This window comes from Leptosomus discolor, chromosome 8 (genome assembly GCF_034619465.1).
Source record: "Leptosomus discolor isolate bLepDis1 chromosome 8, bLepDis1.hap2, whole genome shotgun sequence".
NCBI lineage: Eukaryota > Metazoa > Chordata > Aves > Leptosomiformes > Leptosomidae > Leptosomus > Leptosomus discolor.
In genome coordinates, this window is record NC_141398.1 from 33883425 (window position 1) to 34025509 (window position 142085).

General features: G+C 41.0%; 6 protein-coding genes across 16 annotated transcripts in view; 2 read left to right on the plus strand and 4 right to left on the minus strand.

Moving 5' to 3' along the window:
• Positions 1-1771: 1771 nt before the first annotated feature.
• LOC104341648 (transmembrane protein 14C) lies at positions 1772-10475 on the minus strand. Of its 2 annotated transcripts, none has more exons than XM_086469506.1 (5): positions 10443-10475; positions 7910-7993; positions 5450-5551; positions 2581-2668; positions 1772-2366 (listed from the first exon to the last, which is right to left on the minus strand). In XM_086469506.1, the coding sequence occupies exons 2-5, from the start codon at positions 7983-7985 to the stop codon at positions 2309-2311; spliced, it is 324 nt and encodes a 107-aa protein (XP_086325632.1). In that variant the 5' UTR covers positions 7986-7993; positions 10443-10475; the 3' UTR covers positions 1772-2308. The 2 variants fall into 2 exon arrangements, with proteins under 2 accessions (XP_086325632.1, XP_086325631.1); XM_086469505.1 differs by lacking the exon at positions 10443-10475 and adding an exon at positions 8240-8274.
• Positions 10476-10495: 20 nt separating this feature from the next.
• PAK1IP1 (PAK1 interacting protein 1) lies at positions 10496-17813 on the minus strand. Of its 3 annotated transcripts, XM_086469497.1 has the most exons (11): positions 17737-17813; positions 16745-16907; positions 16127-16247; positions 15955-16029; positions 15250-15302; positions 14640-14785; positions 14451-14548; positions 13603-13702; positions 12485-12611; positions 11699-11891; positions 10496-10617 (listed from the first exon to the last, which is right to left on the minus strand). In XM_086469497.1, exons 1-10 carry the CDS (start codon positions 17797-17799, stop codon positions 11731-11733), a joined length of 1107 nt encoding a protein of 368 aa, XP_086325623.1. In that variant the 5' UTR covers positions 17800-17813; the 3' UTR covers positions 10496-10617; positions 11699-11730. The 3 variants fall into 3 exon arrangements, with proteins under 3 accessions (XP_086325623.1, XP_086325624.1, XP_086325622.1); XM_086469498.1 differs by lacking the exon at positions 10496-10617 and having other exon boundaries at positions 10780-11891; positions 16160-16247; XM_086469496.1 differs by lacking the exon at positions 10496-10617 and having other exon boundaries at positions 10780-11891.
• Positions 17575-31235, plus strand: LOC104346283 (tRNA selenocysteine 1-associated protein 1). 6 transcript variants are annotated; one of them, XM_086469500.1, is made up of 9 exons: positions 17575-17623; positions 19000-19173; positions 20551-20631; positions 21797-21927; positions 22513-22644; positions 23541-23660; positions 25757-25952; positions 26621-26666; positions 27465-31235. In XM_086469500.1, the coding sequence occupies exons 3-9, from the start codon at positions 20620-20622 to the stop codon at positions 27599-27601; spliced, it is 774 nt and encodes a 257-aa protein (XP_086325626.1). In that variant the 5' UTR covers positions 17575-17623; positions 19000-19173; positions 20551-20619; the 3' UTR covers positions 27602-31235. The 6 variants fall into 6 exon arrangements, with proteins under 6 accessions (XP_086325626.1, XP_086325628.1, XP_086325627.1 ...); XM_086469502.1 differs by having other exon boundaries at positions 20554-20631; XM_086469501.1 differs by lacking the exon at positions 17575-17623 and adding an exon at positions 18064-18099.
• A 2397-nt stretch (positions 31236-33632) lies between these two features.
• On the plus strand, positions 33633-80067 carry NUP153 (nucleoporin 153). 3 transcript variants are annotated; one of them, XM_086469495.1, is made up of 23 exons: positions 33633-33734; positions 48360-48365; positions 49259-49472; positions 51706-51954; positions 53242-53381; positions 53464-53592; positions 55425-55541; positions 55670-55714; positions 55810-55863; positions 60238-60384; positions 61088-61140; positions 63710-63849; positions 65474-65607; positions 66385-66477; positions 66717-66807; positions 67101-67220; positions 68817-69431; positions 71371-71565; positions 72134-72976; positions 74647-75015; positions 76733-77005; positions 78332-78491; positions 78963-80067. In XM_086469495.1, the coding sequence occupies exons 1-23, from the start codon at positions 33633-33635 to the stop codon at positions 79045-79047; spliced, it is 4374 nt and encodes a 1457-aa protein (XP_086325621.1). In that variant the 3' UTR covers positions 79048-80067. The 3 variants fall into 3 exon arrangements, with proteins under 3 accessions (XP_086325621.1, XP_086325619.1, XP_086325620.1); XM_086469493.1 differs by lacking the exon at positions 48360-48365 and having other exon boundaries at positions 49256-49472; positions 63710-63842; positions 65470-65607; XM_086469494.1 differs by lacking the exon at positions 48360-48365 and having other exon boundaries at positions 63710-63842; positions 65470-65607.
• Positions 80068-82157: 2090 nt separating this feature from the next.
• On the minus strand, positions 82158-90321 carry FAM8A1 (family with sequence similarity 8 member A1). The gene is made up of 5 exons (XM_086469321.1): positions 89742-90321; positions 86245-86365; positions 83991-84114; positions 83635-83774; positions 82158-83306 (listed from the first exon to the last, which is right to left on the minus strand). The coding sequence occupies exons 1-5, from the start codon at positions 90304-90306 to the stop codon at positions 83162-83164; spliced, it is 1095 nt and encodes a 364-aa protein (XP_086325447.1). The 5' UTR covers positions 90307-90321; the 3' UTR covers positions 82158-83161.
• Positions 90322-100907: 10586 nt separating this feature from the next.
• CAP2 (cyclase associated actin cytoskeleton regulatory protein 2) overlaps positions 100908-142085 on the minus strand; it is a 57865-nt gene continuing 16687 nt past the window's right edge. Inside the window, exons 3-12 of the mRNA XM_009947247.2 lie at positions 136976-137053; positions 124216-124359; positions 123902-123987; positions 122050-122155; positions 107986-108178; positions 106944-107119; positions 105591-105714; positions 105289-105371; positions 102529-102669; positions 100908-100991 (exon numbers count right to left, since the gene is read on the minus strand). Coding sequence (XP_009945549.2) covers positions 100908-100991; positions 102529-102669; positions 105289-105371; positions 105591-105714; positions 106944-107119; positions 107986-108178; positions 122050-122155; positions 123902-123987; positions 124216-124359; positions 136976-137053 — 1215 coding nt within the window. The remainder of the gene's footprint in view (positions 100992-102528; positions 102670-105288; positions 105372-105590; positions 105715-106943; positions 107120-107985; positions 108179-122049; positions 122156-123901; positions 123988-124215; positions 124360-136975; positions 137054-142085) is intronic.

Consider the following 142085-nt stretch of genomic DNA (forward strand, 5'->3'; position numbering starts at 1 on the left):
TTAGTAACACACAGCACAATTGGCCCAACATCTATAGATCTGCTTGTAACTATAAAATAATTATAAATTATAATTATATAAATAAATATAAATTTATAAATATAAATATAAAATAAATAAAAAATTCAATCTGCTACATATGGGTTTCCATTAATTCACAATAGAAATGTCACTCTGGCTCAACACTGTTAAATGCCAGTTTCAGAAGTGGAAATACAAGCTTTGAAGTGACCAATGATATGGAGCAATCATGTAGGTTAGTATTTTGCTTTATGCAGTTTGAGAGAATTGTTACAAATTCCTTTAAGCACCACAAAATTGGAAGTATGTAAGATGTAAGTTAATTTAAACCTGCTTTGCCATAATTATGTTATGCAGTTGACAGAGTTTTTTATAATCAATGATATAGAGGTCCCAAAGTAAAATCTTATATAGTCACTACATAAAATATCACTTTAAAATATGAATTACACACTGTAAGAATCCTAGTTTATCAATAATCACATATCACTAAAGAATAAATTGATAAAGCATTTTCTGTTGCACATTTCTTGCCTCTCCCTTCCATCACAGTGCTAAGCCCACATTAGCTGTACCTGCACTAATAAGAGCTGGGAGACTGAGTGCAGAAGAAGCGATCAAGATTGGATTGTCAACAAACGCACCAGATGCCACTGATGCCTCTTCCACACCTCAGTCCTCAGGCACCACAGCAGAACCAAGAACTCTCCTGACTCCAAGGTTTCCTAGTAAACACAGATTTGGAGGCATAGCCACTTAGAATGATAGAACGGTTTGGGTTGGAAGGGCCCTTAAAGACCATCTCGTTCCAACCCCCTGCCACAGGCAGGGACACCTCCCACTAGACCAGGTTGCTCCAAGCCCCATCCAGCCTGGCCTTGAACACTGCCAGGGAGGGGGCAGCCACAGCTGCTCTGGGCAACCTGTGCCAGTGCCTCACCACCCTCACAGTGAAGAACTTCTTACTGATATCTGATCTCAATCTCCCCTCTTTCAGTTTGAAACCGTTCCCCCTCGCCCTATCACTGCTCTCCCTGATCAAGAGTCCCTCCCCACCTTTCCTGTAGCCCCCTTTAAGTACTGGAAGGCCGCTAGAAGGTCTCCCCAGAGCCTTCTCTTCTCCGGGCTGAACAACCCCAGCTCTCTCAGTCTGTCCTCACAGGGGAGGTGCTCCAGCCCCCTGAGCATCTTCATGGCCTCCTCTGGACCCACTCGAGCAGGTCCAGGTCTTTCTTGTGCTGGGGGCCCCAGAGCTGGACACAGCACTGCAGGTGGGGTCTCACCAGAGCAGAGTAGTGGGGGAGAATCACCTCGACCTCCTGGCCACGCTGCTTGTGATGCAGCCCAGGATGTGATCGCTTTTATCACTTCCCTAAGTGATAAAAATAAAATGCTGATACATTCTATTGTCAAATAAGATCAGAAATACATAGTGTCAAAGTTAAGCTATTTTATTCTAAGTATACAGTCCTTTGGCCAGATCACATTCAACTGTTCATTTAGCCTAGCACATATCTCAGTTAATTCACAGAGTAAGTTCCTTTCCAACACCTGTTTCAATGCAGTGTTAATGAAGCCCCTTAATTAAATATCTATCCCTCAATTTAAAACCTGATTTTTAAATATTGAAAGACAGCACTTGGATGCTAACAGTTCACTGCAAAGACTTCCACTGAGAAGAAAACAAGAAGGTAAAAAATAATTACCCCCTACCCCCATACACACAAGAAGGACACAAAAACATGCTAAATAAAGGTTTGTAACAGATTTTACTTGTAGAAAAGCAACATTTTAGCATCCTGACACAATAGAAAGGTAACATCTGTTTGGTGTTATGCAGACATGGTGTATCAACTCTGAATGCAGCAGGTAAAGTATACTGTATTCATACTCAGTATGAAAGATACAAGATACACTGCTGTATTTAGCCAATTACTCTTGGTGCCTCTTTGTGGATACTTCCTTAATTACAGGTCCTCTCTGCTTCATACATGTCAGCAGTACATTTTGGAATATAAAAACTGAAGGCGTTAAAATACACTGAAATGTGTCTCGAAATATCAAACCCAGGATCAATTTCTCACTACACAATAATAGCTCTATCAGATCATTGAAACAAATGGCACCTTGTATATAAACTATCTGTCCCATCATTCTACTCCCCTTATATAAAAAAAAGGAAAAAAATTGTCTTGATACAGAAAATTGTTCCATCTTCTTGCTTCTGCATTCATGCAACTTCATTATCAGTTTTCCTTATCCAGATGTTAAACTGTAAAATGAACAGTTATTTATCGTGGGGCTTTTCCACCATCTTCAGTGCTAATCTTCCAACCATTAGCAAACTGTATAAGGGAAAAACACAGAATTAAACAATAATAAAAATTTGTCAATTCATTTTCAAATACTTCCTATGTATACTTCCCATGTAACTGGTGCATGGAAACAAAAAGGCACACAAAATATGATTCACTCCATCTCAGTTTCATTAAGCAAATAAGAAATCACACATAGGAGGTGAAAAAAAAACCAACAAAAGCCAAGCATATTGTGCTGTACCTGACACCAGCAATTAGCCCTGCAGGCATGAATTTTCCAGAGTTGTAAAATCTTGTTCCCATGATGGCAGTCAGTGTTCCAGACGTAACTTAAACGAGAGATTATACAGTCCAGTCAGTGGAGATGCATGTGTGAGAGAGACGCTACAATTCAGAACTGACAGAACAGAGAGAAGTAGTAGCATCAAGTAAAAAGGGAAACAGGATTATTTCATGATGGACAGAAAGAGTCAATAAATCGTGTAAACTTTGGAATGCCTCAGTATGTGAGGTATAAAAATTCTAAATCAAGTTCCAGCAGACAGTGAACTCCACAGGCTTCTGCATGCACTCCTCAAATTTCTTTGTCAAAATGTTCTTCTTTGGAGACTGGAAACAAATCTATGCGGCACTGCTCTGGAACTCACTCTGTCCCTGTGCACAGGCAAATCACTAAACCTGTGCACATCATTCCCCCGCGTCTCATAAAAGGGAGAGAGCATTTTCGTGTCTTACTTGTAGTAATGTTATGAGAATTAACTAATTTATGTTTGCAAAAGATTTCAAAAGGGACATGTGCTAGCTAAGTGCTAAGCATTACCAATCCACTTCTGCACTGCACCACCTTCCACTAAGATCAGAGAGTTAAAGCTATCTACCCTGACCAGTTGACATAGAGACTGGTAGTTCCACCAAGCCATTAAAATAGAAAAGGCAATCCCTGGAATGCTGTGTCTCAAAGAAAGATGGAATACCAAGAAAGCTATATGGAAATCACACTGATTAAGTCCTTAGCCTTAGCATGCATCTGCTACCCAGTGGTAACAGCTACACGTTAACATGTTCCAACCACTCTTATCTTCTACCACCGCTTCTATGTGAGGGCTGGTCCTGCAAGACCCACCTCATCTTCAATCCTAGCCATGGCATCCTTCCTCTCTACCACCACCCCAAATATTGTCCTTGATATCTAACAGTGTCATATAAGTAGATATGTAAAAGACTGGAACCACAGTCTAATACACAAGAAAGAACTAAAATACTCTGAAGTATTCAAATACTTCAACCTCTAATCAGTAGCCAGTCTTCAAAATATGCACACCTCACTAAATGTAATTTTGTCTAAGCAGTAGAACACACCTTCTCCAAACACTTTAAAGTATGAAAGGGTGGAGGAAAAGACTCCATATGCTACTGAATTACAGAAAGGTAATTGTCTCTCGCCTTTGGGAAAATACTTAGTCTCATTCCTGTTATGTTTGCTCTATTTGCAGTTTATTCCAGTTATTTAGGCTTGAACATGTACAGCTTTGGATCTATCCAGTAGATGTGGAAGTGGACTGCAGCGTAGACAATGCTGAAGTGGAGAGAAACACTGGGCCTTCCCCTTTCACTTTTGACTTTCACATATCAACGAGCTAGATGCTATGTGACTGCTTCAGTGAACAAATGCTATAGTCTGTAGAAGCTCTTTAAGCACTGACTAAGCAGTGAGTCTCCACAACCAGCTTCTCAAAGTCAGGGAGAAGGGAAGCTCCAGTTCCGATAAGAAGGAAGAAGATACCGCATTACTGAAGCTTGCTTCTCTGTTAAACCTCCCCACGTGTGCAATACCTTTGTAATTCCACATATTTGTCATATGTAAAAATAAGTCAATCACAGTCTCTGCCATTTTCAGCAATAACAAAATAACCTGCTGGGGGTATGGTCAGTCTGCAGGGGAGTCACTCTTCCTGAAATGCTCCAGCCTCCTGCAGGATGCTGAAAGTAGGATCCAGCCAAAAGGTGGATACACAGAAGTCAGACATCAATTTACTACCACTTCCCTTGCACTATGATCCCTCAAACACGCCAATATGAGACAGATGCATAGTGGCAGCCACCAATTCAGCAAAGCCTGGGGACTGAAACATAGCTAGCGCTACAGAACTGTCATGCACTGACGTCTTTTACAGATCAGGAATTGAGAGGATACTACTAACACAAATGTTGGCCAAAGGATTACATAAAACACATGTTCACAAGTACCTGAGATACAGAAGGCTAACAAGTGTGAGGCATCAGCAAAGCTACAGGAATTGTCTACATATATTTTCTCAGCCCACTTCAATTGCAAGGTACTCTAACTTATTAACAAATGAGAAAAGTTCAAATCATGTTATTTTGCAACTGGCATGAGCTTCAGGCATGCACAGATGAAAGTGATAGGTGGTAACTGTCCCTAACTTGATCACAACCCTGAGATGTATATAGTAAATGGCAGAAAGACAAAAATTGCATTCTGGAGATTCACATCACACTACATACAAGTTTTCAAACACAAAATGCTTATTTGATTTTTATTTTGCTGAAGGACATGAAATAATGGTATTTGGTTTGACTAATTTTTTAAACCACGTAAGTTTCACTTTACTCTCACACATTTTCCTTTACCATCTGTAGATTTTTTGATGTTCAGAAAACAAACTCTAATGATAACTAACAGATATTTTCCTCTCTCGTTGTCGAAAAGAACAAAAAATGTAAGTTTCAACTATCACCCAAAGCACTTTATACTTCTTGTGAAAGGGATGCTGGAATGTAGTGAGAAATCACTGAGCAAGACACATAAAGACAAGCAGTTTTTAATATGCATTCTCAATACGAACTTGATTTTTTTTTTAAAAGAAAAATTAAGTAATGCTAATAGTTCACATTCCAGGGAAGAGCAGTGGAGTTTGGCCACTAATGGAGATTTTTCACTAAACCAGAAGTTTAAAGATTGGATTGAAACTAGGTTTGTAACACCATCAGTTTAACTCTTCCGCAAAGACTTTTAGGTACTCATTCTAAGTATTCAGTTATTTTAGGGTAAATATAATCCCTTTTAATTAAAATTTTAAATGACTTACTCAGAGAAATCCAAACATTATTTGGATTCTGTGAGAGCTGATAGGCACCCAGTCCAGCCAAACTCCCAAAGAAAAGGCCAGCAGCTAGTGATGGGACACTACCTGAATAAGTAAAAGATAATCCATTTATTAGGCACTCAAAAATAAACTTGCTCATCAGTTTACCTGTTCTGTAAAACACTAACAATAACAAAAAAGATGGGCATTCATTGTTATAAAGCAGATTGGAGTTTTTTTTCTTTTAAGATATTAAGACCATGCTGATCTGCACCAAGGAACACATTCAAATACTCTTGCATAAGATACAAATAGCATTAGTATTTAATTCTTTAACAGCAAAGCCATTAACATATTTATGATGGAAAGAATAGTGAGAAAAGCAAAAGAGCTGGTATTTTCTCTATGCAAACTGAAGCCTATTGTTTCAACACAGTAACATCAGCATTTCTTGAGAAGCAGTAAAGTAGATGGATAAAATAGTAAGGGTTTAAGATCAGGAAAAGGCCATGTGGACTGAACCAGGCAGGAAGGCATTCAGACAAATAAGTCATCAAAGAAGAGAGCGAAGTCAAATAATAGAGGTCCTATCTCTTAAGTACACCTGAGATCTGATCCAAAGGTAACTGCAGACTTTGGAAGAAAGATCCCTAGACTCACCTAAACTTTGGATCAAATCCTCAGTATAAATGATAACCCCAAGGTACTAGAAAATAAAGGATACCACATCCAAATTGGTGATTTATAGATTACCTCAATTCATGAAGTGGCGTGACCACTGTGAGCAGTGAATGCCCTCAATAAGGCTAATGCACAATTCAGGACTTAATGCTACTGAGCGTGGTTCTTTACATTTTTTCCAATTTTCAGGTCACCTTTAAAAGACTCGAGATTGCAAAGCTAAGCTGATAAAGATCTATCAATGTTACAGGAGGATCACATATTACTACCAGAAAGTAGTATTTTTTTCAGTCATCAACAAGGCAGCTGTAACATTGCTTCAGATCCTGCTTTCGGTATAAAAAGCAAGAGATAAAGATGATAGAAAGCACCAGATATTCTTGTACATGTGCAATGAAAAGATGTGCACTCCAGTAAGTGGCTGCTCTACACAGAATACAGTTTAGCAACCAACATGTGGTAGCTACAATTCTTTCCACAAGCCTGGGAGACAAGAAATGGCCACCATATCCTTGAATTTTACCTCAAGGCAGTGTTTAAGCAGCTGTAACATATACTCTTACTAGGACAATCACACCACCTCTAGCTCAGGAAGTTCCCGAGTCTCAAACACTGGGACCAGAGAACTTACTAAATGAGGAGAGAAAATCATTCACTCACTCTTTGCTTGTCCTGCTCTCGTATTCTTCCCAGGGTACCTACTGCTCACTACTGTTGGTGTGGGCAAATAGACCTGGTTGTAAAAGAACAGATCATCATCTTCACTCTGTGGGTGAAAGTTCCATTTTTTTTTGGTTTCTCAAGTTACTAGCGGGATATGATAGCTTTTTTTTTTTTCCCTCCCTACAAGTCACCATACAAGTTCCTGTTCCCCCTTCAAAAATCCTGTGACCTGGACTCCCTTGCCTCAGCATGACCGTGTCCTCCCATCTGGGACCAGAGGCTAAGAAAGCCACCTACCATTTCATAATGGGCTGAGAGAAATACAGATGTAATGAGTTCCTTCAGTTCTAAGTATTGTCCCTCCTGCTCTCTCACAGCCCAAAGGATAAATCAAGCCAACAGAAACCCAAGTGGAATAGTCATTAGCATCTATGTCGTCAAACGCATCGCTAAGATTCTTACTGACTTCAGCAATGCACCCTCATATCACAAACACTAATGTGGCACAAGGATTTTTGAAGCTGAAAGAGACAGTATTGCAGCAGGGAGGAAGAAGATCAGGAAATTAAAGCAGTAGGTCAGAGGGTAAGCTTATGATGCAGAGCCTGGAAAAGGAACAAGTTTAAGGACTGATTTGTGTTGTTCAGCTCTACTTGGAGAAGCCTTCTGAAATCTCTCTGCAGCTTGCAGTATACTGTTACCATCAAATATTAAAATGAGAATCTCTGAGGAAAAAAATGGTAGTTTATGTCATTTGAAGATACAGAACATTTACAGAATGCTTATGTTTAAAACAGCAAGGAAAAAGACTTTCTAAAAGCAAATTTATGTCAGTTCAGCCAAAGAGCACAATGCTGAGGCAGCGTACCAACATCCACCACGAAGCAGATTGTGGGCTTATCAGCCCAAAGCACCGGTTCAACCCAAAGAGCACCACACCCCTACACCAGTCAGTTATCAGCACATGGCACCAACTGATAAACTTTACATCTGCATGAACTTCGAGATAGGAGGCTTAAAAATAGGAGGCGTAAAAAGCCGCCCAGCTCAAAGTTATCGGGGGCCGGGGGGGGTGGGGTGGGGGTGAGAATGGGATACAAACACCTTCCCGCACTGTACCTGCTTTTGCATAGCCAATGAGCCCTCCTGATGCCACCAGGGCGGCGTAGCCAAAGCCGAACCAGTCCACTGCCATGCCGGAAACTGGAAGAGAAATTGGAGCGAGGATCAGTACCCAATTTCGGGTGTGGGGGGAGGAAACAGCGTTTTCCTGGGGTGCGGAGGGCTTTTCCACCAGCAAAGCCTGCCTAAAACCTAAGCCCTAAACCGAGTCCAAGAGATTGAAGCCGGTCTGTCGGGGGGGGGGGGGGGCGGGGGGGGGGCGGGGGGGGCAGCCCCGCCGCGGGGGGTACGCGGGGGGTACACGGGGGGTGCGCGGGCGCTGCTCACCTCCCCGGCGGCCCCGCTGCACGGCCCGGGGCGGAGCGGGCTGCGGAAGGGGAGGTGAAGCAGCAGCGCACCGCCCCAAGCTTCCCTTTTCCGGCTGTTCCGGGAGAAGGAAAAAGCCGAACCAAAGCAAACCCCAATCGGAACCCCCCCACCAGGCAGGGTAGGGTGCGTCCTGCAGCCCCAGACTGCGGAGCAGAACGCGTCGGTGCCTTCCCACCTGCCTGCAGAGCTGCGGGTGACTGCCCCGGGCCCGGCGCGGGGTATCCAGGGTGCCCGAGAGAGCCCGGGTGCCTAAAAGTGAGGGGGGACTGCAGTGTGGACGAGGTTTTGTCTGCTTGTCCAGCGATGGGCAAAGCTCCCTCGTAGCCGCATTCGTGTTCACCCAGTCCATGGCAGTCCTGTGCCAGAGGCGGGGGTATGTGGTGCAGCTGAGAATTTGGGGCTGGCTTTTCGTGTGGCATGAGCTACAACTCTGGGCAGCCTACAGGCCCCTTCTAGCTTTGGTCAGTGATTGCAGTATAGCTCTTTTATGGAAGATACAGAGGATTTCTATAATCTTCAAATTATGAGCACAGCTAGTGTAACAGAAAAAGGAGTCTTCTGCTGTACAAGTTATGGAACAGTGGGAGATTGAAAACATCTTGTAAAAAAAATGTTTTGCTTTTTTTTTCAGTTGGGCAAAATGTAGAGAGATGTTTGTAACTATCTCCAAAGCTAAACTCTTTTCAAGTGCTGAAACTGGCTTTCTCCATGTAAATGGTGCTGCATGATTTATTCAAGTTGCCAATGGACTTATCTCCCATGGATATTCAACCATACAGAAAGAGCACTCCTCCAGCCACATCCCTGAGCTGAGGGGCTTCAGTTCCTCTTGGTAACAGAAAGCACAAACCATCAGAGGCCTGTGCTTTCTGCAAAATGCAGTTTTCTCCAGCTGCATTTCAAATTTCCCCGTCTTCATGAATTAGCCTAACGGTCAGAAAGTGGAGAGCAGTTTAATTCCCTTGTTGGCCTAAGTGGTTTAGTTAAGAAATCTCAGGTCTCCATGAAAACGTGCCACAACCAATGCGGGTCCAAGCTATACTGGACGGGGTAATGGGCTATGAAGTTCAAGTTTCACTGGGGTTCCCCAAGAGGGGAAGCAGGAAAGCTGGGAGAAATCCACAGCTGCTGGACCTGCTGAATTCACCTGGGGCTCAGCTGAGATGCTGCTCGCTAGGCTGTTGTTTCTTGCAGCCATGGCTCCATCTACTCTACCAGTGTCATGCATGCTCACCCTTTCTGACACAGGAAAAGCTTTCTCACTGCTGCCATCTCCTCTCCCTGCACTGCTGCTTCCCCTGCGTCAATTCTAAGTGGCTCCCTGAAAACTAGAATGGAAAAATGTGCTGGAAAGTAGGATGTGCACAAGGAAACAACAACAACAAAATTGCCAAGTACTGGTTGCTGGCTGAGCATTCACTTAAGGTACGGAAAACACGAGTTCTCTCAGGACTGTTTCTGTATTTCACCTTAAAAGCCATTAGGACCTGCCTTCTCTGTCTCCCATTCACAAATTGTTCTGAGTCTCATGAGATGTATAATTCTTTGTTACTACACAGGGAGTTTGGATTTTTACAAACATCTAATATTTACTTGTAAGTCTAAACTTTAGAACCAAAATTCTGTCGGATTTTTGCTTTTCAATTCTTAAAATTATGTGCAGACTGGATTTTTCCTGGTGCTCATGAGAGCTCGCTCCCATAATTGTGATAACCAAGGCCATGAGCTCATATATTTAAAAACTGAAACAATAAAACCTGTTTTAGTAGTGGGTTGCCACTACATTTTGTCAAGGACAGACATAAGATAAGCACTATAAAATAGACATAACACTTCTCAAGTGAAAACACTTTACACAATTCTCTTATTTAAGCTTATACTTCGTAAGTCCTGTATTTACTACAGGAGCCTTTTTCTCAGTTAAAAATCTGATTCGGTACCTTTCCTGCCAAGCCTAGAAACCATTTTAAGTCCTATATTATTTGCCTGTGTTTGTGTACACACACATTCAGGGTATTATTAAAGTTAAAAGCTGTGTAAGTTCAAACTAAAGTACAACTGAAACGCCTTTACTGTTGAATTAATCTGAGTTCATATAAATCAACTATACTGAATATTCAGACAAGGGAAACAGTTACAGAAGATAAATACAGACACCCACCTCCAGGAGAATACTGCCATTGCCAGATGAACAATCTGGTAACAGCACCATGATGTTCACTTTGTTTCGGTGATGAGCTGGAGATATATCCTATTTTACATCCCTGAGACAGCCCGCATCCCTCTCTCCAGATGTGGCTCAATCTTTTTTCTGATTTTCTCTACCTTTTCTCTTGCTACGCAAATAAGGAGGAACAGATTATTACTGAAGTGAATCAGAATAAAGCATAATTCCAATTACTCTTAACCCCCCCCCCAGAATAATGACTACTCCAGTAGTGCAGAAACCATTAAATGCCTTACTTTAAAAGAAATAAAGAAAACATTTAGCACAGCTGTTTGATCTTGTTCTCTCCAGCTCAACTTTGTTTTTTCCACTGTTTATTTGTGATAAGACTTAGGATAAAATCCTGTTCCCACTGACTGAGAAGGTCTGGAATTCAGTTTTTGTTTAAGTGCAAAACAGATGGGTGACATTTTATCAGCATGACAAACATTTCAAATGTTAGGTTTTGGTTTTTTTTAACAATACAGCTCAGATCAAGGGCTTGGAAAAATACTATGGGAAAGGGGAAGAGAAAGCAAAACTTTATTGATATAAACTCTTCCACCTAAAAATATGTATCATATTCTGAACAAAAGATTTCAATCATGTGAACCATGGGTGCAAAGTCTTTAAAAAAATTAAATGCATTAAGTATGGACACAGCAAAAACCCCAAACCTTTTGCTTATAAACTCTATGTATAAGCCCATGTCAAGAACTAAACAGTATGATTTTCTGTAAATGTATGAATGGAATGTGATCATCATATTTTAAGTAATTCTAACATGTTCCTTCTTACAGAAGGAAAAGTAATGTATGACAAAGGCAGATCATATTTTGAGTCAAACAGACCGGAATTTTTGCAACACTAAAATGAAAAAGTGTACGTATTTTTAATGTGCACTTAAGTGAGACAAAAATGTAACTGAGACAGATGCAGCTATTTTTATCATTTTAGCTGGCTTTTTCAGAGCTATTTAAAAAATGTATGCTATTGTTAATAGAAAAATATAAACATTACATATCATGAATTTATTTTTGCCTCATTCACTTAGGAAAAGTTGCCATCTCTTTTGCTAGTTCCCAGAACAACCAGGCAATTTATTAGGGTTAAAACATCCATTGCTTTTAAACAACAGATCAGTACAGAGGTATATGTCTTGTCAGAGGTTTATACATCCTTATGAAAACTACAGCAACGCCAGCATTTACTTTTTATTCAGGAGAGAAAAAAGTAGCTGCCTTCATGCTGAGCTATTCCATTTCTTTTTCTTCTTTTGCAGTGGAGCTTCCAATTTTTGCTTCTCTGGAGTAATTTTTCTCTTTCTTTTTGCTGTTTTATCATTTTTATCAGCCCAACACACCTTGTTTTTCTTGACTATTGATGATTTTTCATCTTCATTTGCTGAAAAAAGCAAGAAATTATTCATATTAATATTTGTCCCATCTTCATAGTCTAAGGTGGCACAGAGATCTTTTTGTATCTCATTTTAAAAAACAGGTTATAAATTATTTTTATTTACAGTAAATGTGCCATTTATGCTAGTTTTGCCTGTGATATGAAAATATCTAAAGATCAAGTACGTAAATACATTACAATAGGAAAACAATGGCAAAAAAAAAAACACCTGAGCCAGCCTTCCTATGTTTGCCCAACTACAATGGCCTCGGAGCTAATTTTGTTTATGGGAAAACAAGACACGCAGTTCTATCAAACTGTTTATTCTTTTCTTAACTGCCTCAAAAGCTTCACAGTGGCTTCCTCTGTATGTTATTCCAGTAAAGAGAAACAAAACTTTCCTGTAATAAAAGTGAAAATAGGCTTATATCCTCCAGCATACATGCAGGCTTGAGACATGATCATATTGGTAAGGATATATGTATCACTTGTCAGCGTCATACCCAAATTCTTCAAGATACCAAAACTTTTTCCAATGCATTTAGTATATTATATTTCACAGTCACATTATCAACCAAAAATACACACAGTTCTGTTACCCTGAGATGTTGTTGCAGCTTTAGAAGAGTTTTGTTTAATTTCTGAAGCTCGGTCAAGCCATACTGCAAGACATGTCAGCCTAGCTTTGGTATTGACTTCACACAGTAAAGATGGCACATCTTGAATCTGAAGAGAATACAGAAAAAGATTAATTAAACATTATTTTATTTCTGTTTAAATTTACTGAAGTAGCTGAGGTGAGAAAGTATCTTATCGCCCACCTTCGACTTCATTTCTGGTGCCCAAAAATGTTTACAACTAGAGGCTGTTAATAGTCACAGCCCTGTTCCTAATACCCTTCCTCAGTGATGGCTTTACAAAAATCTCCCAGTGGCTTTAAGAACGTGTCTTGATAAGCAGGATCAGTGGGCTTCAGGCACATGGGGTTTAATGTTTAACATGAGGAATAACTAGATCAGTCATAGAGCCACACAAAAAAAGCTGTTAATGGCTTCAGAAGTTTCTCCAGAGCAGTAGGTATTTTCTGGTACAGCTAAAATAATTTGAATTAAGTTAATGTATCAGATTCCTTTTCTCCCTCACAAAGACAAGGCTGCCGATAAAAGTAAACTCTTCAGAGTGTGTTTCAAATTGCTTAACTGCAATTGTATAATTTGAAAATACAGGAAATAAAAGTACCCAGTGCATTACTGTGTTTGAATTTTTCAAAAGGACAACTTCTTCCCCTTGCATGAACAACCACACCACCCCCCCCCCCAAACCATAGAGTTTCTGTTTTTAAGAGTAGCAACAGTCATAAACAGTACAAAAATTCACAGCAATCAGAACATACATAACTGATTAGACAGTCGTAAGTCTGGGCAGGTGGGTCTGAAGGGAAGCATGACTTTACATACAGAGGAGATGAGATCTCCATAGTATCATCAGATTTTATTGTTTCTTTAATAAAAATTACAAAGATATAAAAATACGTAAGTGCAAAAAAATACATGCATAGACAATACAGACAGTACTGAACATGGGGGAAGATCAAGACATCCAGATTTCAAGTAAAATTTCCTTGGTGATTTTAAATCAATCTTTCTAACAGATCTGTCTGCAATTTTGGTTGTCTGGTATTTTTCCAGAAACATAACAAGCAGTTTAATAAACCAACCTTATTAAGATCCACACTCCACATTTTAATGTAACCATCACTGGATGCAGTAACAATAACATGTTGTCCTTCTTTTTCAAAACTATAGAGATCTTTTATTCTGTGAAGAAAATGTAATACTTTGTTAATTTATAGCATGGCATCTCACTTCAGAACAGTAAGCTGACAGAAATTAAAGATGAATAGGCAACAGTCTAAAAACCAGTTTGAACAGAAAACCCACAAATGACAGGCAGGAACTTGGAACGATAATCTGTTCTGTGTGCTGTCATTTACAGTACGAACACTTGCCTTTGCTAGGCTTGTTACGATTCAATTCAAAACACTTTAATACTTTTAATCACACACTATTCACCACATCAATGACATTTTAGCTAATACTTTTGTGTTTTGATGAATTAAAAGCAGCATTTGGACAAGGGTTTGGTATTCAACAACAGAGGATATGTGATTACCCTCCTATTGTCTGGACTGCATACAACTCATTAAGCATTAAAGAGTCAGATTCTGTAAAGACTAATCAAACATTCTTCAGATGGTCTTGCAGGAAAATAGCAGCACCCAGGTTCAGAAATGCATAGACCACACACACAGAGGTGTGTACCTCTGTTTTCACACCCCCACCCATAAATGTAGAACTGTAATACTTCTAATTCTATACCCTGTTTTTGTAACTGTGCATGGGTAGCATGCTAAAAGTGAACAAGTCTTAGCACATAAATAAATTCACTTTCTATACTAAAACAAAACCAAAATCGGTACAATATACTGAACATTACAAGCCATTGAACTTTACTGAGTACTCAGCATTGCCATAAATATTTAAATAGTAAACAAATACAGAATACCTGTTTTCATGAGCTTTAAACTCACACAGGCATTTTTGAGAGTCACAGCTGTAGAACCTTACGATTTCATCATCTCCAGCTATGGCAAAGATAGAATCCTTGGAACGGGAAAAAAAGAAATGCAAGTGTGATTAATTTCATGTGTTTCAAACCAGTTAATTTCCCAGCATCTTTCTGTTTCGTACTTACTGTAATAAATCTGAGTGAAGAAATTCTCTTCTCTGTTGTGATAGTGCCAGTGATTGAAGCTGTGTCAAGTTTGTAGATATCCACTTTATTTGTTATCACGGTCACATACCTCTCTCCATCAGGGGACCATTTAATTATGTGGGCATCTGTACACATTGATACATTTGTATACACATGTACACAGATTTTTTGCACTCTATATTGCATGAGAATCTAAAAGTAAGAATCTTTAGAAGCTGCTAGACACTGTTTTCTACCTAAACCTGAGAAAAAATGCAGGAAAAAATCAAATAACCTAGAATAAACAAGTAAAACTATGCTCTTAAACATTTATTTCTGATTATCAGTAGTGTATAAAGAAAAACAAAACACATTTATTTAAATGTCCTGACATGAAATTGCAAGGAAAAAACAATTACTTTAGTGTCACTATGTTTTCCTTTCAGTAAATTATTGACATAAGCTTACATATGCTTGCCTGCATGTGTAAAGAAGACATTGTGAAAGTTGTTTGCAATTAACTGACTTACTGATGAATTCAGTCTACTTTACACAAAAAGTAAAACTACCTAATTTTACTTTTTTAGTGGATTTAGACTGATAAACTCACTTTGCTTCAGGTTTTTGATAAAGGCTGATCGTCCTTCTACAAGATTCCAAGTTCTGAAAGACAACAATAGATAATGTGCATTCTGGTTATAAACAGCAGAGTGAAACTGAAATCCTGTCTGCTGACATGAGGCATCCAAAGGAAGCTTTTAAGCATCTCTGTGCATTTCACTGCTGCCTTAATCCAAGAGAAAATGATGACTTCACATATCACTGGCACACTGTAAGGTCAAACTTGTGATATTTATTTTATAAAGCACCGTTTGCAATGCAGAGCCCAAAAGAAGCCGAATAACAATTTGTGCTGTTAAAACAGCATTTTATGTATTTAAAACACATATACACAGCAACACATATGCACTCTGAGTGAAAAATTGCGTTTCTCACACTAAACAGAACCAGACAGCTTTCAGAAGTTTAAACAAATCGCGTTCCAAAAGGCAAATGAATTTATACACCTACAAGTGACTACAAAAAGTCAGAGCACATCAAGAAGCTAGGAACAGGATTATTTTTAAGACTTTAAAACATTGCTGGCACCTAGAACTTACGAAGACAAACCAATGGATCTTTGAACCGTTTGATGTCCAAGTATGTTTTATCAGTGTTGTAGAGTCTAGTCTCAACATGGAATTGTGGCTTATAACAACTTACTAAGAGTTACTGGATTATGATTCTCAGCATTCCTTCACCAGTTTCAACTCACCTTAATGTTTTATCTGTTCCTACTGATAAAGCTAATTTCCCAGAAGGATGAATAGAAAGAGATGTCACGTGCCCCCTGATAAAAAACCAAACCAACGTATTAGCCACATATATTATTTACAAGGAAAATAAACATGAAAATGTATGTGAATATACAGTTTTAAGAAACTCACTTATGTGCTTTAATAGATTTCAGGCATTCCCACCTCTTCGTGTTCCAGATACAAATTAGTCCATCTTCAGCCCCACTCAGTAGATGCGCAGTACTGTAGAACTCCAAACAAGTTACTGTGCCTAGAAACAAACCATGTTCAGTCTAGCTCCAGGTACTTCTTGGTTATCAGGAGAAAAAGGATAATCAAGGTTGAGCTACAAATGACCCGAACACGTTTATATGGACGGCCATCAACTGATGTATCACACAGCTGTAATTCAGGAGGCACATAAAGTGGAAAAGATGGTTGTTGGGAGTAGGGATTGTTTAGATAAACTGTCCTGGTAGAATAAAAACGGCTTACAAGCCATTTGTGGGCCATAACTTCTTAAATAGTTAGAACTAAAAATAATTGGAAGAAGCAGCTATATTTATGGGCTAATACCCAAAGTGATTTTTGGATTTTTACGCTGAAAAGCTTACCTTGCTTGTATCATCAGACCATCATGGCTCCAACGCCATCACTATTAAAGACTTATTTAAAAAAAAAAATTCAATTTTCGTCTTCTAGTAAGGGCCAGTTTTTCAGCTATAAGTTTCTACCATTAATGCTTTTTACAAAGAAAAACTCCCTTACCATTGTGCTGCAGGAGTGCCCCATGTTCTATCTTCTTTTTCATGTCATAGATTTGGATTGTTTCATCTCTGCTCCCAGTGACCACATATCTGTTACTCACTGCTACTGCTGACAATGAGGCAGAGTGGGCATGATGTGTAAAATCAGGGACAATTGTCCAGGACTGTAAATGAAATACAAAATTAACAGCTCTTTCTGAAGCTTGTCATGGTGAGCTTCAACTTCATCATCCTGTAATTGTGAGTTGTTTTTTTTTTTTTAAAAAAAAGTAAAACCTGAAAAAGCATATGTGTAAAATGCAAAGAAAGGAACTATATACTTAGGTATAATGGGATCTTATTGAGTTAATGTGCTGTTGGGAGATTAGTCCAAACGATTTAACTGTGCAAACCACCTCTTGTAATCAGTGCTGGGCTTAGATGAAGCTGTATGGGAAAAAGTATCTGCACAGAGAAAATTCTCATGGATAAGCAAGGCGGGTTCTCCCTTTTTCCACCATTGCAGGCTGCAGACACGCCTTCCACCTGGCACTGGCCCCCTCCCCCTCCCCCCCCCCCCCCCCCCCCCCCGAGACAATGTGGCATCCATCCCCCGCGCAGCTGGCTGTTCTGTGCTCGGCCCTGAAAGGCTGAGAGCAACGAGCTCGCACCGCAACCCCCCCCGCCCCCCCCATCGCTCCCCGCAGTTCGAAGGATCCACAGCTCCCGGGAGCCCTTCCCGCCCTCCCAGGCCGGAAAGCGAGGTGTCCGTGGACCGCTCCCAGCCCCCGCGCTAGGCGGCTGAGGGGCCGAGCCTCAGGCTGCGGGAGGCTGCCCCGCCCCCGTGGCGCTTTAAAAGCCCACACGGCGCCCGGCCGCACGGCCGCGGAGGGACGAGTCGGTGAGTAGTGGGGCAGCTCTCCTCGGGGGGGGGGGGGGGCGGTCGGCGGGTGGCCGTGAGGGCGCAGCTAATGGCCGCCGCGTTCTCTCCCTCCCTTTACCCTCCCCCGTTACCTCGGCGGGCCGGGCGGCGAACCCGAGGAGGACCTGCTCGTAGCAGCCCGCTACCAGCTCCATCCACGCACCGCGCCACCGCAGGGCCCTGCTGCTTTCAGCCGCCGTCCGTCCTCCGCGCCGCCTGCGCCCGCGCCGGAGCACGCCGCGCCGGGCTGGGCCCGCGGCTGGCGGCCGGTAGCGCTGCCTCAGGGGAGAGTCTGCGGCCTCCAGCCGCCAGCGAGGGAGAAGCGCCGCGGAGGGTGCGGCGAGGGCGCGGGTTCCGCGGGTCAGGCTCTGCGCGGGGCAGCCCGGGAGGGGGGTCCTCGCGGGGCGGAAGCGGGGCTGGCGGTGCTGCTTATGGCGACGCGGAGGATGAGAGACGTTAGTGCCGGGATCGGGGCGGCGGGGGGAGAAAGGGGGATCGCGGCGACCGGGGCCGGGGTGTGGGGGCCGCTAGTGGGGAAGAGCGCGAGTGTGAACGATCTACTGCGCAACGGGAGGGAGGGCGGCCCCCACCCCTCCCTTCCCCTCCCCCGGGCCCTCAGAGCAGCCGCTTCACGGGCCTGCGCGTGCGGGGAGGCCCGGTGGCCGTTGGGCCGAAGCGCCCCCGCGCCCGGTGACACCCCCCCCCCCCCTCCCCCCTCCGCCGCGGCCTCCGTCAGGGCCCCGCGAACTTTTTTATTAGTATTTTATTTGGTCGGGTTGTCGTTGTGATCGCGGAGCACAATGAAGGGGAAGCGCGGCCTGGGGGCGGCGCGGGCGCTGCGGAGGGCCGCGGCCGGGCGGGGCGCACTTGGTGCCAGGAGCCGCGGCTCTTCCCGTCGTGCCCGAGTGGTTTATAGAAATGCGTCACGGTGCGGCGCGGCCGAGGCCTGGGTTCGTCGGGTGGCTCGGCTGGGGTCACCGCACCGGGCCGAGGTGCCTTGGGAGGTTCCCGCCGCCCCGAGCCGGCTCCTCGTGTGAGCGAAATGAATGCGGGGGGGGAGGAGGCGGGTTGTCCTCCGGGCTCGGACGAGCAGGGTTCGCGCAGGCGGTTTTGTTCGTAAATGGCTTCACGCGCTTCTTTGCCGGCACAAACATAATGAGAAGAACGTGGGATAAATGGGCTGGGAAAACGCACGTGTAATGCAGTTAAGGAGGTGTTTGAGTTGTGGAGGTTAAAGCTACCATGGTACTCAAATGGTGAGCTAGCTGTGACTGTAGTTACAGTGAAGGCAAACGTGAAAAATACGGTGTTAATATATGCTGCTTTAATTGTTTTTTAAATATTTTGTTTTCTAGTGAAAAGATCAAGAGGCAACGGTCAAGATTGGACAGGGAAAGAGTACAAAAGCGCTATCTTGCATAAAAGCGATAACTGTGATTGAGAAATAATTGCATCACTTGCCTTCTAATAGTCTTTTGCAACAAAACTGCTTTGAGCGTCTTCTGTTAAAGCCACGCCAATAAAGAGCGGTAAGTTTTTTAAAAAAGTATTGTGCAGCTGTGAATTGAAGAATTAGTGTTTCAGTGTTTACAGCATGGAGGAGTTCATGGTTCTTTATTAAAAAGTAATGCTTAGAGAAACATCACTGGGTGGATAGCTTTATTAATAATAACCTTTAACAGGAAGAAGTTGCTGCTGATTATACTTTGTAATGAGCACAGTTAGATTTAGTAAGAGGGCCTGTGCTAACCTTGCTTGTATGTGCTTGTATTTAAGAGCTTGTTTGTGCTTGATTACTTTCTTGGCTTCAGAATGGGCATGGGGATGAAGTTATTCTGAATAACAGTGTGCATGGATGTTCTAGTTATGGTATATGGCTATCCTGTCAGGTTAGCCTAGTGTATTTTCAGAAGTAGTTCTCTGAACTGTTCCCCTGTGTGGGCAAGCCTTTAAGGCATTACAAGCACTCTGTATTTATTGTATTGTGTGAATGGGGATTTGGCCAGCTGGTAACATTACTTAAATTCTCACATGGAAATGGGAATTAAAACTTCAGTAGTCAAGCATCTGGATAGAAGGAGTAACACTGGATGTAAAAAGTCAGCAGTGGTCAATGAATAGCTGGAAGTAGGTGCAAAATGTTTTGCAAATGAAACTTTCTGTGGTGATTTGTATTGATTGGATGACTAGGGGGAAAAAAGCTTAAAGGATATCGGAATCAACAGAGAGGTACATAACTCTTCAGGAACGTGTATCCACTGTTTTAGTGATACAGTAAAAGGTCATTTGTTGTTGCGAGCTCACTGGTAGTGAGTGAAATGTGTATATGGAAGAGGCAAAAGAGAGAAGATGTACTTAAGAAGAGGTGCAGAGAAAGATCATATTAACCTGTACTGTGCCTTCAACCCTGTTTTGTTTCTTCTCTTGTTCTTTAGCACATAGGAAGTACCACTGCTGGTTTTCAGCTGTATAATTTGTGCTAGAAATTTGCCCTTAATTTGGCTGAATGGAGGGGAAAAAAACCTGGGGGGCTGTACAAAACATATTGAAGCCTGTATCTTTATTGCCTTGTTTTTAACTTTTAGAAAATGGATCTTCTGAATTATTGTATTACTATATGTAGGTATTTCAAAGATAAGGATTTAAAAGATCTGTAATTTTTTAATGCTTTGGACAGTGGGGAAACTTTGTGGACTATTACAATTTAAGAAAGTGAAGGTGACTTGTAATCATAGTCTCATTGGCCATTTTGTCTCCCTTGCTTTAGCAGTGACAAGTCTGAATTTAAATTTCTAAGTTCTGAATTAGTAACATTAAAAACATAAGGCAGGGTGAACATCTTTGGAAGTAATTTGTCTCAAGGTTAAGGTTCTTTATCTTCTCGGTCCTCCCCCACATGTTTTCAGCAGAAGGAGTGCAACATACTGAACCTGTGCAGCCGTGTGCGTCAAGAAAAGCAGAAGAGAGTTTGAACCATGGCAAGCCAGGTAAGATCATTTGGTCAGAAATTCAGGCTTGCAGTGCCTAAATGGATTCCAGAACCATACTTGGAATTCCTAGTAAATGTAAAGCTGAAATAGCTAGCTTGCTCTGAGTTGGGTGATATTTTAGTACTACGATTTCTTCTGGTAATGTGGTAATTGGTGGCTGTCCTCTGGACACTTAATCATACCAACTGAAGCAGGTTGGGGGTATAACATTGAGCTTTGCAGTTTGGATTGTTTGAGCGTGAGTTCTTCTGAAGGACCTTGCACGTAACACTCTCTATGTAAGATACATGTAGAGGTGTTCTAGAGGAAGAACATTAAAGCCTGCGTAAGTAAAAAATGCTGCGGAGCACCATTCTTATTTTGCGAAGTTCTTGTTCTTCAGAATCTTAAGCGAGGGAGGCAACCTGTGTTAATGCAGCTGTTGTTTCCCTCCTCTTTTGTGTAGTTGCCCCACTTCGTTTTTGAACTGTGGGGTTTGGGGTTTTGGTTTTTCTTTTTTATTTTTTTTCCAAGAGGCACGTTTTATGCCTCTTTCTTCCTGGCCTTGCGTCTGGGTTTGAGTTTTCCCTCAGCCAAGCTAGTGCCTGTTCCTGGTCTGCTTTCTCCTTACATTCCATTTATCGGCCTCCTGTTGTTGTTCCTGGCCTGGGAGAGTGACTCACAGCTGGGTAGTGAGGAGAGGCATCTCACTTAAGAAGAATTCCTAGGTGAAGGGAGGTAGGGACAGCTGAGACCCCTTCTAAGTGACAGTGATGACTTCCTGCCTCTTCATCACTCAGACTGTGCTGCTGCAGGGTTTTTTGAGTCCTGGAGCTCAAGTGGAGCACAGTCCAGTCCTGAAGCTAGTTAACATTTAGGATTGGCCAACATCGAAGGGCTATCTGCTTTTTCCCTAATTCCAAGAGGAAGCTGTCAATCCTTTAGCCAGCTTGACAAGTCAGGGGAATATGGCTGTTCATACAATCCTTTGGCTCTGTTATTTTTGCCAGGCGTTTTCCCCAGAGGCTGCTTTCCCTCATGGGAGGCGGAGGGAGAAATGGGACCCCAGGCTTCTTTCAAGGGCAAGGTGAATATGGGGAAATCACCTGTGGTGATGGGGAGTGGGAGGGAGGAATGTAAATGAGGCTAAATACTATAAAGGTGATTTTTTTTCTCCCAACAGGACTTAATGGCGAAAAAAAGAGAATGTCTCCAGGCCTACAGCTGGTGGAGGACACCACAGAAGAAGCGGAAGAAAAAGAACAAAATAAAACCAGGAAGAATAGAGTTTGTCCCTAGTAGTACTTCAGCCAGGTAAAGCCCTTTTGAAAAGAGAAGCTCTAACCCCTTATCCATTTAAATTGATAGTGACCTGTGAATGCCATCACTTAGTTTTAAAATCCTGAAATGGCGCATCTGGCGCCATTGCTTCTGGAAGTGTAGTGCAGGTAGAATAATGAAGGTCTCTTGTAGTTTGCCTCTCCCATAATCACAGAGAAGTAGTGGCAAAATAGTCGTAGCTCTTTTAAACCATGGCTCTAACTTGAGTTAATAGTTTTTCTGTGTATTTTGTGCCTCCTTCCTCCCCATTCAGGCAATAACTATTTATTTTCAAAACCAATGTCTGAAAGTGTTTTTTTTATTCAATGGGTCTTTGTTGAAATGCTTTTTTTTGCGGAAGTGGTAGAATGGACCCAGAGAAATTGAGAACTTTATGCTGGAGTGATGGCATTGCAGGTCTGTACGTTACGCAGCAGAGTTGCAGTTCATACTCCTTTCAGATTTTTGGCTACTTATTTATGCAGTGATAACTACCTGCTTGTTTGTTAGGTACTTTAATACTGCAGTCGGCTACCTTAGTCTCAAACTTGACAATTGTTCTTTTTCATCTTTCTAAAGACCGGATTATTCAATATTTGTTGGGGAGCTTACTCCAGAAGTGGATGATTTCCAGCTCTATGACTATTTCCTAAAGAGGTACCCGTCGTGTATTGACTGCAAAATAGCAACAGACCTGCTGGGATATTCCAGGTAATGCCTGTGAAAATTTGTAATGCTGTCAATACATTTGCTTCTATAATATATAAGAAACTGTCAGAACTGTTTCTGTATTCTCTTCAGAGGCAGGAAGAGAGATTAGTTGGTAGCATTACTTTTTTTAACAATGCATATCCTTGTGTTTTGAAAAGTTCTGGTTAGTTTAAGCAGTTAGTGACAAGCTTCAATTCTTTTAGCCATGTGCATATCTGCATGAAAAACTCAGATGGTGGGAGAAGGGAGAGCTGCGCACTGAAGTGTGTGCTGCTGTGCTTATGTACAGCAGCGTGTCCACTTACTTTGTCTTCAGTACTGCAGATGACTAATTCCCTTTTTACATGTGGGAGAAGAACGTAAGGCCTGGCAAATCTTAGGGGTTGGGAGAGTGAACCTATTAACATTGGTGAACAAAGGCTAGCAGAGCTTACACTGACCAGGCAGTGAGTCAAGTAGGGGTGAGTGTTTGCTGTTTAGACAATGGTGGCTGTAACAGACTAATTTGAGAAACTTAAGACAAAGCAAGTATAAAAAGAATGTTAGTGCTGTACAGTGCTAGGAGTGGGTTAATACTGACTGATAAATTAACTGCTGTAAATGCAGAAATAAGGAATCTGATTACTTACACAAATAGCAATTAATGATTGTTTTGGGGGTTTTCAGCAAGTCGCATCCTAATTCTATCAAACAAAAAGATTTTTTGCTTCTGGCCCAAGTTTTTAATTTGGTGAAAGCCTCTTCTGTGCACGTGACATGCCAGAGAGGTTGCTTAGGTAACAGGAGTTGTAGTAGCTACTATCTTCTGGTTTTGTAGAAGACAGAAAAATTGAATTAATTAGCTTTGTAACTGTTATGCATACTAGAATTTGTTTTCTCCCTTTTGAAAATTGTAGAGGGTATGCCTTTGTCAGATTTGGTGAGCAAGGTGATCAGATGAGGGCACTGCAAGACTGCCAGAATGCACCAGGTCTGGGGGGAAAACGAATCCGGCTGAGCATAGGAATTTCAAAAAGGTAACAAATGAGTTGTGCATTGATAACAGTAATTCTAAATAATCAGATTGTTGTAGCTCTGCCTTTGTAAAGTTTGTGGCCCTTGCTATAATGGCTGTACCTGTGATGCAGTCTACAAACCCAAAAATACAGAAGCATTATGTTTTGGCTCCCTGGACTCATCAATGTCTTTGATTGCTGGGGGAATCTAAATCTTAAGTCTAGTCAGATTTTGTAACTTGGGCTTAGCTGCTGTTGTAACCAGCCTTAATTCTTACAGTAGCGAAGCTGAATGCGTTCAGAAATATTTTCCAGGTTTGGGCCTGGAGAGGGTAGAAGGGACAGCAAGTGGGTTTGTATGCTAGGGAGCTTTTCTTCTAGACCTTTGCCTCTAGGCAGGGTAGCATGTTGCTAGTTTTACAGTGGGCTGGCAGAGGAAGGAAGTATTAAGTGGAGAAATACAGAATGTAGCGGGGAAAGAAGCTAAAGGAGATACTGCTGGGACAGTTGTAGAATATTCTTTGCTTTTCAAGTGGGGGAACAGGGAATCTAAAGTCTATCGATTTTTTGAGAGGGTTTTTACTCTGCCAGCACCGTTCTCAGTTATTTAAGGCAATTCAAGTCTCTGAACAGTTGAAGAATTGATACTAAATTTGATAAACTTGGATCCAGGATACAGACAAGAATAGAACTTTATCTAAAACAATTTCAGTATATTCATGAGATTCGCTTGTGTTCTATTAAATAGTAAAAATAACTGCTTTTATTTATCTTTATCCTGGGTAATTCTGCAAGCGTTGCCTCTTGTCTTTAGAATGGAAATGCTCTTGCCCGAGAGAGCACTGTCCAGAATTGCTCTGACTAAATTATTTTGAAAACAAGAAGAGGTCACAAAGAAATGCATTTCCTCACTTCTGCTATCCAGCAGAATGTCAGCAGTATTTTCAGGTTTTTCTTTCCTACAGAGGTGTATGTAGGGGAGAAATTGGAAGCAGAAGACTTTGAGACACTATGTAGTCATTTGTTTACTACAGTAGCAAGACAATAGAATACCTATTTGTTAGAATGTATGTGTAGCTTTACAGTAACAAAGCACATGTAGGTATTAAAATAATCTATATCTGTCTGAATGGCTGAGTACTGTGCTCTCCTAGCATTAAAATACCCAGCCATCAGAGTACTTTGTCACTAAGTCATTTACAGTGGAAATTTCTGAGCTGCTTCAATTTGTATTCTTAACAAAAAGCCTAGATCTGGCTTCTCTGTAATGAAGTGGAGATGCAGAAAAACTGGACTCTGCAAACACAAGAGCTCTGCCTGTATGTAATTGGTGAAGAAATGTGTAAGCATGGAGGAGGTTTTTTTGAATATGCTCCTGGGTTATCTGAATGTATTTTATGCAGTGTACCTCTAGTTTTGTACCTATTTTAGTACAGACAGCACTTGCGTGTTGATTCTTGTCCTTAGTGTGAAGTTGTCCCTGAGAAAAATCTACTTGGGAGAGGTAAAGGAGAGAAAACTAATCAGCTGGCCCTTTGGTTTTAAGAACCAATGAGTTTTGTTGTTTTCCTGCTGCTTTCTTTGGCTTTGTGCTGGATAATGGCAGTGCTGACTTGACCTGACAGCTTATACTTCAGCAACTGTTCATGGACTAAAAATTGAGCAGGTGGAGGTAGACATGTCAAATGGCAGGCAGATAATTTGACTTCACCCCTTTGTTTCTGGGAATAGTAAGATTTAGTATTGACTAGATGAAAGATAAAGGGCTGATAAAGACTGAATGCATCTTTAGAGCAGCTGTGCTTGATAAAGGTCTCTTAACAAATTAGTTTTATTAGAAGCTTGCTTTACACAGATACTAAAAATACTAAAAATAATACAGATAAGTGTCATGGCTCAAGTTAATCCATGAATATAATTACTTTTGATATTGGTGAAGGTGAGAACATTTGCTTCTGTATAAACAGATTTTGTGCTGTGACTTAAACTGTTGCTTAGGCAATTATTCGGAAAAGCTTCCTTTAAACTTTGAAATGTGTAAGCTGGCAGTTGTTTAACTTCAGAACTAAGTTTACAGTTTATTGTTCTCTAACTGTGTATAACTTTTCATGTTTCAGACTGAAAGCAGAATTCCAGCGGTACCAGTCATACAACTATAATGATTATTACCAAGATTATCAGAACTACTACTCACAGTGGGGTTATGATCCTTATGCTGAATACAACTACAGCTCCTATGCTCCCTATGATAGCATGCAAGCTGTTGGAGACTGCTCTTTAGGAGATGCTGTTATGGCTCCAGCTGTTTTTGAGGTAAAGATATTACACATTTGCTTTAAAGAAAAAAAAATTCACAACTAATAAGTTGCATCAGTGGTGTAAGTCAGAACAAAAAAGTCCTAAAACTGAAATCACACTTTCTGCTTAATGTGGGGTTTAGAATAGCAGTTTTCCTTCAGAGATATCTTTGATTTAAGTGCTTAAGTAGTGCCTCTGTAGAATTAGAGATTTATACACCATTATTTGTTATGTATCCCAAATAACAGTTCTGACAGCCTAATTGTGTAGGCCTCCTCTCTTCCTATTTTTCTGATGTACTTTGCTTAAAGCAAATTAAAGAATTACTGTACGATGGTCTTACCTTAGATCAGCCGATTTATCAATTACAACTTCCAGAAGTCCCTTCCAACCTGAACTATACAATGGTTTTCTTTAAAAACAAAGAAACCCGGAAACAACATTCTACCCCTCCCAAAAAACAAACATACAAAAACCAAAACCAACAAACCACCCCCAAACAAACAGAACCCCTGAACAGCTCCCCCCACCAAGCCCTCACCAACAAACACCACCTTCCTGCCCTGCCTGTTCTTGTAGTTGTGGGAGGGAATGTTTTTGGAGTACGAATTTTTTTTTGGATTTGTGATGCTTTCCAAAATGGATCATGATTACACTTAATGAGATTTTTCTTATTTTTTAAGGAAACTTCAGCTATGACTGAAATCAATGATGACCTAATAACTGAAGGTAATAATGATTTTGTGGCTAAATTCAAGTTGCAGTGATACTTGTGCCCTTTAACAGTACAAGCCAATGACTATTGGATGAAGAATGTCTTGGAAATTCAGCTGATGTAGGGGTATCCTCTGTGGGTTGTGAGATTGAGGTGAGATTTTAGAGCTGATCGTATACACCATGTCAGGTGAAATGGGACACAATCAACAAGGCTTCACAGTAGGTTTCATGTAACTTTGCCTTCATTCTCTTTCCAAAATGGTCTAACACAGAATTTGTCAAATCTTTGTATTGATTCTCCTAAGCATATTCTATGCTAAACTCATTAATAGGCAAAAGCTCTGTTTCCCAAACCCTGAGGTAGAAGCTTAATGTTGTGGGCCCTGAAAGGAGGGTTCAACTTGCACTTACAGATTTGGTACAGTACTTAATGGTTTGGCCTGGAAGGTTTGCAGACGGTTCCTTGCATGGAGATACCTTGTATTAGTGTTCAGAAACTTTATCCTGCTGAACACATACTGTAGTAGAAATTAAATTAATTTTGGGAGAGTTTCATGGTTAATTATCCTTAAATCTGTTCTCTATTGGCGTTTCTGGATAGTCCTAGTATTCTAATACACAAATTCCAAAAGAAGCTGGACTTGTCAGGTTTGTTAAAGTGCTAGGTGGATAAACACCTTACTACATTTACTATTAAATCTATTAAATTACTAAATTTAGCTAAAACATGCTTTTAGGCATTTACATAAGGTTTTTGTGTGCATGCCTCCCAAGATCCAACACTTGTACTTACCAGGCTTTTATTTTCAGATCCACAGCTCTACTTGGATGTTGATGAAATGAACAGACAATTTATGGAGACAAGCGAAGAACTCTATGATTCCCTCATGAATTGTCACTGGCAACCTCTGGATACGGTCACTTCTGACATCCCCCCTGCTATTTAAGTGTCTTATATAGCATGACCGTTATGACCAAGGTGCTAAAATTACATTTCTTCTACATTACTCTAGATCATAAGTTTTAAAGCACAATGATAGGTTGGATTTTTTTTGCTATGCTTTTGACAGTTTCTGTAATCTTTTTTTTTGTTCATCACTCTACTTGGAGCATCTTGAAATCATGTAAATATTCTAGAAATGTAAAGAGTTCAATGGGGTCTAAAGATAAACTTGCCTGTGTAAATAAAATTTTGTTTCTGCAAACCTGCCAGCAAGGGATTTTACTTACATATGTGAAGCACATTCTCTTCTGGCTTGTGGAATTTAGCTGGAGGCAGTAGGGGTATTTCACGTGGCTTTGGTCTGGGCATCAGGATGCTAGCAAAAACTAGCCCTAACACATTTCCAGGTTACCTGGGCAACTTGTGCAAGCTCTTCACATGCTTGCTTAGATAATGTGTGTATTTGGGAGACACTCCCAGGGTTTGTGATGGGAACGCTTTGGCCCACTTCTCCTGCAGGCTGCTGGTGCTAACTGTACTACTGTTGATCTGCTAGGTCAGAATTCCTTTGTCAGTACAGTATTTTAAACATCTGGAAGGGCAGACTTTGCCATAGCTGCAAACATTCCAAAGACTTGAGATGATCCCTACTGACAATTTTATTCCTGCCCTTCTTATTGTTAGTTTACACTTTACAGGAATGAAACTAGTGTAACACAATACATATTTTTAAACCTAAAAATCCTTGGAGAAAATAAATTTCTGGTTTGAAGGAGGCAAAATAACTTATGTGGAATAAACTATCCTAGTAACAACTCTTCAACTAGGTTGCACCTGATCTTCAGCATCTCTGTAATTTGTTCAGCCTTCCTGTTCAGGTGTTTTGTAGTGATGAGGTTATAAAATTTTAGTAGGATGATAGTTTTCACTGTTCAAGTCAAAGGAGATGAGGGGAGATAGCAATGAGGAAAGTTCTGCTCTAAGGCAGCAGCTTCTGAGTGGCTGCTTCTAAACTGGTCTCTTGTTGGAGGGTATGAAGTACTTTCCAGTCAGAGGGGCTACTTAAGCCCCTCTGCATGCCAAAGTATGTACTACTTAATGTGCATAGTGATAAAATAAGTTAGGCTGGGACCAGAAGAATATTCTTGCAAGAAAAAAGGTAGCAGAGATTATCATAGCTAATAGCCATGGAATCTACTAAAGCTAGTCGAGACACTTTGGTGCTACAGTGTGTGCTTTGGGGGCAATCTAAACCATAATTGCTATGATGGCAGATAGGGGTGAAGCTATCTGACTTTTTTCATGACTTAATGTAATTAAAGTGCTGGTTACAACCTATATCCTGTTCTTCAATTTAAAGCAAATGCTGTATTGCAGAGTGGTGACTCGGTGCTGGCAGGTCATTTCTAGCTGCTGACCAGAATTGTCTCATTTTCTCTTCACAGTTTAATTTCAGCTAGGCATATTTTTAAAGTCCAGCCCATGAAATGCAGGTACTCTAAAACAAGAGGCTTTTGGAGTACTACAGGAAGTTCATTCTTCCTGGATTTTGTGCAGATGTAAGTGCAGGAAGAGACAGAAAGCAAAAAAACCTTACCTAGGCGAGTGCAGTAGCATCACAGTTTTAGCAACCATTGCCCTGCTTTGGGGAGAGCTAGTTGCAAGGTAGCTGGGAACTTGGATTTCTTGGGTGAACACTTCCCTTGCGTGAACTGGTGACTCTTTGGAGGGTGATGGTAGGGAGATTATCAATGAGAATGTGACAGGAAGTGGAATAAATGAAGCAAAGAGAATCTGGGTGGTAAAGGATGGTGCTTTGTGTGCGTGTGTAGAATTGTTTCAGGGGACTGCAGTAGGGAGGAAGCTCAAAATAGTCCCTTTGAATTTGGATGGGAGTGTTAAAGCTTCAAAACTGTACAGCATTTGATGCCACTTCAGTTGCAGGGTGTAGCTGTGGTGCTTGAGCTTTGTAGTGAAACTGATCTAAGCAAAGGATTTTGTATCTAGTGAGCAGCAAGGCAGCTTCCGGGCCTGTGCCTGGGTTACGTCCTGCTGTGAAGTGGCTTGCGTAGCATCACCTAGGTCTGTGCTGAAGTTGCAGCAAGTAGTTCGTGGAAACCTTTTATTGCATTACCAGTTAGAAGAGTGATGCTAAGGATGGGAGTTGGCTCACCAGAAATGCTGTGGGGTATCTGTGCTGATCTTTGTGAACTATGTAATGAGGGGCCCGCATAGCTCTGCGATTTCACTTAGTCTGATGCTGTATCACCACAGTACCTAAACCTCAGAAAAGTCACAGTCTGTAGCCACCCCATTGATGCAGTTTTTACCTGTTAACAAGGTGTCTATGCTGTGTGTTAGAGACAGTTTTCAGACAGGCATGTGGCCCTGTTCTGGGCTGCAGGGTATCCGTAGAGTGACAACGCCGGTTGTGCAATGCGGTGAGAGTTGTTTGGGCCATTGGTTCTCCACACCTGAGAAACATTGGGGCTGTATTTTCTTCCAGTCAACTTACAGGAAAAATAAGGAGGAAGAGAGTCTGTTGTTTGCAGCCTGTGTGATACTGTTCCAAAATGGCTCTCTGACCTCTTTTTTTTTCTGTCTCCTGAGCCTTGCTAGGCTATTCCCCTTCCCAGTTAGGAGTGCATACATGGGATCAACGTGGCGGGTGCAGTGCACGTTCCTTACTGAATGCGAAATTGCCTCCTATATTGGGGTGCTAGCCATGAACCCCAAACACAGGAAATAGTGAGTGCATCAGAACTGTTAGGATGCATTGCTGAGAATTTGCTGAGTAAACACATGACTGTTGTACAGCTACCGGCCTGCGCTACCTAGTGTGCGTAGAGACCTGCATGCCTCCTGCAGGCGCCTGTCATCAGTTCTGTAAAGGTCCAATTGCAGTGGGACTGTCTGGGGGAAAAAAAAAAGGTTTTGGAAGCAACTTTTCCAATGCCATGCTATTTCACTTTTTCCAGTTGTTTTGTCCCTGTTTTACCCAGCTGAAGTGTGTTGGGTTTTTTAAAGCTTGATCAAGGGATTTTTTGCAAGAATAGTATTGGTTTTTTTAAACTCATTGCACCTAGCTGTGATAGTGCCTTTACTCAAAACCCGCTAATTTCTTCAAAAAGAGTAGTGTTTTTGTTTTCTGTCATTCTCTGAACAGAAAGGCTTTAGTACAATGGTTTGAGGGGCTACTAATCCTGCAGTCAGTGAACAGGGAAAAAAACGGGCCAAAAAGGGTAAAGGGTACTTGAAAGGGTACAAAAAGGTTAAATGGTACTGAAGCCATGAATGTTTCTTTTTGCAGGGATGCTCTTGGACCAACAGCTTCTTTCTAGCGCTACCTCAAAGTAACTTGCAGATATAACTCACAGGGAAGATTGATCAAATGGTGATGATCCCTATCATTCTGCTGGATAGAAATATATATATGTTTGCCTTTTGTTTTGTCTCATTTTGAATAACATCTATTTAACTTCAGTGACTTACGTCAATAGACGTTGTTTGACTACATTGACAAGTATTTCTGAGTCATGAGTATCATTAAAGGCATGTCACCATATGGAAATTGTTCTAAATAAGTAAAATGGAAGTAAAATAAGTAAATAAAGCAGCACTTGAATTTACAGAGCAAACATAGTGTAGCTGCCTTTGACACATGTGTGGAAGAGAAAATTGTGTTTACAGGTTACCTTAATATCCTTAGTGCCATCAGAAAGAGGGAGTCTTGTTTGAATTTGACCAAGTCTGACGTGTCCAGTGCACTCCTAGTCCATTCCCCACGCAGGTACCATTTTAAAAGTCCGTGTTATTCCTGGTGTATGTCTGTACCAGAGGGCACAATTTGTATCCCTTTGTAAATCTCGCTCTTCCCATGATGGAAATAACATCTTCATACCCTTCCTTCCCCTCTCCCAATTTGAAGTTTAGCATGGTAATTCTTTCCTGGACAAAAAGAGCTACACATCCAGGCCAAAATACTGTTTTTCTTTTATTTTATTGATTATATTGATGAAGATCTTTTTTTGGCAAGCCTGTGGTAGAAATAGAGCCTCATCTCAAAATGGGTCTGCAGATGTACCACACCAGCAGGTTACGTGAGAGGAGGTTGTTCTGGCCAGTGACTTCTAAATGCACGTGGTCTGTGTCCTGGAAGGGATGATCTGTCACTGCAAGTCATCCCACTGGATGCAAAACTGTGTGTAGGGTGGGAGGGGACGAGACCGTGGAGTTTCTGAGGAGGAGTACCTGGAAAGTAACTCTGCTCAGCTGGGGTGGCAGAAATGGTTCTCTCCTTTGAATGACTCGGATCGGGACTAAGAAGCTGAGGAGGAGCAAGTCTCGTAGGGAAGCTGGGAAGATACTGACAAGGTTAAAAAAAGCCAGTATGAAACACAGACTGGGCAGTGCAAAACTCCCCATAACAAACACTCTGAAAAGCTGTTCCTTCTTTGCTGTGGCTGCTATTGACATTTTTTCAGGCCTTCAGAATTGCCTTTGCTGGTTTTTGTTCCCCAAGCCCCTGAGTTTGATACACATTTTCTTCAGGTGCGTGTTGTGACAAATGCTTTTATTTTTGGTGGAAAGGGTGTGTGCCACATCACAGCTCTGCCTTTCACCGTTAAGTACCTGTGTCTTGTTCCATGTCATTTTTTAGCACCTGATTTTTTTTCAGGGTGAACATTTTTACTGACTTCTATGTAGAGAAGGTAGTTGTAATTTTCTGCTCCACCCCATCATTCCCAGAGCAGGTCAATGCTCTAAATAAGATGTAGAGCCATAGATTTTTCTCAACTTTACTTTTAATAGAATAAAAAAGATTATTTTCTTTAAATTTGTAATAGAAATGCACTCCTCTTGCTTTGAGGAAGATGCTGTGGCGAAGCTTTTTTTCCCCCTTACCTGCTACCAACCTGTCAAAAACGAGCAATGATAAACCTGCAGGTTGTCATTTCTACTGCTTGCACAACCCCGATGGGTCGTGGCGTCCCTCGGGCCGTTCCCCACGGGGCCCCTCGCGGGCGCCCCAGCAGAGACAAGGGAACCTCCCCGTCCCTCGGGGCAGCCTCCCGTTACGCCCGGCACGGTGTAGGTGAGTTGCCTCTGCGGAACGGTAACACCGCGAGGACAAGCGGAGCGCCGAGGGGAGAAGGCGGAGGAGCTGCCAGCAGCGCCGCCGCCTCCGAGGCTCACCCCGGCGCTGCCTAGCCCCGGCACAAGCACCCCCTCCCGGCCCCCAGCAGCCCTCCTTCGCGGCCCGGGGGTGGAGGTTTTTTCCCTCGCTTCCCCTGGGGGGTCCCGCAGCCCAGCCACGGCTTTTCCCGCGCAACTGGCCCGGCCCTGCCCGCAACGGGACGCGACCGCGGCCCCGCCCGGCCCCTCCCGCCTCTCCCGGGCGGGCGGTGCCCAGGCGCGCGGGGGCTGCCGGGCGGTCCCGCTCTCGTGACGCAGCCCGCGCGGCCTAGTGACGCGCGAGCGGTGTGTGGTTGGTTGGTTGGTCGGTCGGTCGGTCGGCCGGAGGTGGGGAGGGGGGGGGAGGGGAGGGGTGCAGCGGCTCGGCCGCGAGCGGGCAGGCGGGCAGCAGGGGCCGGCCGGCGCCGGGCAGCGCGAGCGAAGGGCGCGCGCGGGAGCGCGGAGGGAACGTGAGGGGGAGCGCGCGCGGGCGCGCACGCCCGCTAGACAGAGAGAGAGAGGGAGTGAGAGCAGGAGCGAGCGAGCGAGCGCACGGGGGGTGGCGCGGCGGGGAGGGGCAGGCCGCGGAGCCCCCGCGCCAGGCCGCGCGGCGCGTGGCGGGCGGGAGCGGCGGGGAGGCCGGGCCGGGGCAGGCTGGGCCGGGCCGGGGTAGGCTGGGCGCGTCCCTGTGGTGAGAGTGACAGCGCAGGGCGGGGGAGCTCGGCCGGGCCGCAACGGAGGAGCGCGGCCGCACGAGGCGGCCGGCGGCGGGAGCCGGGCCCGGCGCGGCGCGCGCGCGCACGGCGGCTCCGGAGCAGCCGTTTGGGGCGAAGGGGGCGGCAGAGGGGCCGGATCCCATCATGGCCTCGGGAGGCGGCGGTGGTGGGGTCGGCGGCGGCAAGATCCGAACCCGGCGGTACTATCTGGGCGCTGCGAAGCCTCCTTATGCGAGGAGCAAGCAGGTGAGGCGCGGCGGCGGGGAGGCTGCGGGTCACCCCGGGCAGGCGGGTGTGTGTGTGGGGAGGCCCCTTCCTCTGTGCCCCCTCCTCGACCCCGGCGCCCCTTCAGCGCCGGGAGGCGGCGCGGCGGAGCCGCCCCCCCTTCCCCCACGTGCGGGGCTGTGGGCCGGGGTTTCCCGGTGGAGCGGCCGCAGGCGGGGGGCGGGAAGGGTTTCCCGCCGGGGCCGCGGGGATTGTGGGATTTCCGGGCGCTCGCCCCGCTCCCATTCCGCCGGCAGCCCCGGCCCGCGGGGGGATCCTCGCCTCCCTTTTGTCTCCCGCCGGGCCGGGGGAGATGCACCCGCTCTGCAGGGAGGAGGAGGTGGCGGCTGGGAAGGGGTAGATGCTCCTTCCCCTGCCGTGTGCCCCGCCGCTGGGGTGGGCGGGCTCCCCCTCCGCGGGGTGGTCGTTGTGTTTGCGGGCTTCCCGATTCCAGAAAGAACAGCAGAAAGAATGAACTGTGCTCGCTGTCTGCACGCACCCCTCTCAGAATGAGCCCCCCTGGTTAAACTGATGTTGGGTTACCGAGCGTAGTTATTCTTCAAAGTGTGTCGCTTCTAATATTTGCCTTTAATGATAAATTTCAAATTGCAAATGAGTTTGTGAGGGTGCTGTGTAGTTTGGCATCTTGGATTGTTTTTTTTGTAGGATGCTGTCTGCAGAACCTGCAGGTCTGCATCTGGTAGTTTCTTCAGTCTCTTGCCTGTGCCTAAAATGTGCTGATGCAGTGCAAGTGAAATGTAATTCATAAGGCATTTGTTCTCCTTTGTACTGTAGGACAGAGTAGACGGATAACAAAAAACACAGTTTGTAAATTGCAACGCAAAAATCCGACCCCATTTAGAGTGGCTGGAGGGAGGTGAAGCAGAGATCCTTCGTAATTCCTGTTTGCCAGGAAATTTCAAGATGCCCGGAGACAGTGCTCTGGAAAAGCCTTCCACATGTGTGTATTTATGAACTTGAATTTGACTGTTCAGCCAAAACCTTTACATTATTAAATTGGTAACATAAACTAGGGGATTGAATATTATAAGCAAAACTGAGGGAGTGTTATGCACGAGTTGTCACTCAATTTGTTTTTATTACTTAGGAAGTACTATACTTGGTCTTTTATACAGCATACAGCTCAGCAGTGTTGTCCTTGTAAAGCTGGCATGGTGACGCTTCATACAAAGGATCACTGCACTTAACAGAACAAATGTTGAAAGCTGTTATGTGAGTGATAGAATAATGTTGAAATTGCCATATCTTGCATGTGTTGATACTCTGTAGATAACTCATAAACCTTACATGAATTTAAATAATTAGCGCAGATGGTTTTCTGACTCTTCTATTGTCTGTTATCTCTGTGAGTTTTCCAGTAGGTTTATTTAAACAATATGCCAAAGCAAACACGTGCTTGGGGATATTTGTGGGATTCTGCCCAGTGAATGGATGCTGCAAATCGAATGCATAGATCAAATGAACAGTAATATACTGGGGAAAAAATTGTAATGATTAAATAAATAGTCAGACTGATAGATGGATAGCTTTTTAACCCTATGCAGCTCACTAACTTGTAGTACATAAAAAGCTGAACTATGGGTAGATAGCTAACCTAAACTGGAATTAATTGACAAGTGTTCCTGTTTTCAATATAATGTCCACTCTGTAGAGGTATTCTAAGGTTTAGTGTTAATTGTCTCTCAGTAATGAGTTCAGGAAGACATGAAAGTGCTCAATGCAGTCTTGTCATGAGGTTATACCTCTGACTCTGATCCCTCCTCCACCCTATTGTCAATCAGTAGGTCCATAGAAATATTTTAATAGAACTGTTCTAGGTGCTGGCAGTTAAAACTGCAGTCCTGAAAACCTGTCTTACCATCAAGTTCTGAAGGTGCCTAAGCACTGTAGGCAGTATAGCTAATAGCTTTAAAGTTCCTAGGATATATGATTTTTTTTTTTCCACTTATATGTGAGATGAGTAGCATGATGCCTGGCTCATGATTCTCGACTTTCTGGATGTTGTTATTTTGTTATTTGAACTCCTGGGGGGTTCAGTTGGGTGAGAATTCTCCCATCATGCCCAACAAGTGCTGCAGAGTCAGTCTTCTACAAAGTACAGTGACAGCTTTAGAAGACAGTTGGAAGAGGAGGTGCTGCTGCTGCTGCTTTTTAACGACTATTAGCTAAAGCATTTGCTCAGAATGTGATAGACCCTGCTTCAGATTCCTTTTTTGCCTGGAGGGATCAACCTACTACATCTTCCACTTTCCGGGCGAATATCCTAGTTGCCAAGCTATGTGTTGTCTTCAGTTCTCCTGGCTGAAGCTATGTTACTATCCAGAAAAAGAATGCATGATTCACTGAGCCAGAAAGAGGATGTATAAGAAGATGTTGCCCTCCAAGGCTGGAGACATGCAGGCTCTGGTCCTTGATTTCAGAAGTTTTATGTTAGAGCAAACATGTGAAGCCTAATATTTCCTGTCCTTTTCTCCCCAAGTGCCTGATCATTAAACTTTAGACCCATGCTTCATTATGTTTGTGTGTGTGTTTTGTTTGTTTTTTAATCTAGAGCCTTTTTTTTAAACCAGCCTCAAATAGGAGAGGTGAACAGACACTGCCTGGAAGAGAAGGCCCTGACTTGCAGCTTACATATTCTGGAAGGCGGGAAATATGGGTGCAGAGTCCCCCACTAGAGAAGGAACTAAACCATGGTATTTCCCCTTCTGAGCTACCACCCTGCCTTATAAAAACTGCACTGTCAGCAGCTGTATTATTAAACAAACGAAGAAACAAAAAATAGCATTTCTGCTAGGTAAAGATGGTTATAGATTCACCCGTTTGTGGTGTGGGAATCACATTGTGGAAAGAAAAGAGCCTTTTTGTATCTCTGTGTTGGGCATTCTGGGAGTGGAATTGAGGAGTCCTTCCCCATTCTCTGTGCTTTCCTAGTGACTAAATGTTGACAGCTCCACGCTGAATGCATTGACTTTAGATTACGCTGTGCTTAGCATGCTACCTGTTTACTCAGCCACCTCAAGCTGAAAGATCCAGGCTCCTTCTGTACCGTGTAAGGAGCTTAGGCACTTGGGTTAAAATTGTGGCCTCTTTGAGAGCTAAGCACATGCTAACGGGGGTGCTGCTGTGTCCAGCATCTGGGTTTCATCTTCTGGATGTGGCCCCACTGCTTCTAAGTGCTGGTTTGTCCTAGTCATTTAGGCAGACTGATGATTGGAATTATTAGTGTGGGTGTGTTAATGGGATGGGCATTTACATTACTGACTTTTTAAACTGTTTCTTGTGTAGTGTCTGTACGTTCCTATTGTTAATTTTATGTTTAGTTTTGCGCTTTTGTGTGTGTGCGCGCACCCTGGTTTAGCCTAGAGTAGTGCCATTCTCATCCAGGTAACGTACAGATTTCAAAGATTCGAAATGTTATAGGAGAAGAGACTAAAATAACTTTTGGTTATTTTTTATTTGATAATTAACCATTCAAATGAAAGTGTCAGAGAACTTTGACTCTCCTGGACTTTTAAACTCATACAAGCAGATTTAAGCATGAGAAAAAACAATTATCTGAAAAGTCTTTATAACCTTCCCATAAACCTCTATGTTTATGTTAAGCTTCAGCTTAGAGCTGTTTGATATTAGAGATAATATTGTAGATTGAAACTTCTGCTGGAGAGCGATACTTTTTTTTTTCTTACATGTGTACATGCCAGTGCATATTCATAATGTAGATGTGCTACTCTGATATACAAGAAAACAGTCCAGAGATGTCTTCTTTGATGAAACCAGCATAAGTTTCTGCGTGTTTGCAGTTGGTCTTGTGCTGATGTCGTTAGGATATGACCTGAAAGAGGGGACCAGAACGCCACTGAAATGCAAATTGCCGGTCCTGGTCACGAAAGCCCCTCTTGGTGAGTTTCACAAAGTCACTTGAGACGTTGTATTAAGATTCTTCCCAGTCGGCATAGCTACAGGATCAGGAATTTAAGCTATAGACAGCAATGCCTAAATAGTTACATTATCACTTGCCACTGGCTCAAAGGTAGCCCAGTTGTAAACTGTCGTTATATTCATGGGATTTTTGTGGTGGGCAGTGACTGCGGGCAGAAGGAATCTTACAAACCACCAGGTTTATTTAGGGAGGAAATTTTGAAACCCTCATGCTAAAGAGTTCTTAGAGCATCATGTTGAGTAATGTAAACTAGTTAATGTTTCATAAACATGAAGCAGGAAAATATTAATTTAAAAAATCTTTATTAAGAATGTTCATAGGAACCTACACAAGTATAATTGTATGAGTGTAACTCCTATCAATAGGATTGCACCTTGAAGCATGCTGGGGTGGTTGTATTTACATTTGCATTCATCTCTCTGCTTGTTTTGGTTTAGTAGTAGGCTAGCACATTGAGCTAAAATTAACAGATATGAAGAAATGTTTAATGTGTATTTAAAGATTGGTTTTAAAAGAATGGGCTAGTAGTCAACATCAGAGGTTTCGTCTGTGTCCCAGCAATATTGAATTGTATTAGCAAACCAGATATTTAAATGTGATACTTGGCTTTCTACTGCTACCGTAAACAAAAATGTATCCTAGTTGGGAAGAACTTCTTAAGCTGAGATATTCACAGTTTTCTGTCATTTAGGCTAACAGTGCTGTCAGTGGTACAACAAATCGTAGACGATGATTGCTATAGCATTTTATTAATATGTTGGGGTTTGTCTTTTCAAAGTGCTGTCATGTCAGCAGTGGAAGCTGTGGAATATCGGAGAAAACAGTACTAGTGAGCAGTATCTTAGGAGAGGAAAAAAGCAGATTAAATAATTGACTGTGTTAGCTGGGACACTGCAAATTGCCTTTGCTTGCTGGCAGCACATCACTTCCTCTGAGTTATTTATTCCTCCAGTCAGTAATTAGAACTGGTTCTTGCTCCCCCACCATGGAGGAACTGAGCTGCTGCTGATTCTAAGGACTGCGAGAGGACAGAGTTTAAAATCTCTTTTGTGTGCCTAAAAAAGTTTGAGCAGAGCTATTTCAGATCAGTGCAGGTGCAGGCTACCATAGCATTGGGTAACATTCATAATGCAGTGGCATGACTGGCTCAGCGGACGTGGGGTGAACAGCGGGTGTTGTTCACATGGGCCTTAGCAAGGCCGTCAGCATGGTCTCCCGTGTTATCCCTGTAGTCCAACTGGTGAAATACAGGCTTGTCAGGTGGACTGTAAAGTGGTGGAAAATTAGTGGGACCATTGGCCTCAAAGGGTTGTGATCAGCAGTACAAAGTTCCAGTGGCAGCTGATTGCTAGTTGAGGCTGATATTGGGGCTGATAGATGTCTTTATTAAGAACCTGGGATGAAGGAATGATGTGCATCCTCAACAGATTCCCAGATGATATCAAACCTGGTGGAACATCAGCCCCATCATACCCTGAACGGTAGGGCTGCCATTGAGGGGTATCAACAGAAATGAGCTGCCAGGAACCTCGTGAGGTTTGACAAAGGCAAATGTAAGTCCTTCATCTGGGACAGAACAACCCCACTACCTGCTGGACAGCAAGTTGAACTTGCATCAGCAGCATGCCCTTGAGGTGAAGGTGACCAACTGCATACTGGGCGGTATTAGAATGTGGGAAGGATGTCGAGGGAGGTTTTTTCCCCCTCTTTTCAGCACTTCCAGGACTGTATCTGGAGTGTCGTGTCCAATTTTGGACTCTCCAGTACAAAAAAAAAAGATGTTGATGTACTGGAGCGAGTCTAGTTGAGGGCCACCAAAATGATTAGGGGGCTGAGGCACATGGCTGAGAGAACTGGGTGTGTTCAGCTTAAGAAGAGCGAATGCCTAACGAGAGTGTAGAGAAGGTGTAGCAAGGCTCTTCGAGGAGCTTCATAGCAGTAGGAAAAGAGACAATGGACTCAAGTTGCAAAAACTTAAATTCTGATTTCATACTAGGAAGAATATTTTAACAGTGAGGACAGCTGGCATGTTGGATGAACTGCCCAGTCTCCATCCCTGGAGGTGCTCAAAACCCAGATGGACGCAGCTGTGGGCGACCCGCTGTTCTCGGCCCTTCTCTGAGCAGGGGGTTGAAGTAGGTGACTTCTAGGGTACCATACAGCTGCTGTGCATGTGCGGTTCTGTCAGCGCTGCTGTCGGACCACAGAGCACGCACAGATGTGTGGCTTCGGTGTAAATGTCAATGTTGCATACTAGGTTGGTAATCCTTTTGTTGCTCCATCCTCTAATTCTGTCTTCAGGGCTATGCTGCTTTGTGAGGGAAGAAAGAATGCCTCCAGCTTGCTGTTGCATTTTATCCAGAGTAAATTGCAAGGTTGCCCTCAAGAAGAGAATAGCTAAGAGGCTTTTCTTCAGGGTTGCTGTTTTCCAGACCATTTTTAAAAAACGTCTTCTGTTTTTTTAGTGGTAGGTCATGTGATAGCCTTTTCCATTTTTCTGCTGTTAAATTGCAAAAACTCTAGGGTTTTTGCTTTTTAATATTCTGTGTAATCAATCCAGTATTTGTTGTGTAGCTATTGTACATGTACAATATATTGAATAGTGATATTTATACAGTCAGGAGAGAAGGGGAAGGAGGTGTTTCTCAGTATATGTTTCTTGGTATATAATACTAAGACTATAATGAAAACTCTCCTCTGTGCTTTTTGTAACATACAGTATAAGTCCTCAACGCTGAAGAATTAAGTGCCCACAATATTTTTCTAACGAAGAATTCTAGCCTTAGGCAGAATTTTTTATTACTTGTTAGGGTATTAAATTCCTTATCTGTATAGTTTCAGGAACAACTGCCCTAAATTTACACATATTTCTTGTTTTCCCTTGTACAAATCTCTTGTGCCAGGTATCTTCCCTTCTCCCCACTGCATTCTGTATTTTGTTTTGTTTTGTTTTTATTTCTAGTGCTGCTTGAAATTCTTGACTTGCTTTGTCCTTAATGCCTAAACACTATAGGTCTTATCTACCTGTTAGAACTGACTGATTGAAGGTTCAACTGAAACGCACCTTCAGTTGAGCCGCTTGAAGGTACTGTTATTCGCAGCTATGTGTCACCACTTCTGGTGGGAGATCGTTGTACACGCAGCTCTGTTGCTGGAAGGGACAGGGTAAGTGCTCTGTAAACCCCTTTAAGCTGAGTCAGTTGGACCGTCTTAAAATTGAGCGAAGGCAAGTATGAACTAGCTTCTTTGACTTTGCCTGAAGTGTAAGTAGTTTTGCGACTTGCTGATACAGTATTTGTCATTGTAGTATTCTAGATTACTGTACAAAAATACTTGTTAATTAAAAGATCTTAACTATGAGATTTGCTTTTCTTTGTTTTTGTTGGAGAATTTACAAATACAGTCCCCTTCTTTTGACAAGAAAAGACTTCAAGTGTTTTTTCTCCCCTTTGTCTAGGAAATGTGACAGCACCAAAGGTTTCACATTGGGGCAACAGTACTCGCATTTCCGAGGGGGAAGTTTCCTTTGAGTTTCTATAACTAATCTCATAATGGCATGTTGTATTTAATGACTGTGCCTTTGTGTGGGTTTGGCTTGTTTGTGACCACCGTGTTTTTTAAAGTGAGCATAAGTTCATCTTTACATTCACCTTTGCTCGGAAAGTGTGTACGCTAACACACGGGCACCAACATGCACTGAAGTCTCTCTACAGCTACAGTTTTACCACACACGCTAGCTTGGTGAATACCTGTGCCAGCAGAAAACGTTCTTTTTCCTTGCTGAGGAGACAACAAATTTATCGTTGTCTCCGTTCCCCCTGGTTCCCCCTGCTCTTGGGAGGAGTTGTGTGAGAGTGTCCTGGAGAGCTGGCTGACTTTTAGTTGTGACTGTATTTTGGATCGAACTCTTTTGAAGCAGGTGAGTCTGACGACTCCTCCTGCTATTAGAGCTCAAGGTCTGGTGTCCTCCAGGACTAAAGTAAACCAAGCAAAGAGTTAGTGTTTGACTGGCGTTTTCTTTGAGACTGGATTACAGGTCTAGTGAGGCACTGAAATATTTACCGTAACAAAACATGAAATTGGTGAGGAAAAACTGTACCAGTATGCGCAAGCCTGTAGTACAGGTGCATTTGCAGTTTAAGTCATCCTGAGCTAAGCAGATCCAAGCAAGATTTAAACTGATTTAAATGTAATTGTATTGGGAATTGCTGTGGTGCAACTAGATAAAATGTTAAATTTAGCCATAACAATGCACCTATTTTAGTGTCAGCCATTAGTATTTGTTATTAAACTTACTTTACAGAGTTGTTGAATGTATACAGATTTGTAGATGCTGTTACCTTCAATCACTAAAAAAAAGTAATCTCTAGATTTTTGTGTTACTGGTAAGAGAACAGTGTTTGGAGATATTTGTTATATGTTTGTGAGATACTCTTTCGTTCTGTCAGTTCAGCTGTGATGAAAAAATACGGTCAGAAAGACACTGCTGGCCCTTATAGACTGAAGGTTAGTGCCCTGCAGCGGAGGTGAGCCTACCTTGGCTTTACAGGTTCAGAATATGACCTTAAAATGTCAAAGAATGTAACAATAGCCACCACCGCTGCACCTAAAGCAGCTGTGCCCAAGGGTCAGTGTTTGAGTTTCTCCTAGGCACCAATTCTTAAATTTTTAAATCTAGTCAGGAAGTGTGTGCAGCAGGGTTAAATGTGCCCTATTTAAAGTAACTGCAGGTTCTGCTGGTTTAGATGAATTGTGAGGTTTAACTTTTATATGTTAGACAATGTCTATGTATGATACTTAAAAGGTAGGAACGCTTTGAGTTTTGCTAAAATACCGGATTATCACAGAGAATAACTAAAGGTTATTCTTTGGTTACTTCATTCTGACTTAGGCGTTCAACATAGTGAATAACATACTGAACGTCCAACAGGATTAATCTATTACATTTTGCAAAACCACTGGCATGTTGTATTGTCAGCTCAGTTTGTAGATCAGCGTGGACAGAAAAGATGTGAGAGTACTCTGCTATCTTTTGCAAACACCACATTTAATTTAAAAATTTAAAGATTGTGATTTACTTTGGAGTGCCACTCCAAAGTGGAGGAATGAAATTTTGTAGCAGTAAGTACTTAATTTTGCAAAATATGCTTCAAGTTACCTGTAAAGCCTTGTCAGTGTAGGACGCAGGGATGGACATCAGCACGCTGTGAGTTGCCCGTGAATGGCATTTAACTGTTGTTTCAGGAGTTGTTGCAGAATTTGGCCTGCCCTTGCTTGTGTTTTACATGCATAACTTGTCCCCATGGCTATGTGCCATAGATTAGCCTGTGATACCATGTTTGCGGTGAGTCCTTGTAGGCAAAGTGGCACTGCAGATATTCAGTTCTTTGCTGGGAGTCTAGTATATTACAGGAGGTAGCAAATTTTAGTATGGGGTGTGATACACTGAAAGCGTTTGTGTGCATAAACTTCTTTACTGTAAATGCAAGAAAGAGGAAGAGTTTGCCACTTCTATTGTCAGTTATGTTTGGTGATGTTGAAATACTGTAATGAATTGGGTCTTACTATGTAGAGAATACCTGTAAATAAGACAGACAATTTTATGCCTAAACTGTGTATTTAAATCTGAGGTATAAATTTTATGTTCTCATACTTTGCTAAATCTGGTAACTTGTACTAATGGCCTTGTAAAGACCATCTGGTGCTATGGGAATGTATTTCTTGATTATTCTAATTTTGAAAGCTTTAAACTTCTTGTCCGTGCGGTTATGTCAGTGTTTGTTATCCTGATGCCATGGGTGTTTGGCTATTGTTGTACTTGTTAAGTAAAAATAATTAGTTTGGACTACAAGGTTCCCTTATAAGAAAAGAAAAACAATCTGAGCAGCATTTCAATTAGTGTAATTCTACATACTGTCTGTGAAAGTCAGCTGCAGGCATGCTGCGTAAGTGTGGCAGTCTTTCAATTAAAAAATGTTAACTGTACTTAGAGTCCCTTCTTAGATTAAGAAAGAACTCCTTTAAAACTGCTTATAGTGTGCTAAGTGAAAGCAGTCTCCTTAATCTTCCATTTTTTGTTTTTGATGCTGATAGGTTTCTGTCTCAAAGCCTAACACTGAGCGTATGCTCAGTAATTTACAGTGCCCATCGCTGATCGCTGCTGAGGATTACCCAGAGCCTAACCTAATGCTTCCTACAAGGAAGGAAGGAAGGTGCTTTGTACTTTGTGCTCTCTTTTGTAATGTTGTCGCTGTGTCAACTAAAGGTGTGGACAAAACTTGAGATAAAACCATCCAGCATCACAAGGATTTAACCTAGCAGGTTAGACACCAATGTATCTATTAGAGCATATGCTGGCATTTTGCACTCAGATGGAAGTGGTAATGATAGGTACAGATGTGCGAGCAGTGCCAAAATGTAAAACAGTACCTGAATTTCCCTGGGATGTTTATTCTCAAGCTAACTAGGAAGGAAAGACTAATGAAAATAAGGCTTCCTTCAAGCAGTAAGAAGGAAATACGCTGGCCTCTAGTACCATAATCCCTTCTTCGTGATTTTTAGAAATAAATCTGAACTAGTCCACTTGCCTGGACAAAAACAACAAAATTGTTGTTTTTCAAATGTTACATAATTAGTGGCATTCCTGTAACATATTGTTCATATTAAGTCATAAGTTTTATTGTCTTTTTTTCTAAAAGAAATATCAAACTCTGCTGTCCTACATCCAAATGAAAACCGCTCTCTAAATAGCAAAAGCAGAGTTAGTCTAAGCCAGTCTCAGTCTGCCACTGCAAGAGGTAATCATGGCGTGTTTCTGTTTCTAGCACCTGTGCAGCCACAGGGTGAGCTGGACCAGTGACCTGATGCCCCTGAAGGGTACGCGTCGTCACAGTCTATAGACGAATTTTTGGCTGGATGTATTTGACACTGCCCTGATACAGTTTGTCACTTGGCTGGGTGTATGTGCTAGCAGCAGCACCAGGGCAGGGTGAGTTGAAGAGAAAGGGACAATCTCTTTAGTGGGAGTACCGACACAAGATGGTTAAAAGAAGGAGAAATTTTGCTTCGTTTTCCTCTTGTCCTGGCTGGCTGATCTTGCTCTCTCTCGTACCCGTTCTGGTGCACTGAGCCAGTTGAACTCATTAGTCCAGCAGAGAAACACGTACTTTTTGCCAGATTAATGAACTCAGCTAGTACGGAGAGTAGCCTGCTATGTGCCAGAGCTGGCATGAGGTAACCGTGGGGGATGGAGAGAGCACAAAAATTGCTTTTTGATAGTTGGAAGTGGTTAGATTGAACTGCTCTGTCTCTGTGAACTTCACTATTAGGTGCACGTTTTCTTTTTGAGGACTTACCGATCCGTATGTTTTAACAACTTGAACTTTGAAATGGGAAGCAAAGACATCTCTGAGAGGCCTGGAGGTTAAAATGATGCTTTTCAGCGGTGTGCATACAGTGAAGTGGAAATTAACTCTTTTATCCGGTTGTGTATTTTGCTTCTCTGACAAATTTATGTTAGTGTATGACCTTTAGGTAATTTATGTATAATTTTTTTAATACGTCCTGTGTTGTATAGTGGGATTTACTTAAGCCTCTTAGACTGAAATCAACTCAATTACAAAACCAGATGTTTTCTAGTAATGCATCATTGCTGAGTACTCCTGCCAGCATTTCTTCCCCCCTCTATGCTATGAGAAAGACCCTTACAAGCTGGGAAAACTGTCCTGTTCTGTAAATGTTTTTGGCCAAGAAATAGCCTGCTTCTAAGTTTGGAGGTTGAACTGTGACCATAACCTATTGATTTTTCTTTCTTTGTATAAATCCTTTGAGAAATGGTATTTTAAAGTAGTAAATTATGACACCTGTTTGTTTACTGATTAGTATTTCTATCTACAGCTGTTTTGCTTAGAGTTGTATATCAAGGCAATATGCCTTGAGTAACTGTAGCTGTAGTTACTGTTGCTGTGGTGTTTGTATAACACAGACTTAGATATATCTAGCTGAGCTGCAGACACTTGGGATGACGTACAGAATTTGAAAAACTGTTGTAAATACCTATTCCTAAGCTACTGGATCTTTTCTGTGCATTTTTTGTTTCGTTCTGCCTTCCTGATGATATTTTAGGATGAGAATAGAGTATGAGTGCATTTAAGATGAGCAGATAACTGTTGGTACTGACAGCAGCTCTCAAACTGCTGAAATCAATCAGTTAAGGACTAAAACATTCACTGACTGAAACACTGCTACGTGCAGCCAGGATTCTGCCCTTTCACGATACTCAGTTTGGTGCCTCTGTGGCTTGTAGAAATGAGGAATTCTGAGTGTTAAAAGCTACATGCCAACGCTGCTTCCTCCACTCCAAACCTGTGGCTGGGTACTAGAAGAGTTTTTGTGCAGTAGCGTGTTCGGTGTAGCTGTAGTGAATGAAGGAAGGGACTGGTACGTAATTGTGGCATGAGGAGATTGGGATCTGAGCAGTCCTCTCAGATTTTGCTGGAGAAATAAGCCTGTTAAAGAGTTGTCTTGTGCCATGTCTTTTGTATTTCACCTCTGAAGATCCATTTGCATCAGTGAGATGTGTAATATCCATGTCAGCCTTCTAGAAGAATTAATGATGCCTGCATGGGGAGATGGTAGCGCTGGGGAACGTGGGATGGATAAAGTAGAGACTGGTGGCACAGGAACAGTAGAGGGAGAGGGCTCTGCTGTGGACAGGGTGGGCTTATGCTCCTTGTGCAGGCAGAGGGGAGAGAGGTGTTCAAACACATGTGCTGAAGTTGAAGAATAAGAAAACTACAAGTTAGGGTAAGATTAAAATGCCAGCTTTAAAGACAATGTAAGGCATGAGGCTTTGCTGAAGTGTCCTGGCAAGAATGCGGAGTATGCATGTTTAAAAGGGTAGCTGGTCAGTGGTACCTTAACTGCCTGACTTGGGCTGGAATCAGGAATCCAGCTGTGGTGCTTTAGTGATTGGCTTTGAGCTGCGATGAGCAGGTAGGAGATGCCATAAGGGAATTTTCCTTTTCCTTTTTGGTTTTGGTAAATGGGCATACCTGGGGTGTGTGGTGCTTGCTTAAAGGGGATGTGGGTTTTTTTAGCAAGTCTGTGTTTGATGATGGCTCCTTCATAATGCATAGTTCTTTCACAGTGCCTTTGATCAATATTTTAATTTTGCAGAGAGAAAATGGAGGTATGTTTCCATGTATGTTGCTTTTCCTTGCTTTGTCACTAAGCCAGCAGTATTCTGGAGCATAAAACTGTGCTTCTTGTCTTCCACTGTGCCTAAGCCAGATGGAGCAGGCTATTAGTACTTGCTACAGTACAGCTGCGCTGAGCGAGTTCCAGCTCCTGGATTGGTTTGGGAAGTTACACTGTGTTAGCCAGCTTGCTCTTGTGGTGCTGATGATGTGGAGAATGCCAGCATGGCTGCCATATGCAAGAAAGGGTCAAACCAGTCTGGTTTTAGATATGGATGGTAAAATGTCAACTTGGTTAATTATTAGTCTAGCTAGATTCTCCAGTTACTCATTTAGATTACTAATGCTCAGGTGTTTACTCTTCTGGATGCCTTTGACTTCTTCCATCTTGAGTCTCAGATAGCTTTCAGTCCTGGGAGGATTTCTTCAGAAAGAGAATCATACAGGCCTATTTTATGGCCAATAGTATCTATTCTCTGATGGAGAAACTCTCTAGCAATACTGAATGCAGTAGTGCTTAGCTTTCTGGAAAGAGCATTGCCTTGGATGCAGTTTGTGTTCTGACCATTTGCTCATTTTGGCAGGTTTTAACTCCTGTGAGTTCCCAATACGACTTTATTCATAGCAGCAAAATATTTGGCCCCCCAAAAGGGGCCAGTGTGTCAGAGGCAAAGGTGGAAATGAGGGGCTGGGGACAGATCAGGGACCGCCTTTTTGCTGGTACTGTGCACTGAACTAGTGGTGAACTCTGGTGTTGCATGCAGTTAGTAGTTTTTATAGGAAAGTTGTGGCTTAGTATTATATAGAATAGCAGCAACATCCTAAGCATCTGTGCATCTTAGTGTGGTAATTGGGATGGATGTGTGCTGTATTCTGTGTGGTTTAAACTGTCTCTGGATGTATTTATTCTGTCTTTGTGCAAGTACAAGGTGAAATTACAGATTATGATGAAAAATGTCAAATTGTAAATTAAGATGACTTTCTTTCTGTGAAAAGGCTTTTTGTTTTCTACCTTCCCTTCTTCCTTTTTCCCCGCCTCCCTCTTCACTCCAGATTCAAGGGTGTCTAGTTTGTTTATAATTTCTGTAAGTTTGTGTTTGCATTATCGCGTATGAAAGACTTGAGTGATATGGGCTTCTTTTTTCATTTGTGTGCTAAATTTTTTAAGAAAGTTGAATACAGCGGAGTTGTTTCAGTATTTTTACTAGACTGTAACTATTACATGTGCAAAGACTATTTGCAGTTTTCTACACCTGAATAATAATTTTGACTAGAAAATTTTGTTGCCTAAAACTGGAAAAATATCAAAGTACCTTGCCAGAGCCTTTGGTACATGTGTTAGCAACTGACAACAGAGTTCATCAAAAATCTGTTTAACTCCTGTTACTTTTCAGTTTCCAAAGTGTTGAAATTGCAGAGTTAGCTTTCATGTTGGCTTGCAGAGTTTAGCAGCTGGTTCTGTGGCTGCAGTCAGCGTAAGAGGGAGGGAGCTCCATGCTGCAAGCGATCTGCTGCGTGGGGTTGAGATTTGACAGGAAGGTGTGTTGAAATTTTGAGGGCATGATGGGGAACAAGTGACTACCTAAAACAAAATGGTAAATAAATATTTCTTAAGTGTAAGCGTTGCAAATAATTGGTAAATGTCAAAATGGAAATTACTTTTATGTATTCAGTAATTCCAGAATATTAAGGTTTGGAGATCCAAATCTTTAACATACCATGAAATGAAATTTGATCAAAATGGATCTATTTAAGAGTCTTGTAGTGAGGTACCAGTTATTCAACTATATCTGTTTCTTCCAGGGTACCCTGACTGTTCAGAGCATGACAGTGGTTTTCTGATATACATTGTTACTACAGTTCAGCATTAGAAAAATCAGAAATATTTAAGTTCACTGATTTTAGCAGCTATCATGGTCATCACTATCACTGTAGATAATTGCTCAGCTTCTGGTTTTGATGGTTTTTCACATGAAGGTGTTAAAAGGAGAAGTCCTCAAAAAAAGTATGTACATCAGGAGTTATTTAGAAATAGAACTTCCTGATGACCTTCTGACTTGACAAACCTCTGGTGAACTTTGTTTGAAATTCCAGAATTTTGAACATTGCCAAGGTCACTGCGAAGTGCAGAAACTGATAGGTTAGTAGTGAACCAACGTTAGGTGAATTTTTGTCATGTGTGTCCAGAAGTACAGAGATCCTATGTCAAGGATCAACCCCCTCGATCTTATTCCTGTCCTGAATATTTGATATCTAATGTCTGTCTCCAAGGTCTGTGCAAGGTTGCATCCCAGCGTATGCTGCTGACTGTATTTCTGTAATTAACAAGTGTTTTTTCTTTCAAGCAGGGAATTATTAGCAGAGTGACAGAATCAGTGAAAAACATTGTACCAGGATGGTTACAGAAGTATTTCAATAGAAGTGAAGATGAATGTGTCGATACAAATGAATCTACAAACCAGGAAGAGAATCCAGTAAACTATCACCATGATTATGCAAATGAAGATACCATAGTGATTGATGGGAGAGTCACGCCTGAATCAGCAAGAATTAATTTAGAAGGTATGTGAAAAATTATTCAGTATTCTGGCCATCTGTATTTATTCACAGATTCCTAGTTTTGAATCTAAATTTCTAAGGGAAGCTGGAAGGAGCATTTTGACAGAATGAATGAAAAAAAACCAAAACCAAAACCCCACAACCAAAAGACACACCCCACTCCCAAACAAAAACAAAATGCCCCAAAACCAATTAAAAAACCCCCAATAACTGTTTGTGAAACTGTCTTAGCTTTAAAGTGTAAGCATAATTGCGAAACCTGTTGGAGGTTGTCTTACAGCTCTTGGAAGTCATGAGTTAAGTTCAGGTAGTCAGTTAACCAGGTGCAAAACATTAATTATATTCATTTGCAAGTGTCCTGGGTTACATTTTCTTTTTAAAAGGTCTAGAATGAAAGTCTTATCTGATTGCCTAAGGTAATAAAAACATTAATTTGTTTTGTTGTCCTCAAAACAAAAGACCAGATGCTGGAATGCCAGTGGAAAATTCTTTCTTATGTCCTGATTTTTTTTTTTTTTCCTTTGGTCTTCTTCAATCAATTTAGTAAAGTTCCTTGTTTGTTTAATGGAGGACTGGGGAGCATGGTTTATGATGTAACTCTTTTTGAAATACTTGGTAACATTAAGGTGTATGCGTGGCTAGCGTGGGGTCTTTGAAAACCTATTTGAACCCTTGTCAAAGAAGTTCTCAACCCCTTACTTTACCGTATAAAAGATTAATCTGTGTTTTATATGTATCGTGCTGTTTCTGTAGTTCTCCTCTGTAAATTTGCACTTGGTCTTATTTGAGTTTCTCTTAAATTAGCAGTTTTGTGGAACCTTATTTTTAATAAGGAGAAAAGTTTTGTCTGAGCACATGTGCATAACCATCTGTTTGTTTTGCTTCTGTTGTTGGCAGAATGAAAAATAATGAGGAAATACCTTTGTTGCTAATGTCATCTAGTTGTAAATAAGGAGCTTTATTGCTTTCTGTGTAGCTGTAGCTTGAGAATAAGTTTGGATAAAGGAATAGAGAAGGTCTTCATGAATGAGGAACACGTGTCGGCTTTCCTGAAGAACTGTGTAAAAGGACCTTTCAGTAAGAACAGCTGCACAGCCAACTTTCTAGCTCCAAGAAATCAGGAGCAGATGGACACCCTAGAACCTTTAGTAGCTTGTGTTACACAGTCTGTGGATGTTGCAGATGGATCTTTCTTGCTATAGTTAATAATAATATTTTTTATTACTATTATCATTTTAGAAGGCCTGTTTCTTCACCTCAGGTACCAGTGTGCCAGAGCCCATACTCCTTTGGTTGTCCAACCTTCAGCCTGATAACACTTTTTTTATCTCAAACAAGACAGTTGTAAAAATCCACCAGTGCTTTGGAGAACTAGTTTCTAGTACTATGGTGGATATGAAGATCAAACTAGCTAGTTTAAGCTTCAGTGCAAATATCAAGAAGATAGTGACTCAAAATCATGTTCATACCCAGAACTCCCACGAAGGACTGTGGACTTAAATAGGTATCAGGCAAGATATCCATTAATAGCTATTTCGTTCATGTGTCAAGTTGGAGCTGTGAGACCACCTCTCGCAGGACACTGACAGTGTTTACAGTCCCTTTGGTTCCTGAGGAAAAAATACACATCTTGCAACTGAGGCCATGATGCTTACTTGACCTTGTGCCAAAGTCTCAAAAGTTAATGGATAAGAGATAATGTTTTGCTTGTAGCATGTCCTGATATGGTAGAATTTGGGAAGGGGGACAACACCACCAAAACAAATAATCCCCCCCCCCCCCAAATCTCTGCAAATATACATTTTCATGTTATGTATTCAGATTAACATAATCTTTGTTACCAGATTATATAAACTGCAGAGTTGTCTGTAACTCACCATGTGATCGCAAATTTTGGAAAGCTTATTGGAAGCTTTATCTGCAGAAGAAGGAATTTATACATGTTTGGTTTAGTGAAAGACCCAGTGTTAGAGTACATGAGCATGAGGTCAGATTTGCTCTTGTAAAACCTCATCATTAACCTCTTCTTAATGCGACATTAACGTTTAGTATTGCAAGCAGTGTGGCTGTTGTAATCAGACAGATGAAACCCTATCTGGGTGAGGAAGAAGTTAAATTCGGCATCTCTATTTTTGTTCTTAGAACTTGGCAGTAGCATGGGTGTTGGTAGAAAACAGGTTTTGGCTTCTGCGAACTTGCCTATAGGGAAGCTAATTGTCTCCCTGTTCTTGTTTAGAACCATCCACGAGTAGGTCTACATTGAACTTCTCAGATGTGTTAACAAGGCCCTCTCTTCATCGGAGCCATTTGAACTGCACCGTGTTGGATTCCACAGTACCACATTGTCAGCCCTCTACATCTTCTTCACTTGGCATTGGCAGTCCTGGACTGTCTCTTGTAAAAGAAATAAAAGATTCTACCTCTCAGCACGATGACGATAACATCTCAACAACCAGTGGCTTCTCCTCTAGAGCGTCTGATAAAGGTAACTTTTTTGTTCTCTAATTGATTGTTTTGGTTACATGAAGTACTTTGCATTGTTTAATATTCCACATCACCTTAGTAAATAAAGTATGTGAATGTCAGCTTTGCATGTGAGAATCACATTTAGTTTTTAGTATTTCAGAAGTATATAATCCTGTCACCCTTTAAAGATAACCATGGTTTGGAGTACATTTATGAGACCCTGATGTTACAAAGAGTTGGTGCTAATTAAACACACTTTTAGCTAGGTTATCTGTCAATCTTGAACTGGGATATTAGGAACTGAGGATGACTCGCTGTAGCTTGACAGCTAGGTTGATTGCCTAGACAGAAGAGTGACTCGGAATATCTAACTGACAGCTGGTTAAAAGTGCATAAATATAGGTGACAAATAGAAACACCGGTTGGTTTCCAGTGTTTTTACAAGGCGTCAATAAAGAAACTATTCTGACTGAACAAGTTTTGGGCTGCTTTTTTGACCTTTCTTGATAGAAGGCATCAGTTGTCAATACTGCCATGTCTTTTGCTGAATTCAGTAAGGAATGTACACCATTTTAAAGTTAAAAAAAATAAACATTGTGTTGATGTAGATGGGGGCCTAGGTGATCCCAATGAGAAAGGGCAAACAGCAGGTTTGCAGCTTTTTCTAGACCCTCATATAAAAGAGGATTGAGGCGTGCTTGGCAAGTTCTCTTGAGAACATATTTTTACATTTTGGAGTAGATGTTGCCAGGGTTTAGCAATATAACCTGAGTTCAGTAGAGCTTTCTGGTGTGTCTCCATAAAACATACATGGAAAATAGGTCATTAACTCTCTTAGTTCAGCCTTTGGGGAATTTTTCACATTTAAATCCTGTGCAATTCTGACCTATGCTGGGCTCCAACCTTTTACCAACATAGGAAAAATTTTCTATCATTATAGATGCACCAGTGTTTATGCAGTTCCCTTTTATTTTATCATGAAAGAAGAAAAAATAAATTTGCTCTACATTGGAAGCATACTATTGACTTGTTGTGCATGCTTTTGAAAGATTACTGAAAGGTAACGTATTTGCAGTTCTGTGAACAGATTTCACGTTCAGAGTTGGTACTTGGTTTTCATATCATATGTGAAATTGATCTGTTTGAAGAACTCTGAAGGTTAGAGTGCTGGAGAAATGAGTGTACGGGAGTTTTTCATTCTGTAAGACTTATTTTTGTGTGTTAAAGAACTCTGGAGTTTGATTTTTAATATTAAAATTCTCTATGTACACAAGGCATTTACGTATTGCACGTGTCATTTTGGCAGATATCACAGTTTCAAAAAATACTTCAGCACCACTGCTCTGGTCCGCAGAGGCTGAAAGATCTCATTCCCTCTCACAGCATCCTGCAGCTAGCTCTAAAAAACCTGCATTCAATTTATCTGCTTTTGGATCTCCCTCTCCTGTAAGTACTGCACAGTATTAATTTTGATCAATTTGAATGTGTAGCCATTTTACTAACCACTTCTCATAATACCTTTCTGTAGTCACTTGGAAACACTTCTGTCTTTAAGACAAGCCAACTTGGGGATTCCCCATTTTACCCTGGAAAGACCACTTATGGTGGTGCAGCTGCAGCAGCAAGGGAGACAAAAGTGCGAATCGCTCCTTATCAGGTATGTGAAAATAGTAGCGTGGTGTGAGGAAAAACGTAGTTCAAATCCAGAAGGAGTAGCACTGCCAGAAGAGCTGTGAGCAAGGAGCTGAAAATGTGGCAACAGTTCCTAATTTGCCCTCTCAGCCTACATGAGTAGAAAAGAACAATTTCTGTTAATTATTTTTTAACAGTTTACGTAGAAATACTTACCATAATGCACAAGAATGACAGTAGCATCTTAGGTTCTGGCTAGGTGTTTGTAGTTGGGATTGCTTCTGTTGTTAAGTCTTTCCAAAAATTCCATTTTCTGCCACTGTCTGCCTCTGACCGTATTATGTTAAAATAACATGTAAATAAAACCAATGATGGGATAACTTTGAAAACTTGTTTTTGGTAGTTTATGGTAGGAAAAGCTACCTGCCTGATACTTGTCTGTAGATCTCACACAAGCATGCCTACACTCGTGCTATGAATATATTGTATAGAACTGTGCACTCTTTACTGTAGTAGTATCTAAAAGGCAACTTTGCTGATTCTTTGCTCTTCTGTTACCTAGAGGGAGGCATGCAGTCATAAATGCAATCTCAAGATAAACAATAAAATACTTTCTATTTTAATATCATTCAGATAGCTCTTGAAAAGAGTTACTTGCCCGTAAGATTTCTGTGTTCTGAAATGAACCAGCAAATTAAAAATGCTGACAACTCTCAGTAGCTAGAGTTGAATCTAAAAGGAAGTCAGTACAATCTGGTTTGGTTGGAAAGTGTTCGAATCAAAATAGCTTTTATTTAAAAAAAAAAAAAAATCAAAAGTCAAAAGGAACTTTATTTAAGGAACTGGACTAAGAGTTTGCTGGACCTACTCTGGCAGTCTCTACCATGGAACAAGGGGACCTACAAGGGGACCTGACTTAGGGGAAACCTTGAAAACTTGTAGTTTGTTCTGACTTGGTGTTAAATCAAACTTCAGAACACTCAAAACTTCCTGTAAGCTAGGAGACCTCTTTGGTCAGCTGTTTTTACTTTTTACAAAATAAATATGTATTATGCTGAAAAGAGGAACCAAAATACTAAGCTTTTTAAAAAGAGACTAGCTTGCTTGTTGCTGCATGCTGTGGATTATGGCAAGTCTTGCTGGTGTTTTTTTATATGCTGTATGGTCCGTTTCCTGTCTTCATATAGCAGTGTGGTAAGCATGATGTGGTTACGTGAGGGGTTTAACATAATTAAAAAAAGCCAAAAATCACACTGAAAGAAGATTTTTTGACTTATATTCAAAATCACATGGTGCAAATAAAACGGTTTGTTTTTTGGTGTAATAGGTTTAGATCTCTTAAGAGTTCAAATCAGATCTTTATCTTTTTAAACAGTAAAAAGATCTGCCGTCAACTGTAATCTTGGGGGAAGGGAGGAAACGAGAGAAGTAAAACTAGAAAGGTCTGATGGTGATTGTATGCGTTGGTTTCAAGATGGTATGCTTACACCGTCATGAAACTCTGAGATCTGTTTTGTTACTGAAAATACTTTCTGCAGCACAAGCCTTTGCTTCAGTTCTGTTTTCCCGATTACTGCTTCAGAGACCCTACAGGCCTAACATCTTCCTTTTCATGACCTTTTCCATTTAAGTATTTCTTTTGTTGCTTTATCCTGTGTACAAATGGGGCCCCACTTAAACATCTGTAAAGTCGGTAGTGTATGTTTCCTTCTTCATGCCTAGAATGCCCAGGGAGTGCATTTTTCTCTGTCATCACAAGAGTATTGGTTATATCATCAGTGTAGCCATAGGGCATAACATACATGCATGTTTAATTGAAAATTAAGCATCATAATATTTGCAATGCTAATTTTTCAGCCACCAGTAAGAAGACAAATGAAAGCTAAACAAGCGAGTGTGCAATCCTATGGTGTGACAAGTTCCACAGCACGGCGTATCTTGCAGTCATTGGAGAAGATGTCAAGTCCTTTGGCGGTAAATGGCACTCCTTTTAATCTGTTTTATTTTGTGTGCTTGAAAAACATAGCAAATGTGCCAATATAGGATGAAGATCTTCCTTATGTAGTGTCCAGTTTTAATCTATTGCACTGTTTTTTCAACAGGATGCTAAAAGGATTCCATCTTCTGGTTCTAGTCCACTGTCTTCTGTAAGTTGATCACAAAACCCCCATGTTCTTGTTGAATGGACGCTCTCTTAGGAAAAAATTTGTCCTCTAATATTTAGGCTTTTGTTCCCCCTTAGCCTGTGGACAGGAATGTTCTGAATATTACTAGCTTCCAGTCCAAACGAAAACAGGTAAGAACCAGAAACATCCGAAGTGGGGATGGATAACTTTCTGTGCTTTGTACATATTAGAAGAAATGTCACAAACCTCAATGACCACATACACATGAATTCAAGTTAATATTAGCACTATGTGAATTACAGCTGTCTTGGCTGTGTGGAAATTACTAAAAGTGTCTTTTCTACTCACATTAGATGAAGGACTGTGAAGATTACTCAGGTTAAGAATTATATGGTCTTTATGTGGTGGTATTCTGATATGTCAATCAAGAACAACTTCTCTAGAACACACGAAAGTAGTTTTATCTTGTCCTGCAGCCTGGGCTTAAGTTGCATGTTAATCTTTCTGTTTAGGAAAGCTTTCTCTTGCAGAAATGATCAGAAATAGAAAAATATTGATTGAGTGATCATACAGACCTTGTGCAGATTTCCGTGTTCATTTCGAGCAGAAAAATATTACTAATGTTTTTTTATATACTGCTCAAGGAGGGGAGAAGGAAACTTGTTAAATGTTGTAATTTCTGTAACCTTCTGTTCCTAAATTCCTGTTTGGATGAAGCACTGAAATGGTGGTAATGCTGTGGTAAATCATTCTTTCTTTCTTTTTTTTTTTTCTTTTAAAAAAAAAAAACTAGTAATGTTTTTTGATCACTTTAATTCAGTGATACCCCAAGTTAAATTCTAAAACCAAGAAAAGACCACTTTAAGGTGCGACAACCGAAGGAACAAAAGTGTGGTTTTTCTTTCATGCAGACTTTTCAGCTGCTGTTTTAATGAGAAAATGGGCAGAATGTCTCAAGAAGTTTCTGTGCTAATCCCTTGATTAGAAGTATAATTAATTTTATAGTCACTTCAGAGTTTACAAACATCTTGGATTTCCTGTACCATCTTTGGCTATATGCTAAATTAGAAGAACATTGAAAAGTAGAGCATATAATTTCTTTACCATAAATATTATCCAAATAATTGAAAACAAAGCTGGTGTGGATTCTCAGTTAAATTGTGGAACTACACCTGTGATGAGGCATTAAGAGAGATCTGCCAGATTTGCAGCATAGAACCTGACGTCAGTCAGAAAGCGAATGTTGCACGCAGCTGTCACTGGGTAAAAGTAGAGAAATTGTCTTTTCATAATACTAGAATTCATAAAGTTTGGCCGGGGAAGGGTAGCCCTTGATGAGAAGGGGAGGAGAGGGTTGTGGGTTCCAAGGAGAGGGTTGTGTGTTTTCTTGCTAAAGCAAACATATGGTTGACAGAACACTTGAGCATTCAGGCAAAACTTTTGCAAGTATTTTTTGTGGTATCTTTCTAATTTTGAGGATCTGCACCAGACAGAATAGCTGTTACTGTATTAAATATCTGGGTGACTTATTTTTTTCATTGTACATTCCCATTTCACTAATTTGATATCCTTCTATGCTAAGGTCACCCACCTAGTGGACAAAGGGAAGGTGGCAGATGTAGTTGTTCTGGATTTCAGTAAGGCTTTTGGTACTGTCCCTCCAGCATCCTTCTGGACAAGTTGTCCATCTGTGGGATGAGCAGGTAGACAGTGCGCTGGGTGAAGAACTGGCTGAACGCAAGGCACAAAGGGTTGCAGTGAGGGGGGCTACATGTGGCTGGCAACTGGTCACCAGTGGTGTTCCTCAGGGCTCAATTCTGAGGCCAGTGCTGTTCAATATCTTTATCAATGATCTGGAGGCAGGAGTTGAAGCACCCTTAGCAAGTTTGCTGATGATACTGAACTGGGAGCTGCTGCTGACTCTCCTGAGGAACAGGAGGCCTTGCAGAGGGAGATAAATAGGTTGGAGAGTTGGGCCATCATCAGTGGCATGAAATTGAACAAGAACAGATGCTGGATCTTCATCCGTGCCATAGACAGTGGGATTGAGTGTACCCTCAGCAAGTCTGCAGATGACACCAAGTTGAGTGGTGCGGTTGACACACCTGAGGAACAGGATGGCATCCAGAGGGACTTGGACAAGCTCAAGAAGTGGGTCCAGGTGAACCTCATGAGGTTCAACAAAGCCAAGTGCAAGGTCCTGCACTGAGGTCAGGGCAATCCCCAGTATCAATACAGGCTGGGGGATGGAGGGATTGAGAGCAGCCCTGCAGAGAAGGACTTGGGAGTGCTGGTGAACAAAAAGCTGGACATGAGCCAGCAATGTGTTCGCAGCCCAGAAAGCCAGCCGTATTTTGGGATGCATGAAAAGCAGTGTGGCCAGCAGGTTGAGCAAGGGGTCTCACCTGAAGTACCATGTTCCACTCTGGAGTCTTCAGCACAAGAAGGTTATGGATCTGTTGGCGTGAGTCCAGAGGAGGGCCATGAAAATGACAGAGGGCTGGAGCACCTCCCCTGTGAGGACAGGCTGAGAGAGCTGGGGTTGTTCAGCCTGGAGAAGAGGAGGCTCTGGGGAGACCTTATTGCAACCTTCCAGCAGGAAAGATGGGGAGGGACTCTTTATCAGGCCCTGTTCTGATAGGACAAGGGGTAATGGTTTTAAACTAAAGGCGAGCAGATTTAGACTAGATATAAGGAAGAAATTTTTGACAATGAGAGTGGTGAAACACTGGCACAGGCTGCCCAGAGAGGTGGTAGATGCCCCATCCCTGGAAACACTCATCGTCAGGTTGGACGGGGCTCTGAGCAACCTGATCCAGCTAAAGATGTCCCTGCTTATGGCAGGGGGGTGGACTAGATGGCCTTTAAAGGTCCCTTCCAACCCAAACTATTCTGTGGTTCTGCATCTGGGACAGAGTAATGCTGGTCACAAGTATAAATTGGGAGAGGAGTGGCTGGAGAGCAGCCCTGCAGAAAGGGATCTGGGTGTGCTGGCTGGCAGCTGGCTCAGTGTGAGGCAGCAGTGTGCCCTGGCAGCCAAGAGGGCAAACCACATCCTGGGTGCAGCAAACACAGCATAACCAGCCAGTCAAGAGGGGTGATTATCCCACTGTATTCAGTGTTGTGCAGCCTCACCTTGAGGTTCTGGACTCCACAATTTAAGGATGTGAAGGTCCATTCAAGAGGACCAGAGGGCAACAAAGCTGGTGAAGTGGTTGTAAGGAACGTCCTGTGAGGAGTGGCTGAGGACACTGGATTTGTACAGTTTGGAGAGAAGGAGGCTGAGGGGTGACCTCATTGCTCTCTACAGCTTCCTGACACATGGGGATGGCTCAAAGCTGTGTCCGTCAGAGGAGATTCAGACTTGACATGAGTAAACATTTCTTTACCGAGAGGGTGGTCAAACCCTGGAACAGGCTTCCTAGAGAGGTGATTAATGCCCCATGCCTGTCAATGTTTAAAAGGCATTTGGACAGTGCCCTTAATACCATGTTTTAACTTTTGGTCAGCCTGGAAGTGGTCAGGCAGTTGGACTTCGATGGTTGTTGTAGGTGCCTTCCAACTCAACTATTCTGATTCCAGTTCTATTCTGTTTACATTTAAAAAGAGCAGTGGACCATCCTTCACTCAAAATGAGTTGTGAACTTATACTACCTTTTTCTCAAGGTTTCAAAATGAGTATAATAATATTTGGAAAGAAGTACTTTTATTCACTTTATAGATTGTACAGCATGAATTTTATTACCAAGAGTTGGGAGATACTGTGAAATTAAAGCTGCATTGTAAACACAGTTTCCTCTGGGTACTAATTTAAATAATGGCATGCATCCTAAGTCTGATTCTTCTGATCCTTAAGACTACAGATGGAGCCTTTGGTAAATCTTGTAGCCTTCTAGGGTCTTGTTTCACAGTTCAGTTAAGTCAGTATGTACAGTGCTTTCTGTTAAAAATAAACTCTTGTCTGTGAAAATGCTTTGACAAGGAAAGTCAAACCAGTACTTTGAAGTGCATCTAATGCAAATCTCAAACATTGGAATGTATTTTGATGGATGAGACTATTTTTAAATTATTTTACCTTTTTTCTTTTTTTTTAAGTGTAACTTCAAAGGAGGAAAATGTAGAAAAAATGAAACCCAGAAGCCTGTATAATTAGCTGCTTAACACTTTAAATGTTAAATTAATAGATTAAGCCAGTAAAAAAATATCACAATGTGGGCAGAGGAGAGGAAAAGATGGGAGCATATTATAGTAACATGAGTTATTTTGATTATAGTAACATGAATTATTTTGTCTGGAAAGTTAACTGCCAAATTTTGAAATAGAATTCAGGCAGACTTTGGCTACTTCGGTAGCTTTTTGGATTTCAGAACTGGTTTTCTGGTGATTTCCCTCTGCAAGCTAAATTCTTTCAACACTTCCAAGTAATTTTCACTGGGTGCTGAGACTGATGGGAGGTTTATAGTTCTGTAACTTTTTTCATCAGTAAATGCTGTGGTAATTTGGGTGGGTACAAGGATAAATTGATTGCTGCTTCCCTTTCAAAGATGGAATCGCAGCATCCACCTGTCCAGAAACTCGTGACACCAAAGGCAATCTCTCTGTCAGTGAGTCGGACTCAGTATTTTAAACCATCTCTGACTCCAGCTACTGATTCCAGCAAAATTCACCAGAGGGTAGATATAAAGCACAAAGTAAGTAAATTTTCTGGTCCTTATCTGCTTGCTTTTTACAAGCTTGGAACGTCTCTAACCAATTATTCTACTAAGGTGCTCTTTCTTGGCAAAGAGTACCGATAGCATGTTTGAGGTAAGCATTAAGACAGTGGGAATCATTGTGGAGGAGATACTTCGAGGTTTTATGGATTTAGTTGTACTTTTGGAACAGTAAGTGGCTGGTGGTTATTTTCAGAATGTGATGATGCGCTATTGGGTTGGGCTGTCCTCAGTGAAATTATATTAAAATACAGAAACAACTTTTTCCTTTTCGTATGCTTCTGTACACAAAGCTGTTGCTGATGGAACATGCTGATGTTGTGTATAAACTCTTTCAGGTGAGCTCCGGGCTCCCAGTGAGATTTCTGACAATTACCCATTCTGATCACTTTGGAGCAGATAAACTTTCCTTAAAACAAGATTGGCATCTCTTTCAGAAAAAAAAACCACCCATGGTTCCAGTATCAATCTGAATGTAAAAATGACCAGCTGTTAAATCTATGGGCTTTTTAGGCCTGAGATCAAAGTGGATAGTCACAGTCAGGGAACAAGCTTAAGTGGGTCAGGTATATTAGTAGTATAAATAAAAAGACCCAACACAAAATGTGTGGTTGTTTATCTTTGTTTGTGTGTATTTTATAAGTACATTCAGATAAATCTTGAAATCAAACTTAACTTGCAGGTCATGAGAGAGAAGAGTTTTCCTGCAGAACAGCAAGTAAAACCATCTGAAAGGTATGACAAATCTATTAATGTAAAACACTTGAAAAAAGCAAGTGCTGTCCTTTGTCACTGCAGCCTGCATGCCTGTCATCTTTTGGGAGGGCAGTAACAGTTCCAGTCAAGGGAATGGAAAATACTGTGAAAAAATTGTATTAGGAGAGATTTTAACCATTTATGCATCTTGATGTTCATTAGGGGAGTAGTTATTAGTTGCAGCTAATTATTTAATTGCTTCAAGTCTGAAAGCTTTATCTTAAAGGAATTATTCTTTCTGAAAGGTTCTGTATAAGGTGCAGTGGCTTACAGTTCAGGAATGTATTTCATTTTTAGTTTGTTTTTTTTAAAAAAAAAAAGCAAAAATCTGGAGGAAGATCGGGATTTTTTTCAGCGTTCCTTTCATAGTGACTTTCACTTGTCTGCTCTGTGAGTTTGCATGAAAAACAGGAGCCCTTTAGAATCATCTGAGGCCAAATACCAACTTGTCTCAAACCCACAAAATTCTAGGAGAGTTAGAAGTTGTATTTCTTCTTGAGATTGTCTTGCGTTACACTGCTTGCTTGGTTTAGGTAGAATGACTTCACCTCCAGGTAATACTGATGGCTCTCCCTTCTGGGCAACAAGTCTTTTGGGTAATGCTTGAATTGAAGACACTTTGCATTCAAAGGATACCTTTTTTTGAGGATTCTTCCTTTCAAAGAGCAGTGGCAGGGAATTGTATTTTGTTGTCTCTGTGTTCATCTTCCAAGCAATTCTAATGTTGCCTTGGGCATTCTTTGGCTTGCAAAAAGAACCCAAACCAGCCCTTAGTTTTGGCATCTAATAGTTTGACTTCACAGCAACCACCTTTTCAGGGGTGTAAGAGATTTGCTTTAAGGTTTTGGCATAGGTGCAAACAGATGTTAATTTTTAATTGTGGGGTTTCAAATTGTTCTAAATTTTCTTTGGTAGAACTCCTTTCTTCTCCAGTAGAAGGGAGATCCAGAAAACTGATACTGCTTTTTATTTGGTTTGCAAGTTTTACTGCTATGTTCTACTTTTGTTTGCAGAGTAGATGGTCCTTTTTTAAAAATTCTTTTGTAAAGCCAGTCTCTGTTGGGTTTTAAGTTCTGTTGCACGAACACACCACTGATATGGGGCAGCTAGCAAGTGTCCCTTTGTGCAGATAACCTGTAGTACTTTGGTACATCTCTGTTCAGCCTACCGAAGGCTGTTTAGTTTTTAAACCTGCGTCAGAACTGTGGATTGGACTTACTTACTTGAAGACAGAAAACTGTCTTTGCCCCTTAGAAGCTGACAGGTGTTAACAGAAAAGAGGAATATGGGCTATTATAGACAGGCTATAATTGCCTGAATAAAGCTCTATTTTGACGTAAGATATTTTCCGGAATTTGAATTGATTGTCAGTTTGGGTTAGAGAAAAGTTTGAGCATATGGCCTTAAGGATCTGGCTTCATCTCAGTGGTTACAGTGCTAAGCAGACTGTTTGCAAGTATCTGACAAGTTTAGACCAATTCTTTTCCTCAGTCTTCTGGAAACTTGACCTGATGTCTTCCAGTGTGATCAAATGTACTTTTGTAATGACTGACTGGCTGGCTGCAGGATAAGCTTTTATATGGTAATTTTTTCCAAGGATAATTCATTTTGATGCCATAGTGCTTTTTATTGTTGTTATTCCCTAGTTTGCTTCTGTTTTGAGGTGTGGTGTGGGTTTTTTGGGTTGGTTGGTTTGTTTGTTTTGAGGTTTTTGTTTGTTTGTTTGTTTTTCTTTTCCCTTACCACTTCAACTGGGATATCTTTCTGATTTGGATCTAGGCTTTTGTAGTGAACAGAGAAATGCCTTTGTATGCCTTACAAAAGGGATCTGTATTTATGTCTGAAAAGACTTCTGGAATGTTGGCACACCCAAACACCTCTGCTGCTTCTGCTGATGGTCCCAGGAAAGCCAGAGCCGCTTCTGAAGCGTTTGCAGTATTATCTTGCCACACAAGTTTAAGCCTCTCTATTCCCTAAGAGCTGTTGGCAGCATTTCACGTGCACATGCACACACATGCATGCGTGCGTGCTGTTGTGCGTGCGTGTCGTCGTGTCCCGTCCGTCCGTCTCCCCCCCCCGTATATTTTCAATTGTTCTTTTATATCCCTGCAAAGATACATGCTCATCACAAAATCAGAGAACCAGCAGTTAAAATTTCTACTAAATAGTGGAAATAGTAATAAGTAGACTATTAAAACGGAACATTAGAAAATAACAATCTGAATCAGTTCTTCTATGTCAGGTCTTCTGGCTTAGTCATCATTCCTTTATGGATGTTGTGACTGTTTCTTATGTATGCCCTTCTCATTGCTGCTCTTATTAATGCAGGTTTTGCTGTTTAGAATATCAGATATTTATCAGCATTTAGCAACTTGTGGAACATTTTTTTCTGATTCTGATTAGAAGGTGTCAGTTCTAGGACTAATAGTGGCTAGTCCTTTGAAACAGTTAGTTGAAAAGTTGATTTTTTTTTTTTTTAATTATTTTTCCTTTTCTTTCTCCCCACCCCACCACCTTCCTCAACCTATGTATTGTTATTCTGTGCCAGCAATTTGACCTACCCCAAATTCAGTACTCCTGCATCCAACGGTCTGTCTTCAGGAGGAGGAGTGGGTGGTGGTGGCAAGATGAGAAGGGAAAGAGGAATACACTATATATCAAAACCTGGACAAGAACAACAGGTAAGGGGCTCTGAGGTTAATTGCTGTCACTGAGATTACTTCAGTAACTCACCAAGTATGCCAGTTTTATTGCCTCATAGTAATTTATAATGATGCCACTTCAGTTTTGTGGGGGTTTTGCTGTGGGTTTTGAGGCAGGATCCAATTTATCTGTTTAAGTGCCTCAACCTTGTGGTTTTTTTTATTTTTGAAATTTTTAGTCATATTATTTTGGAGATGCTTCATACTATAAAGTTTCTCATCAGCAGTTAAATGCATGAATTTTGGTGGAGGTTTGTAGAGTTTTTATTTCTAAAAATTCCTTTAGGAATGATGTTTGAAACAAGTGCTAAGTAAGTAAAAAAAGTTTATTTAATTTGTTATTTCATATTTAAGTCATGTAGAAAGAGTCTGAAGCAGAAGACAGTGTTCTTCTGCATGTCTGCTAAGGATCATTCACAATTTTTGGCACTTAATCAAACTCATTGTGAGAGGGTTTTTTTCTTGTTTTAATGGGAAAAGACCATTTAACAAGGCTATGGTTGTGATTATCCTGAGGATTATTTTTCTGATTATGTAAGCTGCCTGCTACTGGATCTTAAATATTAAAAAGAAAAAAACCCCAAAACAACAACAACAAAAAAAGAGTAAGTACTGGAGAATGTTTCTATAATACAAATGGTCTGAATATCAAGGTCCAATAGACTCTTCAAATCAAAACTGTGAAAGATGTAAGTTGTAGGATATGTTAAATTTCTGTAGTAGCAGCTTATATCTTGGTTTAATAACTTCTGGGTAGATCTTGGTACTTCTGTGCAAGTTGTGATTAGGTTGGCTATTTCCATTTAAACCCTAACTAATCAAATCTTGGTAATCATAGTTTAAAAGGAAAGGATAAGACCAGACTTTTTAAGGTAGACTGGTTTCTGAGTTTTAAATTTGCATCCTCATACCCGATATGGACTAGATTTACCAGAATATGATCATCTCTGCTGCTAGTCAGGCTTTTTTTTTTTGACGTTTTGTGCTTTGGTTTGGTGGTTTTGGTGCTCTAAGGAACCCACATACTTCTTTAAACATTATCTTTTTCCAAGTTCACTGCACTTCCCTGTTGCAAGGGACCTTAAAGACCATCTAGTTCCAGCCCACCCTGCCATGGGCAGGGACACCTCCCACTAGACCAGGTTGCTCCAAGCCCCATCCAGCCTGGCCTTGGACACTGCCAGGGAGGGGGCAGCCACAGCTGCTCTGGGCAACCTGTGCCAGTGCCTCGCCACCCTTTAATAACTGAAGTACAGAAAACAAAACTAAATCTGATCTGTGCCTCTCTCTGTTCTGCACAGGTAACAATTTTGAGCTAACTTTCAGTATTTTTTCTGGACAGGTGATGACTGTAGTATTGCATGGAAACAGTCCTGCCATAGATTAAAATGATGTGGCAGACAGAGGTGGGGAGGCTAGGATTCCTTTTGAAAACTTGCTTTGTCTTCATCTATAGATCTCTCTGTTGTATTTAACTTTGTTAAGAAGTGAAGGGTGGGACAGAGTAGGAAGGTAGTATGTCTTGTAAAAGAGAAAAGCTAAAATTTACAACTTCTTTAAAGAAATAGAAAAATTATAATTTATAACAATTAAAATTTACACCTAGGAAGTGGAAGAACCAGTACTACCGAAAGTTCCCCTACCCATCAGTACTGCAACACTGCCTTCGTTCAACTTTAGTTTTCTTGCCAGTAGTACTGTCTCATCGTCACCAAGCACTGTTTCAACAGCAGCAATGAACAAGGTAAATTTTTGTTGTGTATTGTGAACGCTTTTTCAAGATGAATATACATCTGCTGTTTTGCATCTTAACTTCTTCCGTGGTGCTCATGAAACTAACTAAAATTATTTTATGGCGTGTTGAATAAATCAGGATTATGTTCTGATTTGGAGGTGAGGGGAGGCATAAAGTTTGCCATCTTATGCTTTGCAAACTTCTGTCTAGTTAACATAACTGTAGAACTGCTTCAAATGCTGTGGAGATTCTGTTGGGATTGTATGCCAGGTTAAATCATTAAATTAGAGGTAGCATTAATGGTCATATAAGCCTAGTGTAGAATATGAGCCTGGGGTGCAGTAATTGGAATATTACTGCAGTAAAATAAGCGTTCATCTGTTCCAGAGTACTTGAAATATTTTTGTGTATTTTGAAGCAGATACCTTGTTTAACATGTTGAGTTATGCGCTGAAGCTCTGACTACAGTTGAGCTGAGTTAGTTTAAGGTTCTTAAGCTGCCTGGTCTGCTTTTCCGTGCATTTAATATATTTAGATCGAAGTAGCATCTCAGTTTTTTCTCTTGATTTATGGGATTTGGTTTTGCTGATACTGCACTATATGCTCACTTGCAAGCTTCATTTTCTTTTATTGGACTCTTATCTGTGGGTTAGAAATAAATACCAAACATCAGCTTTCCCAGCCTCACTGCAGAACGTCTGTTAGACAGTGAATCCAGGTAGCTGTTACTGTTTCGCCAGGGTGTTTTTCTTTTAGATACAAACCTTAATTCTTTTGAAAATACAGGTACAACCAGCGAGTAATGTTGGCAGTCCTGTGTTCAGATTTTCATCTCCAATTGTGAAATCTACTGAGGCGGAAGTGCTACCTCCGTTGTCTGTAAGTAAAATAAATAATGCTCAACCTTTTCTCAGGGCTTTAGTAGAATGTTGCAGAATAATAAAGGAGAATTGGCCCTGATAATGGGGAAAACAAGTATATAGGTTTCTGGCTTATAATTTGTCATCCAACATGTATACTAAAAGTTTGAAGACTGGATTTCAGGTAATTATTTGTATGTGAAACTTGATTAAAGTTTCTTTTGTTTCAGAATCTGAAAAATCTCTCTTTTTTCATAGCAGATTGGGTTTACATTTAGTGTTCCTGTTGTAAAATCAGCAGAGCTTTCTGGATCCAGTGATACACCAGTGACATCCTTACATACTCTAGGTAACAGACATTTTAGCATTTCAGATCTGAAGTGCTGATTTTCTTTTTTTTGTATATTAAATAGTAAATCTGTCCTTTTTGAGCATATTAGCAATTCCAGGCAAAGTGTGTTTTCAGTGACAGATCTGCTTTTAACCAAATTGTAATTAGAAACTGTTGTAACCAAGGCAGGATTTTGACGATGCTTATGTAAGAAGCATCAAACTTGTAAAGTCTTATTTCTAGCAAACGTGAACATATTTTAAGTGGATTTTTTTGTGACAAGGTTTGGGTTTTTTTATTCGTTTTTAAAGATACCGCCACTGTAAACAGCACCAGCAATAAGAAGAAGAAAAAAGAAGAATGTGATGGCCCCTCCAAACCTGCGCAGGTCTTAAAGGAAGGAAGTGTGTTAGACATTCTAAAAAGCCCTGGTGAGATAATAAACGCCTTTTAAAAAGATATTGCAAAAAATCCACTAGCATATAACTGCATTGATTTTTAAAAAATGCACCACAAGGCTAACAAAAATGCCACTTGACACAGTTATGCAATATTATCTAGAAACACAAACCCAGGAGAGCATTACGTTAAACGCTGCATCTGTTAGGGTTGATCACCCCTTCTATTCTAAGTGGCTTTTTGCTGGAAGGAAAACTGCAACTTCAAACCAGATGCATTGCTTCTCCTTTATGTGTTAGGATGTAATTGTAAATGAAGTATAAAGAGAATTAGTCAAATAATCAGTGTTTCATTTTAAATAAATTAGATTTATAGAATTGGAAAGGAAATGGTTGTAAAATGCTTTACAAATATTCCTCTCCCTCCTTCACTATTAAGAATAGTAAAGACAGTTTCATCCTAAGGGTGTTTCAAAAGCTGCAAATCTTTTGACCTTAAATGATAACCGTTACCATGCATTCAAATGTAAATTTTAAGTAGAAGTGGCCTGTTCAAAAACCTTTTTCTAATTTTTATTTGCAAGTAATTGCAGTTGTTTTCAACTGTTTAATAAAGTGTGTATGTGTAGATGATATTTTTTTGTATTAAGGAAAAGGACTTTATTGAATTTGATCTTTTCCCATAAGCCTTCAGTTGCATCAGGACTATTTTTTTATGAAGTGACAAATATATACAGTTGTTAAGAAGACAGCACCTTTTTGTATTGGAAAGAGCTGAGAGAAAATACACTGCGTTTGTTTAAGGGAAGACCTATGAGTGAAGTGACGATTTTCTTTATCAGTTTAAGAGAAGCAGGTTCTAAATCCACATTGTACAAAGACTTCTTTAATAGTGTCAAAGACACTATTAAAAAAAGCACCCCAAAACAACAACAACATAATAAACAAAAAAAGCTCTTAGCTTTACAAGTAACCTGTGGTGCTTTTTAAGATGCACTGCCATAGCATATTTTAGTGTTTCATATTGGTGGTTCTTGTTTTCTGTTAAAATTGGCACCTTTAAATAAGGAATTGAGCTGTGTCCAGTGCATTTTGAACAAAGATTATAGATAGCAATTATTCTGTTTTCTTCATTTTTATTACTTAATACTCGATATCTGTGGGGAAATACCATGTGGACTGCTGCTCCAAGTACCAAGTGCTGCACAGCTACTAAAGTAACTGAGAGCCACCTACTATGGCAGAAATAGCCTTAGAAATTTGATTCGACTGGGCATGGTGTCTTAAAATGAAATTGGATTATTTCTAGAACATGACGGATAGTCGGCTTTCAGTACTGTTTGTTCGCACTTCTATCTGCCAGTGAAGGTTTGTATTTAAAACTGTCCTGGAAATTAAGAGTTAAATCAAGCTTTAAATAAATGTTCTGTTATGTTGCAGTGCAGCATATGAAATTTAATCCCTTTAGATAAAATTTCCAGGGACTTCCTCTTGCAGTTAGTCAGAATGTATAGTTGTAACCATTGGCACTTGGTTTAAATTTATGCCACCTACTATTATAAGTAAGTGACTTACGTGTAATGAAGGTGCTGCTTTATCTGAAATCTCTTCCTGTTTATTTTTTTATAGGCTTTATGTCTGTGAAAACACACTCCTCTACAACTGCACAGCCTGTTACAAGCACAGTGGTCTACACAAGGCCAGCAATAAGTAGTTTTTCTGCGAGTAAAGACACTTCTAAACAAGTGTCCTCATTTTGGCAGTCTGACACACATGACCCATGTTCGCAAAACAAAACCACAGATGGCAAATGTGTAACATGTGAAGCTGCTAAAGTGTCAACAGTTGAGAGTACAAAACAGATGATAAGCTCAAATCAATGTGTCGCCTCTAAGGCAGCAGTCCCTGCTGCAGGGATGTTGGGCTTTGAAGACAAATTTAAACCGTCACCCAACACGTGGGATTGTGATACCTGTCTGGTACAGAACAAAACGGAAGCTACAAAATGTATAGCGTGTGAGACACCAAAGCCTGGAACAGGAGTAATGCCTGCTCTGACATTGCCAGTGGTCACAGACAGCTCGGTGACAGTGACATCCTCCTCCAGCAGCACTGACACAACAGCCACTCTGGGGTTTGGAGACAAATTTAAGAAGCCAAAAGGCTCTTGGGACTGTGCGGTGTGCCTTGTATCAAATAAGGCAGAAGACTGCAAATGTGTGGCTTGTCAGTCCGAGAAACCAGGTGTGTTCTTCTCTGTTCTGTTGTTTCAATCTTGGCCTCTGTGCATTCTTTACAGAATAAAATACATTGCATAGAAAAGATATTTTTCAGCAACATGGCTGTGTGCCAGACAGGATGGATTAGTGCCTGTCTGCAGGAATGGTTACAGGAGCTCTTGAGGTCTCAGGCTCGATTCCAGCCTGTCACATGAATTGAACTGACTGTGAAACACATTAGTGCAGGGCTGAATTGAAGCAAATATACCCTGCTTTGTAGCTGGTGAGGAACGATTACTAAACTGGGTGCCGTAACTTAAAACCCAGTTACTCATTTTCATTGGGGAAAAACGTGAACTCCACAGAAAGAGTAAAAAATTACATGGTGGTTTTTTGGTTTTGTTTTTTTTCTTTTTCAAAACATAAGTAGAAGCAGTACTTGCAGAACATGGCTAAAAATGTCCCCACTCAGCATTTGTATGTCATTGAGCAGAGGTATGAAGCCAGATTTCAAGGCAGTGTAGTCTTCAGCTACTCATCTTCAGCTAAACCAAATGTGTACGTTCAGCTATGCCTGTGAAGGCCAGTGGTAGCCTTCCAGAACATGGGTGACCTTGTTCTGGAGGGTCAGAGTCCTTCCAGACCCTGGTGAGGTGGACGCCGCCTTCAGTGCAGTGATGGGTTGTTTCCCATTGTATGTGATTGTAATTGATTGTGAGTGTGGCGATTTTATTGTTTTTAAAGCACAAATAATTAGTTTAGTGTTAACTTTTGTTAAACATAATTTTAATACACTATTACATCAAATTAATACACTATTATGTCAAAAAACACCTTCGCAAATGTATCTGGGAGCGCTGTGGGAGTGATTCTAAGATGGACTAGATTTGTGCTTTTGTAATCATCCTGTGCAGTAAGAGTGGAATTTCTTCAGATAAGACCATGCATTTCAGAGGGAGCGTATTCTCTTGGACTTTTCAGCCTCAGAGTGATCAACTGGCCCTTTATTTGAGACTTTAGCCATTGCAAGGAGGAAGTTTGGAAATGTGAGGGGTGCTGTGACCATCATGGTGCAGTGAGTAGCACAGTTAATACTACATCTGTGAAGCGGACGAGTGAGGCAAGTAAAATGAGAGGATAAAAATTCTCTGTGGAAGAGGAGACCCATTCCTGTCCTTACTGTTTTGAATTTGAGACGTTACCTTCCACCTCTCTCTTAAATGCCCCCCTCAGTGGTTTAAAGCTGTAGGTGAACATGACAAATACATGATGCTTTTGTGCCTTCTGGATGTCGTCCACTTCAGTCCTCGCACTTACAGAGCTGAAGTTTTCTGTTGAGGTGCAGCATCAAGTGTCATCTCTTCCTTTATAGGGGAGAAAAATCAGAAGGCAAGCGTCTTTTGGGCCTCTTTGTGGAGGTTTCTGCTGCTGTTGAAGACAGTGTAGCTTATGTAGGGAACACAGAGTTGTGGGTTTGGAAGTTTTCAATTCCTCTCTGGGTTTTTTTGGTCATGATGCAGGTTTAAACATGTCTGTCTTTAGGATTTGGTGATGAATCTTTCTGGTAAATTCTCAGCCTCACATCACATGACGGTGATCATTAACTTGAGTGGTTCTAACTTTGACTGTGGGTTACTTGTGTCACCAGAAATTCTTTTCGTTTTAGTTGAATGCAGTACCTGTAATTTACATCTGCAGTTGGCTGTGTTGCTGTATTGTATGAACTGCAGTTGCTGTTTAAATGTCATTAGTTCAGTTTGTGCTTAAAATCATACATAGATTATAAAGAAGAATCTAGGTGTGTCTATCGTTTACAGTCTCAGATTGAGTTTGACTGAAATTAACTTGTAGTTTGATGTTTTTTTACTGTTACACTTGTCCACTTTGTAATTTAGTGAGTATTTAAGAGTTCACATTCACTTTATCATTTAAGTAGGATGATTAACTGTCTTGCTGTTTCTCAGGGAGTTCAGTGCCTGTGACCAGCAGCAGTGTTTCTGCATTTTCTGCTGCTTCTGGAGGATTTCTGGATTTAGACAAATTCAAGAAGCCTGAAGGAAGCTGGGATTGTGAAGTCTGCTTGGTCCAAAACAAAGCAGAAGCCACGAAATGTGTAGCCTGTGAAAGTGCAAAGCCAGGCACCAAAGCAGAGCCCAAAGGTAATACTTGACGAGAAACACAAGGGTGTGCATTCTGCAATTTATTTTTTCTTTAGGTTTGTCCTTTTTTTTTTTTTTTTTTTTTTTTTTTTTTAAGTACAACTCTTTTTCCTTTGAGGTATGGCAAAATCATTCATTTTTCCTCTAGGAATATTACTTAAGTAAGGTAATGTGCCTATGTTTCCACACCCTTTCCCCAGAAAAAAATTATGCTTTTTAGAGAAAAGCTTGTGTTAATGGCATAGTTGTTCTTTACAAGCCTTATGTGTTGTTCATTTGGAGTTTAGGCTAAAGCATGATGTTTCAAAGAAGTTAGCAATACACTTGTCAAAACCAGGTGGTGGACAGAAGAGTGTCGTTGTTGAAAGGTGTACGTAGAGAGGAAGTGTAGAGTTCTCTTACTTGTTTTGTGGTTTGGTCTGTTGGTTTGGTTGTTTGCCCTTTTTTGGTTTTTTTTGTTTTTTTTTTTAACTCTGGGAAGATCAGGGCTAGAATCTCAGCCACGTAGCTGAAGCCTACGTGTATTACATCATATATTGCAACTGAACATTATTCCTTATTTCTGCAGGTTTTGGTACTGCTACTGTGTCCACAAGTGCTGCAATGCCTTCATTTACATTTGGGGTCCAGTCGTCCTCCTCTGAGTCTTCTCATACGTTAAGTAGCACAGGAAATTTTAAATTTGGAGAACAAGGGTGCTTCAAGTTCGGCATTGCATCTGAATCTGCATCGTCCAGCACTGTGACCGGGGGATTTAAGTTTCCTGCTAGTTCAGGGGACATCAAATTTGGAGTTTCTTCCTCAGACTCTAAATCAGAAGACAGTAAAAAAGAAGGTAAAAGTAACAGTTTTACTTTTGGACTTCCATCTACAAGCAGTCAGGCTCCTTCAACTTTTCAGTTTGGGACAGCGAGCCTGGGACAGCAGGAAAAGAAAGAGGAACCAGTTTTGGGAGGCTTTGGTTTTGGCACGACTTCCACTTCTTCCGTAGCTACCAATGAGAATAAAACCGGAGTCAGTGGCTTCACTTTTGGAACCGTGGCAGAAAAGGAGGTAGTGTCACCTGCTCTTGCATTTAAAAAGTCAGATGAGAAAAAGGACGAAACTCTTTCGACAAAGGGAGGCTTCTCTTTTGGCAGTGTAGAGTCTGCACCTGCCTCACAGTTCATCTTGGGAAGGACAGAAGAGAAACAGGACTCTGTGACTTCTGCCGCTCCATTAGCGTTTGGAAAGAAAGCTGACACTGAAGAGTTAAAGGCACAACCCATCTTTTCAGCTGGGACGGCTGAGCATACCAAAGAGGAGAGCACAGCAAAACCTATATTCAATTTTAGTTTCGTTAAACCATCGGAGAAGGAAAGTGAGCAGGCAAAACAGTCTTTTGCATTTGGGGCACAAACCAGTACTTCAGGTAAATAGAACATCTTTTTTCTTGACTTGTCTGCTCGTGTGCATCAAATAATACCTCTGAAGCCATACTGGACAAAATCTATGGGATTTGTTATATATCTTGCATTTTAGCCTTCGAAAAGGCTTAATTACTACCTGCAGCCTGTCTTTAGTTCTGGTTGGTGGTGTGTAAGCAACATGTAGCAAGTCCTTATGCAAAAAAATCACCACACCTTAAAGAAAGAACCTGTATTGCTGCTGGTCTGAACACAGAAGTTGTATTGTCTCAGTGGTAGCAGCACAGCTGGTGACAAAACCTGTGGTATGGTGCAGATAGAGGCCTCAAACCAGCATTGTTTTTCATAGTGAAAGGGGATGAGAGAGGGAATACCTTATCCCCGTGTACTTGCAGCTATGCTGCAGGCTGTACCGCTGTTTCTGCACTGCTGCAAAGGTGTGAAAATCACTTCATAGATACTGTGCGGTTTTGTATTCCTTTAATTTGCGGGAAGTCTGCAGTGGAGGATTAAAGTTCTTTGGTGGTGATCATGGTGTGGGAAAATTCTGGTAGTTGAAATTCCATTTGTATGTCTTAGCAACTGTGTTTTAGAGAACAGATTTGGTTTCTAACTTCTGAAGTGATATGGAAAAGGACATCAGTAACTAACCCTGAATAAAGGCAATACATAGGGTTATACTGGTTTTAATCACAGTATTCTTGCAGTTGAACTGCTACTGAACAGACAGGTTTTTGGAGGTTTGTGGACTTGGGGGAGGGGAGACAGGGGCGGGGAGGGTTGAGGTTGGGTTTGGTTTGTTTGTTGTTTTTTTTTTTTCCCCCTGCCAGGTAAAGTTCTGGAGTTAGGTTTAGTCATGGACATTTGATGAAGCACCTTGTGCAAAAAGGAAATTTTAAGAAGTGTTCTGAAGAATGGTACAGTCCCTTAAAATGGTATAGATGAAAAGGGACCATTAACTGCTGGAAAAAAAGATAGTGGGAAATTGAAAACAAGATCACAAATTAATAATGAGAATGAGAGCAGCAGCTTAGGGAAAGCTGGATAATGACATGACTTTGAGACAGCTCTTTTTAAGTGTGTAAAACTGCACTCTGTAACAGTGGTCTTAATGGAGGGTTGTTCTCTGCTGCCTGTAAAAGCAGGTCTTGCAGGTGCTTAAGTACAATGAACTGAAGCTTGGGAGAGTTAGGCTGGAGCATGGTAAGCTTCACCTGACTTTATTAAAGCTGAGGCACGGGGCTGTATTTTCAGACAAGCTACAAATGAAGCTGTATCGCTGTGTTTTTCAATACTCCATTGGGCAAAGCCCTAAAACTGTTCCAGGTGATTGATGTTATTCTTCTAAAAACATCTGAAATAATACACTTTTGTTTGAAGAGTTCAGAAGTACTGGTTAATACTGTTTGGGGTAATAATAGCCAGTAGTTGGTGTTTGTAACTCATGAAGCCTAGAATGCAGTGGTGTAATTGTTCTTCAAAATTCTTTCATTCCTTTAATTGTGGATGGCAGCAATTGGCACATTAAGTCTGGATCTTATGTAAGTGACAGTAGCAGGAGTGGTAGTTGAGGTGCCATTCAGGACTGCTCTTTGAACAGTGATTGAGACAGGAGTCTACTTGTGTGCTTCGCTTGGCATTTCTGTGGTGGTTTACGTACGGTTCCTCCTTTCAGACCCAGGAGCAGCAAAGCCATCCTTCAGCTTCTTGAGCTCTAGTTCCTCCAGCACAGTCGTACCCACCACTTCAACCAACAGCAGCAGTGTGTTTGGCAGCGCCATCTCCTCCTCAAATCCTCAGCCGGTTCCTGCTCCCTTTGTGTTTGGTCAACCCAGCAACACTGTGAGCAGCTCTGTTTTTGGCAATTCTGCAGAATCTACAGCATCTCAGTCATTTGGCTTCTCTCAAGAAAACAAACCAGCAACCACATCTTCCAGCACTGGCACGGCTCTTGCTTCATTTCTCTTTGGTTCGGGTGCCAGCAGTACCAATGCATCAAATTCAGGATTTACCTTTGGAGCCACAACCACATCCAGTTCAACAGGTACATTTTAAATAGATGCTCTTCTCATTTCTACTGTTACATAGGGGACCAAGGAAATACTGTTTCATGACTTCTGCTTTGGAGAATGTGCAGGCCAAATGCATGGAAGTAGAGAAAAATGCTCAGTATGTATAGTCAAAGAGTATAAATTTGGGCTCAGTTTTTTGCAGACAGTCTGGGAAAGAAAGTTTAGGAATGAACTGGCAGCAACGTTACTGTATGCAAAGCACAACTCTTCACTGGATTTCAGTTTGCACAGGAGCTTTTCACCATGAGAACGATCGCATCTTTCTTCTGTCAGACCAGTGCTTACAGTTACAAGTCAGTGAATTACAACTTTCCTGATTTTTCTCGCCCATACCTAAAACTCTCAACTGTTGTAAATAATGTCAAGATTTGCAAAATCCTTCCTTCACAAGCACAGATAAACACAGTACCTCTCCATGCAATTGCTGCTGTTGAAGGAATGGTTTCTAATAAGCATTATGGCTAGGGTTTTGTTAATTTTCTAGCAATTTAGAGAAGACTGAGATAAGAATCTATAAAGTTTCTTCACATTTTACGTTCATTACCCCACTGCATGAATTTAGCAGTATGACACAAGACTAAACCTGCCAAATCATTTGTATTCCTGCTAGCCTAGCAGTGTGTTGGAAATAAGATTGAACCTGTGAGAAAGAGACTTCATCTACTTGAACTGATTGCTTACCCTTGTCATTCACAGAAGTTAAAATTTACACACTTTCTTGTTTATCAGAAACGAGAGAAAACAGTCCTAAATTAGACCAACCAGCAGATCAATTTAACTTGCTTACAAATCAGTAACTTTCAATGCCATTTCGTTAGTAGGCAATGCCATATTTCAAACATCTTCATGAAGGTTTGTTTTTTTTCATGTAGAAGCCTGTATTAACTTTTACCGTGTATCTGTTCATCTTCTTGGAAAGAAAACCAGTCAGCCATTCCAGGATATGGTGCAATGGAGGGTATTCTCTGTTGCAGGAAGGCTGCTTAAATTGCATTAATAGCGCTGTTTAAAATGTCCCCTTTTGCGTAGCAGATCTGCTGTGTGTGTTCAGAATCACTGTTCAGTCACGTGTTTTCGTTTTGTTATTTCTGCTGGCCATGCAGAGCCGAAGCAGCTAAACAAATGAGCTGTTGACGTTATGTAGAGAATTACTCAGCTAATTCGAGGTTTTGGGTACAGAGAGATCACTGCCAGCTTGATTTGACCTCTGGAAGTTGTTAATGGTAAACACTTGGGCGGGGGGGGTGGTGCAGTTGCTACCAAGAAGGATTCATGTTCTGATCCTAACAAATTGGGAGCTGTGTTTTGCATGTTTGAAAAATACAATTTGAATAAATATTCTCTGTGTGAGTAAATACAAATTCAAATGTACTATTTGTGGAAATCTGTATCTAGAATGTGAACGTTAACGCAGTAATCTGAGTCTAGGCAGCCAGTGCGTTTGAGATTTAATTTTGTCTGACGCGTGAACATGGGGGTTCTCATATTGCTTACAAGAAAAGGTGCAATTCTTGTTGTGGCTGTAGTATATGTTTTATATACTCACACAATTAGTTTGAAATTGAGTATTCAGCTACCAGACTTGGGAAACATGGGGCCTTGGAACCTTTGGTTTTTTGTAGATTCGTTCCTGGGAGCGGGGGGGGGGGAGAGCTTGCCATATCCTGACGTTTCTCTTCTGTTCCCGAGGGTCGTCCTCTTCGTTTCTGTTTGGCTCTGGGCCTCCGGCGCCTGCTGCTGGCCCAGCGTTTGGTGAGATGCTGGTGGCTGGCTGGCGCCAGAGCCAAGGGTCCAGCCAGCCGGGCGTGCCAAGTTTCGGATCGCTGTCGACAACGTTGTTTTCAGCTGGAGCTCAGCCCTCTGCTCCTGCCTTCGGCTCGGTGACGAGCAGCACTCAGCCCTCTGTGTTCGGCCAGCAACCGACCCAGCAGCCAGGGTTTGGCTCTGGTACCCCCAGTGCTGGTGAGTGCCAACCATCCCCTTCCCTTTCAGTCTCAAAGATTATATTTTATTTTATTTTTCATGAAGTGCACCTTGAGTAATATGGAGAAAGACAACTTCTGCCTTACACACGCATTTGAATGTAAGAATTACCCTCCGTAAAAATAATGGGTACAGAGTCAAGCCATTTGTGCCTCACTCCTGACTGCGAAGGATGTGCCGTAGATACGCCAGCTTCACAGTGAGGCTTCTCCGCAGGAGACTTGGCAGACACGGTGTTTGCAACCCTACCACTAAATATTGGGGTTTATTTTCTTGAGAAATCTAGCGATTAAAAGGAAGTGTTGAAAACCGTGGAGTATTCACTGGTAAGCGTGTACAAACCAGAACAGCAGAAGCACTGCAAAATGATTGGTTTTGGATTTGTTGAGAGAAATTCTCAGTCATCTGACTTCGTTAACAGGCTTTGGCAATTTATTTGGATTGGGGGCTTTGTTGAGTAAGAACACGGTCAGAATTATTTTTAAGCGTTTATTAAATAAAATTCTTTTTACCAATAAAATACTGTGGGAAGGGGGCAGAGAATGATCCTTATAATTTAAGTGTAAGAAAGACCTGTTCCACACTAGCAATTGTTAAAAAATGAAAACACACTGCCGGAACGTACTATTTGGTATCACCACGTCAAGTACTTAAAGGGAAAAGCCTCCCTTTTCCCCTCTCGGGAGTTTAACAAAATATCCTCCATTAAAAGTAAGTGGCGTTTTTGTACTAATCAGTGGATTACTTGGCACACCACGTTACTCAGTCAGTCCTTCATTGATCAGGTAGCACTTTAAAGCTAAAAATCTCCCTGGATTGTCTGTATTGCTTATCAGTTACTTTGATGGTAGGAATTTTTTTTATTTTTATTTTTTAAGATGAGGTGCTGTGTTAGCACATGAAACGGAGTCCCCAGATCGACTGCCTAAACACAAGATCATTTACTTAAATATAAACCTACATGATTCAAGACTTAATTTAAGACTTTATTAATGAACTTCAGTATGCACAGGTATAAACTTAATGGTGGTAAAGAAGTTAGCAAACAATTCATTGTCAGTGTGCCAGCAGTGTTACTTGAAGAATCTCTTTAAGATTCTGTTAAAGTGAATGAATTCTTCTACGTGCTGTTCCTGTAGTAATCTGGCAGAGCTGGTGCGCCCCCATCCGCCAACTTTGTCATCTTGAATGACCAGTAAAAAAAATTCATTAAAGATAGTGGGAAGAACATGAGGATTTTGCTGGAAAGGGTGAGCTCAAATTTCAACTTTCTGACTCCCTTCTGCTTCCACCCCATCTTCCCAGGTTCCGTGTTCCAGTTTGGAAGTAATACTTCTAACTTCAACTTCCCAAATAACCCAGGAGTATTTACTTTTGGTGCAAATCCTCCTGCACCAGCGGCACCGACACAGCCTTCTGGCTCTTCAGGATTTTCGTTCAGCCAGCCTCCAGCATTTACAGTGGGGTAAGAGACCGTACTGGAATTTCGTGTGAGCTTCGGGTAGTATCAGTGGACAGTGTGTTCAGCCTCTCCTGCTGTTAAAGGATGAGGTGTTGAGATGAACCTTGGAATCTGAAACTAAATTGGGCATCCTTCCTTGTGTTAGCCTGGCTGTCCAACGTGGCCACGCTATCTTTAAAGGAGCCTCGCTGTCAGAAATGCCACACACATCAACCTATGTGAAAGGGTCTTGGTCTTGAGAGGTAAAATCCCTATCTAGACATTATGCTGCTACTTACCTTCTGAATAACAGAGATTTAATTGCTTTTGGTTTTGGGAACCCTCTTCCTCCTGTTCATCGTATGCCATTTGTTGCCAGCTGCTAACTAGCGAGACAAGACTATGAAATGGTTGCGCTGGAATATCTGCTCAGTGCTGCTATTGAATGTTCAGTTAAGCTGTCCTAAACTCTGAACTACTAATTTCTTTTGATAGGACAAATGGGAAAAATGTTTTCTCTGCCTCTGGACCTTCAGTTTCTGGCCGGAAGATAAAGACTGCAGTTAGACGTAGAAAATAACCGCCCGATCAGTAAAGCAACTTGTGAAGCCGCTGCTACCCTGCATTGTTCAGTTGTTGGGATCATACCTCGTGCTGGGTTAGCTGAAGTCAGATCTGCCTAAAGGAATAAAAACCTCTGCTGCCCTTTCCTTCCCTCCCCCCCCGTTAGTTTTGTTGGTAACGAGTAAGGGTTGGCAACAGGGCCATCCTCAAGCAAAACTATTTTAGACTCCAGCAAGTTACTTCTTTCACTGACTCGGCATGGTCTGGCTGTAGCCGTGAGTAGAGCCTGCACAGTGAATGGCTTGTACAATACCTCCTCATCTGCACCACTATGTGCGCTCATCTGCGTTTACTGACGCCTCGAAATTGTAATTATATCAGCGAGGGATGCTGTATAGAGTAGAGAATGTTGATAACGAATGATTTCTATGCTGAGTTTGTGCTGGTGTATGTGTGAAGTGAGTGAGTTTGGGTGTATCGTGCACTAAAATTTTCTGATAGAGGAAGACTGATTACAGGATGATCCATGCTAAGGACTTGTTAGATCTGTAGTTCTTCATTTAATAATTATATGCTATTTCTATATTTTCATTCTTACAGCCCTTTATCACCTGTCTCGCCTTTGTTATTTTATTATGAAACATGTAAATACAACTTTGTTTCTCTATGTACTTTTTTGGCATAACAAATCTGTGAAATTGAAATTTTAATTTTGTGTGTTACAGCCATTTTTGTTTAGTATTGTCTCAGATTTTATGTAAATCCCATTATTCAAAGTTGCCTAAATCCATTTAGAAAATCTTTAAAATTGGGAATTCTTAAAGTAAGTTTATTGGCTTTTCTGATCCATTTTTGTTTGGACCAAAAACCAGTATTGTACAAAGTATTAAGTATATATTTTTATATTTACTGAAATGGACTGTGGTGACTTTGGATAATAAGGAAAAGTTTAATATTAAAGCCATGTTTATTACAGTATAATTAACATGTTAAACCATGGGATAAATGCCATCAATAAAAACTATGAAATACTGTCTGGCAGTTTTAGCTCTCCCTGAAGGCAGCTGCAGCTGTGTGAAATGATGTGCTCAACCTGCACGATGTCATCTGCCTTCTCTTTTTGACAGTGGCACAGATGCTGATTTTGGAGGATCTTAAATTAGTTACAGGTTCCCTGTTAGGAAGGAGAGTTTTATCGTGGACTTAAGCTCAGAGCCTCGGTTGTCTGGCTGCAATGGTTGCAGTTAATCTTGACAGAGCTATTAAAACCAAAAAGCTAGGGTTAAAAAATGTTCCCCACCATTCTAACTGCAGAGAAGAAAGTACACCCAATTGTAAATGAGTAGTTTGGTTTTCTTCCACTGCTGTGGCAGCTGGAGGAATTTCTCAGAGAACAGACCTTACTCTAGTAAAATGAAAGGAAATGCTCGCGTTTGGCTGGAGCCCACAGCAGAACTCCTACTAAGCAACAGCGACTGCTTAGGGTTAAGCTCCGCCTCTCACAACAGCCGGAACTGAAAGGACCTGCACAATTGCATAAGCTTTGAGTGTCTTCAGTGGCATCACTGGGTTTTTTTGCTGGCACTTCTGCCCCTCACCCCCTGCCCTTCAGCACCCATACAGCTACAGCTGTTACGAAATACTTTCCTAACCATGAACTAGGCTTGACAGGAGGGCAGAGACTAACTTCTGCTGTCACAGGAGTCTTACATGGGAAGAGCTCCAATCACTAGTCCTATAAATAGAAAACATTCACCAACTAGACTTTAAAACCACACACGTAAGCTGCTATTGAGACAGTCACATCTAGCCACTGTAGCAGGATTGTAAGCAACTCTATTTCCAGGTGTCTAAATCTGAAAAATGCCACAAATTTCTTTATTTCTTTAGCTCTATCACCTGCCAAGTACTCATCCTACAACCAGAAAAAAGCTGCCTCTTCACTGCACCTTGCATAAGAGACAAACTAAAAGCTCATGTTGAGAACAGCAGAACGTGCACAGACGTCCATGGCCAGGCTCTGCGTTCCTGAACTGTAATTTTCTTTACCTGCTGTGAAGGGGCGGTATTTTTCTACAGGGTAAGAGATACTTTCCCTTATACCTGAACTGGTAGCAATGAAAGTTTCAGCCAACAGCATTGCTTTCCCCTTCCTCCCTCCCATCTCGAGTCCTAGTTTCTAGGTCACTGCTACAGTAAATAGAACAAAGTTCTTTTTCTGTTCATGGGGAACCTGTAAATAGGCACCACTCACCCTAGAAGGGACTTTAGTTACTCCTGACAGCTTTAGCTTCCCCCAGGCCAGGCCTGAACGCTGAAGTCAGTTCCTTGAAAGCCCAGCTAAGTGGTATTTCTTAAGTTCTGTTTCAGCAAAACATTTTCACTTCAAGTGGTCTAACCGCCTCAGAAGGTGCGTTATTCAGGCCTACTTATTGCCAGTTACTACTTGGGCATTTTTAGTTCAGTGATGCACATCAGTAAAATTGCTCTAATGCTAACAGTACATTAAAGATACCAAAGTCTGTCTTTTTAGTAAGAAATTATTAATGTAAAACAACAGGGTGAGGAGGTTGGTACAGATAGACTTTCTGATTATGTAAAGGCTTTACAATCAGGTTTCTAGCAGAGACGATTGTTTTGTTTGGTTGGTTTTTTGTTTACTTTAGACATATGTAGAAGCCGCTATCTAAAAAGGCAACAACTTCATTCTGGACCAGAAACCAATGGGAAAATGTTGTTCTCCCACTATTAAGCTGTGGATTGGGTCCCCAGATACTGTAAATGAAGATCAGAATGCATACACAGAATGTTCTGTTTATAGAAGGGAAAACAGCACCTGTCAAACTAAAATACGGCAGAATATTAAGGCATTACTGATTAAGTTATTTCACATGAACATGAGAGATAACCAAGCTCTCCGATGTTTCTATTGTCCACCAAAACACTGTCCAAAACTGAAGGTAGGGTGAGGACTTCAGCCAGAGGGGCACGTTACGCCTAAGGGAGGGACACACAGAAACAGGGCTCTAGAATTCCAAACTCTTACTCCAGTTGTAAGAAAACATTGTCACTTGAATTCCTTTCCCAAGATAGTGATAGCATGAGAATAAAACTATCAAAGCTATGTAATCATGCAAAATATTAGGCTTCTTTATTCAGTATTTAAGTTATTCTGAATATACAATTAGCCAGAATTATAAAGTAAAAATGACCAGTATTTGTACTTCTGTAGATTTACACCCATTGCACATTTCAGGTGACAGTTTCTGCATGTTCTTGACAGTCAGTTGTTTTGCTGGGTAACATGTGCAAGAAATAGACAAGTGCTTGCACTCCAAGTAGAAGCAAAGGTTACCTTTCGTTAGCACGACCTGTGCTGTTCATAGCTCCAAAGTTATGTACATGTGCCAATTCACTAACACTGCAGTATGACATACCCTCCCCAGGGAAAAGGCAGCTATTTCACCTCTTCATGAGCTTTGACATGTGAAATAAGTGACAATGCTTGAGACGATCATGCAAAAAAATTTTCACATCAATGTTCTGATAAAATACTTAAAAGAGGTGAGGGACCATGATCTGTGAAGCAATAATAAGGGACATGATAAACACTCATCTCTCTACACACATGGCAAGTTAATTAACATGATTTGCCTTACTGTCCAATACTGCAGTTCTCTTGCCCTCAGACTTTATGTATGACTTAGGCAATTCCTTGGAAAACAACTCTATTTTTTTAGTTACCTGCCAACATCCAAAACTGGAGGAGTGACATTTCTTTTAAGGTGGAGTAATTCTAGGTATCTGCTTTCCAGAGACTGCTGAACAGAACAGCTCCTTTCTGCAGTTAATACAGCCACTTTCTTCCTCATCAGTCAGAGGTTAATACTTTCAGAAATAACAGTTACTGTTTCTCCCAAACTTCTTTGGCATTTATGAAAACTCCCAACACTTCGAAGGTAGCTGCTGGCATCGCACCGAAGCAAAACATTATCTTTAGCTTCTGAATCAAATCCCATTTGGGCAAAAGTTTCGGCTAGACACCTCAATTTCAGTTTTGGGGTAGGTTGTTGTTCACTGGGGGTGGGAAGGGATGTTCAAAACCAGTCTGGAAATCTCATCTTTTGGTATCATCTGACTCCGTTTCTTCTTACCACAATAGTCCCTGCCACAATATCGTAGGCTGTTCGGTTATGCTGGAAAAACAGCAGGGTAATGAATGCAGGGAAAAATGAAGCAATAGAAAAATTCTTGATCAAAGCTCGTATTGTGGACCTAAAATGAGAATAAAACATTCAGTGCCTGATTTTCACTTTTCTGCTTACATTAGTAGGTCGGTAACTTTCAAAGTCAGTGCCTCCGTTTTGCACAGCACAAAACTCAGTCTCCAGAGTTCAGAGGAGATCGTTTTACCACCTAACCTGAAAAATACTAACAGGATTGAATAATCGCTATTTTATTCTTGGATCCCAGAACCTAACAATAGCTCTTGCAAGCTAATTATTGCAAAGGCCAGTAATAAAGAAATGGTACGTTTCCTCCCAAATCACATGCTTTCCACACTATTAACCCGAGAGCTATGAGCTGAGCTGAGAGCACTTACGTTGTCATACTGACATTCGAGGACGGAATGACTAACACACGGCTGGGTGCAATAAGTACAGACGTATCGCACGTCACAACTCGCAGTCCAAGCAAGAATTTCCCTGGGGTTGCTCCACCTGCTCCCCAAATGCAGGTTATCTGCAAAAGAAAAGTTACTTCAGTTCCACACGCACCGCGTCGTTGACTGGTCTTGCAACCTTGGTTTTCCTCTAAACTACATGAATGTCATAAGCTTCAACATAACCACTGCAAAGAGGATTTACTTTACAGGCCAATGGCGATGGAAATTTTTTAAACGTTTATTCAACAACTGACAACTACTGATTATAGAAGTTAATGTTTATGAGTAGTTACCTCATAGAAGCAGACTAATAACCTGTAGATGAGAGCTACTATCATCATTTTCTGCAAATCCTCCATGGACGTATCTTCATCTATTTCTTCTATGATGTAATGCATGGCAAATTTAGAGATGTCCCTGTACAAAAGAAGGCTGAACTTTAAAACCATCCTTCTCCCAGTACTGATGTAACCCACTTTGGTACAAGAATTCACTCCTTCAGTTCTGGTATTAGTAAAAGAATAAAGAAGCTCCTTGTACACAAGCCATTAAAATTCAAGACACCAGGTTTCCTCCTGAGTTGCTACCTAGTTGGTTTTGTCTTTTTCATTAAAAAAAGATCATTCTTTATTACCACTTTTGCACAGTGGTGTCCCTGGGTAGCAACCTGCAGCATTGTTCTGAAAATTTTCACACTTCTTGGGAGATAGATTCTGAGTGTGGTCATCTAACCCCATATAAATGGAAGGCATCTGAGTCTCTTCCTTACAGGAAGTCTCCAGGAAAAAGAGGCGGCACTCCTCTCTATAAATGCACGGGAGAAGCTGTATGTCTCCCTAAGCAAGCTAGGGAGACCCACCCTCCCTTGCATGATCAGGTTCTCATTCTTAGCAGCTTTTACCTCTCACCACACTCTTCCAGAGGCAGGCATCAATTTGGAGTCAATTGTGTGTTTTCACAAGATAAACTCTACAAATTTAACAGTCTCACCTGGAATGGACACACTCACCACATGTATTTAGGCAAGGACTTTTCACTTGCGCATTTAAGTGAGAATTACCACTTGCACAGAAATGTGCAGTCCCACTTCAAACCAGTCCATTTATATTTGTACTACTTGCCCTCCTCTTTATTCAGGCTTAAGGATCGAAAAAGATAAGGAATTAAGAAGATAGCCTGGCACAACCTGCATCTCCCTTCAGTCCAACCTTGGCCTGAAGTCTGTTTTGAGCCTGCAAGGACATTTTTTTCATGACAACTCCTCAGCCTAACCTCAAGCACACTTCTCAAGGAAAAAACAGCCAGAATGTTTCTCTGAAGTTACTTGTAAGCAACTTGTTGGCTCTTGCAAAAGCAGCAATATTGAATACACTGTAAATTAATTGAAAAAGATTCCCTCTTTCTGTCACCCTCACTATTTTAGAGAAGCAATATACATGTAGTTGTTCCCCATCTTTCCCGTACTTCATTTTGTATCATTCTCAGCCTACCAAAACCAAAACAGAAATATAAACTGTCAGGTTAGAGCTGGAGGTTTTGGCGACTGAACATAACAGAGTTTGACATTTTAATTGCATGCTTATCTGAATGAAAACCACCGATCGTTTGCATTGACATATTTGTTTCGGATTTGTCCCTCTTCCATGCAGCAATTTAAGGTGTCTGAAAGATGTTATCTGTACAGCATCAGTTATGGTCCGTCAACATTTGGAAAGTTCTTCAGCAGAAACCTTGGATTCCAAAATGTCTTTCTACAGTTAACAGAATTGCTGACTCCACCAAGCTCTCATCTCTTAATCAGACTGAAATATTTCATTACACCAGTCCAGAGGAACTAAATGAGCTATGGAATAAGAGATCTACAGTTAAAGAAGCAGATAAAAAAGGAACAGTCCTTGCAGTAAATGATTGCATCGGAGTGTAAAATGTGAATGAAGACTCTTTCAGTCTAGTGTATAACTGACACACACGATGCTTCGTCAAATTTTTTTAAAGAAACACAACTTATGCCCAGTAAAGACTGCAGCACAGTAGGATTCCTAGCAATCAGGCTGTATTTTAAAAGTACATACGTATCTGACATACAGGATCTGAATTTTTTGCTGTTTTGGTCACAAATCTAAACCAGAGCACCACAGGAGACACTGTGAAGAAAATTAACTTCATCCCAGCCAGATCAGTACATTTTTAAAGGGTATTTGAAAAAAAAAAATAAAATTTGTCAATATTTTTTCTTTGAAATTTTTAAAGGACTTTTAAAAAAATCTTCCTATTGCCCCCCTCAAAAAAGAGTGCAAGTCTAGTCTAACCTTAGTGAGGAGTCTGTGAGCCTATGAAGACACCTGTACAAATTCTTTGTTTTCATCAGCTGATCCAAAACAAGGAGGCATTTAAAAGGAGGTTAACCTAGTGGCACTTTTTCCTGAACTTCTGACAGTCATTCAGTGCCACCATATACAAAAGCACACCACACATACATCACGACACCCCAGAGAGCATGAAGAGCTTAAAGATATATATAACAAAGCTTTAAATTGTTCAACTTACTTTATTCCACTGAGGTGCATAATACTTAAAACAATGGTTGCCTTTATAAAGAACAGAATAAAAAAATCCACCATCTCTGCTATGAACCTGTGTGCCAACGAAGGGATAACGAACTCCCGACCTGTAACAGAAATAGTTAACATTACCCAAATTGTACTGCACTACCATCTAAAGAACATTTCACATTATTATGTTCTTGCAGTGAGGTTAAAGATCTTGATCTCAGCTCACATCTTCATCTTAGAAGAAAACTTCTAAAAGAGTATGAATAAAAAAATAGTCTGAATCGTTTAAATTGAGCTATAAGAACCTTCTTAAATTAAATCAAACTCTTTCAGAACTGAGTCCCCTCATAACTAGGATTACAGGCAAAATCCTACCCTGCTAAAGAACCAAAGTACATTGAAGATACATCAATTTCGTGTTCTTTCATCTAGAACAGCCTGCCAGAGAACAAATTTCAGTAACTCTGAGAGTTCAGGTAAGAGGAAAATTAGATCTTGGTTCTACCAACAACTTTTCTATCACTCCACAGCAAGGCTTCCATAGCTACCAAGCACCAGCTCTCAGAGTAAAACACAGCCTATTTTGTCTTCAGTCAGAGCCAGAGACAGGAGTGGATGAAAATATTAGTCATACTTGACATAAACATTCCCATAGACTATTTACAATAATAAAACACAGCATGCTGCCCTACCATGAGCCAGAAAACGCAGCACATTTCTCCTATTTAATTGGCCAAGTGCAAATAGGGGCAAAGCAAGTCAGCACAGTTACAAGCTGTTGTTGCTAATGCTACCTCAGACAATTAAAGCAAAGAAAACACTAAAGAGTATCTTAGGAAGTTCCCAAGAAATGCCATTGCAAAATAATTTCATCTAGACCCACCTACCCATCTATTTCCCAAACGAAAACATGACTCTCGCATGAAACCCACCAGGACTCGCATCAAAGCTTCATTTAGAAATACCCAAGTACTACTGGATGTAACCTGTGGGAAACAACGACTGGGTTTGTTAGTGTTTCTGAGAATGCCCACCCTCACACAGGGGAAGGAGAAAAGGAAAGAGGAAAATCATTCCTCTCTCCATTCTCAAAAAAATATAATCAAATTTCACTGAGAATGAGCCTCCTCAGCTTGGCTGCTGAGACAGATACTGCCTCCCAAGCTACCAAAGCCAAAAGCCCACGGCTCTGGGGCACTTTTTAAATGGGGTGAGTATAACACAGCAGTGACTGGGTAAGAGCAAGTTCTCATTGAACTCACTTTGGTTTCTGTATCTTTGTTTTAAACCTGTTTTACCGACCACTCTGCACCAATACTATCAAGTAGCATGGCTGTTACACAGATAATACTAACACGGATTCAGTTCTCACTGTCAAAGTATGTCCGACTTGTCAATTAAATTCTAATTAAAGATTCTTCAACTAAGGCAGAAGAGAGCACAGCCAGTCTCCCAACCCTGGCTTGAGCACACAGAGCCAGACAGAAGCATTCACTGGCTCTGTTAAAAGGAGCACATTCGTTGAAGTTAGTGGCACAGTTTCATGTGAATATATTAGTTCCAATGACCAAATAAGGAAGAAGCTAAGAAGGGCTAAGAAAGTATTCAAATTACGTTAAACTCCAGCATATTAAGAAACCTTGGCAACACAGACTCCAGCAGATTTCCCCTGCAGTGATCTGAGATGTTCCTCATACTCATATCAGAAATCCACTATTTTGCCAGGGGTTATTATTTGTATGGCAGGGACAGCCAAATGCAACATGCATTAAATCACGATGACCGTCCACAAAAAGCCTGCTCCTGCCCAGAGGGCTGTTGGTGTCGGACACACCTACAGGCAGACTGGACTGGCAGAGGCAGTTACCAGTTCCACTTTTTGACATCTCAGTTTTAAGTCTTACAACATTAGCATAAGCTGTCACTTATGTCAGCTTACGTAAGCAAGCCGCGCTGTAAACGCAGCAGCGCAGGGACAGATACATGACCCGCCCTGCCAAGGCTGCTGTGCGGGTAATAATCTGCAGCAGAAAAGAAGGAGCCATAATCACTTTAGCTGTTGCAGATACATCCATTTGTGATCTGGAGCCAAAGCACCAGCACAACAGTCTTTGATTATAATTGTGTCATATTGCTACATCACATACAGCATTCCCTGAAGAAGGCAGGTGTTGTAACAGTATTTAGCATTCAGAATAGCCACTTCCAGCAGCACAAAATGCTATTCATTCCCTAAATTACCTTTAGCATATGGAATTAGTTCCTGAAGAACTAAGTAAAAACCCAAGAATCGTTTCAGTCCAGCCTTTGTCCATATCCTCTCTTTCAATGACTGAAAATACCTGTTTATAAGCAATCTATCACTCAGAGTCAGGGCACAAGTAAAGAAAATACTACTTTGTGTTATAACCTTGTTTAAACAACATCTGCTAAACCCCACAAAAGAAAGAAGCAAGCTCAGAAGGTAGATCTTCCCTTCAAAAGAAAGGAAAAGCAACTGAAAACATTCTCCCTTCACACCCAGCCCCTGAGCTTATAAATGATGTTACAGATCAGTAATGCTGTACTTTGCCCTGCAGAAAGAAAGGAGATCTGGCTTTTCTCCAGAGTCCTTCAACAGTGTTCTGCTCCAGTTTTCTACCAGTACTCAAGGTTCTACCAAGCATTCCAGGAACATCACCTAGGCACTCCTTGACTTGCAAAGAAACGATTGTGCTCCAGGTTTCATCTCTGATGTGATCAGAGCAAGTTTGTCTTACTCTCGAATAAATACAAACAGAAGCACTACTATGCAGATCTTCGGTATTTACTGCCATAACAGACTTTTGTTTATCTTGGGTTCTACCCCTAACTGGTTGAATGTAAGCATGTTTTTACTCCTCTGCCTCAATTTCATGAAATGATTCTGTTTGAGCACCAAGAGCCCACTAAAGCTGGTAAAGTTAGTTTAGATTTCATTAAACAGGCTATTTATAAAGCTAGATGCATTACAAACCTGTGACCACAAGAGTAAGTTTCCCCAGAATAAACAAACTCTACCATATCCATGAAAATATCTTACCAGCACTAAAGTTATAAGCTTGCACACCCAAGTCAACTCTCCCAAACCTGCTAATGGATCCAGGTCTGGACTTCACAAGCTCGTATTTGGGCTGCCGCCTTTCACAAAGTCCAGCTGCATGCCCAAGTCTGCAGAAGCGCAGCGACCCCCAACGTCGCAAAACCCCCGGCCTCCTTCTCGAAATGCCGTTTCCGAGAGCTGCGGCGGAAAGGCCCTGTGCACAGACCGAAGGCGCTGCGGGCAGCGAGCCAGCGGAGCTGGCGGAGGGGGGCGACGGCGACGCCTCCGCTCCCAGCCCCCTGCCCACCCCACACGGCCAACCAGGGACTCGGGCGCTGCCGGCCGCCTCCTCACGGGTGACAAGGGCCAGGCCTGCCACCCCTTTCTCCCCATGCCAAGCGACGCAGCGCGGCCCGCCCGCCCCCACTCACCTGCCGGCCGCCCCGCTTCCCTGGGGGCGCCGGTGCCGGCGGCGCTGCTGGAGGCCGCCCTGGGCAGGGGGGCCAACCTACCCGCCGCTCCCGGCCAAGCCGGGGCGGCGGCGGCACCAGCTGCTGTTGCTGCGCGGGGCCCCGGCCCGGCGGTGGCCGTATGGGCTGGCGCCGGAGCGAAGAGGTAGAAGGGGCTGTAGTAGGCGGCAGCGGCGGCCGTCCCTGGCGGCGGCGGGGAGGGAGCGGGCGGCGGTGCGGCGACGCGAGGGGAGCCGGCGGTGGCGGCGTGCGCGGCGGAGGCGGCGAGGAGGGCGGGCAGGCAGCTCTGCCAGCTGAGGTACCCGCAGTACGAGTCCCACAGCCACTGGTGCACTCGCCGCGCGTACTCCGCCGCGCTCAGCGGCGTCGCCCCGCCGCCTTCGCCCCCAACGGCCGCCGGAGGGGAGCGCGGCGGTGACGACGCAGCGGCGGCCTCCCCTCCGGCGACGCTGTCGCTCTTCTCGCTGTCGCCCTCCGCCATCGCTGCCGCCCCAGCGCCAGCGCCGGGCTCCGCCATCTCTTCCATCCCCCCTGACACTGAGCGCCTCCGCCTACCGCGCATGCGCTGGGGAAACGCCTCGCCTCTCCCACTTACCGCAGGGGGGAGGGGGGGAGCAGAGGAAGAGGCCAACACGAGGGGGAGTTCTTCGGTCACTCAGCCTGACGGGGAGCGTGTCACTCTCCAGCAAACCCCTTTCTGCCGTTGCGCTAGGAAAGAACCAGGCTTCCTCCTCCGCCGTGCGATAGTGAAAAGCCCCCAAGGCGGGAAAGAGCCCGCGCCTCTGAGGGGTGGCCCTGCCGGCGGCGCTGTCCGCAGAGAGGCACGTAGCTTTCCCTCGGCATAAAGGACAGGGCTCCCTGGCCCCGCTCCTTCCCACCGCGGTGTGGCGCCGCCCGGAGGCAGCGCGGGAAGCTGCGGTCCCATCAGCGGGAGCGGCGGTGCCTGGCTCGGCCAGCGACTCTCCCGGCCGGCCGCCCCCTGGGAGTAAATCGTCCTCCTCTTCCTCCGCCACCAAAGCCCCAGGCCTGGTGTCGTAGCCGGGCAGCAGCTGTGAGAGCTGGCCTCGGGGTTATGTGCTCCAGCGCGTTGTGTGAGGTGGGGAAAGGGAGCCTCCGTCTTCTGTGCATCACGCTCCCCTCCAAAGGGGCTTGCCAGGGCACGGTGAGGGGGGCAGAGCGCGAACTCCCGTCTCTCCTTCTCTGTCCCCTCAGCTGACCTCTGAATCGGGCCCGGATCACGGATTTCTTACTCTTAGCAGGCTACGGTGGGTGAGGGCGTGAGGAATAAGGCACCGCCTTGCCTCTGAGCGGGTGCAGCTGGACAAAGTTATCTGTCCTGCCACTTGCTGGCACCTGGGGTTGCAGCTGTTGTTTCTGACCTCTAGCAACTTTCTAAACTTTCTCTTTGTTCATAGGAAGTGGGTTGAAATTGCTCAGAGAGAAAAAAGGTGTTAAGCTGCTCTTGTGTACTTTACAATTTGATTTTGTTGTCTAAATGTTGCTTCCTTTTCCATCTCCCTTTTTTCATCTTTTTCCTCTGTCATGTTCTTGTACTCCCTGTGCAAAAACGCTCAACAGAGAACCAGGAGCCCTACAGCAAGTTTAAACACAGTTCTCCAAATTAATTTTTAGTGTTTAAGGTTCCTGTGGGCTATTAAGCAACTCAACCAGACCACAAGTTCTGTTTAACACGGATGTTAACGTAGCCCCATACCGAATGAAATAAGTATGGTAAACATGGAGTGTTCCCCATTTTTAACACAGCGAATAGCACAGCTGAAAAAACCAGAAGTTTCTCCCTCTCTTGGTTAGACTAAGCCAAATACATTATTTTCACATGTAACCCTGACTCGTTTAAAAACTGAAGTAGTTTCTGTGGAGCGAGTCTCTCATATAGACAAGGTGAAGTGAATTGACAAAATACTTAGCAAATAACCCATACTGTCTTAATTCAATGCAGTTGTATTACGTGCTGGCACTCGATGTATAGATACATTTCTAATTACACTGGCATTGTTTTATAACATAGACCTAGGTGAAAGCAATACGGATAAATGATTTGGGAAACTGCAAGTTGTAGCATGATTAGGAAGGACAATGAAGAATCAAAGAAAGGCATAGAAGGAATAGAATTGTATAGAAGAAAACATGGTCTTAAAAGAGCTATTGACTCCTAATGGAAAAACTAGCTTGAAAAACTGACAGTAAAAGTAGTGTAACAGAGCTTCTTCCTTTATAATATTTCACTTTTCCTTCATCAGCTACAGTTTATTTTATTTTTTTTTAATTGGATTTTCACCACAAACTGTTCAGAACCAGTGCCAGGCCATTTTTGTGTGTGTGGCCATAGGTTTTGCAAGCCAGATCAGATCTTAAGGTACAGTTACAAGACCTCCCAGGCTTCATATAATGTTGCCAGTCACACGTAAATTTTAGGGTCACCAGCAGCATTACACAGGCATAACCAGTCAGAACTCCCTGTGCAATTATGCTTGGTACTCAAGGTGAACCTGAATCACTGACCGCAGAGAGAAGGGCAGTAACAGCTAACAGAGAAAATGTAACATTGCTTTGTTCCTGAATTTTTTGGTCATTAGTTTTTCATTCTTCTGCCCTTAAAAGAAAACCCAAAACACAGAAGACCCACAAATTCTGCAAGCATTCAGATTATTCTATTCTGTGATGCATATTATGCTGTAACAGTAGTGTTTGCCAGTGGTGGGGAGCTCACACCTTAGGCTTTTGGGGACAAAGGGTCTTGTTTCAGTGCTGTATTGGATTGCCACACATTATGGGAGTACTTACAATCTTCTGCAGTGCTGATTTCTTCCTACTTCGCTTTCTCTTGTGAGCAGAGTCAGAAAGGGAGATAATCTTGGGTAGTTCATTGTACCAGTTGATGAAAATAAGTGGTTGAATGCCTTGGCAGTTAAATACCCTCTTCTCTAGCAATGACATTTAGGCAAGAGGAAATGTTTTGAACTAGATCAAGAGGGAGGTAAGCACCTAAAAGCTGGTATTGCAATATTTAAGGTTTAAGGGGAATCTGGAATCCCATTTTAAGCTCTTTAAGTACCGGTAATGCTGAAAAGCCTAGTCTGACTCTATTGAGTGGGGAATTTTATAGTCAGTAGGAAGTAGTAGACCACTGATCTGCTGTAAATCTAGCTGTAAGTCATAGGTACACAGATGTGTCTTTGCTCATTTTTGATACACGTTCTAGCGTCTTGTTTTCAAGGCAGGGTTTTAAATAATTTTTAAAACGGAGGGATTGCTCAAGCATTCATCTGGATGTACGAAACTCAAGTTCAATTCCTTCCTTTGCTTGAGGGATGCAGATCACATCTGCATCGTGCTGAAGTGTTCTAACAATAGGAGCTCATTTAAAGAGCCCTTGGATGATAGTTGTTGGACATTAATCAACAACGACCTCTTGTCATTCTAAAGTGGTTAATTATTGTTGTGCCCAGCAGCCTACATATATTCATGCTACGTAGACATTTGCATCAAGTACGTATGTTCATGTACAGAGTGAAATTACATGCAAATACTGTTTAAAAAGATTCTTCATTACTGAAACGTACAGCCTGAATCATCAGAGTGAGAACTTTTCCCCTTTTTGGGGCAAGCAGTCAGGTACAGAACATGAAACTTGAGCCAAAAAACAAATGTATGTATTTACATAAGTGTAAAGTAAAACACTATATATTTTGGTGTAGAAAAATGGCACAACTGTTTTCTAAATTAAATCAATTTAGCCTTCCACTCTGAAACTAATCTGACTCATCCAGTTGAGGATTTTGAAGGAGAGATTGGCTCTAAAATCTGTCATGGTCCACTGAGAGGCATTTTCTTTCTAATAGGTGTGACTTCAGGTGTAATACAGATAGAAAACAGAAACCTGGTGGTCACAGCTGATAAAAAGGCCGTAGTAAATCAGCTGGAGATAAAAAAGGAACTTTTCCACTTTTATCTTCAGGCACATAGATTTTTAGTGTGGTTGCCTAATTGCTAGTACTGTCTGTTTTGGGAGTTGTGTGTAAATGCCTTTATTGGTCTTTTACCTTGACCTGGTTTGAATGAAGAGTAACCAGAAAACAGCTTTACTCAGGAGCGTGGCACTCGGAAGCCTTAGCAGTTACCTAATTCGCTATCACGTTCATTAGTTCCCAGAGAGGACATACAAGTGTGCCTCTGTTGAAGCAGCCCTAGAATGAGGCATTTGGAGAAGTTGTTTTTGCTGGTCAGTGGTGATCAGGTAGGGTCCTTGGCAAGCAGCAAGATTTAGGGAAGCAGGGTTAAGCCTAGACGATCACCACTGAGCTTTGGGTGGTGGAGTAGGGAGTGTTCTCTGTTCTACAAAAATTTGTCACCCAAAAAGATTTTTCAGGATTATTTCAACCATGAAGAGGGAGCAGGTTCTTGTTTTCTGGTAGTCAGAAAGTTCCCTGGGGAGTGCTGTTTATGATTCTTATCTAATGACTGCTTCATGTGTCAGGGGCCTGTTTATAGTCACCTTCTGAAGGCAGTAGCTGCTTCTGGGCAATATTTTCACAGCAGTGAGCCCAGATCACCTCCAGCAGGGGAACCGAATCTGTCTTGTATGTTCTTGATAACTGCTTTGCTTGCTAGCGTATTGTATAATCGAGTGAGCGTTACCTCATGTCTTGGTTTGAAAGACAGGTGTCTGTGGAGGAAGGCAGGAGCCTCCCTTGAAATGGAAAGTGCAACCCCCTTCCCTCCAAATTTTTATAATTTTGAAATTAACGGGCCTTCAGGCAAAGATATGGGGAATAGGAATAACAGTTCTTTACTAATATATATATATGTATATATAACACAAGGCAGGGAAAAAAACCAAACAACCCACTGGTTTACACTGACAGAGTCAGAAATACAACCTGACACCCTGTTAGGGTGGCAGTAGCAGTCCGATAAGATGCTGGCTGCAGTCCTCCTGAAGCGATGGATGTAGTTCTGTGGAAGCAGCAATCAGGTAAAAGAGTCTGGTCTTCCTCTGAAGGTCCAGTGGTAGGTAGGTAGCTCTTGTCCTCTGGAACTCCAGTGGGGGGAAGAAACTCCTCTGGGAATCCAGGGGAAGAAGGCTGCTAGGGTGTTGGAGATCTCAGTTTTTATTTGGCATGGACTGCTTGGCTCCTTCCCCCCCCTCCCCGGGCGGAGCATCTCACAATGGGATGGGGAGTCGTGAGGCAGTTCCTTGATGGGCCATTAACAGGAGATAGCCCAGGAGCGAGTTATCGATGGGTCAGGCGATAAGGCATTGTTGTGCCCAGTAACAGGAGATAGTCCAGAGGGGGGAGGCAGGGAGCACCGCCCCACCTGGTCTCAACAGCTCCTGAAGATGGTAATAGAATACTTTTTTTTTTCCTTTTGACACATTTTACACTGTAACCTAGGACACCTCCATTTGCCTGGAGGCAGCTGCTTCCACATTTCAGAAGCAGCCCAGTTAAACAGCACGTCAGGAGAGTACACTAAGGGCACATACTCAGTTGAGCCCCTGAAGGATTTCAAATGGACAAATACTTCATCTCTGGGAAAGAAGTGGGATGCAGAGGTTAATGAACATACATATAGTACAGTAAGGCTGAAGGAACTTGTGCAGATCCAGATACATCGAGAACTCGGAGTAAGAACAAGAACGGTTTGTCTGGATAGTAACTATGGCACTGGGAAGCCTTAGCGAGTGCCTTATTCCCTAGGGCATTGAAAAGATTTCTGGTTTTCAAATGCAGACTTGAAATTACTTACTCCTTTATCTTCAATAGCTGCGTTAAATACTACTTTTAAGTTCAATTCTTTCTTTAAAATGTGCTTTTAAGGGAGATATGCTTCGCAGTGTTCAAAAAGCAAAAGATCAAACTAATCATTGGTACCAAGCAGTTTTTTTCTTCTTCCGTGTTCATCCCAATCGAACCTTCTCCTTTACCGAGATGATAATTTCAAAATGAAAGTAATCTTTGAATGTTTTCACAATGCCATTTAGAGAGTAGAATTTCCCGGGCCTTTGACAAACAGCGTCCTTGGGACATGCCGCAGTCCCGAAGCAGGAAGAGCTGGCCAGGGCCTGGGCCTCAGCGGGTTTCTGCCATCTGGTGGGTACGTGGAGTCACTGCCGCGATACTTCTAATTTCCACTAACTCTTGGTAGCCTGTATTCTAAATAACTAAGCAAGTATTACCGAATCACAGAAGGGCTGAGGTTGGCAGGGACATCTGGAGGTCGTCTGGTCCGACCCTCCTGCTCAAGCAGGGCCACCTAGAGCCGGTTGCCCTGGACCATGTCCATGTGGCTTTGGAATGTCTCCGAGGAGGGAGACTCCACAACTTCCCTGGCAACTTGGGCCAGTGCTCGGTGTCCTGGTTTGGGCTACACCAGAACAAATTCTAGTTTAGTGCTTTAACTTTTCAGTTAGTCTCCTCTAACTAATGGCACTTTCTGAAACAGCAGCATGTTTTTCCAGACAGTGACTGCTCGCAGCAGTGATAAGGCCTGATGTTTGTAGCTCGTACCAAGGAATGGGACACAGAGAGGCCCTTGCTTATGCCTGTTCTTGTAGCAACCAAGGTCACTGCTAAATCTTGTACTTCGTGTTGGGGTGCCGGGAGTGAAAAGGGTCTCAAGCACGTAAAAGGTCGCACCTGCAGGGAGGAGCGAACTGGACAGGTGACCCAAACCTGACCAACAGCGTATTCCATCCCATCTACGTCATATTCAGTATGAAGCTGAGAGATCACGAGGGTCAATCTCTTCTTTGATGGCCGACATCTGAGGAGGACTCTGTTCTTCTGTCATCGATCCCAATCTGTGCGTCCCTGAATCCAGTGCCTGAGTCCGTCCCTGTCTGCTGCTAAGTCCAGCCTGGGACTGCCCCAGTGCCAGCCCTGCAGCGTGGTGATAACATATCGTCATCCGGATGGGGAAGAGTTTGGTTCGGTATTGATTTTGCATCTATTTGCATCTATTTGTACATATTGTATATATTTCATTATTTCCTTATTCTTATTATCTTTTCTTTTATTGTTATTGTTTCATTAAAGCTGTTTTATTTTTCTTTTCCAAACGGTAAAGTCTCTTTCCCTTGTTCTCTCTCCCTTCCCCTTCTGGGAGGGGAGAGGGGTTAATAGAAAGCATCTGTCATGTGTTAGTGGCCGGCCCAGTCTCCACCCATGACACTCAGTCACCCTCACAGTGAAAAAGTGTTTCCTGACGTTCAGAGGGAATCTCTCGTGTTCTGGTTTGTGCCTGTTGCCTCTGGTCCTGTCACCAGGCACCACTGAAAAGAGCCTGGCTCCGTCTTCTTTACACCCTCCCTTCGGGTATTTATACACATGGGTGAGATCCTCCTGAGTCTTCTCTTCTTTAGGTGAAACAGTCCCAGGTCTCTCAGCCTCTTCTCATGGGAGAGGTGCTCCAGTCCCTTCAGCATCTTTGTGGCCCTTCACTGGACTCTCTCCAGTAAGTCCATATCTCTCCATTGTACTGGGGAGCCCAGATCTGGACCCAGCACTCCAGGTGTGTCTCACCAGTGCTGAGCAGAGGGAAGGATCCCCTCCCTCCACCTGCTGGCAACGCTTCTCCTAGTGCAGCAGAGGGTACCACCAGCCCTTTTTTTCCTGCCCAGGCATATTGCTGGCTGATGTCCAACTTGGTGTCCATCAGGACTCCTAGGTCCTTTTCTGCCAAGCTGCTCTCCAGTCAGGCAGCCCCCAGTATATACTGGTGCATAGGGTGCTTGTTACCCAGATGCAGGACTTTGCAGTTTCCCTTGTTGAACTTCATGAGGTAGTTGTACAGAGCACTTCACGAGTACTTTTACAGAGGTTCTATTTAAGAAAGTATGAGATCCATTGAAGCTTTTCATAGGAAAAAAGCTTTTTACATTTGGACATTTAGTAAAAAATCTTCTCTTTTACATGTATTTTATTGGCTGATTGATGGCATCTATACTGGTGAATATTTGACCCATGCAGGTTTACAAAAATGAACTGGCTAATTACACCATACACATGTGTTCCATATCAATATATGCACCAAACGCACTGTTTTCTGTTTTGACAGTTGCACCGATTCAGAGCATAACCACAATTTTAGTGCAGTGTGGAGCTGAAATCAAGGGCCATATCTTCTGTGATAGTATGCAGTAAAAAGAAATGGTCAGTAAGAGCTCAGGGATGCTTAGCACTTAGCAGTTCATTCCTTGCTGAAGCCAACCGTTAAACACAGATCAAGCTTGCTGCTGAAGACTTGGACACAATTGGCCATGGTTGGGAGGATTCATCAAATCACCATTCTGCAGCTTGTTGGCTATTTCTATCTCAAGATACATTTGATTTTTCAGAAAATGAATTTTTAATCTTTAATTGTAAACAAATTCATTTAGGATAGAATCAGAACCTTGGATTTATTTTATTTATTTAGCACTCCTTTATATTCTTGAAATTGAAGACAGGTTGCAGGGAAAGAACAGTCCAACCTACCGGAAATGTATGACAAGTACTTTTTATGAGGACCAGAACTGACAAAAGCTGGTTACAGATTTTCTGTCATGTGGCTGACTAAGACTACTAGATAAAAGCTATCTGCATGTTTTAAAAGCCTCTCTCCTATTTTTCTTGTGTCCAGTAATGCATGGACTTGTTAGCCTTTTCTCTAGCTGAAGCAATTACCATGGGCCTGTCCACACAAGGTTGTCTTCCTTATCTTTTAAACCTCTGCCCTCTGACAAAGATCTCAGGTGTGTTCAGACTGTCAGGCACGTGCTGCTGCTGTGTAAGACTCCTTCCTGTTAAGAAACCAGTCAAAAAAGTGTACTGGGGTCTTGCATGTTGCAGGAACGTGAGTGTTAGGGAGAAGGTCTAGCCACAAGGGAGTTTGCTTTTGAAGTTTAAAAAGAATCAGACCAGCTTTCACACAATTTGTTTTTGAAGGGGGAGTTAAATCCCTAAGAGGAACTAAAAGAATTTGCCTGCGTAGTGATTCAGAGCTGTCTTGCCAGTTTCTGTTTATCATCAAGCATTTGATACTTTCTTTGTACCTTACTTCCAAAGGATTAAGTGCCTTCCTGTTGCTGCATAATGACTTGATCCCTGTTTGATGCTGGACGAAAACAAGAATTGGTATTTCAGGTCAGAATGCTCCAGAATGAGATTATTTTATGGAACAAATTATGATTACGATTTAAGGATTAAACGATCCTTCAACGATCCTTTTATCATGACAAGGATGCGATACCCAGTTTTCAGATATGAAGGACACCCAAGTGAAATATGGAGTGGACCGCTTTAAAAAAAAAAAAAAAAGGCACTGGAAATAGAAGGCAAACCTTACAAACTTGCACCACGTCATGATAATCTCCTTAGACACAATCTCTGGAACATACAGGTGTACCTAGAAGTGAGAATCATGAAAAGCTCAGTTCTCTGGCTGTCACCGAAGTTATATGTGTGAAACTTCAGGTTTATCTGCCAGCATGCAGAATACCCGGTATTCACTGTCAAGTGGATTTTGGCAGCAAAAGTAATAATGTTTACTGAAATGGGAGGAGGAGCTGCTTTTTCTCAACCAGGCTTTTGAAACAGCATTTTAGAAGGAGAAAGTGTACAGCACAAACACTACCATGGAGCAAGCTCTGAACAACTCTGTATTTAAACAAGGACATTTTCCTTTTTATTTCATAAGAAGTTTACTGTTGAAAAAATGGTATGAAAGCAAACACATTATACACATAGATTAAACATCAGATAGCAAAACCTTATGGAATGAGCACTACTGGTATTGTATAGGGTTTACAATCAAAGATATACTTAAAAACCCTCAAGATATACTTCAAGGTAAATTAGGCACAAGATTCAGCTTGTAACTAGCTCTGCAAGCATCTCACTGTGATTTCACTGTTACAAAGTACTACAAGTGATCAAAAACATGAGCTGACTTCTCAAATCTTTAAAATTTTATTCGTACTATGTGCTGAAATAGTACAAATGTATACAACACTCCACCTTTGTTAAAAAAGCATGTACAATAGGGACTATAAAGTAGAATCAAAGGGCTAAACAGGAAATTACCCTTTTATTTGAGCTCAGAATTAGTATAATGTAAATCTATGGCTTTGCTTTGTGGACATATTTGAAATTGAGTAAGTCCCCTAAATGTGGGGAAGAAACAGGAAGATATTTTTAACGGATGTGAGCTACAATAGTGATATTTTAAAGGAACATTAGTAGTAAAGAAACTAGCTGGTATCTGACGTATATGCCTCCCTCAGTTTTCTGAATAGGATGTAAGATACAGCATCAAATTTTAAAGAATAAGAGATTATCTCACCAAAAAAAAAAAAAAAAAAAGAAATACAAGGAGCAAAAAACCTTCAAGTGATTTGCTGCGAAGTTTTAGCTTAGATCAGTCTTTATCTTAGAATTACTAATTTGCAAGAAATGAGAGGGCAACAGCAAGTCTGTGGACCATACTAAAATCTTACCTCCCAGAAAACAGGGATCTTCTAAATATACATATTAGAAAAGTGTTTGATTAAAATACCAGATTTTTTTAATCTTCCATTAGCAAAATGTATTGCTGAAAGTTGTCCTTTTTTGCTTGTTTAAAACAAACCCCATTAGGATTGCCACAGAACTGCAAGGAACTGCATATTCGCTAGGGGTACATCTTTACTGTGTCGTACTGCTGAATAGATAAAAATAAACATCTTAAAGTCTTAATGCTGTTTTTGATTAGCAGAAACATAAAAAGGAATGCGCTGAAGCAAGATGATGATGAAGTGTATCATGCAGTATTTTGGCTTAATGTATACAGTATTTCAAACCAATGATGTGACTGGAGGGTGGGGGTTTTAACCTATTACATTCACATGAAATCATTTAGAATCAAAATTGTATGTGAAGGCAAACTGTGTGGAAATGTGGAAAGTACTGGGATGCCTAACAAAAGGATGCCAGATGTGTTATTGTTACTAGCATGCAGAGCTAATGCTTGAAGGCCTATTGGAGCAGTAGGGGCTACTGCTACTTCTAGTTCTTTACGTTACTGCTTTGTTTACGCTGGCTGTGGTCTGGTCACGGTCAGCAAGTGCTGTATGGTGTTAGGAAGTTAACCCACAATCTCTGCAGGTTCAGTGACCAACTTAGATCCATCCCATGCTGTCTTGAACTGTTCAGGAACCGGAAATTCTTTCTGGTAAGAAACAAAAGCAACAATGATGGTTAAATAAACAGTGGATACCTCATGAAAACTGGTGGAATACTATTAGTGCTACATGACTGAGAAAGCATTGATAGCTCAGACATGCCAGGATTAGAGAGAAGCCTTCTTCATTACCCTAGGAAGCTATTTTACAATGCCACACAGGAAAAAGCCTTATTGCTACCCAGTTTCAAATAGCCTTGGTATGGTACTGCTTTGCAATAATCCCTCTCACACCATTATTTGGAACGACTAAGTAAATAAACCTTGTGTCAGAAATTACTTTAGATTCCATCAGTGTCTGGGTTGGAAGACAGTGGAAAGGATTTAGATGTGGAGATTTAGCGAGGAGTTTAATTTTAAGGACGAAAGCATTATTACAACACGGAAGAATTAAAAAAAAAACCAAAATCCCCTATCATTTTAAGGGTGATACACTTCAAAAGACTCAGCATCCTTTGTGGGGTACACCATACGAAGCAGAACCTCAAAGAAAGTCTTCCTCCATTCTGAGTATTTGCTGAAAGGAAGTGAGATGGTTTTGGGTCTTTCTCTGTTCCCAGTAAACAAAAAATGATGTGAAGAGAAGGTTTTTTTCATTCAGACCTCAAATAGGTGTTTTGCTAGCCAGTAATTTCAGATGATATGGTGATTTGAGGTGAGACTGATCAAAAGGTCCTTTTTTTTTGAAGAAATAGGTGAATATGCACCTACTGAAAATCAGTCACTTTTTAGTTATCTGAAGCTGGGCATCCAGCAGTCACTTTGGGAAATTGTTACATATTTTATTTTATAAAGCCCAAGCCCCTCTACCCAACAAAATTCCAGTCTAAAAGATTAAGAAATTTGGTCTATGGCCATTCAGTGCAATTTCAACACTGCTCTGTTGAGGAAACTGGGAAACTATTAGGAGTGTGCTGGGCCTGCATGATCCCTTGCTAGTGTGTGACGTGACGGAGCATGACCTTACTAGCAATGCCGTGGGCATAGTATGAAAATCTTACCAGAACAGAAAAGGAGCTGGGAAGATGCACCTGTTTAAGTGGCTTTTAAAGATGTATGTTGAAAATACTAGAAAGTACTACAGATGCTACCCATCTATCAATAGCTTTAGAAAAAACAAGTGTATTATACTGTATTATTTCATCTGTAGTAGTATTATATTTATCTTAGTTTTAGCATCATCACCTTCAAGCTTCAGTGCTCTTGTGTGAAGTGAGTTTCTTTGAGATTATGTTTAGATATCAAAAAAAAAATTAAATGGACAGGAGATGAAGCCATTATCTATCAAAATGGAAAGAAATAACATCACGTCTGATCTTTGAAATTACTTTGTGCCCCAGAAAATAAGGAGTTCTTCCTGCACTGCTAGCTGAGATATCGGTACATAGAAATTCAATTGTTTTGGATCAAAAATTGGTGATGTAATATGTGTGGTATGTTAGTTTCTTTCCTAGCCATTGAAGTGCTGTTAGCTACCGAGACTAGTGGGGAAGGGGGAGGAAAACTTAAAAAGTATCTCACTCACATAATCACCATCTTGGGGGATGAGGATGTTCATCTCGGATGACTTGGCACTCACAATCTCACAATCTAATGATTCCTCGCTGAGGTAGATGTGGCAGCCTTCTGTTTTGTTAATAGAAATGGTTGGCACTTTCCCCATCACCTGCAAAATAAAATCTACTTAATATCAGATCTTAAAATGCACATGAAGATACTGTTAATAAAATCCTTGTTGCTGCCACATCTAATTTTGGCCACCAACAGCTGATCTGTGTGACAGCTGCCTGCATGATGCTTATATGTGATTTGTTGGATGCGGTGAATATTCTTGGTGGTGGTAACAAAGATCCATACACAACAGCAGACTTACAATATACAGCAAGATTTTAATGCACAGCTTGATGAAAGCGCTTCCCTGACTCTCTTTAATTTCAGTGACACCGATAGTTAGGTGGTGTTCACCTTGTTTATCAGAGAGAACTGGTTAAGAAATGAAACATGTCAACTCCAACCCAGTAAGGGCAAATGAAAGATCCCAGCCTACAGTAGTACTCAACAAGTGATTTGGAATGTGTCCTGAAGACTTCAAAGCTCTTTCAGGTGTACAATAGGAAAGGGTTTTTATCCTCTTCAGGCAAACTACAGTTCTAAAAAAGTACTGAGATCAATTTAATCAAATCTCTAAAGATATGTTATGTCACTTTAAAAGCAAGCACAAGATTTACTTGAGGGGAGAAAGGGAAATCTTGTTTACAATTCTACAGATTAAAAGATTTCTTCTTGGCCAAATGGCTGACTCACTGTTGTCAGTAAAAATTCCTCCTTCTCCTCCTGCCCGCTCTAGCAGGGACAGCAATGTACTCTGGACAGTGCATCAAAAGGGCAGAGGTTATTCTGAGCCATAAAACAGTAACAGCATGTGATAGGTATGTACTTGTTAATGAAAGAGCGTCTCCCGTCATTCAAGTTAAGAATATATTTTCAGCTTCAGCTCCTTAAATGTGACAGCAAACAAAGAACAAGCAGTCTGTCCTCTTGCATCCCACTTTGATCCTGAAGTCTGATCTATGCGGTGGATCAATGCATCTTAAACTTTCTTTTCTTTAACAGGTTCTCACGCAATAGAGAACAAAAGAGGGGTGTGTTTAATAAATTTTGCAAACATCTGGCAAGAAAAAAATACCACTGGGAGAAAGGAGAGCCAAGCAATACAGCACTGAAGTAACTATTTATAGCGAAATCCGTAGGATGAATTGACTGAACTTTGTTGCATTAACATATCATGTATTTGGAAATTATAAGCTCAATTCTTCAAAATACTGAGAAAATTGAGGTGCTAAGCATTTGGCATACTCAAACCCTGCAGAAGCTGTCTGGTCTGACTGAAGCAGCATATAGCATACAGCATATAGCCAGACTCTGCCTTCTGAAGTGGAACTCTATTCTGCTCCATGGCATAGAAGCCTTATGCAATATTCATAGAAACTGCTTCATCAAAAGAATTTTGATTCTTAGGAAATATATTTCCCCTTTATTTGAGTATTAACAAGCTGTGGTTTTGCTATTCATTACATATGAATTTTTCATCTTTCATGAACCGTTCTAGACATAATAATAAAAATAATCTAATTATTTAAAAAACACTGAAATACCTGGGATCTTTAAGTAACTACATCTTCCATAAGAAGACATGTAGTGATCATGAATAAAACTGCTCGTTAAGTTCAGAAGATGATGCACAGCTGGTAGCAATGTCAGTCACTTGCATGGGGGTCAAAACACAAAAAAACCATCTTGTATTCCCTGTGGTGGCTGTGACCAGTATTTCTGAAGCATGGAGCAGGGCTGTCTACATTTACATCATACAGCAGGCACAGCCTTTTAAGCAAAAGACTTCACTTTGAAGACTGGCAGTTTGATATAATTTAATTAACATTTCATTTTTATTTGTCTTAAAATAATACATTCTAAAGTCCCTTCTTCAGACTAGGTCGTGTATGTTGGACACCACCCAGTATCAGAGCATGTATAGTTAACCTCTTTTGAATGTGCTGTAAATGTCAGGCAGATTGTCCCTATTTTGAACGGAGCAAGGGTCCTCAACAGAAAGGGCAATATATGGATTTAAAATAAGTATATTTTCTTTTCATGAGAACCACAAGGAAGATGATCTCTGATGCTTTGCTTATTGGTTATCAAAGACAAAACCAGTAGAGGCTCATAGCCCATTTGTAGGCAAGTGACTACATTACTTACTCATGTAACGCGTCACGTTGCTGGAAGGGGAGGTTTTTGAAATCGTGGCGCCTACTGTCACTTTATGTCATGTAGTTGTCCTTTGACAGTCTGTTTGAACATTTCCATTGAGAGAATAAGAAAAAAAAGAAATAACCATCTTCTGGGTTTAGAAACCAATTAGCTAACTGCCAGAATTTGTTCCATAGGCACCACTGAACTTCCAAGTGTTAGGAGGTGTTTAGCATGAAAGCAAGAACATCAGGGCCAGAAACAACAGTTCTTACAGTGTATAGATCTCTCGGCTTCACTGGAACCAGAAGGGACTGGGCTAAGGGAGGTTTGTTCGGTGGCGGTCAATAGTTTTCACAGGCATTTTCTAAATACATCAGCAGAATTTAGTGCATATAAAGATACATTCAAATGTATCGATCTCTTTTATTTTTGTTGTGCTCCTGTGAGTTTTTAAAATCTCTTGCAGCTACATGTTGGGCTTTTTTGTCCTGCATGTTCTCTGTCTATCTTTGTTTTTCAAATAGATACTTACCTGAATCTGAATATCTCTGGAATTGATCACTTCCACGATTCCCACAACGTTGTCAAACACAAGACCAAACTTTTTACAGTTGTCTAAAATAAAAGCAATCATAAGAAAGGCAAGATAAAAGCAAATATATGCACACCTGCTACATTAATTATGAAAATTCCCAGTCTTGCACTGTGTAGCTGAGCGACTTCACTCACGTGATCAGTCCATTAAAGTGAATGGAATTATTCAGATGCATTATTAATCATGTAAGTCAATTTTTCAAGACCGGCATTTAGAACCCAGCTAAGCTATTCACTCACCAATAGTAATTGAATTTATTTTTCCTTTTATCTGAAGCGTAGATTTGTTACACTTAAAAATGTAGGCCACTTGCTTGAGTTCAGTATTGTTAATGATGAGGTCATTCTTATCCTCTTGATATTCCTATTTCAAAAGAAAGTTTATTTAATTGGTTGTCTTTAACTAGGTAACAGTCAGAGTTTAGCACAACTTATCCTCGAATCATTGCATCTTCAGTTACAACATAGCAATATCCTTCCTGTGGCTTAAAAATCTAATCTGTTTGGTGATCAGATATTTCACCTAATTCACCTGTAGATGACACATGTATTTCAGAGACGCAGAACTGAAGAACTTAGCATAGGCCACGAGAAATCCCAATAATTTTGTAGCAAAGACCTTATGCTTGTAACAATTTGACAATGCACTCAAAGACCTGTTGCTTGGCTCCCATCCAGTTTAGACTGGCACCTTGAGGAACAGAGCAAGTTTTTGTTCCCCCAACTGTTATATGATGTTCTATACAGTGTGTTATGAACAGCTGCAGGCATTACCTTGTACAATAAGGACTAACAGGTGAAGACATTTACTTTCATGATGCAGCATGAAAGGACATTTACACTCCATGGATGTCCAGGAAATACTAGGGATCCAAAGGAAAGTTCCAGGTACCATAACCCTAAGGCAACATAACATAGGCAAATGGTGACTGCACCTTGAGCAAACTCAGCTCCACAGTAATGGCTGTGTATAACCTTCTGCATGACTAAACTGCATATTGTTTCCTCCATCTTTTAACCAACACAGTTGTGTGAATTTTCACTCATATATTCTTTGGTATATGCCTATATAAATTAAATCCCAAACTTTAAACAACATATCTTTTCCATCTGTAGACTGAGCAAAAGGAAAACTCTTCTCTACTTTCAAGCATGGGAGACATCCTTGCATGGAATGGGTGATGAAAAATAAATGTATAATTCCATTGGTTACCAAAGTGGGAGAAAGTGTTCTGTGACAATACTGTTCTCTCTCACCTACATGAATGGCCTGCAAGAAGGGATCTTAGCTGGATTTCTCCACTGGACTTGTTTCTGGGGGATTGTCTGATTTTGCAAGGAATTTATACGTTGGTTCTGACATTCTCCAGTTCAGATGAATATGATTCTCAGAGAGAAATGAATTAACTTTAGATGCCACAGAATGGTAACAGCTAAACTGTGGCAAGGCACAGCAATATAAGACTCAGCCTATTTGAGTTGCAACTTTGATTTGTTGCACCTTGACCATGGACAGCCCTTTGCAAGACATTTCAGTGCTCAACCTGGTTTGCAATGTTCAGGGTGCAATTCAGAGCTGCGACTGGAACTCACCACTCTCCACTTCTTTCCCTCTAGCTCCAAGACAGGGGCATGGCTCTGCTGCGGGGAATTCTTGGGAGAGGTGGGACTCGGAGTATGGCTTTTCGTTGGAGAACGAACAGATGGACATTGGGCACGTAGGCTGGGGTTCTTGTGCGTCTTCTGGTCATCAGAGACATGTCGAAGCCCTAACAAAAAAAAGTGTGTTTATGAAAGAGACTTGGTTTTGCAGTGCTAAGCATGTTCATATTTAAGCTGGAAAGGTTCGTTTGTAATAGTGTTAAATTATTCTGTGAATTTACATTTTTTATGTCCTCAAGGTTTATCTGGGTGATGACCTAAAGTATAACTGTGTACGTATTTTTAGCATATAAAACCTCTTTTACTGTGGATGGGCTACCTTGGTATCTTTAATAGGAAATGCCACAATGTCTTCTAGTCCCTCTCTGCCTGTAGTGAGCTCTGAGAGCTTGTTCTATCATATTTTTCCATCCATAAAAATGAGATTATTTTTATAATTTATGAAAATATTTGACCTATCCCTGGAGCATTAAAGGCAGATATATCAATCGTGTGTATTTAAACTCACAACCATCCACTTAATTACAACTGTCCAGTAGTAACACAAAAAGCTTTATTATTGTACTCCACACTAGGCTGTAAGCCATACCTTTTCACCTAACATGTAACACATGGTGACACTGGTTGGTGCACTAAATGAGAATCAGAAAGGGGGATAAATTTTTATTTCAGTTGCAACTTAGAGGTTCACCGGCTACTAGGGATTGAGGATGTCCAGCTGGCTGCCTTAAAATTAAAAGGATACCTCTAAAAAATTGGTGTAAATTTCAAGTATGCTGATCATATTTGGGTGCTGTTCCTTCTAAAGAAGGTTTTGGTATGCAGTCTCATCCATCAGGCTCAGTGCAAGCCTCAGAAAGATCTGAGCTGCTTAAACATAACTTAGAAATGCAGTGAGATTTGGGTTAACACATGTAGCAGCCCTTGATTAGTTTGACTCATGGACCAAAATTTAATTTCTTTTTCTCCTGACCTTTGGTAATTGCCTCTCCCTGGTTAAGCTGTGCGAATAGGGCTGAGCGAGATGCAGTTCCTTCATCCTTTATGGTTTCTGTATCAAAGATGGGGGGAGGTCCAGGTGGTGGCGGTGGTGGTGGCGGTGGTGGGGAGAGGCATGACCCGCTTGTTAGAACAGATCGCATAGACATGGGTGATGCAACAGGACCCTGTTTGAGATAGATGGAAATTATTTTACATACAGTGTTTCAAGGAACAGTATATTATGATAACTCTGATTTATTAATATCCTTGAATGCTGTGAGTTTGAGTGACTCTAGGCAGCCACAAGCTCTGGAGAATCCCTGGCACTATAATTGAAGGTAGTACTATGATTCCCTGCACCAAAGGCAGGGCTGGAAAGACCGCACCACTACCTTACTGCAGAACTACTCCACCTAAAATATTTCTCTCAAATGCTTGTCAAGGCTGATGTTAAAAGTCTTGAATAGTAAAGATTTCATAATTTATTCCAGTATTTACTTACATAAAAGGAAAAACGTCTCCTTTATTTCAGATACTAAATTCAGTTAGCCACAGCTTGGTGTGCATTCAGAAAGATATAGAAAATGTTTTGACCTAACACAAGTAACTGGGAGGGTCATGAACTGTCAGTTATATATATGCAACATGCTAAATCGTGTGCAAGATGTAAAGTGCTATTCTTCAGACTGTTCAAGTCATCTGCAAAGATTGAAATATAGCAGAATGTAAAATTATAGTGATTCAAGTCTCTTATTTCTGAAATTCAGTACCTGAGTTTTTAGTTCAAGTTCTCAAATTCTGTTTTCTTGTTTTCAATTGCAGGAAATCACAGCACACAAGTTATGAGTGAGGGGGGCTTTGGTAAAGTAAGTAATCCAATCTTTCTTTCCGTTTGCATAATCAAAAGTATATGTTTTGGTCTAAATTATAATGCTTACATAGAATATTATCAAACAGACAAAATACTAATAATGATGTGATTAAAATTTTATGCATCCTAATAATAGATGTTAGATAGAATCTGAGAAACTGAGCATCACTTTTTCTGTCTTGCCACTGAGTGTCACTCTGATCCCACCTCTCTGCAGCAGAGCAGAGACTGTTCTAAAATTACTGCTGTGAAAAATTAGATTGGTTCTGATGAATTTAGCTCACTGTACAGACATTGTGCATTGCACCGGTATGTATTTTTTAGGTGAGTAGATACAATGGGAAAATGACAGGGACTTAAGAGTCACAGTTCCTCTAATTGGCTACCTTTGTTAAGACATACCGTTTGTTTAAATTGCATCCCTGGTAATCAATACTGGAAATAGATAGTGCTTGGCTGGACTCAGAGGATGTTTTTAACCATTTATGATGCCACTCCTTTCTGCTTTCCACTAAACTGAAACAGCAAAGTACCCATCTGGTTCATGCATCTCACAAGAGTGAAAACTGTAGCTATATTTCAAAAAGTGAACTTTTTCTGGCCTGTAATCCCAAACAGATGATGGGAAAGGGGCTGAGTTGCACATGGTCTTTTTTTGAACTCTTCAGACATACTTTTTTTTAAAAAAAAGGAAGCCTGGCATATTTGACTAAGTAACTGCATTCAAACCTCTTAGTCATTATGACCCTAATTAGAGTAGCACAGAAAGGGAATAATATTAGTTAACCTCTTAATGTACACCCTCGATTGGCACATGCATCTTCAGCATATAAATACTGTTGCATTTGAAGGAGCTGTTTACGGAACATGTTAGTGATGAATAATACATAGCAAGATTTTTTGTCGCATTAGTGATATTAAAACGGCATTGCACAAAACAGACTGTTGAATCCCTGGTACTTGGGTGAGTGATGAAATTGATGTAGAGGTGCAGTTTGATTGTTTCTGAAAGGATCCAAGATCTCTTAAAGGAATGAGCTCTCTTCTATGCTATTCAATCTTTTTGATCAAAAGTAAACAAATGAGAAGAATCCCCTTTTGGAATTGATTATCATTTATTGTTGAGATACACCAGAACTGGTGTGGACTGCTTTTAGAGACATTTTATTGTTGCAGGGATACATTTAGCTCAGAGCATTTCTGATTACATACTCAGTAGTTATAGGTTATTGTTTCAGGCTGGGGACAGCTTCACTGGTCCCTCAGTTTACAGTGCCTGTCTTCCTGCCTCTGCCAGTGCCAGTAATGTTACCTGCAGCAGAGTCAGCACAACTGTGAATTGTTATCATAAAAAAAAATGAATGTTTAAGTGGATGTAGTGGCACAATCAGTTGTTGCTGCCTGAGGTGCAACAGAGATCTTCCCTATCTGTTGCCTGCAATCATAACAACTAAATCCACTACATCCTGGTTATCCAGAATTATGAATATGCATTTGCAGGGCTTTTTAAAATATTCAGATACCCAGAAATGGCACTCACTGTTCACAGTGCAGTGTGAACATGCAGTTATTAATTATAGAATCGTAGAATGGTTTACTCTCTTTCAGTTTAAAACCATTACTCCTTGTCCTATTGCAACAGGCCCTGCTAAAAAGATTCTCTCCAGCTTTCTTATAGGCCCCCTTTAAGTACTGGAAGGCTGCAATAAGGTCTCCCTGGAGCCTTCTCTTCTCCAGGCTGAACAACCCCAACTCTCTCAGCCCGTCCTCATAGGGAAGGTGCTCCAGCCCCCTAAGCATCTTCGTGGCCTCCTCTAGACCTGCTCGAGCAGGTCCCTGTCTTTCCTGTACTGAGGACTCCAGAGCTGAACACAGCACTCCAGGTGGGGTCTCACCAGAGTGGAGCAGAGGGGGAGAATCACCTCCCTCAACCTGATGGTATCCCATCCCTCAGGCATATCAACCACATCATTCAGCTTGGTGTCATCAGCAAACTTGCTGAAGGTGCACTCAATCCCACCATGTCATTGATGAAGATATTAAACAGCACTAGTCCCAGTATGGATGGCTGAGGGACACTACTTGTCACCTATCTCCATCTGGACATCGAGCTGTTGACCACTACCCTCTGGATGTGACCATCCAGCCAATTCCTCATCCACCAAACAGTCCACCCATCAAATCCAGGTCTCTTCAGTTTAGAGAGAAGGATGTTATGGGGGACTGTGTCAAAGGCCTTACAGAAGTCCAGTCAGACAACATCTGTATCTCTTCCCTTGTCTACTGATGTAGTCACTCCATCACAGAAGGCCACCAGGTTGGTCAGGCAAGACTTGCCCTTGGTGAAGCCATGCTGGCTGTCTTGGATCACCTCCCTTGTCCTCCATATGCCTCCATGTGAATTATGTATGCTCTATGGGAGGAGATTAATAGTAGTAGTGGTAGTGGTTAATAACTTGTAATCTGAGATACAAATCTGATTTCCTGTACCCCAGATTGACATCTGATTTCCCAAACATACCTTATCGCTTCCACCTGCATAAATAGAGTGCTGTGATTTTGCAGAAACTCACGTGTGTAAGACTCATGTTCATTTTGAATTGACACCAATTAAATTATGCAAAGGCTGCAAAGATGCATTAGAGAAAAAAAGATGTAGAAGTTATCTGTGTATCCTGCATACAACAGAGTGGTGGGTCACTCTGCCAGTCTCTTTGCTTAAAGTGTCAAACTGAAGGCCATCACAGCTCATGCAGGAGACTCCAGGCTCAAATGATGCTGCTGAGTAGTGCACCAAAGGCAGTTTTCCAAAGTGCAACAGAAGTATGGGAATGTCTGTGTAAATGAGGTGGAAGCAAAACTCAGAGGGATTCATCTGTGGAAGTGGATGATCTCTCTCCCAGAACTCTGAAAGAACTACCTTCTAAAAGTACAGACAAAAAGGAAGGACTTTAAATACATCAGTCAAGTTTTGCATAACTGGAGAATGTCTTACTTTTCAAGGAAAAGCAGAGGTAGGAAAGGATCTGGGAAACTAGGAGCATCTTCCCCTTCTAAAGCAGTACTGATGAAAAGACAAGTCTAGTCAAAAATCTCAATCCTTGACCTGAGGAGTGAAGACATTCTAGCCCTTTCAGTGGGTTTCAAGAGTAGGAAAAAAAATGTATCCCTTGCACTCATGCTGCCCTCCTCTTTTCTTTAAAAGCCTGGTTCCTCCACCAAAGTCAGCGGCTATGTCCACTGAGCTCAAAAGAGGTCTAATTAAGAACACAGGAGCTGTCACAAGGTCTCGGAAGACACCTGGGATTCAGTCACCTTTCCCTCTTTTCCTCTTAATTTTGTGCAGTCACAGAAATAAGAAAGGGACTGAACCTTTGGTGTTAACTTTTCTCCTGCATGATAAGTTCTTGTCTAGTTTATGACCTGAGTTACAGCTACATAAGCTAACGGATATTGTATCATAGTATTTTCAGTTATGTCTGAACATCTAGGGCCATTCTGGAAACTGCAAACAACTTCAATCATAAATTAGGCCAGGAAAATAGAAGGACAAATCAAAGAAAAAAAGTTGCTAAGGTACAGGGAGGGACTAACTGCTCCACTGTAGATCTACTGTCTTACGGCATGAACACATCCAGTAGGAAAATCCCCCACTGAAATAGGACAGTATGGAAAAGAAAAGTCTCACTAATGAGGGATGTACAGAGACTTGCTGTAAAGAGGGGTTCAGTCTCACTCTGGCTTTTGTCTTCTTTGCCATTTTGATTTACCTGACTGAAACCCAGCAAACATTCTAGTGAGGTGAAATTCTTTTCAGAAAGAGTGGCTCAGGGAAACGCTAACAAGGGAACAGAAAGCACAAAAGTGAACTGGAAATGCAGAAAACACGTTGCACTTCTTGCATTCCCTGCATGCCAGGAGGATGGGACCTGTGCTGCACTCAAAATACGCTGACACAAAGGGCAGTTTTAAAATCAGCCTAGTGAAGTGGTTCCAGGAGCTTTCTTTTTTGATTAGTTTTGACCTCTATGAATATATAGACCTCCAAGTTACCAACCTAAGCCACTGGGAATTGGTTTGCTTTCCTTAGTCACCCTTCTAAGACCACTTAGACCCTCAGGCTCTAGAATATTTCTGAACCAGACTCTTAAACTGTTCTGGCACCTGGCAATACTTGTGTATGGTCCTATCCAATTTCAACTAAAGTGCCCTTCGCAAAGTCCATTCATTTCTGTTCTGTATAGGGTGGTGTTTGTGAGAGCTGCTGGGAATAAAATAGCATGTTATATGTCCACAAAAGTTCATCTATCCTAAAGCAGCAGGTGCTTACCAGCTTTGCTATTTGCAAACAACTCTTCAGATTAACTTCAAGCAGATGTTAACAACAGTGTATCTTTACACAAAGAGTATTAAGAGCCATTTGGACTAGCAAAGGCGGTTATTTGCAAGCCGCCTTTCTTCCTCTTTTATTTCAGCTGTTTGCCTTGGTAACAGCTGCTGTTCTCAGTGCTGCGGTGTCTACAGACACCACGACAAGTTATGCTGATAGCTGACTGTTCCCATTAATAGGTTGGTGTGGTCATTTTTCCATCATTTGCAAATACGCCCCTTGTAAGAATTATCAGAAGAATCAACAGCTTGAGTCTTACTTTGTGAAAATGGACACAAAAATAACCCACTAGCTTTTAACCTCCTAGCTTTGTGTCACAGTGAACTTGATGTGCTTTAAACCTTGCTACTGGAGGTTTCTGAAAAGCGGGAAAATGTAATTCTTGGAGTAAGGTCCTATCAAGAACAGGAGATGCAGGCCCTGTGGCCACATAGTAACAGCTCTGTAGAAATTTCCTCCCAGGGGAAAAAAATGTCTTTAACCTCCAGCTGAACCATGCTCTGAATGGGCTGACAGGAACGGGTCAGGGTTTGCTTCTTGCTGGATAGCCCAGAGCCATCTGCAGAGAGGCCCAAGGGCCTCCCATTGACTGTGGCTCAGTAGCTTCCTCTAGTGACAGTGCCTGAAGCTGAGCTGGGTCTGATAAATGCATATTATTGCTGTGCGAGCGTTTGCAGGTGTGCGGTGCAGCCCCAAAGTATGTTGCATGTCTACCTTTATCTTATATGACTGGCAGAAGGGTGAGGTACTCTTCTTTCTCTCCTTGCTGGCTACCTAGCTGGATCACTGGAAGAAAGAAATGACTGCTCATGTTGAGGCAGCTGGCTGGTTAAAATTCATCTATGCTGAATCTCATTTAATTCCCTTGAAATTACAGTAGAGATGAGTGAAGCCCTTTGCTTCTGAGAAGCTGGGCCTTGTTACAGTACATTTCTCCTAAAGGCTTCCTCTGGAGCACAGGGCAACAGCCGGTCTTGTTAGAGAAATAAAATGCTGTTCGTACATAACACAAGTGCTCTGGAAGCCATACTGTCAGTAATTTTTGGTGGCCATATGCAGCTTGACATCTCATTAGGTCTAAACCCAGCTACTGAGAGGAGGTAAGAATTTCTTTTTATGTCTTATCACAGATGTTACTATTTCCTGAGCCATTCTTGCTGAACAATTCCCTGGGTTAGCCCTTCATGTCACTGTTACTATATTTATATATTGCAGCAGCAAGGAGCCCTAGTCAGAGGCTCATATCTCTGGGGATATGAGAGGCTTATGTGCCAGGCCCTATACAAACATCCACAATGTTTCTCTGTGTTTATCCAGCTTTAGGCTGACACAGTGAAGCATGGAAACTGCGGGGGAATAAAGTTCTTGTGGTGGGAACCTGCTGTGGAGCATTTGAATGAACACATTTCTTGTAGCCGCAATGGTTGTTTTTACTCAGGACAAACAGATTATAAACATGTATATAATGCATATAAGTAAATTATATATGCACATGTATAATATATAGTACCTGTTTTATTAGTCATTCCTATTAAGACATCAGTATCTATTTGTGGCTGAGGCAACAGGTGGCTTAGATAAAGGCATAAACTCCCTTTCTTCATTTATCGAAAAGCCGCCTTTTCATGGCAGCAGATAAACAGGAATCCTAGTGCAAACTACATTCTTCTCAAAAATAAAAATATCCCTGTTTTCTCCCCCTCCGCCTTTATAATAATCTCAGTTTCACACCAAAATGATTACAGCATTCTGTATTGTTCTTTCCATACATATGCACAGCCAAAGACAAAAATCATGAAGCTCAAAATATCATGTATCAACATCTGGGAACAGGTGGACTGTGACTCAGGGGCACAGAGCTCTTGTTAAGGTGTTTTTTATGTAAAAGTAGCTTAGCACAACAGTTCTATTACCTACCATATTTAAGCCACCTGTCTGCAAGGGGTTATGCTGTCCTGAGATCCACAATTCACTAGATGAAACAGCTGACTTAGGCCCTGTAATCTTTGTGAGTTAGAACACAAAACAGCAAAAACCAGGCCAGCCTCTCTTCTTGTTACTGGGTCTCAGTGGAATTATTTATCTGTTGAATTTGCAAACTTTGAAGCCCATTTTAACACACTTCTGCCATTTATCACCTGTTCAGGTTTTAAAATGGTGCTTAGGTCTTCACAGTTACCCAACCAGAAATGTTTTACACAGCCAAGGTCTTCTAAATAATTTGAGAACTGTATGCTAATGTACTTGTCATAGAATCACAGAACAGTTGGGGTTGGAAGGGACCTTTAAGGGCCATCTAGTCCAATCCCTTGCCGTTAGCAGGGACATCTTTAGCTGGATCATGTTGCTCAGAGACCTGTCCAACCTGACCTTCAATGTTTCCAGGGATGGAGCTTCTACCACCTCTCTGGGCAGCCTGTGCCAGTGTTTCACCATCCTCATTGTCAAAAATTTCTTCCTTATATCTAGTCTGAATCTGACCTCTTTTAGCTGCAAACCATTACCCCTTGTCCCGTCACAACAGGCCCTGCTAAAAAGATTGTCCCCACCTTTCCTGTAGGCCCCCTTTAAGTACTGGAAGGCCACTAGAAGGTCTCCTCAGAGCCTTCTCTTCTCCAAGCTGAATAACTCCAGCTCTCTCAGCCTTTCTTCATAGGGGAGGTGCTTCAGTCCTCTGATCATTTTTGTGGCCCTTCTCTGGACCAGCTCCAACACGTCCATGTCCTTCTTGTGCTGAGGACTCCAGAGATGGACACAAGTAACATGCTTCCACAGGCACATTAAACCATCTTTTACTTATATAAATGTTCAGTTAAAAAGAAGACCAATCCCTTTAGCAGTAAAGTTTTAATAGATGTGCCTTTTTCTTTTCTCTCCATTTTATTAAATTTTCTTTTTCCATTCCCTTTTCCACTGGAACTAGGTTGCATCATGTTACAGGTCAGTAAACCCTCTCCCAGGTTCTCCCTTAATCTGTCTGAATGGTGTTTGGTCACCGATGTTAAAAGGACACCATGGATAACCAGTAAAGGCAAATACTGTCAGCCATTGCTGAAATACGGGAGTAAAACTACTTTCTTTCGAAGGGATGTGGATGTAATTGAGGCAGTCTCCACAAAAGAGGCAAGTACTGTAGAGTTGCCAGGATGGCCAGTTTCTAAATCAACAGTGTACCAAAACCCAAACATTGCCTATTCTCTGTGAAAGAAACAGTTGACATCAAAGGATGCAAATTTTTCAGCAAAAAAATATAAGGAAATAGGGAAAGGGAAGGGAAGAGAAAGGAATCGAAGGGGACAGAAAAGGAGAGGAAAGGCTATGATTGAGAAAAATTAAGCACTCTGAAAATGTCTACATCTTATCCAAGATACAGGCATTTAAATCAGAATATCTGTGCTGCCCTTACTTCTATCTGAATGAGGCCTCTGTGATTGCAGTTGTGGCTGTGGCTGGAATTTGGCACTACAGTTTTGACCTTTAGCTTTAAGTGAAGTGGCTCAGACGATGACTGCTCGATAAGTGCATCAAATGAAACACAGCAGAGAAGAGATACTGGAGAGATAATAGGAGGCATTTGGCTGCAGAGGTTGGTCTTTTGCAGCTTGTTCCCCTCAATTTGTAGAGAGATGATATATTACAGGAAAATGTTTTGATAGTACAGGAGAGAGGTAGGGCCATTTTATAAGAAAATGTCTGGATCTTTTTAGGTTATTTTAGAGAAGAATGAAATGGCCAAAGTCTGTACTGAGACTCATATCATGGCGCTCAATCAGGCTAATCTAGGAATTACAATGGTTCTTTTTGGTGTGGAGCCTGTGAGGAATTTCAGCTTTTAAAGAGTGTTTTTAGAGTACTATCTAATGAGTTATAAATATTTTTGAAAATTATATTTCAGGAAAAAAAGACTTGAAAATACTGTATTTGGATACTTTAAGATACTTCAATGGGAACAGGATATAAATAAACCTCAACTGCTTGTAAAGATGCAGACTTCCTCCTAGGAATTTGCTTTGATTTGTGAATGGTGGGGGATTGTATCTCACTTGAGTGAAATTCTGTGTTAGAAACTAAACACTGTAATGAAATTCACTGCTAGTTTGTAAATATTTCCTGTTTGTAAAAAATCCTGTTGGTGAAATCGGGCTATTGTATACAAAGAACAAAAACTTAACTGCTTATCCACCTGCCACAGGGAGAAACATTCAAGACAATTATCCTTGAGCAAGATTTGTTTCTTAACACCTATTCAATGCACAGGAAACCACAGCAATCTCTCATTATTACTGGTTGTTTTCTTGCAGAAACAGGAGCAGAAGTTTCACTTCTCCCAGCTTACTCATGCAGTCCTTGTAGCAAACAAACTTTTATTAGGCATTCTTGCGAGCTTATATTACAGCTGTTCATTTCTTTGCACCACCAAAAAAAAGTAGAGGGAAGAAAGAGCCATGCTTCAGCAGAATCCCTTCTTTAGGTGAAAAAAAAAGAAGAAAAGGGCACTTGCTGTTTATCAGTAAGAACTAAAAAAAGACATAGGTTACTAAGTCAGAAAGCTGTTCCAAGAAAAAATGCCAGTTGCTGCATGGGTAAAATGCTACACTGGGCATTTAAAAAATTTAATTATAATAACAGCTTGTGCATAAGACTCATTGACATGTGAGAATCTGATATCTGGTAGCAAATTAAAACTTGCAAGTCTCCATTAGGTTGGTAATTGCTATTGTTCCCATTGTCAAGATAGCTAAATTGAGCCGTAGTGAGTATAATGAATTGCTACTCCTCACAGGGTATGTGTGGCAGAAGACGACTCACACGTTACACTCAAAATAATGAACTACAAAATTACACTTTTAAGGAAATACTGTAGATCCATCTGACTTCCACTGACAAGCATATTTTCTCTGACATATGCACAATCGATTAATGAAAATTAATACTTCAGATCATGGTGAAAATACAGTGGAACATTTTACCCTCTGGGACAATCCTGCTCACAACTATACAAACTTTAAATATGTAGTTTTCTTCTGTGAGCATAGTACCAACAAACATCCTAACCGTATCCATCATGTCTTGAAATGCCTGTGATTTACATCCAGTTTTGTACCACCACTCTGCATGGGTAGCAAAACAGGCTTCCACAAAGGTCTCAAGGTCCTTAATTCCACTGATTTCTTGGCTTTCTCCTACATAGTCCCACGCATTTCAATAGGATGCCCTCAAGGAGTAAAATATTGTCACACGTCTTGGCAGAACCAAAGCCAAAGTAAATAAGGAGACAGAATTGTGTTAGATCCAAAAATCTGTAAGCATCTGTTTTTATCACACATTTATTATAAAGCTGATACAGGTAACTGTTGTGGTCAGAGCTGACTGCTTAGCCTTATTTCAACCTTTTGCACCTATCTTAGTGTCTTGTAATTTATTAAGATACTTCTTTCTCTTTCCTCTAAAATGTCTGCTTGTGTGCTTAATGCCAGAGCCAGGAACACTTTACTGTATGCTCTAGTGATCTGTTCCAAGGTTGGCTGCAGCTGCCCTGCGCAGGTTGATGGAAGGGTACAGGGGGCCTGGAAATGGCACAGCTTTGTGCTACTGCCATGGAGCATGGCCAGAAATACGTACACCATGGCGTACAGCACCTATAGGTAAAGGGGCCATCTGCCCACTAAAAAAATCCTGTCCTCTCCTTTTTGGAGACCCAAGCATAGTCTGATCTAGGCTGGTGCTCCGTGGTTTCGTTGCAGTTCAAGCTATGAGAATACAGCTCTGAGAGAAGCAGTAGTTAATGTTCTCCTTGACTCTTTAGTCTCTTTAGAAATATCCAAGTATGTTACTTAATAGCTTTTTATATAAAGCTTCAAGCATTGCTTTGTTGACTTTGGCAGATATGAAAGGTAAATTATTTGTATAATGTACTTTTAAATCTGTACTTACACAGCCCCAAAACTTTCTTTCTCTCTCCCTCTAGAATAAAATAGCAATTCTGCACTAATGTCTCCCTTTCATAAATGTGCCACTTTCATAATGCCTTGCCAAACTACTGCTTTTTCCTTTTTTCCTTTTATGCCTGTAAGTGGAAGTTGCTGTGTGCAATGATTAACAACTGTGTCTGGAATACATCTACAGCTTTTCTATGTATCGTATGTCTGTCTAGGCCCTGATTCTGCAGACCTTTATGCTTAACTTCACACAGCATGAATCTGTGACTTTCATTCTCACTTTAAAATGTATAACAAGAATGAAATTATCACTTGAGTAACTCATTGCTTTCTTGAATGTATTTGTTACCAAGCTTCACAGAAATATTTAAAAAACATTTAAACAACAAGCTATTTAACCTGCTAACTTACTGGATTCTAATTTCCCTACACTCACATGAAGTAAAACTTTAAAAAATTATACATCCATAAAAATGAGTTTGTAATTTAATCCTTCTGACACACATTACATGAATAATAATTTAAATGAGCCATACTTCCAAGAAAACTTTCAGATCTGAGTGATACCCAAAGTAGAGTGAAATCAATACTTCAGATGCAGTAATGGGCTCAACGCTTATGAAGGAATGAGCACTGTTGGCAGGAAACTCTGCATAATATGAATAAACAAGTCACACCTAGATTTGTATTCAGCAATTTCTTGCACAACTGAAGAGAGGGAAATAGAAAGACATGATGGCTGAGATGCTGGTTTTAAGACCAGTCAAATATAATCCACAACAGCTACACTTCTGAATAAGATTACCAGTACTCAACAGCACTGAAAGTTCCTCCTGTGTGATCAAATGGCTATAACAGATCTTTATCTTATAACACTAGTTCCATACTTGTAAAGTTCCAGTAAAAGTGAAGATGACTCTTTCTCTGTATTAATAAAACTAAATTTGTCCCAGATTCCCAGGCTAATTCTGCTAATAGGGTACTACAATTTCTTGTCCTTATCTAGTAATAATTTAAAAATCATTAGCTCTTCTCACCATTCACTGATTGTAACAGAGTAGGATGTAGCAAGTGTGAAATTTTGTACTAAATTAAGGAAGAGAATCATGTTTAATATTTTAAATTTTTGCTACAGAAACTTACAAAGCAGGAGATAATTCCAGTCTTCTAATTTATCATGTTCAAACATTTTTGCATTGCTTCAAACTAAGAAGTACACACAGATCATGGTCTGTCCTGTGTTTGAACTTGCACTTGAATACTTGAGTACTGTAAGGCCTTGTATAATGTGTAATGAAGGCTGTGAAGAGAAAGTTGCATAGTCTGTTGCTGAGCACAAGTAATATACATTCTCTTACATGGTTATCACCTCCATACAGGAGGAGCTAAAGTAGCTTTTCCAGGTACCACAGAGTCATAGAATGGCTGGGGTTGGAAGGAACCTTTAAAGATCACCTAGTCCAACGCCCTGCCATGGGCAGGGACACCTCCCACTAGACCAGGTTGCTCCAAGCCCCATCCAACCTGGCCTTGGACACTGCCAGGGAGGGGGCAGCCACAGCTGCTCTGGGCAACCTGTGCCAGTGCCTCGCCACCTGCATCATAAAAAACTTCTTCCTTATATTCAGTCTAAATCTACCCTCTTTCAGTTTAAAACTGTTGTCCCTTGGCCTGTCATTACAGGCCCTGGTAAACTGCTTCTCCGTCTTTCTTGTAAGCTCCCTTTATGTATTGAAAGGCTGCAATAAGACTTCCCTGGAGCCTTCTCTTCTCCAGGCTGAACAACCCCAACTCTCTCAGCGTGTCCTCACAGGGGAGGTGCTCCAGCACTCAGTCCACGTTAAAATACATTCCAGCTGGAAGCTCTACTTCACTTCCCTATGTTCCTAAGTTCTTCCAATGGTTTAGTCTGGGAATTAAATAATCTAGTGGCCTACATCAGTCTTCTGAACAGTCATTCAATTTTTAAAAAAAGTTATTTGCCTATACAGAAGAAATTATAAACTTGGTATGAAAGACTGCATGTGCAAGTATGTGAATGCACTGGTAGGTTTAGGGGATGACAACAGCAAAGAGCTGGGTGATTATATATTTGACATACTTCAGCAGTTCTCCTAACCTGATAATAAACATAAGTACATTATTAGAATAATATAGAACATTGCATCACTGTAGACAGTGGATATAAACTCTTACATTTATACCCAACAGGAAATTAATTCTTCATGTTTATACCTCTCTTAGAGAACATTCATTGCCATCATCTTTCTATGCATCTCAGATGTAACACACAGAAGTTGTTTATGTAAATATAGAGAGAGAGCATAGTTAGGCATACAGTTATATTTACTCTCTCTATATGTATTTCAGAAATTATTTCTGTACGTATAAAATAACAGTTTTATAAAGATAGCTATTGGTATGTATCCCTTGTGTTTCTTTGTCCTGTTATTAAATATCTCTCTTTGTTCAGATTCTTTCCACCACTCTTCTTTCCCTGTCATGTTCCCCCAGTTTTCCTTTAGTCTAACATGTCCTTCAAAATTTTTGTGTTTGTTTTTGTTCCTGCCTTCTACTGTAGCAGGCCTGGAGAATTGTGTCTGCCTCTCCTCACCATCTGCATCTGGGGCTTACAGCTATAGTCATCCCAAATAATTCTTCCCTCTTCCTCCAAACCTGTTCCTCAATGGCCTGACCTGTCTTTCAAACTTCTCTTGGCTTGGCTGGGAAGTCCATGGACCATGACTTCTGTTCCTGGTCTAGATATTTACTTTTCCTCAGATAATGACCTGCACTAAAAGTCAAATTGGTTACTGCCATTTCATGGTTCTCCATGAAGAAGGAAAGAGTACTTACAGTTTTACTCCAGGTGAGACCTGTGGTATGATGCTCTTTGATATAAGCTTGAAGCTCAGACCAGATGTTCAGATATGATTTCACCCAGTCAACATGGCGTGTGTCACTGTACAAACAGAGACAATATTTGTGTGTGTGAAAGTACTTAAAACCAGAAAGCATTGCTACTTTTGCTTAAAGCAGGTAAAACCCAATGTCTGCCTTAAAGCCATGGACAAATCAGTTAGCAGGCAGCCAGCCAGCCCAGTCCTGAAAACAGTGAGGCCTACTACACTGGAAAGCTTCTAAATGAACAAACAAAGGCAAAGGATGCCACTAGCGCAGACTGCCTCCTGCTGGAAGGGTGTGTCATCATTCTGTTCAGTCTCAAAGTCAACTGAAGAAGCACTAAAGGTGTATGGAGCTATGCAGCAGCCACCCAGACTCAGTTTCAGGGTGCTGAATTTTGGAAAATTAAATACCTGTGCGTTCTGTAAGCTATCCTAGTTTCCAAGTTCAAATGTAGTCAGGGTAACACTGGATCATGTTACAGTAATCGGACTGAAATATTTATACATCAAGAATTTTTAAAGTACAAGTCACAAGTTGGCTCTGGAATCATTATTTGGAAGGCTTAGTCTGCCAGTGGGACAGTAAGTGAAAACAAGAATTATGTAGAGAGAGAGAAACTGCTTGTAAGATGGAGTCCTTCATTATGAAGAATTATTTCTGAATAGTGACAGTTATGGACATGATGCTTACAAGGATTTGGGTGTTTACCTCCTATTTATTTCCTTTGGAGTTTGATGCTTAGTACTGCTGAGGATCTGGGTCAACAGGTTTAATCCGAAGCCTACTGAAGTCAAGGGAGAGCTTTGCACTACTTTGGAAGATATTGTTATCTGATTCAGTGAAAAACAGGAAGAGAATTCCTTATTAGGGGAAGAACTAAATACCTAAATAATGTACCCTGTTTATACCATTATATGAGACATTTTCTGCTCCAGAACAAGTGCTTAAGCTATGTTGTACAAATTTTCAGTTACCCCAGTAGGTACTACCTTCGGTAGGTAAACTAAGGCTTCAGGAATAATACGTTATATATATATAATGAAATATTTTATATAGTATATAATATACATTTATACATCTACAGTAACTAGAAATACATTCAAAAAGTTTTTTCATACAGAAAGAGTTTTCCTTACTAAAGAGGAAAAACTCGATAGCAAATACTATTCTTCACTGGGATATGAAAATCAAGAGCCAAAATCTGACCTCCAGAAGTACCAACTCAACAGAATTTATACATTACTTTTTTAAGAGGGCATAGGAAGGACCTGTATTTTTTATCTTTCTCTGTTAGCTCACAGATCTTATTCATGGAACTTTTTTGTGAATTCCTTGTGCTCTTTAAGAACAATGCAGTGATACAGAAAAAAAATCAAATTGGGAGCTATAGAATTAGATGCTCAGTTGTACACATCTACCACCTAAATGCACATTTTCAAGTGAAGAGCAAGAACAACAACAGTATGAGTGCATAAATGAGACAAGGACACGTAGCAACTAGCTAGCCACAGGCTGATATGTAAATATGCATTTGCATATAAGTGTATGATGCTGGAATGCCAGAAAATGAAATATAATCCTATAATTTGCAGGGAGTGAAAACCAACACTGCTAGTGATGCGGCCATTCCCACTGCAACATGCTGCAGGTCAAAGATGAGAATGGGAAAATATACTACTGCAAGCAGATTTTATCAAATGCTTCTTAGTTTACAAAATGCTTTGTGGTGGCATTTTGAACCCTATTGGTATGGGTAATGCTCTGTTCTCTGGCTAGTAGATACTGGGGCTTGGCAACATACCTGTGCTTGTAGTCCTTTAGTACCCTGTTAGTATAAAAGGTAGCAGCATCATTCATCTCCTTGACATAAGGGCCTGGTTTAGGAGACTGGGACCATCAATCCACAGTAGCAGGAAACAACAGAAGGAGAAAGGAAGTAGAACATTAGTCAGACACCTTCCCTGATGTATTGGGTATATAACAAAACACCTTCTTGGGTGTAGGAGACTGAAGAAGAGATGAGACTGCAGAGCTCTGCAAGATTTGGAACTATTCTGGGCCACACCATCCAGCAGCACATTTACAGCCCTCCCAGCCATCCTGTGTGTCACTCACCACTGCTATCCACCCAAGGGCAGGTATGCTTTCACTGACAGCTGAGAGGTGGTTGAACATTTTACTTCCTCTGTTCCTTTCTCTGAAGTTCTGGATTTCCTGAATCTTCTCTGATATTGGCTTGAGAAGCATTGCCACCTCGTTCTGCAAAAAAAAAAAAAAAAAAAAGGATGACACTGCTGTTACAATGGGTGGTCCAATAACACCCTGTGGTTTAACACTGTCCTCCCTGCCCATTGATTTAACAGTTGGAAAGAAAGGTCAGCATATTCTCTACATTAGAGTAACAGTTCAATTACCCTCCTCTGGTTGCAGTGGCAAAATGCACAGACATCAAATCATAATAATGTGTTGCAGGAAAAATTGTTCTCAGCACTGCAGCATTTTTACATGCTGCCCAGGTTAAGACCCATAGAGACCCCATAACTCAGAGTTAGCAGAATGCTTGTATTTGTCATCTAAGATCCCTGGAACTTTTATAGAGTCTTTACACTGGCTTGAGTTTTTCAAGTTATTAACCAATTGTGAGAAACACAAACTACTCGTTAGGTTAGTGGCCTCTTATCATCTGGCAACAAAACCAAGAAAGTAATACACTGAAGGCAATATCAATTTTAGCTTTCCCTATTGCTAAGTTTTAATATTTTAATTTCCTTTGGCTGCAAGTAATGTGTGAGGATTTCATGGGAAACATACTGCCTGCAAGCCATGGTTTGGGGAAATTCTCCTGTGTTAACCAGAAACAAATGGTATCCAGCGGAATGACTGTTGAGCGGAAGGAATAGTGCCTGGAGTGAAGAGAAAAGCAGAATGAATGTAGAAGCTATCCAAGCTCTTTCCTGTGCAAAGTGAATGCTGATCACACTGGCCTAGCATCTCAGAAAAACTAATTTAGAGCACTAATATACTGGGAAAAATTCTTCCACTCAGAAACAGCACATTGAGGGACAAGGAGTCATTAGTTTACAAGTAAAAGAACTGCTGTACCTTGCAACCCTATAAAATGTTTCTATAAAACCCGTCCAATTCTATATCTAATAGTATGCCCGCAGAACCCATACTATGTCCCACCAAAGAGAGTGCACCATTCTGATTTTCCCTGGCACTTCAGTCAGAAATCTCTGAGATGTAGTGGAACCCTGTATTTTTTCTCACCTTTTTTTCAGGACTGCTTGTTTACTGGAATTACGTGCTTCCTGGAGACAACTAATGCTCATATTCTTGAGGACTAATGCTGTCATGACACACACAAGGTGATGTGTCCATACGCACTACCTGATCTGTCACCTGTAATATTTTTCTTTTCACCCTTATGCAAGACCTCAGCTTTACAGAATTTTGTGTCACCTTAAAATAAGCATGTCTGCTGTGGATCAATATAGGTCAAAAGACACTCCAAAAAATCCTGACAAAAAGGGGTTCTGCATTTTTAAAAGAATTTTGAACCAGCTATGGAGCCTTAATATTTTAGTGGTAATGTAATTTGGAGAAAGGCCTACGCATCTGAAATTCATGGGGATATTTGGTCTTCTCCTACAACAGAGTGGGTAGGGAGAAAACAAATATTTACAGTATTACTGGGAGATTAAAAGATTTTTTGTTGATGGCTTAATGACCAGCATAAGTCATTAAGTCTGAAAAAGCCCTGAAACCTCCATGATTTGTAGTTCTTAAAAACTGATTTTGTTGCCATAACATGATAAAGTCTGCAGGAATTCTTCTTTCTAATTTTTGCTTGTTTACAACATGCTGCAGCTGGTTGGTTCTTTCTTATTTTGCAGGGAAATCTTTCAAGCATGACAGTAGTTAACAAAACTGAAATTTAAGAAAGTGCTTGTTCTGCTTTGATATTATGCCAATTTTCCTCCCATAAAGTCTAAAGGATATTTACAGTCCTTAGCTTACTGTGAATCTTCATGGCCCAGTTCCAGCCAAAGAGAATATCAAGGCTAAAAATACAGCTCTGCAGATGCCTGGTATATCTAGACAGCACTGGGAGGCAGCATGTTTCTGTGGATAGGGCACAGAAGTGGGAGTCCATAAATGGGGGTTCTCTTTGCAGATCTCCCACCAAATTATCATCAGGTTTCAGGAAAGCTGTGTTACCTTTCTGTGCTTCAACTTGCTATACATGAAACCTAATATAGCTGTTTTATTTTGTAGAACATTTTGATATCTACAGATAAGAAGGCAAAATTAGGGCCAAACATTTTCTTGAATGGTACCATAAGACCCACGCCTCCTCATACTCTTCCTAGAAAAACTCCCAGCCACTTATGTGAGGGTTTTCTGACAGTGGTACAGACAGAACTTCTGTCCCTCAGAACACAGGACTTAACTTGTCTGGTTAATCATCTTTATAAAAATGTAATTTCACAGAAAAAGTGCCCTGTGGCAGTTTTAATGGTGAGATATATATTGCTAAGGGAAGTTGCTCAAAGTAATCATTCACCTGGCATGGTAGTGACACCAGAAAGAGCCACCAAGAGGCTGAGGCTTTGCTCAGCTCTGTTCCATGTGAGATGTCCTGGGAGAGCAGTACAGCCTGCCTTCCCTTCACTGTGCATTGTCTGGCAGTGGCTGCTGGCTGCCTGCACAAAACGTGTGTGTGTGTGTGTTTGTGCAAGCTTCTTGTGATCCAAGTTTCTGTGGAAGGGTTGGGCACAAAGCAAGACAGGCCTGCAAGGAATCACTTAATTGAGTCCTGTCTCCCCATAGTCAGTTCTAAGTTTTCAGTTAGTGATTAAACTGCAGATGAATTATAGTGTATATGGCATACTGATATAGAAAGGCTCATTAATTCTGACAGTAATTGGTCTTGTTTGGCTTTACAATGCAGAACCAGTTGTGCTGAGGGTTCTAGAAGAATAATCTCTTTATTGCAATGAATATTAAAACAGCTGGTTGTTAATAAAAAGATTGTCTATATTGTATCTCTAAGAAAAAATGAATTCAAGGAGATGAATCAGAGCTGTTGGAAAAATCTTCAGCATGCCTTTGGTATGTGCTAGATAAAATTTCTTGTCATTTAAGACACAGCACAGTTGTTTAACAGAAATTTAAAAGTCTTTGTATAAACTCCATTCCTATTATAATATCAGTTTTGCTGAAATGTTTAAAAATGCAACAGTGGCACAACTTAGAAAATCAAAAGTAATTCCCAGTATGCCTTTCTCCTTTTCAAACAATTATTAAAATCAGATCTTTTTTTTAAAAAAAATATTAATAGCTAAACAACCAGCCAGCTTTGATCTATGGCTTATTGTTCTTATTAGAAAATCAAGAGTAGTAAGACTACTGCAGTGGTTAGCCAAAGTGCTCCAAAAAAGTTACAGCATGCAACAAAAACTGCCTTAGGCTTTGGCTTCAGAGCCTTAACAGTCTCATAAAATGGCCTGGCATACCAGTATTCCAACAGACCACACCAAGCAGACTTTCTTCTCCTTCACATTTTTGTAATACTCACACAAGTTCCCCAGATGACAGGTTTAACAGGACTTGGGCACATGGATTTAATTCAGCAGAATGGCCAAACTTTTGGGGTTTGTGATTTTTGTGATTTGCCTGTGAAATCACACTAAACTGAGTGGCTTGCTTAAACTTTGTCTACTTGAGCCAGTGATTACTTGAAAATTTCAGCTTTAATTTGAAAAAATGGATATTTTCTCAGGACCATTGTTGTCTAGAAACCTGACAGCATGAATCACAAAAGCGCAAACCCCAGCAGGTAAATAAAAAACAGTTTTTAAAGTTCTTATGTATTTTTAAGCTAATCTTATATGGTTTTGAGGGGTAAGATTGTTTACTGAAGAATTTTTATGTTGATGGCTGGCAACACAATTCAGATCTTGCTATTATAGTCTTTTAATCAACCTGACCTATTATGAAAAAAACATGGCAAGGGAACAAATGCTCTTTTAAGTTATGCTAAGTGAGGGGGTGGCAACCTTTGGTGTGGGAGCAGTGAAAGAAAGCCAAGAGCATTTGGTATCAGCAGCCCCTTCATTTTACTCAGCTGCAACTGAGTAAACGACTATAGCCTTTATTCCATGGTCTAAGTTCTGTTATTTTCTTCTGTCAGTTCAAAATCTCCATCACACTTACATTGTATTTTTCACAGGCAAGGTTGAAACATGGAGCTGATTTGAATCAGCTGTCTTTGTATATGTTGGCAAGTAGTGCAGCCTAATAGGAATGGTTCTGTAGAGCAAAAAATGGTTCTGTAGAGAGGTCCTTGGCACCTGACATTCATTATACGTGTTTGAGGGGCAGCTGTTTTGGACTAGATGTAAATTGTGGTTTAGGTGCTGTCTGGGAGTGTATCTTCCATTTAACTGCATCAGAAAGATACCCATTTTGTACACCCTAAGACTGCTCTACAATGTGAATCACAGCATAGTAAATGGGGCTGAATTGAAGGAAAAATATAGTCCCTCTGTGAACTAAAACACTAATTTAGACACAGTCATTTTCTCTGCAAACAATCTAGTACAGTCCCATCCTGCATTTCATCCTTTCGCGGGATGAGAGATGTCATGGATAGCATCTGCCACACTCAGTTCTAACGATTTAAAAGGTGAGCATCTGCTGTCAGCTGAGACTTGATTCCCTCTACGGTAAGTAAAGAAAGGGATGTCCCTGAGGAATTCTTTCCACCTATTAATAGATGTTAGAAGACATTAACATATGTGAAGAATGCACTCTAGAGGTGCTGCCATTACTGTAAAGAGAGCCTAGAAAGACACTCTACACAACATGCCTACGTTGACAGTTAAAGCTGATGACCAGAATCCCACCCGTCGGCTATAGGAATAAGTTAGTGGTAGCTTCAGTGATCACCAGTAAGATGCATTTCTGCTATGAGTGGCCATGATTCTAGAACTAAACCAGTTTTAGATTAACTGTAATTTCCCATATTTTGTATTTTGTAAAAGGCAATCTGTAAAGAAGACTTTAAAATTTAAGTTAGTCCTTTTTTTTCGTATACATGTCGTTTAAGTTTGAAGTTCTTTGTTGTAGCTGTGTATCAAGTTTGTCTTTTTTGTTGTGGCTGTGTATCAACAGTCTGAATGGAATTGGTGTTCAGATTAGACTGAACCTAATTTAATTAACCTCTTTCTTTAAGTATATAGAAAATATTTTTTTTTTCCAGAGGTGAGTCTAAGGTAGCCGGTAACTTTGAGCCTCACAGTGCTGCAGCTAGATTCCTCAAATGCTTATTTTTAAAATTATTTTTTATTATTACTTCCATAATGAAATACTATCAGCTTTTGTTGGCAGCTGTCAAGCTGTTCTTTTACCACTGCCTATCTCCATCTCTCCTTGTAGAAAGTGTTTCACATTTGGTATCACTGTTTTGCTCTTAAAGTTGCAGTATAACCTACTGCACCTTAATCCAATGCTTTCTCTGCAAGCATCTTCTAATTCGCAGTAGAGACCATCAGGGAGATCTTTCTCTATGATCACTACATTTATGTCCATCTAGAACTCTGATACTTTCAGGGTTCAAAGGTCTTCTCCTAACTAACTACAGAGAGACATTAATTTATTCTGGTCTCATTTTCTTAGACTGTAAAGCTTCAACATAGCGGTGTAACAAGCATTTGATTTGTTTGTCCATAGTCCAGGTTTTGCTACTTCAACTCACTGCTGTGCAACAGCAGGACTATGACACAGAGAGACAAATCTGCAGAAATGTCTGGTCAGCTTCATCAGCACAGAAGCTTAGACACATTTGTGTGCTTCCAAAGTGACTTAATTGGTATTTGGCTTTTATTCCTCTTAGATAGCACATAAATTCTCAATCTAACAGACAATATTAGCTGTAGCAATTTTGTGCTTTGTGGCAAAAATCAGGGAAGCCCAAACCATAACCCCACATTGCAAATTACTAGTTTAGTCATTTGTGGGTTTATTTTGAAATGTAATCTCTGAGGGAGGGCACATGGAGAGGAACATGAAAGACAAATAGCTTCTAACCAGTGGATAAATCCAGGGCCTGATACAAACTGCACGTGTCAGTCTACAGCACTGCAGAATCACACCCAATGCTTTTGGACAGGGTCTGGGTGGTATTTAAATGGGCTTGAACACTCTAGATACTGTTTTCCTGTCCACTACAGCTCTCCATGGGCAGTATATTCAACAAGGAAGGGTCCTTCTGCTTTAGGCATATGGGCAACATCCCACACCTAATCAACAAGAACAATTACAGTAACAAACTGTCTTCAACCTTTTGATTTACTACTCCCCAATCTTTGCTGCTGTGATCACAGTCCATGTCAGCGGGGCCCAAGGCATTCCAGGTAGCAAAGTTCTGTCAGACAATGGCGTTCTGTTGAGCCATTATTGCTTTGTTCACAATATCTGAGAACTGACAAGTCTTTGCTAAGGCAAATTAGGTTTCACATTGGGTATGTCCCAGGACAGGGATGTTAGATGGTGCAGGCTTCCAGCCTTGGACATTAATGTAGTTCACCTGAGATCTCCCCAGAGATAAACTGTAAGACTGCCAGGTTAAATAAGCAGTCCTGGAGTCTGCATAACTTTCAGAATTCAAAAATCATTGGTTGTGGTCTGATTTAGACAAAAGTAAAATTAGAAAAAATGGAAACAACCTGTGAACAGAAAAGCCCTGCTTTTCAGTCAGTTATATCCCTAGTCCTCTCCCTTTTAGAAGATCATGTGCAGTCCAGAAATCCTGGGAAACAATTGCATAGCAGAGAAAGGAGTGTACTGGTTTGGATTTGTGTTTAGCAGAAATAAACATGGCACTTAATGAGAAAGGGGGTGTCCCATTAGCATAGCTCAGTGGGATCTCACATGGCACAGTTTGAATATGAACATTGCTACAGGGATTGAAAACTAGCCTGGTGATTTTAGGACACAGCAGAATTCCAATAGGAGTCTGTAGGATCCCCAGAATTGCTTAGCAGCTATGTCAGATGAGGAGCTAGGCAAGATACAGTGTCATCTTCGATAATGTCTTCCTTACGGGGTGATGCTGTTCTTAGTCCAGGTATAGACGTCCTGGAGTAAACAAGTGCAAGGAGCCTTTGCTTACTGGAGCCTGGTTCTTGCACAGAATGTGAACTGCTGGAGAGTCTGTGTGTGGTGGTGGTGATGTGAGCCAGTCTAGAGGTGTACAATAATGTGTGTCTCTGGCTCTGTATCTCTTCTGTACAGGCTGGGAGATGTGGCACTGATCATGGCCCTTATGTATTCCCTGGATCCCGAGGTGTCTCTGGGCTTTCATATGGCTGAGCGGACTGCCCCTGGGGCAGAACTGAGTATCAAGTGCATCCCTCTGTTCATTGCAGGGGCTATTGACCTGAGAGTTTTGGCAAACACAAGTGAGGAAAGACAAATGGTACAAGGATACCTACAGAAGTGAACTACAAGAAGGACATTGAGGTGCTGGAGTGTGTCCAGAGAATGGCAAGGCGGCTGGTGAAGGGTCTGGAGAACAATTCCTGTGAGAAGCAGCTGAGGGAACTGGGGTTGTTTAGTCTGGAGAAGAGGAGGCTGAGTGGAGACCTTATGGCTCTCTACAACTACCTGAGAGGAGGCTGTAGTGAGGGGGTGGGGGTTGGTCTCTTCTCCCAAGTAACAAGCAGTAGCATGAAAGGAAATGGCCTCAGGTTGCACCAGGGGAGGTTTAGATTGGGTATTAGGAAGAATTTCTTCACCAAAAGGGTTGTCCAAGGCGTTGAAACAGGCTGCCTAAGGAAGTGGTGGAGTCACCATCTCTGGAGGTGTTTAAAAGGCGTGTAGATGTGGTGCTTAAGGACAGGGTTTAGTGGTGAAGTGCTAGGTTAGCGGTTGGACTTGATGATCTTTTCCAGCCTAAATGATTCTATGATTCTATGGTCAGAAAATAAATGATCTTGAGGCTGGCTAAATGGAGTCGAGTGCCTTTGAGACAAAATTATGAAATAACAGGTGTTGGGGGCTATCTGGAGACTGGCAGAATGTTTACAATGAAACAATAATCAAAGAATAAAGTGGACCTGAAACTGAATAAGAGTTTGCAACAATATCCAAAAATGAGCCTGTAAACACTGTAAAGTAGCAGGCTAGTGACTGAAAACTGTCAGTTGGTCCATCACTGTGGCTGTGACCATGGTGCACACAGTTGTAGGCTTACTGATAACAGAAGTATGTCAACAGTTTGGCAAGATTTCAGAGAACAGGAGGGGCCAAGAGGTTCCCTTTGGAGCTCAGGACTCTAAGGCTCCGTCCATGTCACTCTTGGCGCCTTCTGTAAGTTTGGGACCTGAGGACCTTAAAAGGACTGAAGCAAATTCTTCCTTAAGCTATTTCTAGATACAGTCTCGCAGGTTTGCAGCAGTCAACCAACTGAGCAGAATGGCAGCAAAACCTGGCTCAAACTCTTTCGCATAAGTTAACGAGGTGAGGAGCATCCTGCTCTTCATATTTTTGGAAAATAGTAAGGGGGATCCCAGTAAGTATGAGGAAAAGTAGTGGAAATAGAATGACATAAGCAAGTCAAAGCAATTAGAAAACAAATCCTACTAGGATGCAGAATAAGAAGTCCCAGGAGTGCTGTTATTGAAGTACTTTAAAAATAGAAGAGAGAAAAAAAATGAGCAATCCTACACAGACAGAGTAGGGAACTGCAAATCTCCCTCTTTGATTTCTACATAAAAATTCTGAGAATGAGTCCTTTATCCAAATAAATCGCCACAACTATTCTGTTCCTACAATAGATTTTTTTGCTCAACTACAAAAAATTTAAAACATCAGGATTTGTTCTCATGGCTCTAAGTCTAACTTCAAATACAGTTTCCTGGGTTTCAGGGGTTTTTCCCTTTCCTAGGAAAAAAAAGGGAAAGCCCTCCTTTACCTCTCACTTTCTTCCACCCTTCTCCTCCCACCTGTCTGTAGAATCTGGATATTTAAAATAGGTGTTTAATCGGAATGTTTGTCTGCACAATGTTGGTAATTAAATCCATGGGCTCTGGCAGTCACATGAACTCAGCTTTTTTTATTAATGAGAAATTACATAATCATTTATAGTCTGATCTGCATCTGTTATTTAAATCTGTTGTAGTACTTCTTACCATGACTAGGCTTATCCTGCATATGTTTATATTGATTCACAGAAAACTTACCTCATTAACTAGTTACCAGTATGGGAACAATGGATTATTCATGCCCTCAAAGCAACTCTTATAATTGTTTGAACTCTTAAAGTGAAATGAAACAACTCATAAAGAGAAGACAGTATGTAAGTTACCACTCACAAAGAATTCAGTGCAGTGCCTTTGAGCAGTAATCTCGTGTGTTAGTATTTATGATCATAAATGTAAAAAAAATTGTTAAACAGATAAACTTGCTCAGGGACATGAATAACTTAAAATTATTATACAATAAAATAATAAAGTTTCAATCAGAATTGTATTTGGCTTAGACTATGGGGAATAGCAAATTCAGATCCAAACTATTTGTTAATGTTTTGTGAAGGTTTATGTTAAAATATATCTTCTGAATTGCCCAAGCAACATGTAAATGAATGGTCTCAAAATACCTTTTTAAACAACTTCTCACAGAATATAGCAATATTCTAATTTATTTTCCCTTCTCCATGTTCTCTTTACTATCTCATATAGAGTAAACAATTTATAATGACTTTTTTTTTTTGTTTTAATGTTTGAAGTTTGGTGTCAGAAAATAATTTCTAATAAGTGGATGAACTGAAGAATCCCATCTTGCTGAATGAGCCTGTACCCAGCAGCCATTAGCTGGGTCATACACAAACAGGAATATCAACCCGTGGTTTTGTCATGTGATCTCTTCCACTGCACATACAAATATAGAACATGACCATAAAAAGTAATAGAACATGCACTCTGTGAAGTAATTTATTGCAGTTGATGCTAGACTGGTATGCCAGCTGGAATTACCTTCTCGGCTCCTACTATTTTCACATATACAGATAATAAAGGCTGTGCACTGCAACAGACTCCAAATGAGAAAGTACCAACATTATTAACAAGAAGCAGAACTCTGCAAAAGCAACTTCAGCAAGCTTAACTGTTTGAAAATGTTTGGTAGTGACTCACAGCAGGAGTTAAAGAGCTAAATGAATACCAGGGCTTCAACATTTTCATAGGGGGGAAAAATTACTGCTTTTTGTATGATATATATTCCTCACTTTGCTGAGCACAAAAAAATCTAAGGATTATTACACATATAGGAGCTTTCTTTTTGTTTGAATTCCTTATTCATTAGTTTGTAAGCTGCAAGAGCTGAGCTAATTTATTTTTCCAGGGCAGTTTCCCCTCCTCTTTTTTTTTTTTTTAAGGCACCATGTATGACATCCCAACATGACAGGAACTCAGTAAATCCCCTCAGTCTCCACACCGCTGTCTCTGAATGTCTACAAAGCTACTATGCCATAATCGCAACTCGCTGGCTCATTCACAGCTTTACATTATAAAGCAAACAGTCTAGACAGCTGAATGACAGAATTACTCTCTTTTCTCTTGCATTTATAGATATGCTGTCATCTCCATTTGCTTTTCTCTACTTTGTGCATTCTGATACACTAATGATTGGCTTTCCTGTTTGGATTCCACACTGACCCCATGGCTCTAGGCTATAAATACAGCCAGAGCCCAGATGACATCACATCGGTAAGGTCCTGGGGGCAGGGGGGAGGACCCCTGCTTCTTTCCTTCTCCTGGGTTAGCTGGTGATAATCAGCTTTTCCAAAACGGTTAACCAATGTGGCTTTACAATAGGGTATTTTTCCTCATTGAGATGGAGATATAAAAAGCCTAATGCCTGGAACCATCACTCTCTGCAGTGGAAAATACTGTTCAAGTTGCACAGAACAGGCAAACTTTGATTATTTTCAGGTCTGTTTATAGTATAGCTGAATGTATCTGCAAAAAATATGTGCAAAAAAGAGAACAAGAATGAACAACAACATGAGTTTGGATGCCTCTGAAAAATGCGTATCTAAGTCTTCATGTTAAAAAAACTTAAGTAACTGGTCTGGGTTTGTTTTCACTGAGAAAGAAACTTTAGTCTATAATATTTGTGGTATTTTAACTTTGGTGTTATGTGTACACACATATCGTGGCATTTCATGTGCTAAAATAAAAGTATACTTTCTTGCCTTCAAGAAGTTGCAGAAATCTATGCAAGCTTGACAACGTGCAACTTATCCAAGACATATGGATACACATGGCCAGCTCTGGTGATGTTTATGACATGGTTTTTATTATTTATTGCTTTTCTTAATGCTTCAGTAACTGTCATTCTGGATTGCTGGAGAATCTCTTTTTACTTTTTTTTTTTTTTTTGCTTGTTTTGTTGACATTTTTTAAAATGAAAGTTTCTAAACTTTACAGTTGCTAAAATCTCAAAGCCTTGACTTGAGGTCAGAAAGTTGTAAGGGTAGAAGTGGGGAGAAGCCATTGCCATCTCACTTGAAAAGCAGAGAAAAATCTTACTGATAGCAGATCCATACAGGAGGCCAAACTGTGAGCCATAGCTTTTACTCTTACCAGAGCTGGGACAATACCAGCACTTCAGAACACTGCATTACATTATGGGCCAGCAGCAACTGTTCATTGGGGAATACTTTACCTCTGAGCATGAAGAGTTTTGTGGGCCACTGGGTGCGATTGTATTCACAGCCAATACAAATGACTGCTCGGGGCCTGTGCCAATGGGAATTTTGCTTGTTCTCTGTGAGTCATGACCCACTTTCCCTCTCTGAGATCAGGGACAGCTGGAAAAAACAACTGATCCCTTCTTGCTTGGAACTTTATAAATCTGAAGTCTCGCCCAGAATATCTGTGCTTTTCTTTTTTTCCTTGTGTACCCTTGCCATTAAAACATACCAATCAGAAAAACTCCTAATTTGTGTCTCTAAGAACAATAGTGACAGCAAAATTTCAGTAATATATACCGGCTGCAGAGAGTTCTGATTTGAAAATACAGAGTTTAATGAACTATGGAGTGAGAAGCCAGTGGGAAAAGACAGGACTGAAGGCCATGGAGAGACTGCAAGTGAAGTCTTCATTCTCTGCGCGCTCCAAGAAGGAAGGTTTGAGGGTGGTCTCACAGAAGGGCTACAAGATCAGTATTCCCAGGGATGACACAGTGCTATTGGTCAAAATCTCACGCCCTCTAAGAACTACAAATGAGATTTCATAACAACTCCACAGCTTCCCTGAGCTTTCTAGTTGTGAGGGGAGGATTTAAATAGGTGCCACTAAAATAAGTATATACATCAACTTGATATAAATTGTTTTTTCATTTTCTTGACAAAATGCTTTGCCTTCCTTCCAGAACTGGCCTAACCTGGACCTCACATTGTTGAATACTCAGTCTAGGGGCCAGTATTGATTTTTCTTTCAATAGATTATCCCCTGACTTCAAAGTCTGTCATATAGCATCCCTGTGGGGCTAGCAAAAAGCCATCCTATTCCATGGCATTTCCAGCTTTCCAGAGAAACACTGATCCCACTTACAGCCATAAAGTGGAAACCTCCTTTGGTTTCTTCAATGATCTTATATGTATTGCTACAGAAAAAGTTCTTAACTCTGAACCATGACTTTCTGATTATTACAGCACCATGCTAATAACACTGAAAGCAAGCCTCTAAGTGCACTGCATAAAAAAAGTAACAAATAAAGGCAAATGAAGGCATTGATGTTAAACCTATGGGAACACAGCCTTTTTAATACACTGCCTTCTGAAACTCTAGGTCACTTTTCTTACCTCTTGAGGCTCTTGACATTGAGATGCTAACACCAGGAAAGATCTTTGTGCTTGGAAAGCAGCACGTACCATCTCTGCCTGTAACAAGAGGAGGAATATAAATTAAACCTTAGCCTGTAGCCTCCAGTACCTCTTCTTGGCAGCTCAAAGTCAAGTGTGGCAGCTCAAATCTTTCTTGCTGTTTCTCATATAAATCACAGCAACACTGACTGGAAGAAATGTATCACAGTACTGGCTTAGCTATAAATTTTCTTGAAATCTAAGGTTAAGTTCCCTATATTCCTCAGATAGGAAATAAAACAAGTTGATACACAGTCTTTTGGTTATCATTTATAAGATTAGTCACAGGAGGACTTAATTTTAACACTTCAGAGCATGTCTAGGCATTTTAATGGCGATGTTTATACTCAAGTGCACGATAACAACTTATCACCGCTGAGAAAAGCAACCTGAAAACTTTCTGTGGAACTTAACTTAGGCTGTAGTGATGTTTAAGAAGAGCTGAGCTTGGCCTGTTTGCTGAGGGACTATGCTGTAATTCATTCCTCGCCTATCCTCTGTGAGCAGACCCTAAGCTCCATGGCTATGAGAGACGGTGGCTGAATATTTTGGGGCAATTTTCCCCCACAGAACTCTAGAATTTGGGTTAAAGCTGCATCTGACATCATGTTTACATGCTAGCAGTGTGGATGGGAGGTAAATCTCTACACTCCCTCACATTCCCTACTGTTCAAATTTTTGTTTTTTTTGAACACTACACATTTTCTGTACATTACGAGTGATGTACATATTGATTAGAATCTAATTGCTGTTTCACTGTCACCTATACCTCATTCAAGTGGATATGCAGTGTTTAGGAGAAAGCATTATTGGCACAGAAAAGAACTATTCATAAGTAGTGTATATTGCTAAACAAAACTCAACCCAAACCAAATGCTGTTAAGTTAATCTAAAATGAATAGGTACATTTATAATCACTTTGTGAAAGGGTGGGGAAGCTTATGCTGTTTTTCCTTGAGGTTTCTTCAATCTAAAAAGAAAACAAGGAAATTTTATATACAGGCCTATATGGATGCAACCTAAAATACATAAAAGTCAGGAAATTTGAAGTTCTAGCAAAGTGAAACAGCCAAATTGTGTTTATTCATCTTAAAATGTGAAGGCATGAATAAAACATAATCTTAGCATGAAAATCACTGCGAGGAAGATGGTAAAAGAGGCCTAACTTGGACAGTATTTGGGGAGAAGGAGATATTATGGTCTGACAGGCTGAGATTTGGAAGAGGGTAATCATATCTATAAATAGATAAAGAAATAAATAATAAGGGAAATTGTATGAGCATAGGAGACTTAAATTTTCCAGACATAGACATAAATATCATCAATAATAGCAAGGTTTAGATATTCTTAGACATTTCAGAAGACTGACTTTTTGGTACAGAAATTCATAAAACAACAAAGTGTGTACTATTTTAAGCTTAGTTTTTTCGTGTGAGGAGGATCTTGCAGAACAGCTGACCAAACCCTAATGTTCTAGGAGGAAGTGATTGTGAATGGATTTCTTAAATTGCAAGATGGACAAAAATAAATCTATATCTAAGGCTTGGTATTTTAGAATGGCAAACTTTTAGAAAACAGAAAAATCAGTGAATGAAGATGACCGGCCTAAGGAACTTCATTATTTGAATGCAGGAAAGGATGGATTTACATTAAGAATTGAAATAATCTATGCATGCTGGGCAGGAGGCAGAAATTGTAGGAAAGGGCTGGAGTCTCTGAATGAATAAATAACTAAAGCAAGATACTAAGAATAGGTACAAAACCCCCAAAGAGTGAGAAAGGGCCTTGATTATCAAGGAGAACATTTTTTCAGGTATTATAAAATAGAGAAGCAAAGAAATGAAAGATTAAGGCCTTGTTGAACTGTACCTTGCAAAGAAAAGTAAGTCAAAGCCAAATTTTTTTTAGCTGCTGGGACAATAAAGCAATGAAGTGAGGCCATGGCAGTGACCTAAAGGGTAAGGTGGGCATGCCTACATTACTTTTGACGTATAGCTTACCTGTTGTTGAATAAATGCTTTTCTCCCAATCAAGGAAGTTGATGTACGTGAAGATATTGAAAGGATAGCTAAGGAGAATGATGATAAATCAATGGGAATTAGATCATTTGAAAAGGAAGTCAAATACATGTAGCTTAGTGTGACAAAATCTTTGGGTCCATATTATTTTCATTCTAGAGTACTGAAGACACTGACAGATGGAAGCACAAGTAGAAAAGAATAAATATCATTTATTTATATCAAACATGCCCAAGAAGATGGGGGAAAAATATGTCAAGTGATTTCATGGCTGTTAGTTTGACTTCAGCGCTATGCACATTTAGAACAGATTTGAAACCAGTGATTAAAAACACATCTGAAAATTAAAAATGGGAGAAATTACAATGGCATTATCTGTGGTTAAAATAATTACTTTTGTGGATTGATTAGAGTTTTCATTTCTTAGATAAGGATAATGCATCAAATCTAGTGCATTTAGATATTACATAAAATGCTTATTGCAGGTCCTCATAGGCAACTCATACTTTAAGTGGAAATGATGCAAAGAAGTATAAAACCCCTTATGTTGGATAAGAAGCTGGGTAAATGGAGACAACAACAGGCTATATTAGAGGTGGTGTTATTTGAGAGGAAGAAAGTTGCTAGTTGTGTCTCTCAGGGATTAGTTTTAGGAACCACCAATATGCTTATCAGTGTCCTAAGAGCAAGAATTAGGTGTGCATTCATAAAATTCATGGACAACACAAAGCTAGGAGGTTTTAATATTGTCGAGAAGGACTCGCTCATCACTTGAGAAGAGTAAGACAACTTTGTTGGCACAGGTAATATGAATAGGATAAAATTTAGTAGTACTCCCCTCTGCCCCTTTAAACCAACGCATAATTTTGGGTGTAAACACAAGACTGATTAATTGGAAATACTGAAGACTAGCAAACACAAGTATAAAAGCCAGGAAGGTGGCTTTGTGAAAAGAGCTCATGCAGTTCTACAATGGATGTGGCAAAGTACTTTTAGTAGAGCTACAGAGGTGTTAGTATCATTGGAGAAGACCTCCTCTGGAACTCTGTGTAAAGCACTAGTCATCTGTGTTAAATAAAGATGAGCTTAAATCAGAATTGATGCAGAGAAAACCTAGTTGGATGTTTAGAGGAATGAGTATCTGTCATACAAAGACACAGTTTAAAAGTTTCATCTGTTTTGCTTAGCAACATAGTGGCTAAGGAATATGATGATTCTTTCTCATATGGAATGTAAATAACAGAGAAGGAAGAAAATGGTAGTGTCAGCACATGATCACAGGTCTGTAAACTGGGTCATAGGTAATCGTAGTCTCAAATTCAGAAGATTTCCAGCTATCCGAAAAGTGAAGTTCAGAAGGGATCATTCAAATTCCTACAAAGAACCAGCATTATTTTAAGAGAGAGCTTTAAATGCTGATCAAACAGACCATAAAACATGAGCAAAGTGCTCTTAGATATAGAAATTCAAGATTATTTTGTGAGTCCTTGAACATATACTGAGCTGGTAGCACCAATGAGGTTTGAAAAATGTGTCTGGCACTTTGTTTACACTGTATTAAATCCATGCCTTTGGGTTCCCACTGGTCACTCATGGAGGTTGAGGGGGACTTTTTTCTCCAATCAGTACAAACTAACAACTGGTTTCTTGTCTGATTTTTCACCTCTTTCTGCTGAAGCACTGGAATTTGGTCAGAGCTCGAGACAGGTTGTTGGATGATGTACACTGATGTTCCTAAAAGACTGACATTCCTTGAGTATGCTTCATACATGTACCTTGCTCATCTGACCGATGTTAAAACTATTGCTGGATGTGCAATCAGGATGTACTTCTCCTTGACACATATATTACTCTTTTATGTTCATTACTACTCCTCCTCCACTACAGAGTGTGGCCGAGGCCACTTTCTCAAAATGTCTGGGAGCTGTCTTTAAGAAATCTGCTGCTATTGAGGGCACCCAAGCCAATGGTAACACTCTTTAAGTTACCTCTGGTGCATTAAAGTGTGTCTTTTTGCATTTTCTTATTATCCTTATTATAGGATGTCGGAAACGTTCAGTGGCCAGTGGACTAGATATTGATTGCAAGGCTTGTGCTGTATTCCCTGAATTTATCCAGTCCCATATGCTTTTAGTTGTGTAGGGATCAGAGCACTCACATCTCTCACCTTTGAATTTAAATCTTAATCAAAGGATCAGGCTAACACAGTTTTTTCATTTTACAAGCAGAATTTTTTATAAGATTTCTGCCACATTTACTTCCTTCTTTCTCCAAGAGCATTAAAAATGGCTTTCTGAGTTTTACTATTTCTGAGCATGTGGTACTTCTTTCCATGCATCCCATCAAAGTAATAGAAGAGCTTCTTCCCATTAAGAATGCACTAGTTCAGTCTATCACCATTCCAAGTCTTTCTTGTAGTGTTTGAAACGTGACATTTCATTGCTACCTCCTTCTATTTATCAGACAGGACTATGTTTTGTAGGGAGATGACTCTTCCATTAGACCCCCATATCCACTGAAGACTAAGGAGTGAAAATGGACCAGGGGGATTTTTCTCAACAACTCGTGCGGCTCAGCCAAAAGATTGCTGGAGAACCAATCAGCTAAAACTCTTTCAGTTATAATGAATGAGAGTAATGAAGCCTGAGTGTCAAAAATGCATGCAAATCATGAGTAAACTTATCAGAGTAGACTAGAACACAAACTTGCACACATCTGTCTGCAGATAGAAACGAACATATTTTGGAGCAACAGATAACTGATATCTAAAAACTTTGAGTAATTCTTTTGGTATTCTTGAGATTATGCATGGACACAGCAATCATCAGACAGATTCCTCAGCTGAGGTGAATGTTCTGAAGGAAGCAAGTTCCTCAAAGTATTTCCTACTTTGCTTTTAGCAGTTTGTTCTAGAGGCTGGAGGAGACGGCTGTGACTGTGGACCTGAATGCCAGGACTGTGTCGCGTTCCATTCACCACCTCAGTTTCCTCATCAGTAAAGTGCGGAATAAAGTGTATTAATCCTTTACCTC

Coding starts and splice junctions, on each gene's coding strand:
- LOC104341648 (XM_086469506.1), bottom strand. CDS start 7,985: ATGGCAGTGGACTGGTTCGGCTTTGGCTACGCCGCCCTGGTGGCATCA. Junction 2,669..5,449: donor TAATGTTTGGATTTCTCTGA/GTAAGTCATTTA, acceptor CTCTCGTTTAAG/TTACGTCTGGAACACTGACT. Junction 2,367..2,580: donor GGGCTAATTGCTGGTGTCAG/GTACAGCACAAT, acceptor TCCCTTATACAG/TTTGCTAATGGTTGGAAGAT.
- PAK1IP1 (XM_086469497.1), bottom strand. CDS start 17,799: ATGGAGCTGGTAGCGGGCTGCTACGAGCAGGTCCTCCTCGGGTTCGCC. Junction 16,248..16,744: donor GGCACTCCTGCAGCACAATG/GTAAGGGAGTTT, acceptor GTTTGTTTCTAG/GCACAGTAACTTGTTTGGAG. Junction 16,030..16,126: donor AAATCTATTAAAGCACATAA/GTGAGTTTCTTA, acceptor GTTTTTTATCAG/GGGGCACGTGACATCTCTTT.
- LOC104346283 (XM_086469503.1), top strand. CDS start 21,671: ATGGGACCCCAGGCTTCTTTCAAGGGCAAG. Junction 25,953..26,620: donor TGGCTCCAGCTGTTTTTGAG/GTAAAGATATTA, acceptor TTATTTTTTAAG/GAAACTTCAGCTATGACTGA. Junction 26,667..27,464: donor TGATGACCTAATAACTGAAG/GTAATAATGATT, acceptor TTTTATTTTCAG/ATCCACAGCTCTACTTGGAT.
- NUP153 (XM_086469495.1), top strand. CDS start 33,633: ATGGCCTCGGGAGGCGGCGGTGGTGGGGTCGGCGGCGGCAAGATCCGA. Junction 55,542..55,669: donor AGATGTCAAGTCCTTTGGCG/GTAAATGGCACT, acceptor TTTTTTCAACAG/GATGCTAAAAGGATTCCATC. Junction 66,478..66,716: donor AAGTGCTACCTCCGTTGTCT/GTAAGTAAAATA, acceptor CTTTTTTCATAG/CAGATTGGGTTTACATTTAG.
- FAM8A1 (XM_086469321.1), bottom strand. CDS start 90,306: ATGGAAGAGATGGCGGAGCCCGGCGCTGGCGCTGGGGCGGCAGCGATG. Junction 86,366..89,741: donor GGAAGCGGGGCGGCCGGCAG/GTGAGTGGGGGC, acceptor TTTCTGTTACAG/GTCGGGAGTTCGTTATCCCT. Junction 83,775..83,990: donor TATTAGTCTGCTTCTATGAG/GTAACTACTCAT, acceptor TTTCTTTTGCAG/ATAACCTGCATTTGGGGAGC.